A 133,563-nucleotide genomic window follows, 5' to 3' on the forward strand; every position below is an offset into this window, starting at 1 on the left:
GTATCTACCGAAAATCTACTATGTGTCGTAAGTTGAGACGACTTTTCAGAGTAGTAGAGCGTTCCCTATTGGCCTACTACTAGTGATGCTAGTCATTACTAATCTTTGGAAATGTTCCAACTTTTCATCACGAAAATTGTGTACGAGTACACCTAACCTATCCAATATGCGCGAAGTTCATTTTCGAACGAAGCTCTCTCTAGAGAAATTACAATGCCGGCAAACGAAGATAAAATCAGCATTGAAATAGCTCGTTTTCTCCTCTTCAACTTATATACTATAGACTATAGACCCCCACTGTATAATATTTTTACTTGCTATTTCCACCGATGTGCTCGCTGGTTTTCCAAGTCATTTTCGTCGTAGCTATTTTTTCTTTCACGGTTTCCGGCACTTGGCGCAGTTCGAGTGAATCGAACTCGTGTATATGTACTCCCTCGCCATCATCGTCATCACCATCGCCATCGCCAGCGGATTTCTTCGTTTTGATATTTTCCTTACAAATGTGCGGTGCGGGTGGATGGAGGTTGAGGGATTTTAAAGATGATCTCGTTGCCCTTGCAGGATTTCATGTGCAAATCTTAAGTGCTTTTTATCCATACTTGCATCCTTTTTGAAGCCACCCTCGCTAAACTCCTTTTTAAATCTGAATCTGAATCTTGTGGACAAGGGCGGCCGAAGGAAATAGCCACATGCACTCGAGGTCGAGGTGAATATATATTTTTAAGTTCATAGCTGTGCTGAAGACGCAGGAGGGTAAAGAATATTATCCCATTGCCATTACTGCACCGGCTGTTGGCCGCTATCGACATCGATATAGCAATCGAATTCCCATCTAAAGAAGGATGTCGAAGTAGTTAAGAGACCATTTTCTCTCTATTTCAAAGACTCCTTTCCCCAACTCTTGTGGGTGGGGATTCTTGCCTATTTGCTGGCCAACAGGATTTACCATAAAAATGAAAATGGTTATAGCCATCAGATTTCCATAAAATGCTTTTCAAAATGGTTAGACGTGTTCGAAATGAAGGACATCAAGTTGGGAACGTCGCTTGCCGCCGTTCGTCGTCGTCGTGTTCTTCATTGTCGTTGTCCGAATAAAGACTTACTTTTTATGATGTGATATGAAAAGAGAAAAATAAAGTGTGTATGGAAGTAGGGAAGTGTACAAAATTTAAATTATTGTTATTGTACTTTCTTTTTTTTTGAATAGTAAAGTATAAATTTTGTGTTTATTTGAGAGAATTTTATATAAGCGCTCTACAAGTTTTATGCTGAGTTTTGTCGATTTTTATAGGAAGCTGTTGAATTATGAGTTTATTTGGTCATTTTGTTTTATGTTGAATCAAAAATTTGTACCAGGACAGGCAGGAGGCGATTTAAGCGCCTTTTCAACAATGCACAGTTGTCAGTTTTCAGTTTTTGTTTTTTAATCAACAAAGGGACAATTTTTTTAAAATTTGAATTGCAAAAACGAACACCTATTTTGTTCAGATTTGGTACGGTACACAGTTTTTTTTAAGAAAAATGTGTACATTTCTTTTATAACATAAATAATTAAGAACGGGGGTTCTCACTTATGTTGAATTTTTGTAAAAGTTTTTGGAATCATAATTTTGAAGTGTTTCGAAAATAATTAACCTTCTTTTCTCCTTCTCCAGGGGTCTATTGATCAGCTTGACATTTGTGTGTCCTAATCAGCACAAAATAATTGTATATTTTTACATTCATAAGTAAATTTAAAAAAATAAACAAATAGAAAATTTGATTTAAAATCAAATAAATGAAAAAAAGTACTCAAACGCCACAGTTCATCATTGTTTTGTTATATAATTTACACAGACTTTAACTACGAGCTTGTTGTTCTTTGGGTTTATTAACATTTTTTATATTACCTTTTTTTCAGAAATACACAGGAGCAAAGTTATAATTTAGGGAATAAATTGATGTTCAAACTTTTTGATCACAAACAACACTGCCTATTTACTTAAATATAGGAAGATATTGAGCATAAGAACTTCTCGGATAGGTGCAAATTAAAACTATGAGTCAAGCAGAAAAAATTCAAAGATATTAAAAAAAAGGCTGGGATGCGACCCACACTGATAACTTCCCTTCCCGTCTGTCAATTTGTCTTGCTTAAAAGTTTCTCTATACGTACTCGTATCAATTTTTACCAAATTTGCGTACAATTTTTTGTAGATTTTATTTTTTTATGAAAAAACGGATTGTTGGATTTTTATATAAAAATTACTGAATATCGAAAACAATATTTTCTGTGAAATAAAATAAGTTTGCAGCCAATATTTCAAATTTTTAAAAAAGATATTTAAGTCGAAAATCAATTTTTACCAACTTTTTTTAAATTTTGTTTAGGTTTTTAATTTTTTGTACAAAAACTGTCAATTCGATTTTTCTCAAAATTTGTCCTTATGTTGAAAACAATATTTCTTATAATTAAAAATTAGTTAGAAGCTATATATCAATTTTTTGAAAAGATATTTAAGTCGAAAATCATTTTTACCAACTCTTGTTAATTTTTTTCCGGTTTTCAATTTTTTGTAAGAAAACTGTCAATTCGATTTTGTTCAAAATATTACTGAATGTTGACAACAATATTTTTTGAAAGATAAAATTAAATTAAAGCCAATATTTCAAAGTTTTGAAAAGATATTTCAGTCGAAAATCAATTTTTATTTTTTGTTAAAAAACTGTCAATTCGATTTTTCTCAAAATTTTATCAGAGGTCAAAAACATTATGCTTCGTTGCACAAAAATGTTTTGGAGATGAAATCATATTTTAGTCGTAAAATTTTGGGGGTGAAATTTTTTTTTTCTCAGTTTTTTTTTGATTTATAAAAAAAACCGTTAAATGGATTTTTTTTCAAAAAATATACTTCTTTGATACCACGTTACAATATATTATATACAATTTAATTCAAGTCTCTAGCGTCATTGGTTCGTAAGATAATTAGGGTTAACCAAAATGTTTACTGCTATGGTAAAAAACCACCCACGCAATTTTCTTGAGAGCCCTTTCTGCATCTTTCTGCCTTATTATCTGTACAACAAAATTTATTTAAAATCGATATCTCTTCTGGTTCTTGAGCTATGGACAACGAAAAAAACGTACGTACGCGAACGTACGGACGTACGGACATCTTTCTAAAAATCTTTTATTTCGCCTCTAGGGACCTTAAAACGTCGAGAAATGTCAAAATTTTCAATTTGACAAATCGGACCCATTACAATAACTTCCTATGGGAAGTTAAAAACACGGTACGTTTCGATTTGTCGAATTAAAAAAGTTGACATTTCGGCATTTTAATTCCCCTAGAGTCGAAATAAGAGATTTTTTTAGGAGATGTCTGTGCGTGCGAGTGTACGTATTATATATTGTAACGTGTTTCCAAACAAATATATTTTTGGAAACAATTAACGATTTTTTTTTTTTTTAATAAAAAAAAAATATTCATCAAGTTAAATAACTTAAAATGTTGATATCTCCAAAATCATTTTATGCAACGAGAAACTACATTTTTGTTATCTTGTAAAATTTTGAGAAAAATCAAATTGACAATTTAAGAAAAAAAAAGCGAACAAAATAATGATTTTTGGTAAAAATTGATTTTCGACCCAAATATCTTTGCAAAACTTTGAGATATTGCTTTAAACTAATTTTATCTTTTTAAAAATATTATTGTCAACATTCAGTTAAATTTTGAGAAAACAGTTTTGTTGACAAACATTTAAAAACCTTTAAAAAAATGAACAAAATTTGGTAAAAATTGACTCAAATATCTTTTAAAAAATTTTATATTTTGGATTTAAAATAATTTTGTCTTATAAGAAATACTGTTTTCAACATTCGGTAAAATTTTGAAAAAAAAAATAGAATTTACAGTTTTTTTATAAAAAATAAAAACTTATTTAATTTTAAAATCTTTTAGAATTATTCAACTGGCAACTTTTTTAACAAAACACGAAAACCTACAAGCCTTTTAAGCACGACAAATCGGCAGACAGGATGGGGAGTTATCAGTGTGGGTCGCATCCCAGTCTCTTTTTTCAACATTGTATACGAACCATCCTACCTTGAAAAAAGGCTAGTTTAATAGAAGGTATATAGGATATAAAACTGGCCTTCTCCTGAATTTTCTTAAAGATTGAATAAAAATCTTTTGTTCTTAAAACGGGAAAAAAAACTGCTGCCGTACAAAAATCTAAGAATCACCACTCTTCAAAAAGCTTATAGATCTATTGCTGATGTTAGAATGCATCATATTGATTATTATGACATTTTTATCGATAAACCGCTGTCGCAATTATTTAAATGAGAATAACAATTTATCTCTGAATTGTTCTTACTGGTGTTTTTCATAAACGTATGGTTTTCAATCTGTCAATAGTTTTTTTCAGAGTTGGTCTGTGAAGCCATTAGCCAGATAAGCTTAAGACGATTTACTACCTGTAAAAGAATATTTGGCGTAAACACATAATGAAAAAACCTTATCTCTTTTATAAAGCTACATACAATCTTGACCATAAAAGTAAACAATCTGCGTTTTATTTCTGTTTGAAAACCACACGTCTAAATAAAAAACCCTTTAGTGTATATCTTTCGGAGACATCGATTTATTCCGTTTTTCTATTAAAACTATTTTGTATCTTCAGGTTTCAACAGTTTTAATTATTTGTATTTCTTTCTAAACAGTAAAATACTATCAATTTTTTGAAGATACTATTTTTGGAAATCTTTTGAACTGTGAATTTAATTAATTTTTTTTTCGGATTTTGTAAATTTTATATGCAAACAGATCCTAATTCCTTAAGAATTCATAATTTTATTTCGACTTTGATAAGTAATAAATTAAAGAATTCAGAAGAACAAAACATTAAAAATTTAAAATTCAAACGGCTTTGAAAAACAAACCTTATCCACTTCAATACTCAAAAAAATAAAGAAGGTAGTGCAAAAGTTGTAGTTATCTAGGGACTAGTGACTTAAAACTCTTAACTTTTCCTGTGTGCCAGTAATTTCAGGGATAGAGGGGACCTACATTTTGTATGCCGAATCCGAACGGCTAATTTAATATATCACTTTTTACGACAAGAATTACTCTTGAAGGATTTGTCAATTTCTCGTAAGAGGCAGTACCCGTGAAAAAAAAATTTGGGTGACACAGGCTGGTATTGAATTCAAGACCACTAGCGGGATAGTCCTACGCACCAACCATCACGTAACGGGTATTTAAATAATTTACAAAAAAATGACATTTATTATTATTATAATAAAAATCCAATTTTGTTTATTTGTTTCGAATGTTTTAACGAAAAGCTTAAGTCTCAATTTTTGATGACATATCGATTTTCCTTTAATGACAATTTTTCTTATTACGAAATAATATCAGGTATAATTTTTGAGGACATTAAGGGTCAGTCATTAGTGTACGTGCGTCGCATCCCAGCCTATTTTTTAAAATGTGTGTTCCTAGTTCATCGTTAAGTTATTGTCTCTACAAAATCCTATTTCTTCTTCTAAGTGTTTTAAAATGTGTTCTTAAGTCAACTTTTGTATTAAACTTCCGAAAACACTTAAAATAACTTAAAATGATTTTCTGAGAGTATAAAAAGTTCTTTTAAAAAACTAGAAAATTAATTAGAAAATCCTATAAATCTTGAAAATTGGTTATAGTGCTAGGTCTAAATAGTATAGTTTCCAAATGCATCTGAAAGTCAAGCTTTTTTTTGATGAAAAAATAATCTTAAGTTCTAAGATCTTAAAACAGGGCTTTGTGCGTTTTTCCCAAAAATAAAAAAAACTGAGATATTCGTGTGGTGACGCTTTAAATTTAACAATTTTTTTATCAAATACACGAACTTTCTAAAACTGGGATTTAAATAAATACGTATTCAAAATCAAAGTCTGGAAAATACTGTCTGATAGATTTATTCGGTAGATTTCAAACAGCAGCCTTCAATCCCAGCATCATAAAATTTGCTTTTACAGAAATACTTACCAACCTTCGTTCTACATATTTTCCATTTTTACATCAAAAATAATTTTACACGAACATGAGCTTCAATCATAGAAATAATGTGTAGTATCTATAGGTAGACTGCCTACTTATAACCTCGAATAGGAGCACAAAATATGCAGATATCGCTAACAGATAATCGTCCTTATGTCAAGGGTCATAAATAAATTCCCGACGAATGCAAATGAAATCAAAATCATATTCCATGATGTACCATACACACATACGATAAAAGTTTACAATGAACATAGTGTTGTATCTTGTATCTATAAAGCCTGATATTGTAGATATTGATTTTTGTTTTTTGTATAATACTACCACAGTAAGCGCTATTGCGCTTTGCGATACTTATTGCCATTGACCTAGAAATTGAAGGAGGTAAAAATGTACCATCTGATGTGTATTTTGTGCAAAATTGAAAGACAACTTCAATTAGATGATGAATGTGTTCCCATTGAATATTTTTTTGTTGTTGTTGCTTTTTTTTTAATTCGACTATGGAAGAATGATGGTTGAGAGGAAGTTATATGGGAATATTGCATGCGTAGATAAGTTAATATTCTACAAGGCTATTTGTAGTTGATGTTCAATGTCAATCTCAATAGGTCTATAATATCAATGAATGGATACGAGATGATGATGATTTTATAGAAGGTTAATTGGAAGATCAATAACAACCAATAAGGACCAGCAAAAGAGCTAAGTTTTGAGATTATTAAATTCAAAATTTCAAAATTATTAGAAACTGGTTTGGGAAGTCAGAAGTGCGACCAATCGAAACCTTAAAGTATATGAGACAGAGCCATGGTAAAGGAACTTAAATTCTGACAGATGTGGATGAGAACAATTAGTTTCTAGTGGAATATTTTTTGAAAGGCTTCAAGACCCGTCTGCATATTGAAGAAGGGTGATCTGAATATCGACGTCGATCAGATAAGAAAAAAAAACCACCTGAAGCTGAAATATGCAGTATGAAGGGACCTCAAAACACCTCCCCAAAAAGCCTTTAATCTGGATTCTGTACAGACACAAAGACACAAATTAAAGATGACTTAGGGATTAAGGTATGATTGGTCAAATTAAGCCTAGTCTTAAATACAATACTTTAATCTTATCTATGAAACCGAAATCAGAAAACATCAAACTTTCCAAAAGTAATTACAATCAGAAGGAGGTAAGTTTAAGTTCTTTTGAACGAAGAATAATAATATGATTTAATTTGATGCATTCATCCTCACCTTTATTACTAACTTATTTCATCTCAATATTATCGTTTCACATTAAAATTGTTATAGGCAAAAAACTTCAACTGCTATACCTTAACAATTAAAAACTAATTTGCTTAGTTCCATTAAAAAAAAAAAACATGTTAAGCAAGTACAACATACCTACTTATCGTTTTCATTATACAATAATCTCATTACTCTTATACCTAAAATCGGGTCAATTACCACATTTTATACAGCTTACCTACAACCAACCTTATAATAAATAATTGGGACCTAGCCTATGTGAATAGTTTTTTGTTTTTTATTTCTCTGTATAGAAACTATTTCGTAGTAATATAGTAACCATATCAAATCCTGCATTCTGAGGAAAATCTAAATTAAATCGACATTTGTTTATTTTTTGGTCAAAAGCGGAAATTCATCAAGTTTGCGAACCGAATAAAAATTTCTGGTCCAAAAAATTCGTCGTCGTTTCTGAAATACCAAAAGCAACTGCAACATAACACTCAATGTCGTTAAATTGCGGATGGTCTTTTTTCATTTGTTGAATATTTTAAATTAGACCCCTTTAAAAACGATGACGACGATTTCTATGAATGGTATCGAAACTACATATGTATAAAGGTACGGCCAAGTTTATAATTGACCTTCTAAATATTGAAGATCGAACTGCAATTAAAGGTTTCCATTATCAGCAAGTTTACAAGTCACAAATGTTTCGCTTGGAGTATTAGCCGTAGTGAACTACCACAATGAGTTAATATTTTATTCCATCAGGCGTGTTTCCTCGAATTTCGCAACCAACAGTCAGCAGAATAATTTTAGGGATTTCAAAGAAATTGGCTCTTCAGCTACAGCATTTTATTTGTCTCCCTCTTCAAACCGCTTTACTTAGGTTCAAGTAAAATTATACTAGAATGTAGTAGAATATACCTTAGACTTGTTTTTAATTAAACAGAGCTGAACAATTTTGTATAAACAGCAGTTAATATTGATATTGACGTTGACATCTATTTTGATTATTTTGAAAAAAAGATTTAAGATAGTAATAATGTATCTGTGCATAAGAAAACAATAAATAAACGAGCTGTTATTCTTCCTCGTATTATTTTGAATCTTATTATAAGAAATATGTTTAGACGGAACTGTCAAAGATACCGACAACAACACGATTTTCAACAAATGAACCATCTCAACAAATTTATAACAGAATAGATATCAAAATTCAAGAACAAAAAACTTAGTTCCTTACATTCTAAATTCCTTACATTCCTTCTAAACCGTTTTGGAATATACATAAAATAATTAAAAAGAAAAATACTCAAATAACACCACTTGAATCATCAGGGACAGTTCATACTTCTAACTAAGATAAAGCAAATACTTTTTAACAAACCTTGTAGATACGTCGGTCTTTGAATTCAATAGAACTTCATTAAGCTTATGTGCAGAGGAAGTAACTTCTGTTAAAGCCATTGATTATTTGAATTAAAAATCTCCTGGAATGGCTGATATTTTTTTGTTTTATATTGTGCCCGCACTAACGGGGTTATGAATACCCTTATAATGATTGAATACAGAATCCGATACACATTGGTTTTGAATTTCTGCACATTTTAATGAGTGGGAAATATTGAGTCAGGTTAGCGTAGTGCGGCAAAAGAAAGAATCTCTGTACTTAACAGTACGTCCGAAATCAGGCTTAAGGCTTTGAAATACAGAATTTTGAAATGCAGTATTTTGATCATACAATATTTTGGACATACAGTATTTTGAAATACATTATTTTTAGATACAGTAAATTAAATACAGTATTATAATCCATACAGTATTTTGACCCCAACCCAGTTTTAATGGTACTTAACCTGAATGTAGTACGCGTGACATGATGGTTAGTGCGTTGGAGTGTCATGCGAGAGGTCTTGGGTTCGATCTGAGCCTATGCCACCTTAATTTACTTTCACGGGTACTGCCTCTTGCGAGGAATTGACAAATTCTCCAAGAGTAATTCTTGTCATGAAAAGTGCTTTCTCAAATTTGCCGTTCGGATTCTGTTTACAACTGTAAGTCCCTTCCAACCCTGCCAATAGTACTCGCACACAGGAATGGTTAAGAGTTATCAGACACTAGGCCCTAGTTCTCAAACGGACTGTTGCGCTACCCAATTTATATTTTATTTAAATTACACAATGCAGATCACGTATAAAACTTTGGGGTCAAACTCTGTTATTTACAAAAACAGGCAAATATTAAAAAAACAAAAGAATCCAAAGTCGCAAATTTATTCCAATAAGAGATTAAAAGATTGTTTTTAATTGTGAGCCATTAATAAATGGAAAACAATATTGCAACACCATATCCTTTTTAAAAAAAAAGTACCATTTTTAATTCAAACATTTGCGTCTGTATTTCAAGAATTTCATCTGAAAGAAAAAGTGTAAGAGTGTCAAACTGGAAAATATCGTTGATCAATTGTCAGTTGATTTGTTGTTTGCGTGGCAGTTAGCACCGTCTTGTTAAAAATGAGTCTGCGTCACGTCGTCGTCTACATTAATATCTTCAAAATCCGGCCATAGAAATCATCGACAAAAATAATAGCTTGATTTTAGAAAAAAGAACTTAATAAAGTTAAACTTGATCATGTTTTGAATTTTAGTACTTAATATTATATTGCAATCCTTTCTATTATTGAATTAAATGCAATATAAAATAGTAGCAAAATTGGTAAGTATAATATTTTTAAAATATATACGTTTTTACTGTAAAACAAAGAATATCAGAACTGATACAGAAAGCGTAAAACAATTGTTTGAAATACGAGCGTAAACTTTAAATTTTAAATTCAAATTCTATCGCTTTGACAATTTTATTATTCTACAAAAATAAATGACACGACCCCTGAAGGGCTTTCCATTCCTTTCTTTGTGTATAGTATTTATCTTTTTTCCAAAATTAAAGATTCTAATACATCGATATCATAATTCAGAAACTATTTTTGTAATTCTTAAAATACTGTTTCTATAAGGAACTACTTATGGTATGGAATTAAAATTCGTGAGATGTGTACCTTTGAAAAAAATAATAAAATAAGAATAAAATATGTGTGACCTGGTTTACCTATGGCCAGAAAGGAGTGACCGGGTAAAGGATCTCTGGGTTTGTCTAAGGATTACAAATTTTAAATAAAGACAATTGAGATCAATCAGATAACTTGGAGTGTATAACAATGAAAATGTTTTGCCAATTAACTAACGATGTCCAACAATCCATGAAGGCAGTGAATGTGTTTGCAACAAATCACCACTACCACCACTACACAATATACATACTTGCTGGCTAGGATGCTGGCCTAAGTTCTATAGGTACATTATAATATATTTGCTTGTATAGGAACATTATATACATACATAGGTTAGGTAGGTTGATGGGGCAACACAAGGACGACAACGACAAACGGTTGGAACTCTTTTCCGCAGGAACTCAACCGAAGTCGATGTGGTCCGGTGTGCCGGTGTGGTACGGGGCGGTGTGTGGTGGAATGCGGTAGAGCCAGAGCGTATCGGCAAATGAGTTACTTTTGTTCCAATGGCTATCACATTCGAATTCCTTTCGCCTTGGGTAAATTTCTATACCTATAACATAATTTTGTATCTCGCTGGACAACAAAAGTCAAATGCGGTCGCTGGTTGCTGCGCTACGCTGGCGCTGCCGCAGCTCTCGCTGGCTGGAGTGGCATACTCCTATAGAGTATCTATCTACAGTCTATAGAAATGTTGGTCTATTCAAAATCGTTTCATGACACTAATGTCCTGTCGTGTCTATGCGACTGTCATAGTCCTTCATGATGATCATGACTCGGGCTCGCAGAGCGCAGAGCGAGAGATGCTTCGTTGTTTGCAGCACCACAATAATTGCATTCAATGCGTCTATTATAATGTGCATAATGCTGAATTGCCTGAAATGACCTATAATAATTTGGTTCCGGCCTCTGACTGCTTTCAACTTGATTTCATTCCGGGTAATATTAACTGGTCCTATTCATAATATAGCCTAGCATGGCTAGGCAGCCTCCCCCTACCAAATTCCGTCCGCTCTCAGACTCTTTATCTCGACCTATGAAGCTAAAGGACTGAAGTTAAATTTTGCTGTAAATTGTACTTTATTTTGCTTGCAAAATTTCTATGCCCTGTGGTCCTCTTTCCTACCAAACATTTTGTAAAAGTATCTGAGGGCGGATTTTTGGCATTACCCAGACAATACGGACTTTATTTTGTGTATAAGTTAATAAACTTAATGACTATGACGAAGGCAATTTTCACAATTGTGTATAGTTAGGTTAATGTTACAGGAGGTTCCTCAACAAAATATATCTAGGTACTTTCATAGTTTAACAGTAAAAATGGAAATCAGTTTATGAATCCGCTTACATCCTCTAGAACTTCGCTAAAAGCAGCGTTCTAGGCATGACACTTAGCTAAGTTATTAAAGTCTTCTTCTTTCAAGTTGGTAACATCTTTCAAAACAAAATTGAATTTGTCGCTAAGGGCACCTTTTTACTCTGCAACACCCTGTATATAAACATAATTTAAAAAATGATTAATGGAAAGTCCTGCGGCTAACTCTGATGGTGAACAAGTACCTACCTAATAAAATAATGTGTCTCGAAAGAAAGCATAGACGATGGCTATAGTATAAGTTGGTATTTTGTTCAAACTTTTATTTTTGTTTTTATTGATGTTTATACAAATAAAAATTATGTTATGGGACTTTTGTTGTTGACCAAAGTCAATTTGACTGAAAAACAATCATTTCAACCATTTAGAAATGAGTTTTGAGGCAAATTGGTTTTCTTTCCGTACACAAAGACATATTTTATAAATGACAGAATAAAGAACAGAAGGGCTTCTTTCTTTAGCTTTAATGTAAGTAAGGAAGCAAATACTATAATCTATAGCCTAATATTTAATTGGTTTATGTTTTTTTAAGCTTCTTTAGAGCAAAAAGAATATGAATTATGATAATACTAAATACCAGGTAGGTACCTCTAGCTCCCTCCTATTACAAGAGACTCATATTTTGTGGTAGATTCCTTTTCTAATTTTTGTGGAAAGGTAGACATAAGCTATAAAAGGGAAGGAGATATTTATGTTTTGTTTATTGCTTTAATAAATAATGTTTAGGATATTTATTGTTTTATTACTTTTTCTGAAATAAAAACCAACAGAATCGATTGAAAATAAATTTGAATACTTTTGGTTTTGGACGAAAAAACTCTCAAGGAAAAACATTTATTCTTAGATTCTCTTCACGGCACTTTGCGTTTTAGGTTTTTTTTAGGTTAAGGCAGTATAAATACATTAAAACCCCATTTGTTATACCTACTCCTTGATCGTATATTTAACTAAATGTTTTCTATTGTTTCTGTAATAAAAAAAAAGAATTATTGCGGAAATGTTTTAGAGATTTTACAATACATGTCGGTTAGTGAATCTGTTCTGTAAAAAAGGTATAAGCATATATTTTTTTTAAATAATAACATTTATAGAAAAGCTACAACTCGTAGAGAACTTGGAGTTTTTGAACATTGAACAGTCACTAAAAAATCATCAATTAAATGCAACTTTTGTTACTTACAAACGCTTGCAATTTTCTTAATTTTGCTGAAACGTTATTAAACCCCCGTTTATCACTCTGCTTTGACAAGATTAACTTTTCTCTAGATCTAAAGAGTTGTACTGGTATTGTGTTCAGTACTGGGTGTTTCTTTTACGGTTAATGAAATATATGGAATAGCTTAGCACTTTTTCGACCGTTTAAAGGTAAAGCCGCTATTTAGAAATCTTTCATTTGAGGAATATTAGAGCTTCGGCATTTCATAGAATACTTTAGGCCAGGCAGAAAATAAATTGGTTTACTTCCCATATTAGGTTATTGTAATCCGTCCGATTTTTCGAATTAAAAATTTTGATATGTTGCTACGGTTATAATAATCTGGTGACCTAAGAGCCTTACTTGGAATGCTCGCATACGCACGCCTAGGTGACGTCTAATTGGGGAGTGATTCTAGCTCCTAGGTAGCCAGTCGCACGAAAGGAAAACTTTCTTCATACCAAGGTTCACAAAAACTTCGTGACTGCGAACGGACATCTTCTTTTACCTTACCAATTTACCAGGCGACAGGTGCTGGAGTCGCTCAAGCTCTCTATCTCCCTCCCTACCTGTTTTCGCAGACTCCTTGGCAGCTCATGTACCTTTGTGGAATTCTATTGAACTGGCCCCTCAACTTGCTCCTAGATTGTTTTGCACAACTCTTAATTTGGCACCATGATTTCATGATATTTATACTTTTTTTAAATTATTTATTTTTCTTATCTCAATTATTAATATTATTTGTTGAATTCTCTTTTATATTTATTCGGTGTTCTGCACAGAGGCGTCCTAATAATCAAACTTAACTCGTGTTTTAGCTCTTTTAGTTTTTTAGAGAACATTTATTATAAATATGTTTTGTTTTAAACTAAAAATTTAATTTACCTGGTGAGGTTCACAGTCTCGATTTGGTTGTGATATGCAAGTACAGGCGTCTTGCGGTTTAAAGATAATTTTTTTTTTGTATGACCATTTGATTTTATGTTTTTTTAAAGATTTAAAGTATTCCACAATTCTATTAGAACTTATTCTAAAATGAAACTTGTTTAGAAAATATTACATATTTTTTTACACGATATAATACCTGAGGAGGAGATCCCATTCGGTCAGTGGTCAAAATGAAAAGACCTACACTCAGAATTTTGGCAGGAAGCTAGATGATTCAATGTACCCACTGGTACCTGAGGGAACTGAGCAACTTAAGCGCGTAAGTTCGAACTTCGAATTCCATAGGTGATTTCGAGAAAACATGGTGCAGCAAAATATTTCTTTTTTTATAGTTTAGGAAGATAGTATAGATTCGTAACAATGTCTCAACTTTTTAAGGTCAATAGAAACTAGATCAGATTTTTGAAGAGATGTTTATATGTGTATGTCTACGTATGTATGTATATTCGGAATTCCATTTTTCTTCGTCCATATCTCAAAAACCAGTAGCGATATCAACTTTAAATAAATTTTGCTATAGAGATAAGAACACAGAAAGATGTAGAAAGAACTTTCAATACCTTAGGTGGTGGTTTGTTTACTAAAGCAATTTAAAAAAAAAAATAATTTATACCTAAAATGTCTCACGAACTTAAGTAGTTATTTTTAATTATACAGGGTTATCCATTTTGCGGTTTCAAATACGAAACCGAAACTAAAATAAAACACAAGTAAAATATATTTTTCATGATTTTTCTTTTTATTATAAAGTTTGAACGTTGACATATTATGTGTGAAACACTCCATCATTTTAATCACCACCACGTGAATTGTTGCAAGTAATTTTTTACCACTTTTTGGTACATATTGAGCGGTATCTCAGCCATATCTTGACAAAGTGCCCAAGCGTTAAAGTTTTATCTGCATAAACATGGTCTTTGCATTTCCCCAGAAAAATAAGTCCAGCGGTGTCAAATCGCATGATCTTGGTAGCCAGTTGATATCATTACTACGAAAAATTAATTGACCAGGAAATGTCTCTTGCAATAAATCCATATTCGATCGAGTTAAGTGGCATGTGGCACCATCTTGTTCAAAACACTTATTCTCCAAGTCGTATTCTTTAATAGCAGACACAAAAAAGTTGGTTATCATGTGACCATAACGCTCCGAAATTGACGGTGACGGTCGTTCGATCACCGTTTTCGAAGAAGTAAGGTCCAATCACACCTCCGGACTAAAGATCGCACCAAACAGTGCCTTTTTGTGGATGTAAATACGACGATTTTGTGTATTAACACACCCCCCGAGTGAGAAATGTTTTTCGTCGCTGAAGAAAATTTTATTTGAAAAATCCCTATTCACCGTCTATTGTTGAAGTAGTTGAAGGTCCAAAAGCAAAATACGTGCCGTAAGACATTCTTAATTCCTGAGAACGATGAGGAATCGCCACATTAGGGTCTTCGGCATCACTAACACTTTCACTTACAGCAGCGATATTTTCAGTGGTACGAGCGAAACAATAACAATATCTGTAACCAATCCAGTGTCTAAAAATGTCTTCAAAATCTTGCCAATTGCTTGCGTAGTTATTATTATTATCTTTTAAAGCAAGATATGTGGCTGTGGCAGAATCACCATTTTTGTAGTAGGTTATATTAATTTGTATGCGTTGTGTGATTTTGAAGCGATCCATTTTCGTAAATGTCAGACTCTTAACTGAAAGTAAAAATTGGTTAACAGCATTACTAAACAAAATTAAAGTATTCAACAATCAGTAAAATTTTGAAAAAGATCGGATTGACAATATTTTGCACAAATAATAAAAACCTAAAAAAAATACTAAGAGTTGATATACACTTTCTTTTTGACTCAAATATGTGCACAAAAATTAAAAACATTGACTTAAAACTTCATCTTATAGAAAATGTTGTTTTCGACATTCAATCAAATTTCTCTAAAAAGCCAACAGTCAGTTTTTTTCATACATTATTAAAAATTTAAGTACGATTTTCGATATCTCGTGAATAAATGAAGTTATTGGCTTCGAGATGATTTCATTCTATGATTAATTTTATTAGAAAAAACCAATCTGTATTTATTTAGATATGATATAAAAACTTTAAAAAAAATTCTACTAAAATTGGTAAGAATTTGGCCTACTACCGCAGTTGTCAAATTGGCTATCGGAGTTTTAATTTCTTTCAAGAAAAGTTTTCAAACTGACTACCGCAAAGTTGTCATATTGACTACCGTGTTGTAAAGGGTGTCTAAAATTAACGCAAGATTTGAATTTGCCGCCATTTGTGCAGTGAAGTGTTGGCAACCCTGAAAAAAGCAATTTGACAGCTAACAGTATAGGGTTAAAAAATGGAGCGTTACACTATAGAACAACTTGTCTTCATTATTAAAGAATATTTCAAGAAGAGATTAATTGAAAAATTCATGGAGACTGGATCCGTTGGAGACGCCAAACACACTGGTCGTCCAAAAACAAGCCGTTCAAATGTGAATGTCGAAGCAGTGCGTGAGAGTGTTGCTGACAATCCAGGAACCTCAATTCGACGTCGTGGACAAGAATTGCAAATTTCAAGAACCTCTCTACAGCGTATACTCACCAAAGATCTGTGTCTTCATGCTTACAAAATTCGATTAACACAACAATTGAAGCCTAATGACCATGGACAGAGAAGAGAGTTCGTTGAATGGATTATTGAACATCAACAAATGGACCCTGATTTTTCGAGCAAAATCATTCTAAGCGATGAAGCACATTTTCATCTTGATGGCTTTGTCAATCGCCAAAATTGCCGCATTTGGGGTTCGGAGAACCCACATGTGATTGTCGAAAAACAAATGCATCCACAACGCGTGACTGTATGGTGTGGATTTTGGGCTGGAGGCATAATTGGGCCATATTTTTTTTCAAAATGATGCTGGTCAAGCAGTGACTGTACTGGTGCTCGATATCGCGACATGATTACATAGTTCCTTCTGCCAAAATTGGATGATATTGATGTGTCCAATATGTGGTTTAACAAGACGGTGCCACATGTCATACAGCCCGTGAAACAATTCAATTACTGCATGAGACATTTCCAGGTCGTGTACTCTCTCGTTTCGGTGATCAAACTTGGCCTCCTAGATCGTGTGATTTAACACCATTAGACTTCTTTTTATGGGGTTATTTGAAATCACAAGTCTATGTCAACAAGCCCACAACCACCCGTGCATTAAAGGAGGAGATTCAACGCTGCATCAACGAAATTCAGCCACATTTATGCAGAATGGTCATGGAAAATTTCAACAATAGAGTGCGCATGCGCATGCAAAGTAGTGCCGTGGAGGCCATTTGTCTAAAAACGGCGTTTTTTTATTTAATTCAAATCTTGCGTTAATTTTGGGACACGCTTTAAAACAATTTTCAAATTTTTTTCGTGGTCGTTGGCTGAAAGTTGACTTCCAAAATAGTCATTAGGGTAACTCTTTTTTCTGTGTATGTCAATCGTAATCTGGGAAGGAATCGGCTAAGATAAAAATAAAATAATTCATCTCAATTCAATTCGATTGAACAATTATATATTAGAACTGTCACAACTTATTGTTGCTATGGTGAAATTTCAAATAATTACCATAAAATGTCTAATTAAAAGTTTTAAATTGGCTGTGTTTTGATAAAATTCTTACCTTTCTTGTGTTGTTTCGAATTTCGTAAGCTTTATGTCGGTCAGAAAAACTTAGTTTTTTAACTAAAACACTCTCCATGCCTTTGTGCAAGTGTCCGGTAGCTTTATTCAGAATGAACACATTTGTTTGACAATACTAACTATCACATTTTCGTTGAGACAGCTTTTTAAATATCAATGTAACTATCATCTTACGTATGTAGAAATTTCAAATTCAATTATTTTGATCGTCATACATTATTTTTTTGATCTTCTACGTTCCGCATTAACATAAAGCATCTCTGCCTCTATGAAATAATAAGTCATTTTTAAACTATTTTAACAATATTCTTATACTTTCTATTTTGAATGGTGGGTCCAATAAATCAAGAAACGTGAAAAGTAATAAAGTCAACCATTACCAATTGAAGTATTGAATTACCAAAAACTACTATTTTATTTTTTTGGATGACAAAAGTAGCTTACAAGATTTATAGAATAATCTCAGAAAATCAATATTTTTTGTTTTTTTTTATTAATACTCGTACATACGATTTTCTTACGTTTACCTTTTTTGTATCAAAGCAAAGCGAAAAATGTTTATAATCTTCTAATTCATTCCAATTCCGCATATATTACATTCTCTTAAATCAATCAAGCATATTTTGTGGTATTTTATTGCGGGAGCTCTAGACACTGAGGTGAATTTAATGACACTCCAAGGAGTCATAAATACATACTTGTATGCCGCTCAGTTTCGCCTTTACCTTTACCTTTGGTTTTTCCTTTACCTACATTTTTATATGGCGGCCGTTTTTTTTTGTTGTTGCTGGAATGATTCTATTTTGAATCAGCTTCAGCCTCCAAACCATTTCCAAAAACCGAGGAACCGTAAAAAACACCTCACACAATAAATACATGCTGCTTTCGTTTATTAATACAATTTCAACCTTAACCACCAAAATTTCCCTTACAAACTTCGTCAAAGTTATGTGTTGTAGGTCTCAGGAGGTCCTGCCTCCTGCCTCCTGCACTGCGCCCTAAATTCTGCCTGATGGGAGAAAGGTTATTTATTCCACCCTCTATCTCTTTATATTGACGATGGAGATGGTGAATGGTGATGGTGATGGGTTGTGGTGGTGGTAGGTACTGTACTGGTACGTAACGTATAACAAAACAAGGAAAATGGAAAATGATTTTTCTCTTTCCTTTTTTTTGTTGTGTTGTTGTAGCCTTCGCTATTTGGGTCCTCGTCAGTAACATCGGTACCTACTTTTTTTTTTCTTTTATTTCATAGCAACGGATGCTTTTTGAATATTAAGTGCGAAAAGTAAAAAAGGAAAAAGAAAAATAAAAACAAATAGCAAAACAAAACAAGCGTGATGAAGAAGGAAAGGTGTATGAAGGGTACACGGAAGGGAATAAGGTTTGAAAATTGGAGTTGGGGTTGGTTTTGGAATATAGTGTATTCCTCATTCAATAGTGAATTCCTGGACTTTAGCAATCGAAGGTTGCCAATTGGAATATCTGAATATCAAACAATTTTTTTCCTCACTGCGGAAGCCCAAGGCCTACAAATAGAGAAGCATCAGTGTATCTACACAAATAAATTACTTGAGGTGTGTACACAGATAGGAATGTGAATTTTTGGAAAAGGATCGTTTTTTTGTATTGGGCTAATGTGATAGAGCCAAAGTGCCCAATGGGCAATAGTAACAACAGTAAAAGGTACATAAACTTCAAATGCTCATATCGCCTACGTATAGGTATGTATATGACTATATAGACTTATTGCCATGAAAACATTTTTTTATTGATATGTTCTATAAGAAGAAATAATACGACCATGAATCACCGAATAAAAAATAATGTAGCTAAAATAGTATTTTGTACAACGGCCCACACAGCTACAGTTGAATAGCATGAATTACCAAATTAAGGGCAACCATAAAACAGGCAACCTTACCTTACCTTATACCTTCAGCGTGCTCACCTTTTTCCATTTTTATATTCAAGTTTTTTTTTAAGTACAATTTAGGATAAGATGACTTTTCCTTTAAGAATTTTTTATGTTCTTAATTGAATTCATTATTGATTGATGTGAAGGAGGGAAGCAGTTGCTATGTCATAACCTTGGATGGATGTATAGACAAGTTTTTCTTTTACATTCATTTGTGTCTTTTGATAGTTTTTTTTTTCTACTTTATTCTATGAAAATGACATGAGACATGCCAAAGTACATCAATATTTCTATTTATAGATTCAAATGAACTATTTTTGAGTGATCCCTATAAAAGGACTACGATAAAGAATGATAGTGAGCAGTTTTACTTAACCCTATTGGGACTTATTGATTCTTGTGAAATTTTCAGGATTCAACTCTCTTTGTAAAATTGCTGACGAGGAAGTATATCATATCAGAGTTTAATTGATTTTTAAGTCAATCTTTGAATATCAATTGTTAAAACTTACAGCCATAACTGAGTTACTAAAGAAGTCTTTTTCAAACATGGTTTTCCAGTCAGAGGTTTAGTTTTGATATTTTCAAAAAAATTTAGAACTTTTTAAGAGAAATCAATTGAAATATATTGTATTGTAAGGAATAATGTTTTGTCACGTCTACGGTTGCAGAAACATATCATTTTGATTAATTTTTGTATGACTGATTCACACATGTTTAGCTTCTCCTATTGAGTTTTTACAATTTAATTCTTTGTTTAAGCCTGTGTCGTTTTATTTTAGTTATAGCGTAGCACTACAGGGGCCCTTTGAACCTACCCAATAAATGCCTTAAATGATATTCTGCACCTCAGCAGACCTACACTGCACATTAAATATTTATATCATGCAGTGCGCTAAGGCTTAATACTAAGTCATGTCTTGTGATGACCCACAAAACAAAGTCCAAACGAATCCGATGAAATTTAAGAAGCTTTCTTTAATATCTTAATATCATATTTCTTTTTTAATTTTTAGTACGACAAATAGTTTTCAAGATAAGCCCGAAAAACCGAAAAAACATATGTTTCCCTTCCCTGCCGCTAGAGTTATTTTATAAACTATAACAGATACGAACAAAATCATCGAAGCTTTTTTTATAAAATTTAATGAGCTTTAATTTTGTTAAATAGAATTTTTTGATACGACAAATAGCTTTCGAGATAAACTTGAAAAACTGAGAGCTCACCTCAGATTCTTGGGGACTTTATTTTTGGGTCATCACCAGACATCCCTAAGTAAGTGCACTAAGTTTCAAAACTGTTGGATTTTTTTTGACTGGACTATAAAGAATCAAACTGTTGGTTTTCCAGACCCTATGGACATGGCAACATTATTGAACTGAGCCCAGCGGATATTTTTTCGACAGACATCGATAACTGCACCTCTGCCTTGAACCACATTAAAGATTTTAAAATCATCTTCCTGTCAGAACTTAGAAAGGATTGGAAGGATGACATGGTTACGAAAGACTTCGATATATCACTATCTTTAATAAAGGGTCAAAGATGGAGTGTTTCTAAGTCTTTTCGGGTACCTGATTTTCTAGTGTATTTTAAGCTGAATTACTAGCACTCAGAGAAGGATGCAAAATACTTTAATCAAGTTCTAACCCAAATAGTAACACGGCTATCTGCATTGACATCCACTGACAGGGTTAATATTTCCCTTGGAGTTATGAAGGGCAAAATTGCGTTAATTTTTGCTGACAGGATCCCACCGCAGGTAGAGCAGTCTAACAGACTAAACTATATCGAGGAAGATATGACCTTCTTATACAAAAACCATTCTGTCGAACTTTTATGCAGACCCGGAGATTAGCCGATAGGAGAATGCAGAAAGGCCCAATATTCACTGCCGAAGCTGTAGTAGCTGCGGAGACCAACATAAAAGGAAAACTGTGATTCACCTTCTGTGTAAATGTCGTGCCCTGGCCTGTTCTTAAATGTGAAGCTTCGGAAGGGCATTCCTTATATGCCTTTATGAACTTTCCGAGATAAAAATGAAGGACCTGATTTCTTTTCTAAACGCGACAAAATGGCTTTAGTGTCGCTAATTTAGCTTTTTATCTTCTTTCTTAATACATAGGTCTAACAAGTTTATGGTATCAAAACGTCATATCGAAGCAAGGAGATAACAACTTCAAAAGTGACAACTGCCCAGACAGCTGGTTGTCATAAATTTAGTTTTAACTACAGAACCCTTAAAACTCTTTTTAAACGCCAACATCTTGAGATCAAATTGTCTGATCTTTCATTTTGGTCTATTTCCTAAATGTTATTCCTTCAAAACTGCGTATATAATGTCATATGTAATCTACCTTCTCCTTAACCCTTTTCTAGATATCTTCGTAGTTCCTTAAGGTTGCCAGTTAGTTCCCTTTCTTTTTAGTCTTGCCAACAAGGATGCTTTCTCAAATTAGCTGTTCGGATTCGGCCTAAAATTGTAAGTCCCTTTCATTCCTGACAACAGTACTCGCACACAGGAATGGTTGCGACTGGTAAGTCACTAGGCCCTGGTTCACAACGGACTGTTGCGCCACCCAATTTAATTTAATTAAACAAGGATGATAGCGTTATCAAAGTACAATTTCTTTGTCTATTTTGACATAATTAACCAAATTGTTTCAGTTTAATGAATTGTTAATCCACCTATATTAAGTATAGTTAGTTAAAATTATGAATTATGAGCAAATCGATGCAACTCATTGAGGGACCTTATTTAATAAAATGCCTTAAGCGTTTCGAATACTTACCAAAGTAAGCAATGTGCCATAATATCTTTCTTTATTACATTATCACTTTGAACGATAATTGAAATTTAATGAGGCCAAGTCCCTATCCATTGTTATTTCAATTACTCAATGCAAAAAGGATATGCAATCCACCCAAACCAGAAGGTGCACATCACCGACCGGACAGGAAGAAAAACCAACACATCAACATGCAAGGAGATCCTCGTTCTACGATTACCTACATACATATACGAGTATCTTAGAAGACTTGTTCTCTTTTCAATTACAAAAGGAAGTCAACTTCAAGGTATATCAATTTGCCTAGCAATTGGATGATATTTTATATCCCTCTGTCCTTCTTCTACTATACCTTATAGCTCCCTATGCTTTAAAGGTCCTTTCTCCTGGAACTTAAAGGAGAAAGAGAGAGAGAGAGAGAAAAAATTAATTTCTAAAGAAATTATTTTGCATGCCAAGAAGTTAAATTGACTTCAAAAAGGGAATAGTAGAGAAGGGATTTGGGGTGCTGGGGCCTGGTGCTGGTATATGTAGGTATACTGGTGGCACAACGAGAGGTCGCTTGACAGAGATATTGAACTTTTTAAGTGTTTTTTTTGCCTCCTTCCGTTTTTGGTTCCTTATGAATGTGCATAAAGGATAAAAGCGCAGCAGCGTTGTTTTTTGTCAATAAGTTTTTTAATTGAAACAGTTTGTCTCTCTTTGAGGACACTTTGGCGCGTTTCGTTTTGGTTGGTTTAGGTTAAGAGCTTATAATAGTTTAATGGATTAAAAAGTAAATATAGACAAAGTGTAAAGTAGGTTTGAGTGTTAGCACACGAACTAAATAATTAATATTGACATCAGTCGCGGTAGGACTATTTCCTCTTAGATATTAATTGCTAAAGGATGTATTTTTGAGACAGTTTTTTTTCAAAGTTTTTAGAAAGAAACGAAAAAAATAATAACTTAATTACTATTCCAAACAAATTACATAATTTATTCAATATCAGGAAGTTTTTTAAAGCAATTCAAAAAATGGCGGTAGGCATGGTTTTTGGAAAACTTATCGTAGTCATGCCATCTTAACAACAGAAAATACGAGATAAACGCAAAAAATAAAAAAATAAAAAAATAAATAAATTAGGTGGCGCAACAGTCCGTTGTGAACCAGGGCCTAGTGACTTACAACTCTCAAACCATTCCTGTGTGCGAGTACTGTTGTCAGGAATGGAAGGGACCTACAATTTTAGGCCGAATTAGAACAAGGACGAGCTGAATTGCGACATATCTCGTTTTGGCTTTAGACAAGGTGATGCGCTGTCACTGGAGCGCCACCGTAAGTAAGAAAACATTACATTAGTTGGAAATGTCGAAAGTTGAACGCTAAGACCCGGCATTGATATCTTCGACGATTGATGTTGTTACAAAAATTATTAAGTAAATATGCACACATTTTAGTAAATAACTTGTGGTAAATAAATAAACGTTTTAGTAAAAGTCTAACCGATAGCAATGAAAATTACTTTCAAATTTAGCGAATTAGAATATTTAGACATTTTAAAATAAATTCACTTTGAATGTCTTAAACATCTGACAAGCAAAATAATGCAGTTTTATTCGAAGCGAAAACAGCTCATTCGGAATCGTATTGATGCATTTGTGCACTCCGAAAGATTGATATAAGGGTTAAGATGGGATAGGTGTTGATAAAGATGTCACGATGGGGGTGCACTTAAACCATCCTGAATCTTAGGAGAATTTCAGGATGTTATTTCGTAGCAATTAAAAGAAATAGCTTTGCTTCGAGTTGGATTTTCCTACACACTTTAACAGACAACGTATTACGTTGCAAATCTATGTCCGGATGTTAGTTGATCCAAGCGAATTTTTAATATCAATCTGTTATTTGCAAGTGATGTTGAAAGCTTGAGTATACCTTTCTTCTGTTTATGATCATTTTTACAAAACAGACTAAATAAAAGGCAGCGACTTTGACAGATGTGATTTCAACAATATAATAGTGGCGAAGTTTAAAGTTTCTTTATAAGAAATTGTTATAAAATATAAAAATTCGAAAAGTATCATATGTTTTTATAATTAGTTGAATCAACTACGACTAAAGAACAAGTACGACTTCAGGGAAATTCTTAAACCAATGAAATGTTAAAGCTGACCTGTAAGAGTTATCATTAAACATTTAAAATACAAATTTTAAGATATAGGAAAAGCAAGTTCTGTGAGTATTTGGGCTGGCATCGAGATGAGACTAGTATTGGCCGTGTCTCTTGGAACCGAGATGAGACTATACTACGTTTGAAGATTTCAACCGGGGCAAGACAGTAAAATTAGCTTAAAGCCTCGTTCGTCTAGCCGTTTTCTTTCTGGAAATCGGGAAGAAAGATAAAATGTAAGCCTAGGTCTCACGTTTCATAAGGGACTCAAAATGGTTTCATTAAGCTTATGAAGAAGCCTCAAAATTCATGTGGTATCACAATGTTCCATTAAACTGGTCTAAGTGGTTCCGTTTCCATCTTGGACAGCCACTTCAACCTAACCTAACCTGGGTCTCATAAACTTGTTTACGTATCGAAAGAATTTGTTTAAAAATATTTCCTATATTTTAAGATTTTATTTTCCCAGTTTCGAGATATCGAATTTCAAAAAATATTTGTTTTAAACATAATTAAAAACAATTACATTTTTAATCATTAAATATTATTGAGACAGTATAAGAGCTTGTGCAGGTTTGATTATTGAAATCGATTAATTAATTCTAGAGAAAACTTAAAAACAAAATAATGGTTCTATTGGGTTCTAATAGTTCTACCCTTTTGGAGCAATACAAACAAATTTTTTTCATTTTCTTAGTTCGTTTTCGAGAAACTTCGAGCTATCGAGTTTTGACCAAAAAATTTGTAGGGACACTATTGTTATTTTTAGTCTAAAAAACAAATTTAAAAACGACCTAACGCAAATTGTGTAAAAACCTTAACCTCCAAATTTAAAGTCAATCGACCCAAACTGTAAAGGCAAGGACAGACAGTGAGACGAAATCGGAGGCTCACTTTTTTCGACTTCTGTACCATTATGTGATGTCATATTTGATGAATATATTTTGCAACTAAAAATATAATGAAATTTATTTAGACTTGGTTTGTTTGTAAGGAAATATACGTACTTTAACTTAAACAAAAATTAAAATAAAAATAAAAACAAACGAATTGTAAATTCGAGATTTCATACATGCATTCTACACACATACAAGACTGCTTCTCTTATTTATAGCTATAGCTATGTTCTGTGAACAGATACTGCAGAACTATCTGATGATAAGGGTATTAAAAGTGTCATTTTGAAGTAGTTACCTATTATCCGGGAGAAGGTTTTTGTTAATGAATTGCTTCCTATAAGTCCTTTAATCACAAGGCATTAAAATGTATGTTGATACATATGTGTGCATGCATAACAACAATTATTTTTCATTGTTAAGGATTCTAGGAACAACCTTAATTCTTGGGTGTAGTTTTCTTATTGAAATCTTTGTTATATAGTCTGGACAATGACTGTTTAAACCATATCTTTAACGTTTCTATCTATAAGCTCAGTAATAAAAGTCCTATAATAATAATTATTATTATTTGATTGTGGTATGCGAGTGGAGTAAGTGTTGAGTTTCACATAAGATTGGGTCAAATATATGTTATAGGGGCTTATATGGTACGTCACTCTCTACTGTCTAGCCAAATTGTTTGTACTTTAATATTTCTGAAACCAAATTGTCTCAAATCAGACAGTTTCTCTTAATTAAAAGTTTATGTCCAATAAACAAATTTATTAGCCGACAAAATTGTAATTATTTTTTTAGCTGTCGTAAACATTTTGAAATACTAAAACAGCTAAAACGAAGACTTTAATTCGGTTCTATTGGACTTGTTGAATTGTTTTTAATAGTCTTTGCACATGAGAAGAAAATAACCGAATAACGAATGGACATCTAATACTTCAATTTTGATATTTAACCAACCAACAGCTGTGAATTGTCACCAAATAGAAACATTCAAACAATATTTTTAATTTTATAGGTTGAATTTAAAAGGATTTATTAATTGTTTATGTGTATATTGATTTTTGGAAGGCGTTCGTTGTGGATTCCTATAACGAGTATTTGACATTGCTGTATTTGTTGATTATTTTATGGTTTCGTTTAAAATATTTAGTTTAGGGAATAATTCACATATTAGTACATATTATTATTATTCAATTTATCAAGGAATATTGTGCAAACATGAATTTATACGTTATTATTATTTTTGAAATACAGATACCATCGCAAATAGTATTTAATGGCACAACAGGGTTAGTAAGATTAAGTATAGCATTTGCAATAGAATGATTAAAAATTTTCTGCGAATATAACATCAACGATTGTTTATTCTTCGAGCCATTTCCAGAGTGAGTTTCTAACATGTTCGTAGATTCTATTATTACTTATCTTTGAAAATTTTTGTTCTCAGACAATGATAATAGTGATGTAGAACAACCAATTTTTTTTCTTTCTAAGGCCTCAATACGTGACAATATTTTCAAGCTAAATTAATGTTTCAGTCCTTGTCTTGATGGAATATCATAATTTATGTTGAACAAATATGTGTCTTATGTTTCCTATTCATTGTTTCCTTTTTTGAAATGTTGTATTTCTGTTTCTTGTAGATCTTTAGAAGTATTCATACCTAACGTCAATCCATACAAAAGTTTCTACGAATTCAATTACGCATTATCGTCCTATAGCGAAATGGTCTGCTATTCCCAAATGTTCTGAATTCCTCCCATGTGACACTCTTAAGTCGATTGCATCTTTACAGACTTTAGCAAGGCATTTGATAAATTAAGTCATGAAATTCTTCTCAATACATTGATTAAAATTGGACCTTATGGCTCTAACGTTAGTGGATGTCGTCTATCTTAAAGAAAGACACTTCATATCAATGTATAGTTCAATCTGGTGTACCTTAAGGGAGCCACCTTGGTCCATTGCTCTTTATTTTATTAACTAATAATTTGACTTCTGTTTTAAATAATTCTACATTGCTATTTTTGTCAAATGATGTTTAAATCTTGCGAATTATTAACTTCATCAAGGATTGCAAAGAGCTACAAGAGGATCTAATTCCATTTTGGGAATGATCCTATAAAAATCGTTTGATTTTAAATATTGACAAATCCAAAACAATGTGTTTTACACGCATTCCTAATATAAAAAATGATGGCAATATGTAGAATTCGTCCCGTTAGAATAGAGAATTCATGTGTTTTGACTTTGGTGTTGTACTGATAATTGTACTATAATTATATTAAAATAACGGTTACAAAAAACTTGGTTTCTGAAAAAGATCTTCCCGAGATTTCTGTGATCCATATGTTATTAAAATTCTGTATGTTTCTTTTGTGAGGTCAATTTTTGAATACGCTTGCGTTGTATGGGTGACAATGTGGCGAGGCGTCATATTGTTCAAGTCGTGCATGAACGACTAGCATACAGGCGACATTATTTTAATTTCTATCTAATTAATCCACACCTCATAATCATACTGTTCCTTCATTCCTTATAGTTATATCTAATGTATACGTACGTATTTTCCATTTTCCAACTCGCGCGTTCCTTCTGTGAACTACCCAAATAAAAAAAAACAAACTAGCTACCTGCTACTGTTTTGTTTTACTCAACCGATCTGTACAGTGTATCTACCCTACCCAAGTCGTTCATACGATTTGGCAACGAAATGAGCCCATAGAAAGCATAAAAGAAAAGAAAAAAACAATTCGCTCGTTGTAGGGAGCATTTCGTGCAAATCTGTTTTGAACGAGTAGAGGTTTTTTTAATATATTGAATGATGGAAATAAGGAAAACGGATAGCTAGGGCGTAGGTAAGTAGTTTATTTATTTATTTGGGTACATATTCCAACATTTTATTTTTTTATTTTTTCGAATATGAGAAATGAGACGGGCGTCGTTCCTAGGGACGATTTCGTTCAGATCAGTTTTGAACGAGGAAAGCTTCTTTTTACTGTGGAATGAAGGAAATGAGGAAAACGGCTAGCTGGGGCATAGATGATCTGGTTTCAGTTTTCCCTGAGATATACAAATTATGTGAACTTGTACTTACATTCCCTTTAACAACCTCGTCTGTTGAATGGTCGTTTTCAACCCTTAAAAGAATAAAAACCTATTCTGCAACAACTATGGGCCAAAATAGGTTATCAAATCTTTCAATGCTTACAATTGAACAATAAACAGCTTAAAGTACTAACGTAAAATGTCTATTGTTATTTACCTTAAAAAAAACTAAACTTTCAAATATATTTAATCATCACATATGTACCTATTTATTATTAACATACAAATTAAACCACATTATTATGTACTTTTATATAAAAAAAGACTTGTTTGACTTCTTGGCATCGCAAATAAGAATTTTGAAACTGAACGACTACATTTTTTAGGCACGCGTCGCCGCTGGGTGACATACGATACCCTTTATATTATATATATTATACTCAACGTAGATTTTTTAGATTTTGTCCTCGTTTTTCCCTTCACCTGATAGAATTGTATTACTTCCATACACTCAAAGGCTTCTCTTGATGAATCTCCCATCTTACTTGTCACAGAGCTCATTTGAAGTTCTGATTTGAAGCTGCTTTTAATGGAACTTTCATGTCCATATATTCCTTGTCGATATTATTTCAATCTGATTTAAGCTAGCTTAAGAAGAAATTTACACCTTAATCAATTAATTAATAAGTTTAACAAATTCTCTATACTCATTGACTCTACAAATGACAATCTCAAATCTTCAAGCTTCAAATTAGTGGAAACTATGTTAGTTTTAAAGTTAAAATTTATTGAAATATTATAAACTTAACGTTAGCATTAAACGTATTTAATAAATATAATGAGATGTTCGAAATCTTAAGAACGCTTTAGTATTACTGATTTTTAAAACATTTCATCATTTTTGTGATCGTTTTTATTTGTTGTAATGACATATTTGCTACTTTTACGAATATCACACAAGTGAGTATTTAAAAATCCTATAGCTTCTTTGGATGATTTACTTCTATGAAAATCCCTAATGAGTTAAATAATGTGTTATTAACTGAGTCATACTATTTGCCTGTACTCTGACCTTTTTCGAAACTGTTAATATTGTTTCAAAAAATTTGTTATATGATCTTTTTTGAAATAAGTTTTGTTTCTTTTTTATTGATCATATTAAATTGATAAAATTTTCCGGTCACTCAATTAATTTTCTTCTTCTGCGAAGAATTTTTTTTTAATCTTTCCCCAAACCCCAATATTCCCCTTATAAAATGTCCTTTTCAGCTCACACCACTCTCCTTTACTTTCATAAATCTGAATCTGAATGCATGTTGTAAATTATCACATGTATATTCATACAGCGCTCCAATGGACACTTAAAATAAGACCAACAAGAAAAATAATAAACGGAAAACATATGTAAGTGTACATCATTTACCCTGCAAATTGCTGTTTTTATTAAGAGAAATTGTGTCCTAAGTTTTTGGACCAAACCAACCGAACAAGCAAACTGTCACAGGACGACAAGTAAAAAAAAAACACCAAAAAAGTCGAGTGGAAGGAGGCAACTATACTGTACTGGGGCTAGGCTAACAGCTATACATCCAGCGACCCATAAGCTAGGACATCGGAAGAGAAAACCAACAATTTATTTCAGTCAATTTCTTTGGTCCGCATTTTATTCATTTCGTCTTTTTTTCGCCTGGCTTTTGTGTGATTCTTATTATTTTTTTTTATTTTGACTTGCTCAAACAAAAGCTCAAGGATATGCTCCAGTAATTTAATAACCAAACATTTTTACAGGAAGCATGTCCTTTTGTCATTGTTGGCCATAGTATGAGATAGCACACAAAGGAAACCGGAAACATACAATGGCACCCTCGGTAAAGAAAGATTCTCTCTCTCTGATGGTGAAAGCCGAGATGGAGATGAGCGAGGGCATATCAAAAAATAAAAGAAATGGGGGCATGAACAAAACAAAAACGAATAAAACGAATAGCAAGTAGCAAGTCATGTTTCCTTTAAATTAAATTATTATTGCTTTGCATACCTACAGACATACCACAGTCAAGCCGTGTCGAGTCGAGCTAAAGCTGATGAGCATAGCCTACAATGCGGCTTCGCTTTCAAATTCAAAATGTGGTGTGGATGTGAATGTAGTCGTTATTTATGTCAACAAGCTATCTTTTGTTGATTTTAATGGTGAGAAGTTTTATTTAACTACTAACGCCCCACTTCTGCCTCTGGGTGTAGCATAATATAGCGTGTAGCCCTTATTCGGTGCTCAGCTAAAAAATCAGCAACAAGGACGTTAAACAGGGCAAGTACATAGGTCCAACACTATAAGTACTAGTAGATATGAAGGGAAATGTGATAAAGGTAGCTTGATATACAAGTTCAAGTTTTTTGAAGATGATTTTCTCTCTGAATTCTGTTTGGAAATTGTCCTTTTTTCATATATTGAATAAATATCATTGTGTCCATTTTGGCGACGACCAACGACGACGACGAGAAAAATGTAAAACGTGTCAGAAAATAACTTTGAAGAGTATTCAAATGGATTTTGAGATTTGTTAAGCTATTTTATAAAGATTTCCCTGCAGTCCTTGTTGTGAAGGACATTTATTTGGTTGTGTTTTTTTTTTTATTTTTGTGTCGTTTCTCAACCTGAATAGATGTGAATTTTTGCAATTTGGCCTACAGGATAATGAAATTTGCATAAATTTAATTTTATTTGTATGCCGCATCTACCCACAAATAATTTTGTGGTGGAATGTTAATAAATAGCTTTTCATTTTGAAAAATAGCCAGAAGCATCACAACTTCACCATAATAAAGGATGGTATAATCAAAGGGTGGATTGTTTTCGTGGTGGATTTCTATTGTTTCATAAAGGGGAATTCAAGGGGAAATAACTACAAGGGATATTTCAATAATTTGGGGAAAAAAGAACTACTTCCAAATTCCTTAATGAATAATTCGATGAATTATTGTACAGTTTTTCACAGGGTGCGTTTTGTAATTTCGGATATTTGCATGTTTATGAAGAATACAAAAAAATGTTCTTAATTCCCATTGGAAATCGAAGTAATCAGTCAGATGTATCAAATTTGTTGTTTGCTTAGGTTGCTTTTATTTTTAAGATTTTAATACAATGAGCAGAAATATCAACTTTCAGTTTTTTTTGTCAATAAATCAAAAATCTCACGAATAACTAACGCTTTAAATTTAATTTAACTTAACAATTTGTTAAATTATACGGAGTGTCAATAGAGGGATGGTCCAAAGTGAATATGGTAGTAAGTCGGGTCATGATCTTTCAGTTAAATTGTTCTTAAAAATTTAAAAATTACTAACAATATTTTGCTTAATATGAAATAGTTTAATTTCGAAATTTATTTTTGCAAACGAGATTTTTAGTCAAAAACCAATGTTTACCAATTTACATAGCATTTAAAAAAAAATGTTCTTATACAAACAAATACAAATTGGATGAATGAAATTAATTTGAAGTCAATACCTTCTATTGTACACGAAAAATCGAGAACCGAACATCAATTTTTACCCAATTTGCGTTTACTATTTTTTAAAGATTTTATTTTTTTATACAAAAAACGGACGGTTGAATTTTTATAAAAAAACTTAATAAATGTGGAAAATAAAGTTTTCTGTGAAATAAAATAAGTTGGAAGCAAATATTTTTGAAAAGATATTTGAGTCGACAAGGTTACAAGGTTTTAATATTGGTTTTTTAGGTTCTTATTTTTGGTAAAAAAAACTGTCATTTCAATTTTTCTCAAAATTTTACTGAATCTTAACAACAATATTTGTTAAAAGATAAAATTAATTTGATGTCAATATCTCAAAGTCTTGAAAAGATATTTAAGTCAAAAATCAATTTTTAATAACTTTTGTTAATTTTTTGTTAGGTTTTCAACTTTTTGAAAAACTATCAATTCGATTCTTCTCAAAACTTTACTGAATGTTGATAACACTATTTCTTATATGATAAAATTAGTTTAAATCCATAATCTTAAATTTTTAAGTCGAACATGAGTTTTTACTAACTTTAAGTAATGTTTATTTTAGGTTTTGATTTTTTGATAAAAAAAAACTGTCAATTCGATTTTTCTCAAAAATTTATGGGATGTTAGGAACATTATTTTATGTTGCACAAAATTGTTTTGGAGATAAAATCATTTTTTGTACATAAAATCTTCGAAATGACAAATATTTTTGTTTGTTTATTAATAAAAATAATTTAAAATGTAGTTCCAATCGCTAGCGTTATTGGTTCGTGAGATATTTTAGGTTAATTCAATATATCTACTGGTTCTTGAGCTATGGACTACCGAAGAAACTTCTTGAACGTACGTACACACTCACGCACAGACATCTCCCATTACAATAACTTCCTATGGAAGGAAGTTAATAAACAAAACATTGTAGACTACACGATTTGACAAAAAAAAAAGGGGTTTATGTATGTCAACGTTACTTTTATTTTCTTCATTTTAGGCTGCGAAAGAATATTAACATTGGATTTTAATGTTACGTCTAATAAAATAAAAAACTTTACGTTAGAAAAATTCTTCGAAAAGTTAAAAATTATTGAAAAGACTTTAATACTGTCAAGAATTTCTCGTATTAAATTAAGTAAGTCTGTTTTTTTTCGAGTTGAACTCCTAAAGAGTGGAATGTTTATAAAAATTGGTTTGAATTTTCGATTATTAGTTAGAATCAATAAACAATAGAAGTCACACATACGAGTACCTACATAATATTGATTGGTAAAAATGAGAACTCATTTTCCTCAAAGAGGACCATAACGTTTTATTTGTGACTACATATAGAAACTATGTATGTATGATTGCATTCGCATAAATTTCGAACTCCAGTATTTAATCAAACATGACATTACGGTGGTAGAGAGTTTGAAAAAAGTGGGTCAACCTATTCCGTCCGTCTGTCTGTCTGTGCACGCCAATACAGCCTAAAACATTGGATTGAAGGATTTCAAGCTTGGAAATTAAGGTTTTAAACACATAAGCGTTATGCGTTTTTTTTTTTCATTTTGTTAAATCTAAAAAATTATAGTAAACCCTACAAATTTGTTGGCAAAAATATTGAATTCAAATTTTTGAGTGCAAGCATTTAGGAAAGGTTCTTGGATCCATTCTTCAATTATTTTTGAAAAACTAGAAAAAACACATATTCATTTTACTTTCTGGCTGAAGGATGATGTGTATATATTTTGTTTTTCTACTGAGAAATTTGTCTTAGAAATTTTAGAAATATTAACTGCCCAACAAAAAGTTGATCACATTTATACAAAAATGTATTTAAATGCATTTAATTTTAAATAAAATATTATTGTTAAGACCTAAACCACGAAAGTAGAGTTTAAAATTAAAAACAATTTTATTTCACAATTTTTCCAAAACAAAAAAACTTAAGTACCTCGACAGCTTATTATTTAGTTAAAACTTTTTGAAGATCTATTGATCACAATTTGGCTATATCCTTTAAAATATCATGTGTGTCAAATACGCATGTTAGAAATTATCAACTTAGGTCACATACAATCTTCTTTTCATATTGCAATAGTGTATCTGATAACACTGATTAAATTTGATTATTCAAAAGTATTATCTATCTACTGCTTGTACCTAAAAAATGAGCTTTGGGAATAAAGAATTTAAACAAATATATTGGACTTTATAGCAACAAAAAGTAGGTACTTTATTCAGAGGTCAACTTTTATTTACAAAAATAAATTGAGATCGTATTTCTGTATTTGATCAAATTATACCCTTAGAACAGAATGAAATGATTTCGAAGTCAATACCGTCGTTTACCGAGAACCAAACATAAAACTTTACGAATGTTGTGTATTTTTTTTTGGTGATTTAAATTTTGTATGAAAAAAAAAACTGACTTTTGGATTTCTATACAAAAATTAATTAAATCAATATTTTTTATAAGATAAAATTAGTTTGAAGGCAATATCTTTTACTTTTGCCAAGGAATTCGAGTCGAGAAAAATGTTTACCAACTTTTAGTAATGCTTTTTTAAGTTAGTTATTTTTTGTTAAAAAACGGTTTCCCAGATTTTTCTCAAAATTTGATCAGATTATTCTCCATCACAAAAAATTATTTTATTCGAGATGATAAATATATTCTTTTAAGTATTTTTTTATTTATAAAACAAAGCCGTTAACTGTCAAAATTATACTAGTTTGATATCACGTCACATTATATAAAATAAAATTTTATTGAAGTGACTTTCAATACATGTAGGTTCGTGAGCTATTTCGGGTGAACCAAAGTGTTCACTTTCCTTTGAAATTGCTATAGAAAAAAAACACTCGTTTATTTTGTTTGCATCTTTTTGTGTTGTTATCTGTGTAATTAGTATATTTTTGGAAAAAAAATGTTGTAACCTCGAAAATTTTACGAACAAAAATTGTTTTATTTCTTAAACAATGTTGTGCAACGAAAAATAATGTTTTCGATATCAGGTAAAATTTTGTGAAAAATCGAATTGACAGCTTTTTTATAAAAAATTCAAACTTATTTTATCTTATAAGCAATATTGTTTTCAACATTCGATAAAATTTTGAGAAAACCGAATTGACAGTTTTTTAACCAAAAATAAATACCTAAAACCATTAATAAAAGTTTGTAAAAATTGATTTTCGACACAAATATGTTTTCAAAAATGTAAGATATGGGTTAAAAATTAATTATATTTTATAAAAAATATTGTTTTTAACATACAGTCATTTTTTGTATATTAAATTTAACAGTCAAGTTTTTTCATAAAAAATTAAAATCTACAAAAATAGTACGCAAATTTGGTAAAAATTGATGTTTCGTCCTCGATATCTCGTGAATAATAAAAAACATTGGCTTGAAATTAATTTCATTGATCCAATTTGTGCTTCTTTATATTACATTATTAAAAACTTTTAAGAAATGCTTCTAACATTATTAAAAATTGGTTTTTCGATTACAAATCTCTTTAACCAAAATAGATTTTTAAATGAAACTATTTCATCATATGCAAACATTTTTAATTTTTAATTAATAATTCAGCTGACAACTTTTTTGCAAAACACGAAAAGCTACAAAACTTTTAAGCAAGATAAATCGACAACATATGCAAAATCTAGTTTTGTTTTTTAAATCGGAATATTTACTTTATTTGTGTCTGTATCAAAAACACATTTACATTTTAAATAATTTTCAGTTTTCTGTATTTTTATTTTGTATTATAAATTCATTAATGCTGATAATTAATAAGAGCTAATATTTTGCAATTTCTTAAGACCCATATACTCGTGGTATTTGGTTATTAGTTATTTTGGTGACTTCTTTTGACTATTTATTCAAAATATTCCATAAATTGCTATTTTTATGGACTGAAAACGAAAAAATTGTTTTAAACGAATATCCTGCTAACGTCTATCGAGAGAACTAAACATTTGTCATGAATATGGTTTGTGATAAGATATAAGGTCCACCAAATGAACCATACCAAAGGCTTACACTATTTTTATATAGTCAGAGAAAATACCTCTTTTACATAAGTAAAAACTTTGCATATAAAAACCAAAGTACTCTCATAGTGGAAGTCAAATAGGGAGGCATCTAGTTATATACACATTAGGCTTCGGCCACGCAATGAGCGACGAGCGACTGAGCGACCGACCGACGAGTCGCTGAGCGACCAATCTGAGCGATGGGTGGCCATTTTCTAAACGACACGTCGCTGAGCGATTAGTTGGAAAAATGCCTTCGTCAAGTGCGGTTCATCGTAGCTTACTGGTTGAAAGTCGCGCTCATATTTATAGATCTGTAATAAGATCGAGAATCCGTAGATTTGGTGTACACCCCATAAATCGTGAAAGGGAAAATTATGGTGAATTTCATCATTTATATCTAAATCTTCGCAGATTTCCAGATCGCTTTTGGCAATATTGTCGTATGTCAGTACCATCTTTTGATTTGCTGTTGGAAAAAGTTCGACCAAAATTAACAAGACAAAAGAAAGCAATTAGTCCAAAACAACGGCTGGTTTTATGTTTAAGGTTAGTTTTTTTTTTTAATTTTTTTAATCTTTATTTGTATTCTTCAGTTTATCCAATATAATATTTTGAATGTCAGTTCTTATCTCAAGTTTTTTAAAATTGTTAAATTGTGCCATAAATGGCAAAAGACTTTTGAAAAATTGAAGGTCATCACTATCCTCTTCTTTTTTTGCTACCTCTTTCTTTAAAATTTGTAGTCTTTCTTTTTCTAACTCGAGAAATTCTGACTCCAAATTGTATGTTGACGCTCTCTTATTTTTATTTTTTCGCACGTTTTGGGGGCAGCTGGTGCTCGTAGAAGGAGTGCTGTTTGTAAGCATATTGACACTTGAAAGGGTTACATCCTCTTCTTCCAGTAAATCTGATATTGTTTCTGCGAAAAAACGATTTTGAGCCATTGAATAACTTTCTGGTTCTCGAAGATTTCCCTCAGTTGGATCGGGTTCAATTGTCTGCCTCGTAAAGGCCATCATTTCAAAAAATGGCCATTTCGGTTTTGTTGGTGGAGCTTCGGATCCCGATACTGGACGTGGAGCTTTTCGAAGAACCCTTCGAAAAGTGTCTTTTAGGTTTTTCCACTTTAGTTTTACATTGGCTCCTGAAATTTGAAATATAATTATACGTACATATACTATTTACAATTTTTGTATCTTCAATGTTTTCAGATTTCTCGCAACAGGTCTTTCGTTTCGAGATTTAGCTTTTGCTTTTCGAATGGGCAGAAGCACAGTAAGTAACATTGTCTTGGAAACTAGCGTTATCATATGGGAACAACTTGTGGAAGAATATATGCCTATACCAACAACTGACCACCTTCGAAATGTTATTAACGATTACTACCGACGCTGGAAATTTCCTAACTGTTTTGGCAGTATTGATGGTAGACATTGCCAAATTCAATGTCCAGCAAATTCTGGCTCTCATTATTTTAACTACCTGCATTATTTTTCTATTGTACTGCAAGCTGTAGCTGATGCTGACAAAAAGTTTCTAACAATCGAGGTGGGTGGGAGAGGAAAACAAAGTGATGGTGGTACATTTTCTGGATCTACTTTGTTCAAATTACTTGAAGCTGATAAATTTAACGTTCCACCTCCACAAGCATTACCAGAATCAAACATTGTTCTTCCCAATTTTTTAATCGGAGATGAGGCTTACCCCCTGAAAAACTATTTACTAAGACCTTATCCAAGGAGAAACTTAAATGCTCAAACAGAAAACTTCAACAAAAAACTTTCAATCGCAAGAAAATGCATTGAGTGTGCATTTGGCATATTAAGCAAGAAATGGCGGTTTTTACAAAAAAACATCGAAACGAAGCCAAGCACTGCAGTTCGTTTAATTAAATGTGCTTGTATACTGCACAATTTTGTGAGAGAGTGCGATGGCGACAGTGACCTTGATTATATACACGTGTCTGCAGAAATGGCTAATGACTTAGCTCAAACAAATGCAACCACCCAAGAAGAACAGTCCCGTTATAACAGAAGCTCAAGCAATGCGTTGAATACAAGAAACGAGCTTGTGCAATATTTTTGGGAATTCGGGCATTGAACAAAAAACACTACTATTTGTAAAGATTAAATAAATTAAACTTACCAGAACAATTACAAATTTGTCCAACTTTTTCCCACTCTTTATCGGTGACATTTTTATTTTTGTGATCTTTGTGGGTGTCCTGCCATAGCATTGGGCGGCTTTGGACAGCTGAAATTAAACTTTCAATGTTTATTGTAGACATCTTTTTTTTACGTCGCTCAGCGATCGACTGAAAAATTAAAACAAATTTGATTGCTAAGCGACGTCGCTCTGTCGCTTGAAAATTCGCTCAGTCGCTTACGGCTTATGTGGCCACCTCCATACGATTTCATGTGTTCTAATTTTTTTGAGTCGCTCAGCGGCTCGTCGCTCGGTCGCTCAGTCTCTCGTCGCTCATTACGTGGCCGGACCCTTAGGGTGATTCATTTCCGCAAAAAAAAAAAATTTCTCGAAGCTCAAGCAAAATATTAATCTACCTGTAGAAAAAAACATTTTCACCAAGGTTGAGCTCTTAATATCAATTTTAAGTACTTGCAGTTTAAATTTAAAGTTTTCCCATTTAAAATACATGTAAAAATTAGTATGACGTTAGCGACTCTATTGTCTTTGTAAACGGGTTTGATGCTTTATGTTATACATTATATATATATATTTATCAATTACTTACGTTTTAAGATATAAAAATGGCCGTAAATTCATCAAATATTTGTTAGAAGACTTTTTTTTACGATTCAGCTTTTTTTTTCACTACTTTTTGCGAATTGTTGAAAAAAATTGCAAAAAAAAATGTTCATTCAAAAAATTGAACTTTGATGACTCCTACTGGCGAACCACTACGAGTTACACAAAAAAACATAGAGACAATTTTAAAGAGCGTGAAATTCCCTATAAGGTCCATAAAACCGATTCACAATATTGTAAAAAGCGGGCGAGCATTAGAAATTTGAAAAAAAAATATATTTTTTACATGTATTTTAAATGGGAAAAAATTTAAATTTAAACTGCAAGTACTTAAAATTGATATTAAGAGCTCTACCTTGGTGAAAATGTTTTTTTCTACAGGTAGATTAATATTTTGCTTGAGCGCCGAGAAAAATTTTTTTTTTGCGGAAATGAATCACCCTAATACACATATTATGTACGATTATTTGTAGTAGGTACTATGGTTTTCATACACAAATTTTCCAAGAAAAATGTTTAGATGCCGCCCTATTCGACCTCCACCATAAGAGTTCCATGGTTTTTGTATACAATGGCTCCACACTTTGTTACAGTCGGAGCAATTACCTTCTTGAAGTTAGAACATTGTATATGGAAACGCTTGCATATGAATGTCCTTTTGCCTGGTGAATTAATTTTCTTCCTTACTCTGCTAGCTGCTTATGGGAATAAAAATAATATTTTCTTTTCGATCTGTGAATCCCACCACTACGCGATACCAACGCCAATTATGCGGAATGTGGTCGCCTTAAAATAATGCTATGCCTGATGAAAATGAATTTCACCACAAGACGTTCCACAAAAAAAACTATGCCGTCCTATTAGACTTCCACCACGAGAGTTCTATGGTTTTCAAATACAAGGACCTTATTACTCTCATCTTTGTATATTACAACCATAGTATTCTCATTTTAAAAGCTTTGTATATGAAGCTTCGTATGGACCATAATGTTCCTCTCGCTCACGTAAATCTGTCCACTTCGCGATACTAACGCCAATGATGCGGCAAGTGGTCGCCCTAAAAGTTTCTACTCATGAGAGTACCATATAGTACTCTCATGGTGGAAGTCGAATAGGGCAGCATCTACATATTTTTTATGGAACATCTAGCGAAGACATTAATGGAAAAATCGAATGCAGTCAGGAGACTTATAAATGTTATAATTTGGATTAGAGAAAGACTATAGTGAATTAACGAAAGTCTGAGTGCGAGAGGAATACGTATTTGTTTCTTTGTGTTTGTATTTTGATTTGGTTATATTTTTACATACGCAAAATGGTAGACTTTCTATACAATGATGATAAGACAAAAGTAGGTGAATTGCGATTTCGTGTAGGAATTTTATATTCTTGCTTGAGATTTAATATTTTTGATGATTTGAGGATTGTATCAGGAAATTTTAACTTGAGCTATCAAAGGCAAGTAAATATGTAGGTATTGTATTGTTATGAAATAACAGATAATAAATATTTTTTTTTTAAAATTTGATCGCCTTAACCTTTCTTTGTTTGGATCTTTATTTATAGAGAAATATGAGATTTTGTAATTGTACTTACCTACATAAATTTGATTACTTTGTCTCAGTCGTAAGATATTCTAATTTTAGCAAATGCAATTTTTTTCTGTCAGAGCAAAGTTTTTAAATTTGGGGTAATTTTTCTATACATTTGGAATAAGCATAAAGTTTTACTACTGTTTTAAAGTATATTACTAATAATAAAATTAAACTCCAAGAGAAATTTACAAAAAAAAAAACAAACATTTAATGATGCTATAGATAGTCCGCGATAAGTTATGTTAAAAAAACAGTTTTAAGCTTTAAGTGTCAAAGGTTGTTAACAGAATGGGAGAGTACAATAGCTTGGCCGCCAAGATCTGGTCAAAAACTTGCGCTTTTGACTATAGAAACGGGGTTTTATTTCTCTTCGTGTAGTAGCTAGAGGCAATTTTAGAAGTGATGATTTAAATTGAAAAAAATCCTATACCTTGCCTATTTAAAAATACTTACTATATTTTAAGATTGAAAAATAAACCTAAAATAAATAATATATAATAATAATAAACTGATACAAAGGTATGTAGGTTTTCGTGTTTTGTTAAAAAAGATATTACTTGTTCGCGAGAATCGAGAACCGAACTTCAATTTTAACCAAATGTGTGCACTATTTTTTGTAGATTTTATTTTTTTATGATAAAACGGACTGTTGGATTTTTATGCAAAATTAACTGAATGTCGAAAACAATAGCTATTTCATATACAAAGATGGAATTCAAATAGGGCGTCATCTAGTTATATTTATATGTATATATATGATTAATTGTATGGTTTTCATATACAATAAATCACAACATTCTTTGCCTTAAGCTCTCAAATTATTTCAATTTTTCCTCCTCTGCAGTCGATCTATTGTTTTCTTATTTAACAGAACGTGAACAGACGGTTGAACATAATCGACAAAAATCGATCTTCTTACCTGTTGCGAATGGTGTTCCACAAGGGTCAATACTAGGCCCCTTGTTCTTTTCAATGTATGTGAACGAGTTGCCTAGTATTGTAAAAAATTGTTCCATTCGCATGTATGCCGACGACACTCAGCTCTACCTAAGTTGTCCCTTAGGGATGATTGAACACTACGTTGCATGTATTAATGAAGATTTAAAAAGAATCGATCAATGGTCAATTGAAAATTGCTTGCTACTTAACCCGATAAAATCGAAATGCATCGTCATAGCTAGGAATAAGATGGATGTGTCATATTTTCCTCAAGTTGCTCTCAAAGAAAATGCCATCATGTATGTCGACAAAGCTGTAAACCTCGGTGTTTTGTTCAATATGACCCTGACTTGGGAGGACCATATCAATAGAACTGTGGGCAAGTGTTATAGTGTCCTTCGTATGCTTTGGCCATCTCAATATTTAATTCCAATAAAAATCAGAGTTCTTTTAATAAAAACGTTGTTTCTGCCTTTAATCACTTACGGTTGCGAAATTTTCTGCAAACTTGACTTCGAAAGCAAAAGAAAACTTAGTGTCGTCTTTAACTGTGCTGTTCGTTATGTTTATGGACTTAGACGTTTTGATCGAATATCCAATTACGTGATTCAATTTCTCGGAATGACATTTAAAAATTTTCTCAAATATCGAACTTTAACTTTTTTCTCTGATATTCTTCAAACCCGACAACCTGAATACCTTTATAATGAGATAAGATTCCTAAACTCAAATCGTTCCGCTCAAGTTTTGGTCCCGCGTTTTTGTTGTGCGACATCTGAACGCCAGTTTTTTTGTAAACTCCTCACGAATGTGGAATTCGTTACCACGTGAAATAAGAAGTTTGAATTGCGCAAAGAAATTAAAAAATGAATTAAAACTGTACCTTAGCAATTAATTACAATTAAAACAATTAATAATACATTTTTTAAATTCATCTTTTTATAAAATTGTATAAGTACCTATTCTTACTCGTATTAATATTTTTGTTATTATTATTCTCTTTCTTTCTTTTTGTAATTCGATGTTTTAACATTTTAACTTATATTTATTGTGATACAAAATGCCGTAGCTGCTGCACACTTTAAAGCTATATTATAAATAAGAATTTATGTTCTTACAATGTTAGCTAATCATGATTAATAATAAATAAATAAATAAATAATTTCACAAAATATGTATAGATACCGCCCTATTCGATTTCCACTTTGAGAAAAGCTATGGTTTTCATATACAATGGCATAACATTTCAACAACGTTTTCCTCTGCGCCCTCTTTTGTATATATTTTGAACTTTAAAACAACCTTTTCACAGTGTTCGAAAAACCAAAATTTTTTTTGGACATTTTTAACATTTTGCAAAAAGGACCATTATAACATTTTATGGTATCAAATTAACATGATGTTTATGTTATTCCTTTTAACATCAATGCATGTTCTCTTGTTTAAATTATGTTATCTAAAAAATGTTAATGGTATGAATGTTTGTTAACATTATTTTATTTACATAAATGTTCCTTTTAGAATAATACATATAAAATTAAGAGAATACTATTTTGATTAAGTGAAAATATAACATACCAGCAGTTATCACCACTCAAAACATTTTATTACGTTTTCTCTTTTTATTAAACCAACAGGTCTTATCCCACCCCATACATATTTTATCCTTTAGGTTTTTCACCACACATCATTGGGATGGGGTGAGTAGGTAGATATACCTTCTCTACTTATGTATCAATAGGGGGTTGGGAGGTAAAATTTGGATTATATTTTCTACTCAGTAGGTGCTATATACCTTCTTCTTTTATTTCAAAACATTTTTCTATCCATGTATAGTATATACTCCGTACTGTACATGCGAAACCGCCCAAACACTCATCATTACAATCAGTAGTATGTGCAGTAGTTACCTAAGTAGTGATGATATGATGACAAACAAAAACACCTTGACCTATAATTGAACCTTTCCTACTCAAGATAAAGAAAACGTATATTGCCCTCTAGTCATCTATACTTAAAATGTTTCATATCAAGCTATGTACAATACAGTACATACAGAAGGGTAGTGTAAATACACACTATAAAAATAAAATAGAAATCATAAACTCAAACCTTTAAATTCATCGACTTTATAAAACTATTATTCTATTGACAAAACTAGAAACTCCCCGTTGACATCATACCCGCAACAAAACCTTCCTATAGACAACCTTAACGATAACAAATTATACCTATATTCGCTTCATATGGAACTTCTCAATGAGATGCATGCTAATGAGTAACGACTTTTACCTGATGATAAAGATGCCATTTCAAATCTCACAGCAAAATAAACAAAGCCATCCACATCCCCTGAATAAAATGTGTACCCTTTATGAGTAGGTATACCTACTTTTACTTACTTACTCTATTTATGTACATACATATATCAAGTCCTGACCAAAAGAATATACGACAAAAAGAACATACATACTCATGTGCGAAGCCAATATAATGTCCTTTAACCGACGACGACGAGCACGACGAGGACTACGACGACGACGACTACGAATGTAGGTTCTTGTATCTATAAAATGAAAGCAGACACTATGTGTCACCCTTCACATCTCCATCGGATGTAGATACCCACAACATCCTGTCGGGTGGAATAACGTAGTATTCAAGTAGACAGGACTCATGCATGCTCTGCTCTGCTCCCCATACCTGTAGCTGGGTCCTCCTACTCCTGCTCATATCACACAAAAGTTGTAGGTATCCATATCCCGCCCCTTCATCCATCCTATAGCTAGAGAAGATATATTTACCTACACGCAAGAGCAATCCCCCACACAACACCCGGGTGAGAGAGTTTTGATCTGATCTCTGAGGACAACCAAAAGCGAGTTGTGTGTGGAAACGCTCTCTGAGTGGAAGAGTGAGATTATTACTATTTTGTATATTTCCTGTGAGTGTAAGGAAAATTAACTCAAAAACGTATTTTCCCACCTGTCGAAAATATTGCGTGAAACTATGGCAACCCTTGACATTCAATGAAACCCAAACAATCATATTTCAATTTTATTTACAAAATATTTTCGAAATAGTGAAAAGTTCATAAAGATGCAGTTAAAATTTTTGAAAACTCTCATCGAAGGTCAGGTAAATATCTGAAAAAATAAACAAGTCTTCATCTTTAATGTATAACTATCTAATATTTTGAATTTTATTTGTCTCAGGAATACTTGAACCGTGTAGCCGGTCTTAGTTGGTCGCCGAATCATCAAAAATTAGCAGTAGCTACAGCCGACAGACATGTCCTTATATTTGATGAATCCGGCGACAGAAGAGATAAATTCTCGTCTAAACCGAGTAATCCCGCGAATGGAAAGACGTCTTATGTTATTAGAGGATTAGCATTTAGTCCTGATTCAACTAAATTGGCTGTGGGACAAAGTGATAATATTGTGTTTGTTTATAAACTTGGTGAATTGTGGAATGATAAGAAAGTGATTTGTAATAAATTCCCTCAATCGGCGGCAGTGACGGCGCTGATATGGCTGTCGACAGGAGCAATTATAGCAGGCAAGTAGTTCTAAAAAAACTTAAACAAGTACATAAACTTAATTTAAAAGATCGACATTTTAGAAAAATGTCTCATTAAACTTAGAAAAAACATTTTAGATTTTTTTAAGTCAATAAAATAAATCGTTTATTCAATAAATCAAACTATGTACGAGTTTTCTAAAGGATATGTAACAAAATTTAACACTAGATTCGAACTAGTCACAATTTGCGTAATTATATGTTATGAAAAAGAGAAATTTATTGTTTGATACTTTTTAGCAATGTTTAGAAAGTTGAGTATTTTGATTCAACTTCGCTACTTTGAAATGTAGACTTATTCTAAATACACTGGGCACAAAGTTGTTGACAATCTAGAACATTTTTCAATCATACAATATTTAGTAAGTTAAAAAAGCACATCTTGTCGTTACAGGAATAACCACTGAAATTTTCGGCTTTAACTCAACTCACTAATAGTCAAGGTCAATATTATAAACTGTCACATTTAATAAAGGAAAAACAACTAACGTACACTTAAGTCAACTAAGAATTAAATTTACTTCAAAGAAAAACTACATATTTTTTTTATTGCAGTTCTCTCAAAGCAAAACAAAGTTTTTCTTTTCTTATTCTGTAATCAATAAGGTGGTTAAGTTAATACAAGTGCTCAAGAGTTAAGGGTACATATATCTGCGGGGCCAGTTGATATCGCCACGACGGGCAATAAAGCAACATTGAAACCACATACTCTCCAAGTCGTATTCTTCAATAGCATGCGAAAGTCGGTTATCAAATTAACGGTTACAGTCGTTCCTTTGTAGTTTTTGAAGAAGTTAGGTCCGATCACACCTCCGGACCAAACAGTGACGTTTTGTGGATGAAATGCCCTCTTTTCAATTACTAGAGCATTCTCGGAACTCTAAATACGTCAATTTTGTTTATTAACAATCCCATCGAGTCAGGAATGTACTTCGTCGCTGAAGAAAATTTTGTTCGAAAAATCGCCGTTCGCTGCTTGTTGTTCAAGCACCCATTCGATGTGTCTACAACGTTGTTAGTGGTCAGCTGGCTTCAGTTGTTGGGTTAGGTTAGGTTATAGTGGCTGTCCAAGATGGAAACGGACACACTAAGGCCAGTTTAATGGCCCATTGTGATACCACATGAATCTTGAGGCTTCCTCCTAAGCTCAATGGAACCAGTTAGAGTCCCTTACGAAACGTGAGAGGCTGATTATACTGATATGATTTAGATCGTTTAGATCGTTAAAGTAGAATTCTCCTAGGTAATTCTTGCGTTTTCGAGCTAGAGCAAGGCATGTGCAGAGAAGATGAAGAACCGTTTCTTCCTCTTCCTCTTCCTCGTCCATACAGCTTCTGCAAAAGTCATTTGAGAATACGCCTAGTCTGGTGGCGTGCTTTCCTATTAGACAGTGTCCGGTTATGACACCTTATATGCGATCTGCTTAGAGAGAGCAAGCACCTTGAACGTTTTATATCCATTGTTGGCCAGATGTTTTTTGTGGCTTGACACGTGGAGATGTTGTTCCACCTGGTGCCTGCCCTCCTCGCAGCGTCTTGCATTAAAAACTGTACTGTACCGTTCCTGGCGAGTTCATCTGCCTTACAGTTACCTGGAATGTCTCTATGGCCCGGCACCCAGCAAAGGTGAATATTAAACTGTTGCGCCATCTCCATAGAGATGATCAACAGTTATGGACTGTTATAGAGTTTGTATATACAGAGTCCAGAGATTTGATAGCGGCCTGGCTGTCAGAGAAAATACGGATATCAGATGTTGATATCACGTTTTCTTTGAGCCAAGACAAGACTACCTTCATCGCCAAAAGTTCCGCCTGGAACGCGCTTAAATGATTGGAAAGGCGGAATGAAAGTCTTAATTTCAGTCGTTCAGAGTAGGTACACACCTTCACCAACCTCTTCTTTGGTTTTTGAGCCATCTGTGTAAAAATGGATTGACTCATCCTCTAACAATGTCCTATCCTCCCAAAAAGATCTGGTAGGTATAGAAATCTGGAAGTTTCTGTCGAATTGTAGTTGGGGGATGGTGTAGTCTGTGTGCTTTGGAATTGATTCTAAGTACCTTAGAATTACGGAGTGGCCAATGCTGTTGTTAGTCCACTGCGACGAAGCATTGAGACGAATAGCAGAGCTTGCAGCTATTTTTTTTGCTAAATATGTCAAGAGGTGTAAGGTAGAGCAGATGTCCAGTGCTGCAGGCGGGGTCGTGCGAAGCGATCCGCTTATACATAGGCAGGCTGAACGTTGAACTTTATTTTATTATTTAAATCGGTCTGATTACCGATGTGTATAGCCAATGCGTGATTCTGGGCTGTAAACCCCATTTATTACCAATAGCTTTTTTGCAAGAAAAGAGAGCTACAGTAGCTTTTTTGACTCTTTCCTGTACGTTGCGTTTCCAATTTAGTTTTTTGTCTAAGTTAAGACCTAGGCATTTAGCCTCGTCTAAGAATTTTAATTGGATTCCTTTAATATAAGTAGGGTTGACAAATGGAATTTTGTATCTCCTCGAAAATAAGACAGATCGGTTTTGTGTGGGTTAACACCCAGTCCACACCGATCAGCCCAAAGTATTAGTCTGTCTAAGGCATTTTGTAAGAGTTCTTTTAGGATATTAAGATGCTTTCCTGAAACTGCTATAGCAACGTCGTCCGCATAGGCTATCACTCTGAAACCCTCCGCATCCAGACTAGTTAGAATTTCATTCACCACTAGGTTCCAGAGGAGAGGGGATAGAACACCACCTTGCGGTGTCGCTCTACTAACGAATCGTCTGCTTGAAGAGTTGCCCAGTTTTGAGTTAATTATTTTGCTAGTAAGCATTAAATGAATTAACTCCTGAAGCGAACTCTCTACATTTAGAGATATCAGTGCAGATGTGATTGCAGATGTGTCCACGTTGTTAAAGGCACCTTCGATGTCAAGGAAAGCAACCATAGTGAACTCTTTATGATGGAGGGAATATTCGATGGTGCGTACTAAAGTGTGTAACGCTGTTTCCACCGATTTACCTTTACAGTAGGCATGTTGAGACGAAGACAGAAGTCTTGTATCGATACGTACCCTTAAATGGATATCAATCAATCTTTCCAGGGTCTTAAGAAGGAATGATGATAGACTTATAGGTCGTAGATATTTAGGATTGACTTGAGAGCATTTACCTGCTTTAGGTATAAAAACAACTTTAACTTCTCTCCATGCCGAGGGAACATGGACCAGGTAAAGACAGCTGGTAAAAATTGCCTCAAGGGTTGGTTCAATTATATCAGAAGCCTTTTGTAATTCGACTGGTATTATTCCATCTGGTCCTGCAGCTTTAAATGGTTTAAAGCTGTTGAGAGCCCATTGTAGCTTATCCTTTGTGATCAGACCTTGTGGATATGTTGTATTTGAACTTGAACTTGGCTTCAGTTTTTGCTTGAGCTGGACTTTCTATGGATGTAAGTGTAGATCTAAATGCAAAATACGTCATAAAGTTGTGTAAGACAGTCCTTATTCCTGAGAGCGACAAGGAATCGACACATTCGGGTTTTGGGCAACACTTTCACTTACAGCAGCTATATTTTCAGTGGTACGTGTGAAACGATGATGCACAGGCCTTACAATATCTGTAACCAATAAAGTCTCTAAATTTCTTCACAATTTTGCCAATTGCTTGCGTGGTTGGAAAATTATGTTAAATATAATCTCTTAAAGCAAGATATTCGGCTGTGGCAGAATCACAATTGTATGCGTTGTGCCATAGTTAATCGGTCCATTTTCGTAAATGTCAGACTTTCAACTTTCAAAAAAATATTGGTTTAACATCTCAATTTGACACATGTCAAATTCCAGACCTATACTTTTAAAACAGCGAAAAGGACAACCATCTACCATTTTTTGCACCGCTAGGCTTTCTATTAACTATGAAGAACAATTTGTGTGATATCGAACTTTAAACTGCTCTTCTAAAAATAATCAAACAGAGATTAGGAGTCCTGCCTTAAGGCAGGTAGGTTATCTTCCTACAACAAAAAGATTAAAGGGTTTATCAAAACACTTTTAGAAAGATTCTACAAAAGGATACAGATAAGCGACTTTATAAAGGGGACTTACAAATAAAAGTACTGCACCATATTACGGAGTCTACAAACACATATGAAAATGATAATTTTTTAAGACGAGAGGTTTTCAAGAAGAAATAAAATAAAATTTAATGTTAAGGCCGAGAATTTAGCTTTAAATTGAAAAAAGGTTTTGCCATCATGTTCTAAAAATGAGAAGCCCAGTTTTGGACAAATATTTGCCGCCGTGTGTCAGCAGTAACGCGTTGGAATATTCTCTTCTAAAGCATTAATCGTCTAGGGCTTAACTGCGAAGATAAGGGACATAGCTTCACAAAATATAGTCCCAAGGTGTTATATCGTAAGATCTTGTAGGTCCACGTATCGGGATAATGCGTTTACAAAAAGTTCAATAAATTGACTTTGAAAATACATTTGCACGATTTGGAAATAAATAAACTGACAACCTTCCAAAAGACCATCTTGAAAACAAGTATTTATTGCCAGATTGAAATCATCCACACGACTAAAAAAAAAAACATTTCAAAAACTTCTATTTTTTGGTCCATAAGAACTCGAAATTCGATTTTATGAATTCAAAATATCATATTCGTGAGAATTACTATTTCCCCATCAATTTATCCAACCATAAGGAAAACAAAGTTTTTAGCAAAACGTCGTCCCAGAATGGTTTTGTCGTAAAGACCAAATTTGTTGTTCTGAGAAAAACGCATTTGAATGTTTAGGACATCATTAAAAAAATTAAACGCTGGACTTTTTTAATTTTTTTTTATTTGATAAAGTATAGAATGTTCTGTAATTAATATTATTTTAAAAAGCTCCAAATAATTAAAGATTTAAAGTTACAACAATTTTAAGCTAATATCAGTTTGTCGTATACACCACCAAATTCAGCGTTTGTTTTTAGTCCATACACGTTTGACAAAGTATCACGCAATCAAAATAATCTTGATCAATTTTCGGCATACAAGGGTAAAGACTTCTAAGGTCTACGATTTTTCCTTTCAGCAATGATTTTTTGATATTTGCCCTTGAGGTTGTACTAAAAATAATTTGTTTGGGGTTGGAAATGCATATTTAGTGCCCCTTTTAAAAATGTCAGCTTTTAAAAAGTCAAACTACGAACCGCTTGTTTTAAAATGTAGTGTAAAAACTAAATGCTTACAATATTACAAAATGGCACAAAAGAAAAATTCAGCCCACCGGCCTAGAGGTGAATGCCATAAAATCTTTGGCCTACTTCTTGAATTAGTGAATGACCAGGTTCCAAAAATGTTTGAATTATACAAAATGTTGAACTTGTAATTGAATTCCCTTCTGTAAATATGTTCCTTTACAGGGTTTTCCGAAATTTCCGAATACATTTTATACATTTGATGAATGTTCAGATTCAAATCAAAGTATTTCTGCTAAAAGAAGCTCTAAAACAATGGGAATCAATGGTTGTTAATCTTAAAATATGATCGTGGACCTCTTTAATACTGTCTGGACAAGTTACTTTCTTAACATTTTTTGCTGTTTGAAGGGCAATTATATTCGTCCAGATGATCAAAGAAATAGTAAATTCTTCTTCCACTTATTGACAAAGTATTAAGACAACAAATGTTGCATACACGTACGTAAAAATAAAGCTTAGCAACAAATATTGGAAAAAATTATGGACATTTTGTCGAATATTCAAAATATTGTCGACAGAGTTGACACTAAGTGTCTCAGCAATGGTAAGCGGTAGGAAAATTCTGATGATGACTATGAAAAGAGCACATTCGAGAACCTACGAGAGTATCTGCATCATTAGTTTAAAAACGACCAAGTTGGCGTTTGCGACAAAACAATTCTGGGGCGACGAAAAATCGATTTTAGCTCAGCCTTGAGCTGGATATTTCTGTTCTTAGAAATCCTATTGGAAAACATTATTAACTTTTGAACAAAAAGAGGCTTGGCACTTAAAACTTCTCATCCCGTCTATCGATTTGTTTAAAACTTTAAAAAATGTTAATACAAAAATTTTGTGTGAAATAAAAACTTTCAAAATTTGAAGTCAAAATCTTTTTTTGTTTTCCTAGCACTTGAGTCGAAAACCTTTTTCTTTACTTTTGTAGATTTTGGTGTTTTGTTAAAAAAAAGTTGTTACATAGATGAATTTTTCTGGACAATGTTCTGAAAATTAACAAAATGGGCACCCAGTTATTTGAACAAAAAGAAGCGTTCATTTCAAAATCATAAACATTAATACTAATTGTTTGACAATTACTTTTATATTTTCAGGTCTTGAAGATGGAAAAGTACGTGCACTGCACTGCAAAACAAACAAGTCACAAAGCCTTTATAGTGCTGAAAGTATGACTATTTCATTTGCACCAAACACCAAAGGAACGGGTTTCCTTTCGGGCCATAATGATGGTACAATTATTCGATTTTTCCTAACCGAAGGCAATGTCGAATCTTCAGGAAGACTAGTTCAACATTCGGTTCCGCCTTTTGCTTTGGGTTGGCCTCAAGGTGGATTCTGTGCCGGAGGATGTGATCAACGAATTGTTTTCTATGACTCCCAAGTAAAATACTTTTTTTGAAATTCGAAAATCGTTTTGAGTTTTTTCTATTATGGTTTTGTTGATTTAGGGTCGACAAGTTCGAACATTTGATTATTCCCGAACTGAAGGTGAACGAGAATTCACAGTAGCCACCTGCAGCCCCAATGGACAAGCTGTGGCTTTTGGAAGTTTCGATAGGATACGTATTTTTACATGGAGTCCACGCCTGCAGGCTTGGAGTGAAACCGCCAATAAGGAAATTGACTACTTTTATACTGTGACTTCGATTTTGTGGCGCAAAGATGGAGCCAGGTAAATAAAGCTCCGGAAAAATGTCTTGTTTAAATTCTTTTACTCTTTATTATTAAATAAATACATAGGTTAGCCATAAGCTCAGTAACAGGAGCTGTAATAATATTTGAATCAGTCCTAAAAAGAACTGTATGGCAGGATAAATTCGAACTTATCTTCGTTGCTCCCAGTCAACTTTTGGTGAAATCCATTCAAGAACCAAGTGAACAAATGACCATTGAATCCACTCTCGGCCTCGAAATAGACGATGTAAGAATCATGGGAAAGGATAACTTTTTGGTGGCAAGAACTGAAGATTCTCTGATTTTGAGTGATCTAACTCGAAATCTAGTGAGTGAGGTACCTTGGTCAATAACTGGACGACACGAACGGTTCTATTTTGAGAATCCAACTGTTTGTTTGATTTTCAACGTTGGTGAGTTATCTTTGGTCGAGTATGGAGAAAATCAAATTCTTGGATCCGTTAGGACCGAATTTGTAAATCCTCACGTTATTTCTGTGCGATTAAACGAAAGAGGCAACTCTAGGTAGGGTTTTGTTTAGTTTTCTGTATTTATGCAAGAATTTTTCAGAATTATGTTTTCCCCTCAGAGATAACAAAAAATTGGCATTTCTTCTTGATGCTAAAACAATTTGTGTTGTGGACCTTATTTCCCAAACAGTTATAAGCCAAGTTAATCATGATTCGAAGATCGATTGGATCGAACTAAGTGAGACGGCACACAAGCTTCTCTTTCGAGATAAGAAATTGAGGTAAAATATTAGTTGGTGAGACTCTTTTTCTCAAATCAATTCTATGTTTGGCAGGCTCATGTTAGCCGATATTTATGCTGGAAAGAAGCAAACCCTGCTCGGAAACATATCCTTCGTTCAGTGGGTGCCCCAAAGTGATGTCGTCATAGCTCAGAGTAACAATAATTTGGCCATTTGGTATAACATAGATCTGCCGGAACACGTAACCATGATGCCAATTCGTGGAGATGTCCTGGAAGTTATTCGAGAAAGTGTAAGTCATCTAAAAAATTGCATCCATTTTTTCTTTAATTTTAACAAATGTGTCCATCCATTATTTCCATGTTAGGGTCGAACAATAGTTCGAACCCAAGAGGGTCCAACGGAGCACACATATCTCTTGGACGAGGGTCTGGTTGAATTTGGGACGGCAGTCAATGACAGTGATTTCGGACGAGCCGTTCAGTTTCTAGAGACCTTAGGAGATAAGCCCGCTGCGAAGGCTATGTGGCATAACTTAGCTATTATTTCTCTAGAAGACGGTAATTTGCGAGTTGCTCAACGATGTTACGCTGCTCTCGGAAACGTTTCCAAAGCATTCTATCTGCAAGAAATGATTGCAGCTGCGGATAAATACGAGGAGACAATGGGTCCGGGAATTATGTGTCCTGAGGTGAGGGCAAAGTTAGCCCTCCTTAATTCGGACCTTAGAACGGCAGAGCGAATCTACTTGGAGCAGGGTGAAATTGAATCAGCTCTGCAAATGTATAAAATGCTTCGGATGTGGGATGAAGCTATCAACTTGGCTGAACGGAGGGGATATCCTTTGTTGCCACAGCTCAAGGAAGACCAAATGAGTTTCCTTCTTTCTTCGGGTCAGGAAGAGAAAGCCGGACAGGTGCTTGAAGAGCAAGGTGAAGTCGAAAAAGCTATGACCCTTTATCTGAAGGCCAACAAACCTGCACGAGCAGCCAGACTTGCTTTGAAGACTTCAAATCTCTTAGAAAACGAAAGCATGATGCGAAAAGTCACCGAAGGACTGGTCAATTGCGGTAAATAATAACTTAAAATTCGTGGTGCATAAATTAAGGTCCTCTATTTTTTCAGAACTATACGAAATGGCTGGTGACATTGCTTACAAGCTTTCAAATCCCGAAGCTGCTTTGACCTTATTCCGTAAGGGCAGTGCATACGCAAGGGCTCTGGAGTTGGCCAGGCAAGTGGCTCCTGGGGAAGTGACTAGTCTCGAGGAAGAATGGGGTGATTGGTTGGTATCGAAAAAGCAATTAGATGCTTCAATAAATCACTACATCGAGGCGGGAGCCACACGGAAAGCTCTTGACGCAGCTGTGGGCGCAAAGCAATGGCGAAAAGCCGTTCAAATCGCCAAAGTCTTAGACGAACCAGAAGAGATTCAAAAGTACGCTCTAGACCTCTCGAAACATTTGGCCTTTGCCGGAGACCTGGATGGTGCTGAAGATCTTTTGGTTCGTGCAAATCTCTTCAAAGAAGCCATTGAACTTTTAAACAAGCACGGGAAATGGGAGAAGGCGTATTCCATTGGGGAAAAGTACCTCAATTCAGAGGAGATGCGAGATCTTTTTGTAAGTCTAGCTGGGAACTTAGAAGAACAAGGTAAGGATGTTGGTGTGAAGCAATTGGACATATGAATTTATAAACCACTTTGTTCCTTAGGAAAATACCGAGACGCGGAAAAGGTTCTTCTTGCCGTGAACGAGCCCGACTTAGCTATTGCCATGTACAAGCGACATGAGCTGTACGATTCAATGATTCGTTTAGTGGAGAAATTTCACAAGGAACTGGTCGATAGTACACACCTTCATTTGGCTCGTCAACTCGAGACCAAAGGGAAGTTCAAGAACGCAGAAATTCACTTCATCGCTGCTGGTGACTGGAAGTCAGCTGTCCACATGTATTGCACTGCCAATCGCTGGGAAGATGGTTACCGTGTGGCCAAACAAAAGGGAACAGACGGAGCTAGCAATCAGGTGGCCTACATGTGGGCTAAGTCACTGCCAGTAGAAGGTGCTGTCCGGTTATTGACCAAGCTTGGCTTGCTTGATACTGCCCTAGGATTTGCTTGTGATTCAGGACAGTTTGAGTTTGCCATGGACCTTTGTCGAATATCAGGCAAACCCACCGACGAGGTTCATTTAAAAATCGCCATGTCCCTCGAGGACGAAGGAAAGTTTGAAGAAGCCGAAGTTGAGTTTATCAAGGCCAACAAACCAAAAGAAGCAATCCTGATGTATACCCATGCCGGTGATTGGAAAGCAGCTGTGAGTGTTGCTGAGACTCACCTACCGGAGGCTGTAAATGAAGTTTTGGTCAATCAAGCTGCGGCAGCATTGGAAACTCGAAACTTTGCGGAGTACGAAGCATTACTTTTGAGAGCTCAGCGCCCGGACATAATCATTGAATACTACAAAGACAACGGAATGTTCGACGAAGCTTTGCGCATAGCCGAAGAACACCATCCATCGTCCTTGAACGATCTCAAACGTTTGCAGACCCAAGATCAACGAAGAAGTGCCCATACCGGGGATGATTCCAGAGCATACCTTCAAAAGGCAGCCGAGTTTGCAAAACGTGAAGATTTTCGTAAAGCCGCTGAGTGTTTGATGCAAATAAACAGCTCCAACGCCGATGAACCAACCGTTGAAAGGGCTATGGTACGAGCTGCGGAGATATGTAATCAATTCTTAGAGGGCAAGGACGCAACTTATATTGCCCATCAATTAGGGCCGAGATTGCTTGAAATTCGACAGATAGGACTAGCTGCGCAGATATATTTGTCATCGGATCTGCCTAAGGAAGCGGTTGATGTTTTCATCAAATCCGAGCAGTGGGCCAAGGCGAGGCGTCTAGCGAAGGAAATCGACCCGGAGTTGGTTCTCTATGTCGAACAACAGCAGAAGTCAAGGCTGCAGAACGAAGGAAACGTCGAACAATTGGCTGATATTGGTAAGAAGGTGATCGTCTAAGGGCTTAAGAAAAATCTTAAATTTGTTTTCTTTTTAGATATAATGAGTGCTTTGGACATGTTGGCCGACCAAGGGCAATGGGTTCGATGCTTGGACAAGGCCAAGAATATCAGCAGTCCGGTTCTGCACAAGTATCTGGCTCTCTATGCTGCTCAGTTGATTCGTGAAGGAGATGCCTCTGCAGCGCTTGGGTTGTACCTTACCCATGGAACACCACCACTCGAAGCTAATTTTAACATCTACAATCGAATTGCTCTGGATTGTTTTGCACTAAGAGAGGAAAGCGCCAACGAATTGTGGAAAGATTTAAGGAACTATCTGTTCAAACTTTGGCAGGTACACAAAGTCCTTTTGTATTTCTCCAATCATGAATTTAGAAAACTTCTTTCGTCAGGCACTTCGAGCGTCGGAGTTTGCCGCTTCAAAAATGCTGGATACTGTAGAACAGTTGCTTCTAATAGCCCATTATTATGCAACTCGAGCCGCCTGCCGACAACTACCTTCACTTCAGCCAATCGCTGTAAGAATTTCAGTAGCTTTGCTTCGTTACACAGATGTGATACCAGTCGACAAGGGATTCTTTGAAGCTGGGATGGATCTTCGTGCGGCTGGACGTGAATCCGAGGCTTTTGTCATTTTGAATCACTACTTGGATGTGTGCGATGCAATTGAAGAGGGTTCCGGCAATCTGGTGGATCACTCCGATCTATCAGTCACAGATTTCCCCAGCTCTGTGCCTTTACCCGAGGAAATTCATTTAAAAACCGATCTCCACCTCCACGAAGAAGTTCGTGAATGGGTGCTCGCAGTTAGTATGGATCAACAAGTTGATCAGGTGAGAAAAAATATCCTTCCAATACAAGATGAAGTAGCATAGACATAACTCCTCTCCTAGGTACTGCCAGTTGACGATCGTGGAATGTATGAATCCAGTTTAGGAGTCAGCGATTTACCGTGTGTCCTAAGTGCTTATCCTGTCCGAGGACGTCAGCCGGTAACATTCAAAACTTCAAATCGTCAATCCAATCGTGATATTTGGAGTAAATTTAGTGTTGCATTGAAAATGGCACCCACCGGGGGCATTCCAGATGTCCTAGATTTCACTGAAAAATGGTGTGGTCCTGCAAACTTTACAATGCATTGAAAGAAATTAATAAAAAAGCTCAGCATTCACATTTATATAATAGTTTTCATATTTATTGACAATTTCCTCTATCCACTCGTGTTATCGACACACGATTTTAATTTTGATCGAATTTCAAAACATTTTCGATAAAATGTTATGTTTTTGTTTCGTGTTTTCGATTTGCAACAATATTAAAACGTACATATACATATATATTTAATTTTTGCTAGCGAAAAAATATTAGTACAAATTTTTGGTAAATTGTGGAAGCAAAAAAGTTGTTATCATGTGAATCTTAACAAAATGTGTCAAACTTAAAAAAAAAATAAGGAAAAAGTTAACCTAACGGTGAGAACAAAAACTTGACGAATTGTTTGTAGTATAACCTATGTGTTTATTTGTATTGTAATTATGTATTTGTTTTTATGTTTGTTTTGTTTTAAAATTACGTAAGGTTTTTTTCTGGTTTGGAGAAAATACATATTGTTCAGTGAATGTTAAAGAGATCTCCAGCTGATGGAAGTGGAGCTAGGCCGCCAGTTACATCGGGAAGCTGAGTCAAGTCAGGTAGATTAGAGAGATGATCTTGCAGTTCTTTTTGGACAGCTTTCAATTTTACCAGTTTTTGAGTGTACTCCTGAAATGATACAAATAAATTAAGTGTTTAGGAAATATTCCATACAATTAAAAATTTTAAATTAATGATGTTAGCTATTTCGATTCTTTTTAAATATGGCACCCGACGTTAGTTGCATAACTTTCTATTTACAATGCTTGGTTTTTGCTAAAAAAATATTAACCCATATTGGATAACCATGTATTATACCGAAGCTAAAACATATTACAAATTTCTACAGGTATCAGAGCGGCTATTGTTTGGCTTCTTCAACCTTGATCTGAGACATATTTTGTGCCCTTTGTATATGAATAGGAATAGTACTATCATGAAGAGGAAGAAAGGAAGCGACATCTGAGCAACCGTTATCGTACTAATTCTGGTATGACTTGGATATTACAGTCCAGTTTCATTTAAAAGTTTAAGTTCAGACCTTCATAACGGTTCAAATAAACCAAAAATTTTATAGGTAGACATTTTAATACCACTTTAAATCATCAATACCTTGATAACAAGAAAAGAAAAAAAGGATTCATTGTTTTATTCAGAGAAAAAGCTTCCTCGAGTAGGTACTAGGTGGGCAATTGTAGAAGCAACTAATGCAGCTATACGAGACACAAGCTTAGCTATATCAAAAATTTCTTGGAAATGCCGTTTTAATGTTGGCACACTTTCGATTTTTATTGAGCATGGATTATTTTTCGTAGATTTAATCTTTCGTAATATCATCAATTAAGTTATTTCTGTTCATGATTACAGGTTTTTTGTAATAAAAAGAAGGCCGTCAAGCTAGACGCCCTGGTAGCTATTAACGTTTAAGTTTGTTTTGTATATTTACATGCATATGTTGATTAGATTAGATAGATTTGTATTCCTCGTCTTAAATAATTTACATTGTATACAAAAATTAAAAAAAGCATGGCATTCTGCCGTCTGCCTTGTTTACAAAACATAAATTGAAAACTTATGAAATATAATTTACAAATAAATGAATTAGGTACATGATTTCAAAAGTTTTGTTTTAATAGTTTACTATTTAAATTAAATATTATCTTCAGAAACTCTCATTTACAATTCTACACCTATAATTTAGAACCAGTTTGCAGTACATATACAGTTTTTTAACGTCGACTTCGTTCAACAATGATAGAATTTCATTCTAGTTCAAAAAACCCGTTCCAAGAACAATTCTCCTGATGTCTTTAAGAATAGGACATTTACCCATGAAGTGAAATATATCTTCTCTCACTTGTAGATTACATAAGGAGCATAATATCGTTAAATCCTCCCTATGTGGATAAAATTAAGAGGTACGAGTTCACCACACAGCTTTACTATCGTCGAAATCTCATCAAAGCTGTATATATCCCGGAAATAGTTCTTCATCTCCAAATTGTGATTGAGTTCACTGTTAATTGCTCTGTGCAGAGACCCAGTTGCTTCATTAAGGCATTTTTCCCATAACATATCACCCACTTTTGCAATTAAGTTGTACATTGATTGAAATCAAAGTTATCTATGTTAAGGTCTATGTCACTCATCCCGACCTCTCTCAAATAGTTTGAAGTGACACTATATTCGGTAACCAGTAATTATCCATATTCATGATTTTGAGAACATAATCAATCTTTATTCGAAGTGTTCGTACAAAGAGTGGCTGCAGTCCCGTTTCCAACATAACTATATTTCGGCGTAGTTGGTGGCAGCCGAAAGATCGTTTTAACGTAGAAGCGTAACAATGTTTCCACATCTTCATATTGCTTCGCTACTCACACTTGAGCTGCATAGAATAAGATTTATTCTGCTACTGCCTTAAACAAAAATGTGTACTTACTGCTGTGTGCGATATTTCTGCTTAAGAGACCCCAACTTCAAGATGCGCTAATAGGGGCTTTTGCACTTGTAAGCTTTTCTTTCAGATTGGTTTCCATATTCAAATTTTTTTGTCAAAATCACTCCAAGGTATTTGAACTCTTTGACAATCTCTATATTTTCACCATTGTAGTTCCATTTTTCATTAAGGTAGTTTCTACCTCCTTCGTTCTTGAAAATCATGATCTTGGACTTTTCCATGTTTATTATTAGGTTCCATATTTAACAGTACTCAAAAATCCGGTTTATCATAAGCTGTAGTGATTCTGGAGATGATGCAAGAACCACAATATCATTCGCAAATAAGAGTGCTTTAAATAATTCTCCAGCGTGTTCGATACCATCAGGTAAGTAATCAACTAAGTCTTCGATAAATAGATCGAATAAGCTTAGACTCATCGTGCAACCTTGTCTAACGCCTGATTCATTTCTAAACCAATCCGACCTTTCTGTACCATTTAAAACTGCTGCATTAGTATCCATATACAGGCTTTACATGACTCTTTCAAATTGTAACGATTTTTCCATACCAAGGACCTTATAGAAAAGAGCTTGCCACGAAAAACGCGTATAACTTTTTCCTTCTTCTTATAAATGAATCCGCAATGCTTTTCAGAACAAAGATATGATTGATTGTTGAGTAACCGGATCTAAAGCCAGCTTATTTTCTTCAATCCATTTATTGAGCTGTGTTTGCAGAACAGCTGTAAATATTTTATAATACGAATTTAAAAAGGATATTCTTCGATAGTTCGACATCTGAGACCAGCTTCCTTTTTTGTGGATCGGAAAAATGATTGATTCCCTAAATTCTTGAGGAATCATACCTGTTTCCAACACCTCATTGTAAACTGCAGCAAGCTTACTTACTAATAATATAAAAAATTAAGCTGGTATCCCATTGGAGCCTGCCGCTTTTCCATCCTTCATTTTTTCATTGCTGCCTCTACTTCTTCGTTGGTTATATCTGTGTCTAAAACGTCATTATAAATACCCGGATGTGCAAAATGAAAGTTGTTTCCTTCATGCATATGTATATTTTAGTAAATAATAATGATAATAATAGAAGATTATGTAAATTATGAAAATAGAGGGTATTGCCGACGCGATAATATTCATAGAAGCAGATATTAAGTCCATTATTTAACAGCTTGGAAAACGAAAAGTTAAGGAAGTCACGACATAAAAGCAGACATTTGTAAATTCGAGAAAAAATCATTATATTGCTACCCAAAAAAGTAGTTAAGGACACACAAAATGACAAACAGCCGAGAAACCAAAGTGGATTTCGAGAAGGTTTTTCAACTACAGACAACCTCAAGATCATGAATCAAACCATAGAAAAATATGATTATAGAATACAACAGACCACTATACCTCTTATTTATTGATTTCAGCAAGGCCTTTGACACTGTAGAGCACAAAAATATATGAAATCATTGGGAAATTAAAACATTAATCCAACTTTGATGAATTTGTATTATAACAATATTGCAAAAGTAAAAATGGAAAAGAGAGAAAAGGAGACCCAATTGCTCCGCCACTCTTTTCGTACTCAAAGACATTTTTCCCCAGCTGGACCAATATATGTGGGATGAATTGATTTGGAGAGAGATTGAGCAATCTGAGAAACATCCAAAGACTTGGTAACAAATGTTGAAAAAACTTCTCATGAAATATAAAATACATGCGCTAAGATATTAAACCTTAAAAAACCCAAAGTTATGACGACCTACATAAGAAAGACGTCTCGCTTCAAACCATTGACTACAACTGAAGTCATTTAAAAAACAAAAGGTTCCTTAAATGACGTCTCAAACTATAGAGGTTTATCTTTATTGAATATTATAGCTAAGGTATTTTGCGGAGTTCTTGTCGATCGTTTGGAAAAGTGGGTAAAAGAGAAGTAATATTATCAGACTTTCAGGCTGGATTTAGGAAAAATTACTCCACTGTTGACCAAATCTTTACTCTGTCATCGATAGTGAAAGCATTTGAGGCAAGAAATAAAAAGGTTTACTCGATGTTTGTTGACTTTAAAGCAGCGTTTGATTTGGTAAATCGCAATGCTTTAATATACAAACTTTCGCAGATGGGTGTTTCAGCCAGATTTGTACATGTCATCAAGAATATGTATACAAACACAGAAGCTAACGTCTGGGATGGAGCTCATTTTTCTGAATGGTTTAGTACTGATTCTGGTGTCAAACAAGGATGTCCGCTTAGTGCACTTTTATTTACACTATTCATTATTGACATAGTTAACGACTTACCTGGAGGAATTAGAATGGCCGCAATCCGGATAAATGCTTTACTTTATGCTGACGACATGGTCATACTATCGGAATCGAAAGATAATCTTCAATTGATGATAAACCGACTGTTTGCATACTTCGATAAATGGGGATTAGAAATCAATACAGAAAAATCAAAAATAATGATCTTTTCGAGATCCAATCGGACTGAAGTTGAAAGTAATTGGAAGTACAACGAAAGAAGTTTGGAGGTGACAAACGAATATAGATATCTTGGAGTGAACCTCAACCCACGACTGAATTTTAGTAAGCACCTTGACATTGAAGCCAAAACATCACAAAGTCTAATAAACTTAACATGGAGAAAGATCTTCTCAAACAACCTTGTATATTTGTCTACCAAATACCAAATTTTTAATTCAGTTGTGAAGTCCACTTTATGTTATGCAGCACAAGTTTGGGGAATGGAAGAGTATGAGGAAATTTCAGAGGAGTTTCATCAAAAAAATTTTCAACCTACCAATCAACACTCCGAACTATGCGATCTACTTGGAAACTGGCTTACCAAAATTATTTACAAGCACATTGAAACTACAAGCGGATTATATTATTAAAGTCTTAGATTTTCAAAGCTAGATGCGAAGTCTTATGTCTCAACGGTAGACCATACAATGGGAGTTTCAACCAGTTCTGTACACTCTGTAATCATAAATCCAAAGAAGACTGCTTCCATTTTATAAGTGTATGTCCAATTTTCAGATACAAGAGATTCTCATATTTTAAAAAATTCTCTCTCACTCTACAAGCGACAATTCTAATATTGAATGGACCAGATTGGAAAAATCTTGTCAACTATCTGAAGGAAATTTGCAGATTTAGAAAATTGATTATGAGTGAATATGATTAAACTAGTAGATGTATATATGTATGTAAAAATCAATATATAATTAAAACTGAAATTTAAAACAAAGTTTACCAATGTTATAAAAATTTAAGTTGCTAGTCGAGCTGACGGCAAAGCCAAAGCTTTTAAATTCAAAAAAAAATGTTTATGTATTTATTTTAAAAACTGTTAATAAATGAATTACTTACTTACTTACTTACTTACTCATTTAAAAACAAGAAGAAAAGGAATCGACCGACGAAAAGCACTGGCCTTTTGCAAAAAGTTTCTAACTCATATTTTCTTTATACTCATGTGCATTTCAAAAATGATTCATGTGGCAACACACTGGTTGTAACGTGTTTTAACTACCTAATGTAATCGTTCCGATTTGTCGAATTAAAAATGTTGACATTTATCGACGCTTCAAGCCCCTAAATGAAAGATTACCATGCTACTAAATTGATAAAAATTGTTTTTCGACTGAAAATTTCGTGAACAAAATAGATTTTTAAATCAAACTATTTCATTATATGCAAAATATTGTTGGTAATTTTTTTAATTTTAAGAATAATTCAACTGACAACTTTTTTAACTAAACACGAAAACCTGCAAACTTGTAAGCAAGACAAATCGACAGACGGGATGGGAAGTTATCCAAGCCTCTTTTTTTTAAATTTCAACTTGCAAGACGATTGACTTGGAAAATGTTCAAAAAACAAACTTTCATTTCTGATGATGTTTTATTTCGTTCATTACCAAATGAAGACAAAATTGAAAAGATAAAAATCACATCAATTACTTCTTTTATATGTATTAAATCTTGTGAAGAAATTGCCGCCATCTTAATAACACAGAGAACATCTTGTAATAAATAGAATTAAAAATAATAAAATAAACAATTAACAATTTATTATCGTTTGCTTAACACAGTAAGATACAATATCTTATAACCTAGTGAAAAGCTATTATTACAAATAAGTATTTTTATAAGTAGTATGAAAGATAATTCAAGTAGTTTCAATTTATTCTATAACAAAGAAAAACAAAGAAAAATAAGAAGAAAACTAATTACTTTAATTCTAATCATAATTAATACTCAAACATTTCAAGACGATAGATGATTTCTAATTTCTATTTCATCCTTCGCGGATCTTCAATACTCCTAATATCGCGTGGAAGACTATTCCAAAGACGAGTACTATTTATAAGAAATTGGCGCTCTGATGTTAAGGATGAGTACCGCGGATGAATGAGTTGTCCGGATCTACTCGAAGTAGGTGTTCGTATTCTTTCAAACAAATAGCGGGGTTCATGCGTTAGTAAAATGTCAGAAAACAAAAGTAGAGTACGAAGCTCCAGGAAACTGTTAAATGTAATGTTGAAAAGTTTAACTGAAAACGCTGAAACATGCTCATATCTTCGTAAACCATAGATATAACGAACTGCGCTGTTGAAAGCTACATTTAATTTACGCTTGCTTTCAAAACTGCACGAACTATATATTTCAGACCCATAAATAAGAATTGGCACTATTAATGTTTTCACCAGCATAGTTCGAGTTTTGATAGGGGTAAAAGATTGAGAGGCTTTAAGGGAACGTAAAGCACCATACGTTTTTCCTATGACTGAATTTATATGATTATCCCACGTCAAGCAGCGATTAAAAACAATACCCAGATTTCTAGCTGTCTCAGAGTATATAATTGGAGTATTGTTAAGGAATACCAATGGAAAGTAGGATAAGTCTAATGGTTTCCGTGAAATAACGAGACAGTTTGATTTCAAAGGGTTTAATAGGAGGCCATGAGAGTGAGACCAACGTGAAATACTCTCCAAATCTTCGTTTATACAAGCTACATGATGTTCAATGAGACCGACTCTGCAACTTAGGTACAACTGCACATCGTCGGCGTACATACAGATTTTACAGTACTTTACAATACTAGGAAGTGCGTTAATGTACAATGAAAACAAGAGTGGACCCAAAATTGATTTACGCCCTAGACTATCAATTTCGCGGTACCTGATAATATCGAGTACAGTACTCATTACCGATTTGATAGAACTATAGCTTAATAGTTCTATGAAGAAATCAATTGCTCTCAACTTGAGTATTAAAAACTGGTACTTGTATAAAGAAATGAGTTAGGATTCTGTGAAGAAATTGCGCGTTAATGATAAAACTATTGTAGTTAAATATAAACAATTGAGAAACAATATATTATACTAATATCATAAAGCTGGAGCGTATGTTTGTTTGAACGCTCTTATCTCAGGAACTACAGGGTGTCTATATGAGAGTAAACGCGGTGCGATTTGATCTAAGCTGCTCTCGAGAGCGATCTCGCAAGTGGACATAGTCTGGAGAGTAGCTCGCGGAGAGTGCAAGTGGACACATGTGTTTACCACTATCCGAGATAAGCTCGCGGAACACCTGCACAGTAGAGCCGATGAACTCGCTAAAAATGGAACCGTCATACCTATTTCACCTGAAAGGGAGAAGATAGGTATACCGATAGCTACATGTAAACTTATGCTAAAAGAAACAGCTTTTGCGATAGCAAATTCTAGGTGGCACAACTTACCAACAAGCGCAGCCACAAAACTCATATGGCCTTCACTGGACCTAAAGCGCTCTAAAGACTTGTTATCTCAAAGCAGACTTCATATTAGATCCCTAATAGGTGTCCTTACGGGACACTGTCTTATAGGCAAACACGCAATACGACTTGGCGTAGCCTCAAATGACTTCTGTAGGAGCTGTATGGAAGAAGAGGAAACAATCTCTCATCTCCTATGCACTGGCCCTGCTCTTTCACTCAGACGCAAACTTCATCTGGGGGACTACTCTTTTGATAATCCCAGTGAACTAGCTAAAAAGGATATCAAATATCTTCTTCGCTTTATAAAAAGCTCAAAATGGTTCGACTAGTAAGAAGTAATTCTCTAGATTCATGTGGTATCACAATGGGCCTTTCTATTGGCCTAAGTGTGTGGATTTTTAATCCGCAGCCACGTTAACCTAACCTAACCTAAGCTGCACAGTTCGTATTTTGCGAGAAGCTGTCGTGAGTAAACATGGCAAAATATGAGTCAGTTGAATTTCTGTGGAGAACTACGGATAATCATTTCACGATAGAAGTAAAAAAAAACAAATTTGCGAAACAGTTCTCGTGTTCTGATGACAAAATAAAAAGATACTGGAATCCGAAAAAAGTACTGAAGGCTTCCGTATGAAACTTTTAGTTTTTCCATCGGAAATGATTTGCGATTCATATGTTTACCGGATGCTAAAAATCTAAGTGTTACCAGTAACCTAGGTAGTATTAGGTATCTTTTTTAAAAATTATGGGTCCAACGCTTTCACTGACAAACGGCAAACATTTCGAAACTGTTGAGGATCTTCAATTTGAAGCTCTATTAAAAGAGCAGACCCTGCACTGAATTGGTTACGACGATCTACCCACGGTTTGACCCAACATTTTTTAAGAACAGTGCCGATAATTTAAGCAGCGGCAACACTTCGCTTGTAAAAATGCATGGCCAACTGTTAATATCGTAGCAGAAGAAATCTATCAAATGGACACGATTATAAGATTACCCTTAGCAAGGAAACTATCAATATTCTAGCAGAGAGCTCGAGAGAGCAAAATTTCTAAAATTTGCTTTAAATGGACAGAAGTAATCTCAAATGGATACGCACCTTAACATCACGCTAAGACTATATATCGGGATTTTTTCCTTTTTTGAGACCTTCCACCTCCGAAATGTTTAAAGTTTTGTTAAGATACTCGTAATGTGTGTCGGTCGGCCGATGCATGGCACTACAAAATAATTATAGTGCACCAGCAGCGGGCAGCCGAAAGGGCTAACGCGGTATCTACAGTTTGCTCTACAACTCTACAAGCAATCATACCGTGAGGATCAGGCACGTGGTCACAAAAGTTATGGGTTTTGTTTCTGAATTTAAGGAAACTTGACTATAGTAGACTCTGTTGGTTTAGTTTCTTTTTTTAAACGAAAGGTGGTTTAATAATTTGGTCCGAAATGTTAACAAAGGTGAAAAAACGTTTTTACTTTTTCACTGTTTAAATGCAATTGATTTTCTTCTGTTCAACTGCAACAAAGCACCAACATCCTTTCAAACCGACTTATGTATCTTGAACTAGAAATGTAACAACAAACGTCACTTTCGTACTCACCTCATGTCTTTCTTCAGCTTGCGCCAATAGCTCTTTTTGCTCGGCTTGAAAATCTCTCAACATCGTTGCCAATTTTGTTCGTTCTTCCATTTCGGAGGCAAGTCTTGTGTTGTATTCGTTAAGCAATTGAACAGCTTCGTTGACCTGTTTAATCGATTTCATGAAATATTAAAAATTTGATTAAGCTTTCTTGAATTTACTTCAACTCACCTGTGTAGCCAATGCCTTCGCTGCATCTTTGTCTTCTAGCTTGGCCAGACACGTGATTTCTGATATTTCTGGGGGTAAATTGGCAATCCTCTCCCGCACAATTGCATCACTTGACGCTGAATTCTCGATTTCCATCAAAGCCTTAATCAGTTCCTCGGGCTCTGGAGGCTCGCCAAGTGGTAAATGCGGGCTTAAATCGATCTCTGTCACTCCGTTGCCATCCTCGGGTTTGGATACTTTTTCTTTTTTATCCGAACTCGAAGTTGACCTGGTCCTTTTGAGTTTCTTTTCTTTGTGGTCTTTTTCCTTCTCTTTGGGTGGTGGCTCAATCTGTTCGGCAGTTCTATTTAACTTGGCTCTAAAATCAGCGATTAATTTAAAATCATAGACGCCACGTTCTTCCCAGATGTTCAGGATTCTGCCCAAACTTCCGAGCAGTTTTTCATTCCTACAATTATCACCGATATAGGCGAACACTTTTTGCAACACTATCCCAAATTCTCGACCATATTCGGGACCTTTCTTTTTGCTATTCTGAATAACATCATTGGCCAAATACATGAAAGTCAGTTTTTTCGATTCTGGAACTGCAATTTAATCATTCGTTATCGATTTATGCATAAAGTATCTATAAGTATCTACACTCCACATGAATAATGTGGTTGACTTACCATTCTGCAGCTCCTTGTACCAGGTTTTGATGATTGCTTGATGGTGTTTCCGGTGATGGATCAACCATAAGGATAATGTTTGAATGCTCTGTTGACTGGAGTTTAGTTCTTGGAGTTTTTTCAACAATGCAGACTCTGTAAACGCCGACATACTTCACAGACCTGATGTTTTATTTTGTGAAAAGCAACCGATGTTGGTTAGCAGTCCGAATTGTTTAAAACAATAATCAATTGTGATGTTTTGATTAATTTGATATCGATGGTTTCTTTTTTGAAAGAAAATTTACTTCAAATCAAAGTAATGTATCACTTGGTCGTCCTCGTCGCACCATTTTTTTACAAAATAAAAAGATAAATGTCAAACGTCAGATTTTTATAACGGCAGAAGTGTCAAAAAGCCAAAGAACGTAGCAGGTGGATTTTTAACAAAAACACTCTAGTATATAGAGTGTTTTTGATTTTTAATATTGTACTAGATTATCACTAAGAGTTGAATTTACACCGTAGTCGATATATAGATGGCAGTGCATGATTGTCTGTTGCAGTTGGAAAATTCAAAAATTCATAATCTTTTGATCTTTTGCTCTTTAACAAATGGGATATATACCCCTTTCACAATGAAGTCTCACAACGACTTCTCCCAAGACCGGTTGAACTCTCCCCAAAAGTAAAAGAGCATCAAAAGTACTGTCATTTTGTTATCACTCCATTAGTTACTCGGCCAGTTCAATTTTTTATAAAATGTTTGTTTTTACTTGATGGGTTGAAATGTCGAAAAATGATGACAGCCGCTAGTGCTTCTATTTATAGTGCGTTGTAAAATACAACCATCGACCCTGTGCCGTGTTTGACATGTGCAGGAATAAGCAGAAACCATTTGATCGAAACCCACCTTTTATGTAGTACAGGATCATCACAGGTTTATTTTGAAAACCAAAAGTGGCTTTCTCTCAGTTATGTTGCGTCGATAACAAAAAACAACGCCGTTCTTTCAAAAAATCCAATGATAGTTTAGTGGACTAACCGATTATTGACTTTTACTGGAACATTTTTGTCATCGACAAATTCCTTTACTACAAAGGGTTTAAGAACGATTTTTTTGTTTTTAAACACGGATGTGCAGAACTTGTTAATTTAAGGTTTGCACATAGTGTTTAAATATAATGGCATCAACGATCAAGTTCTGTACTTTGATCAGAGCTTTACTAACCACTAGTTTTATGAAACTCGAGTTGTAACTTACTTTCTGCGTTTTTTCTTGCTTTAAGTATTTCGATCAATTTTTTTTTCAAAAGCCGTCAAAACACGATTTTACATTTACAGCCAAAATGTTCAATTGTAATTGAAAAACAGTTTATAAATAGTGCACTATTTTATACACTTAAATGTAACTACTTCAGATCTAGATCTTTTTGCTGGTTTTAGTTGCCAGTTATAGCTATCATTGAAATCGATCCGGAAGCATGTGTAAATCGATATTTTACAGTGTTTCCTTTTGATTAGAAATAAAAATTATAGACTGATCGATCGGAAATCACACAAAGAATTGTTTTTTTTTTTTTTAAAAAAAACGTTAAATAGCGCATTTATTTTTCGCTAAAAATGTGTTTTACTATTTTCCGGGCGGAAATTCAATTTCCTGAACAGTTTTTATGCCCAACAATGGAAGGAATCGTTTCATTGATTTGTGTTCCAATTTCACACATCCCAATGACAGATTTTTGTCGGTAAAATTTTGTCGTCAGGAATTTTTTTCCAGTGAGAGGAATTTTTAATGGCTGCGTTCAATAAAGTGTTGGAAAGGGTTTCTTGGATAGGTGGATTTTTAGATACCTTGTTGAACGAGTTGGAGAGCTGTTAAAAAATAAAAACAACTTTCAGCTATCTACAAAAAGCAGAGAAAGATTTAAGCTTCGAAGTCAAAATTGTTGCAAGATAAAATATTTAATAGTATATTTAATAATAATAATTCAACTGCTTCGTCGAATTGGTCATCTAAAAAATCAGGCAAATAGCTTTTTCATCGTCTATTATGTACAGAACATCCTCAAATGCAACTTCAACTATCATTTTGTATCTTTTTGTTTACCAACAAATACAAAAATCTGAAATCAATTTTCAAGTTTCTTGAAATTCAACCATGTGTTCTGTCAGATACCTACTAACCCCAGAAATTCTAGGATACCTTTGGATTCCTTTTTTGATATCCCAGCTGTTTTTGATCTGCTGTTATTTTACACCTAAAACACTTACAAAAAGTTATCCGGATACCATATCAGTCTGAGATTGAACGCAGCCAATGATACCTATAAACGACCTGTCAAAAAAATTCCAATGTTAATTATTTTCAATGATGAAAACCAATGTCAGTTATAACTGGCACCTTAAAGTCGAACAAATTTAAGAACATATTTTCGAATGGCCTAAAAGATTAACTGTCTATTAATATTTCAACTTTCCTAGTTTGATAAATCATTTATATTTAAGCAAGAAAACTTAAAACTGAATAATATAACATATATATGAACAAAAAAATAATCGGAAACAAAAGGAATCTATGAAATGAAAGGAGGGTTAACACTGACGTTACATGTATTGTTCGTCCTTCGGCAAGCAAATTGTAAATTTTAAAGCTTAAGCAATTGTATTGTGATTTCTCTCATATAGAAATCCGTATATAATAATACATTTTTGGGAGGATATATTCGTAAGTTTTGTAATTGTATCTTCCTCTCCTTTGATAATAAAGAAGATACAAAAAACTAAGACAGATATTTTTGTATTGATTGGGAATGCCATAAAATAATGAAATTTCAAAAAGGGTTGCCTCAAAAGATCCTTTATTAAAACGGATTCAACAAGAAAACAGATCGTACTAACACTTGACATTTTTAGTCTTTTGAAAGAAAATTTCTATTTTTTTCAAAAAAGTAAGACAAAATAATGATTTCGAGTGTTTGATTCTGGTTTATAAACGTTTATTCGAGTATACTTAAAAAATTCATGTTAATTGAGGTCAGTTTTAAAATAATCAACTCACATATTATTATGTAGAAAGAGGTGTTGACACTAATTTAAACGTTTTTATCCGAAAACTCAAATAGCTAGCACCCTGCTTATTTTGTGACTTCCAGACTTTATCGTTATCAGTCTTGGAAAAATAAAAAGCACATTCAAAAACACCACGTTTATTCCATACTTAATTGATTTTCTACCCCTATCAATTAAACTGTTCCTAAAATGTATAGCTAAAGGTACCTCTGTTCTTCATTTTATCGATCGACTTTCTTACTCATTCACTCACTTTCTATTGATAAGCCGTCCGCCGTGAGTGAGTTTATCAGAATAATGAATAGGAAAGTTCAGTTGGCTACGGGACTTTAACGGATAACGTTCAATTGGATTTTTTAAATTTTTAATTAAGTTTAAAGGAAATCATATCGATCAAAAAGTTAATCGTTATCTCCATTTCCCGTCTGTATCTATTCTAAAGTATTAATGCTTTTTCTATTTTATCTGATGGCGAGTTTGAATTTTTGGCAACAGAAATAATAAAATCGGAACTAAATTAGTTTTTAAAAGTTTACTTTTCACTTTTGATAAAGTGACCTAATTCTATACAACATGCTTAAAGTTATTTGTTAAAAGAATAGAAAAGGTGTGAATCCACGTGGAAATAATACCACAAAAAATTATACAAAGTTTTGAAAAATTTGTACATGAATTTCGTATCCTGAAAAAATAAAACCTGTTAATTTTTTTCTTAAATATAATTTTCATCCCGACTTTATCTATACCTACATTAATAATTATTATTATTTCAGTTTGTTATCTGTTGGTTTTATCAGTGATCGGTTGTCCAATTGGTGGAATTATTTGCCAATGCTAATTTATTGTTCAAATTTATAGCAATAACATTGTGTTTTGTTGTTGTTGTTTTTGTTATTTTGATAGAGACGTTGTGATAATTATTATGGTTTATCGTGTCACAGTGCTCTCTCAGGTGCTAAACTGATAAGCAATCGATTGCTATTGAGTATCTTTCTATAAGTGATAGTGAATGCAAAGCTTCTGAGAAAGCCATTAAGTCAAAATAAAGTGCTTCCCATAAATAATAATAGATAAATTATAGGCACCTTCATTATAAAGTTATAAATTCTTCAAATAATATAAAAAGTGAATTTTTCTTGTTTTAAAAATTGTGTGTTCAAAACAAAAGTGAAGAAGAATATCAACAGTATATTTATAGTGGGGATTCAATAAAATTATTATCAATGCTGATGGCGCTGACGCTGGTTTTTTAGTTAAGGTATATTTAAAAAAAAGAAAGTGACATTTTTGAATGTATGTCTATAAGAACCTATGTGAACAGTAGATTTTATGTTTTGGTAAAAATAGTTTTTGGATTGATTTTTTGCATCCGTAAAAGCCTAATCTTCTATAAATGAAATGAGTTTTGTTCAACGTTTCAAGGGTAAACATTGAAAAGGTGTTAATTATTATTTAACATGTAAAGTAAATATTATAGTTTTCATTTAGCATCATGGCGCAACTAATATTTATTTAGTTTCATTTTGTTTTGAATAGAAACTTTCCATCCAAATACTGCTACTAGAATTTCTGTGAATTTATATACGTTCCGAGTTCTGGCATTTTGATAAAATACAATTTTTTTTTTTTAGATAATAAATAATTTAAACTCATCACTACCCTCTTTTTTTAATGAATGTAATAGAATTGAAGAAAAATGATTTTATTATAATTCTGAAACAAAGGACAAAGGTGTCTTATCAATACAAATATCTTGGCGTAGTGTTTAATTACAATATGCCTTGGAATGAGCATCTAACAAACAGGTTGGGACCATCTAAAAATTCCATCAATGCAAAGTGGTTGAGACTGCTGCAAGACAAAACCGTCCAACACTCAACAAAGTTTAAAATATACAATTCCGCCTCAAAAGCTATTATGTTGTACTGTGCTCAAGTTTGGAGATACCGCGAATACAATCAAGTCAAAAAATTGCAGCGTTTCTACCATGGACTAGTGCCCAATACTACTCCTAACTATACTCTGCACATTGAAACAGGTTTACCGAAGGGTTTTGTAACGTCCCTCCAGCTACATTTTTCTTCATAAGACGAAATCTAATCTACCCAACATTTTATCGAAAGCCATTATAAACAAGAAAATATTCTGGGCCAGGGAATGGTTGGATCATTTTCACGAATCTACTTGAATGGCCCAGCTTACACAAAATTCTTTTCTAAAAATGAAAAAAAAAACATTGGAATGAATTTATAGTTATTGCGACAGAGTCCCAATTTCACGATGAATACTGCAACTTGATGTACTCTGGCATACCGAACTACTTTGAGGACTTCAATTCGAGTGATATGATTTCCATAACTTTTAAGGCTCGCTCCGGGCTCCTTGATATCAATGGAATAGCCTTCCAAGGAGATACTGATGGAATATGTACATTGTGTAATATGGATGAATCGAAAAATTCTATGCACTTCATTGGAACCTGCCCAGTATTCAAAAAGTACAGAAGAAAATTTCTTGGCAGCGGCATGTTTTCTCGTTATCAACTTCTCAACGTTCTTAATGGCTAGTAATGCTACTCAAAATTATATTACTTCTTTCAATTCAATATCGCAATCTTATTATAGATGAATTTTCATAACTTATGTAACTGAATCTACTTACTAAGCTAATATATTTTTTAATTTTCTTTTTAACCAGACAGGCAACCTATTGTTTTTATCAAAACTACATAGATCCAAACCAGCATTACTCAATTTTTTTGTAAAACCTTTTTGAAAATAAAATTATGTATCTGTTTTCTATGCAAAAAAACTATTATTAAATTTGAATACTGACATGAGCCAAAGAACCGTGTGCTTTTCCTTCGAAAAGTGGTACTGTGATATGCAACTGAAAGGACCACAAGCTGTCAACGAAAGCATTGTTCTCTAAAGAGTTTCCTTTGCCATTCAGGGTGAACTGTTCTGTGATTTCCTTCAATTATGTCAATGAGTCTTGATGGTGGCAATTGTATCACTTTGGAAATCCTTAAGGCTCTCAGCTGAGTCAACCCAAGTACAAAAAGCCTTACGTTGGATGCTTTGGGCCAAATTCTTGTCACTCGAAAAAGATAATAGTCCATTGCCCCAACAAATATAACAGCTCGGTTCTGCATGTCACTTTCACTCGAAATTAAATTAAAACCGATTCAAAATAAAAAGTTCAGTATTTAAATTCACTTTTATCAATATCGATTTCATTTAATTTAGTCAAACTTAAAACAAAGTGAATTTCATTTTGACTTTCCGGTTATTTGAATTCGACCAGTTTCAGTTGGAGTGATTGGAATTTGACAATTTAAAAAATTAAAAGGAAAGACTTAAACGAAATATACCTTAACTTTTTTTGTAATCACGTCAAATATCTTCTCCATAACATTTTGATTTAAAAAATTAAAAGGAAAGATTTAAACGAAATATACCTTAACTTTTTTGTAATCACGTCAAATATCTTCTCCATAACATTTTGAGTGAAACAACGTTCTTTCATGAACTTTCAAGACACATCTACCGGTATTTGGGAACTGCTACTAGTTATGCCCATGTTCTGCATTTCACTTTTTATGAATACACTTTGCGAAAATGAATTTGGGTGTTCCAAAATTCGTTATTTCGAATTGGATTTTCGAACACACAAACGGATGTTTTGTATCTCGGTTTATTTAATTTTTTGAACGCATTCAAATCACATTTTTTATTTCTGTGAATTTATCTTTGATAGCTTCCTTCTGCTAGGAATCGGAGGGTTGACGCAGGTTTTTGAAATGAAGGAATAGATAAAGGTATTATAAAAGGTTATATTTCCCTTAGAACATATACAAAAAAACTTCTTTGCTTTATCTAAAATTATAATAAAAGCTTAAAAGAGAAAATTAAGAATTTACTTTATTTATCAGAACAATTCTACACAATTTTCACAAACTTACGTTGTGTCAAGTAAATCTAATATCTTTGATTTGTCTCCCAAAATTCGTCATCCTATTTTCTCTTTTAAATTCTGCTTCCTTTTTTACGCTTAAAAATGCCAATGATATTGATCCATCTTTAAAACAGCAAAATTTCACTTCAGAAACAAAATAAAAATGGATGATCCTTTAGTTCTGACAGTTCGAAACAATTTCGAAGTTTTCGAAATCGATCGAATTGAAGAACATGCGATTTCAATTCACGTGAAATTGAAAAGGGATTTCAATTCACTCTCGATCGAAATTAGATTCATGGGCGAGAAAACGATAATATTTATTTTTGACTTCGTCCGCGTTTATTAGTTTTGGAAAAAGTATATACTATACATGGGTAAATATGTAACTTAACTCCTCCTAAACGACTGGACCGATTACTTAAGAATCTAAATGCACCTAAGCTATATAACGGTTCAAGTTTATTAATTCAAAAATGTATGGGCAAAGTTTTTGAAGCAACAGTTTTGAACGGTAAATTTGAAGGTGAATTTGTTCTTCTAACATGAATCCCTATTATCCCTTCACGCTCACTGATTCCATTAAAACGACTGCAATTTCAAACTCCAATTTTTAAATTGTTACTTTTAAAACTGGTCGGAAAGAATTAAAACTCGTTGAAATTTATTTTCTCTTTTTTTCAAAAATAATTTGATATTTTTGAGGTCTTCTAGGTCACTCCAAAAGGATTTACCATTTTTTGTTTGTAGCATTAGGTTTTACGTTCAGGAGATTTAAATATCCGCTGCTTTCTCTGAACTACACGAGGGCTTAAATATTCTACTACTTTGCAAAAAAATAAATAATTCAGCTGGTGTTTTGACTCTTTAACCAAAACAAGATAGAAAAACAATATTTGAAAACTTGCTAATCGTGTGTGGGATTTTGAGTTTGTAGTTTTATAAATAAGTAATTAAATTTGGTGGTGCAAGAGATCGTAGAAAACCAGAGGCTAGTGATTTGAAACTCTCAACCATTCCTGTGTCCAAGTAATTTTAAGAAAGGAGGGGATCTATAACATATGTATGTGCCGAATCCGAAAGGCTTATTTGAAAAAGATATATCCAACAATTTGTCAATTCTTCTAAAAGGAATACCTGTGAAAAAAATTTAGTTCGCACAACCAAAACTACGAAATATGTCAGCTTTATTTAATTCTACTGGAATCCAAGCGCACGTGACTCTTTTCATTTTTTTAAAGCTTTTGAAGAGCTACCACATGAAAATGATTTTTAGAGTGAAGTAAATGTTTTGGATTATATTCTAATTTTAAAATATATCCCACCATGTTTAATTGAAAAAATCGTTTCCTTAGCTTTTATTTACTGAAATTACTCAGAAAAATCAATTGGAACAATAATCCATTCTGGTTTTAAAAAAACCTAGGAATTCTTGTTACTCTCATTTTGTTCCTATATGCTTTTTTTAAGAAAGCCATCTCATTGGATTTATGCAGCAATATACTAAGGATTTTCTAAGTTCTTCCTAGCTCTATATACAACTATCAATTTATCTCCGGACTTAGCAAGAACTTAAGTCTTAAAACAGTTTGGGGGTCAGAACTGAGAAAGTATGAAAAACCTTTCATTACAAAAATACTCAAAGTGGTTCATAGAGTACGCATATCCATGCATTTTTTGCTCATTTTACGTGAAGCGAATTGAACTCTCTACTTCAATATTGAGCAAAATAAAGATGTTTGAATTTCGAGCCTTTTTCCAAATCACTCCAAATGGCTTTTGAAGTGATATTGGAATGGTATTTATGAATTGAGTGATTTCAAAAACTTTCGCTTTCAGTCGTACGTTCGATTCGGTTCTCGTAATAAGAACGTTTATTTAATCCTCATTCTAGACAACACTGTTCAGTCCTTCAACAAAAAACATCTATCAAAAAAATTAATTGATCCTATGAAAATAAATCATTTTTTAATATCTGAGTGCTAATCCACAGTATCTTTTAGATAAATACAAAAAACAGCAAATTTCTATTAAAATATATCAGTCATGAAAAATTTGCGTGTTCGATAAATAATTCCTTACAAAAATATTGATAACATGTACTTAAATAATAGGCAGACATTGTATTTATTATTATTTAAATATTGTACACATTACCTCAACAAAATTAAATAATTTTTCTTTTTTCCTTACAGATAAAAACAAAATAATAGTCAACATGATAAATCCAAATTGATTGAGTCGCGGCACAATATAAATAATAAATCATTGGAAATATGAACACAATTTTGCAACGAAATTCCGAACAATTACGCAGAAAACCTACACACGAGCCAACAGCAAATCTCTACTACGAAAGAAAATGGGAGTGGGGATTCTTGCGGGTAAGATTTTGTATTCATATTTGAAATCAAAAAGAGTTAATTTAGATTTTCATTTATTAGAGGCTATAAATGTTAAGCTCAAGCTAATTCTTATAGCAGGCTATTCAATATTCGTTCAACTTGCGAAACCTCAGTTAATAATCATGTCGATTTTAGAGAATTTGCAATAAAAATAAAAACAAAGTGTTTCGTATACATTTTTGGTTTTTGCAGTCAAACATCTGGGAATAGAGTTTTGAAGATGTTATTTTCGGTTTTTCACTATTACATAATTCAAATAAGATGGTTGGAAAATCATTTTTAAATTTTTTCTCACTCTATCAAGCCCACTGAACAACATTTTTAAAAATCATAGAAACATAAATTGAATAAATTTCAAATTTTCACAGAAGACCAACATTTTTATTTACAATACGGCTTAAAATTAACTAACTCAACTAAAAACTGTGTTATTTAACATTAGTTGTTGCAACATTACCTGTACGCAGAAGTTCATATATCTGGCACTGGAAAATTTTACTTGACCGCGTTCGTGAACTTATCCTGTAGTACTGTTTAAAACTAAATTAATCTTCCACCTCTTTTTTAAACTTTAAAACAAATGTATTGCATGTAGATTTTAAGAGCCAGATAAAATAATTATTGAAATCAATTCGAAAAAATGTTTAAATGTACGTTTTCCTCTTCATCAAAAATATCAATTATTTAAATGTTTAGTTGCATAGTTATTTTTCTGTTAAAAATTTACTTTTCTATTTTCATGACTGAAATTTATTTTTGTTGAACAGAGCATTTTATTAAATTGCCAATTGAATTGCAATTTTCAATGACAGTAATGATAGCGATCAATGAATGCTATAGCCGACCTGTTAAAAAATTTCATTGATATTAGTCCCAGTGGGTATCCCAATCGTGATTCTCTACTAGACCCGATTCTAAAAATTGAAACCTAAGCATACATAAACCTTGAACTTTAGTAAATCTACTAAAAATTACAAGACAAAATTGCTAAATTCCGATTTGAATACACTTTATTTACAAAATAACTTCTTTTTTCTTTATAAACAAAAAACAATACTTTTTTAAATTCCGCTTCCCATAATCGAATCTCATCAGCTTAACATTTTTCTATCACTTCAGGGGTCTATTTCATTAAAAACTTTTCACTTTGCAACTTTGCTAAGAAGTTATATCCTCCAAAGTAAACTGCAAATTTTTTTTCATAAACTTACAAAGTGAAAAGACTTTTCACTTTTAAATTTGTCACACTTTATGTATTTGAAAAGTGAAAAGTAAAAGTGTTTCACCAATTTAAAATACAACTTTGCAAATATTTCATGTTTATAAAGATCAAATATGCATTAAACAAAATTGGTGATCCAATATCTATCATGGTATCTTCAAAACATCGAGCTACATAAGTTAATTCTCCTTTTGACAATGTTTTCAAGGCTATGTCTGAACAATTTTGTGTCCAGCAAATGGTGTTAGAGTAACATCAACGATAATATTCGAAACTCGATGAACTATTCTTCAGAAGGTTTCTTTGCTTCTTCCTAGCATAAATGCAACACCCTAATATTGTGCTCCATTCCAATTCCATTGTGGTGTACACAAAAGTTGTTGCAAGGGACCTAAACACATACTAATTGGACTATTGAGTTGTTTATTTATAATTCTTCATTACTTTTAAGTTTTAACTTCTTTGTTTTATTTACAACAGCTTTGCAAAAGAAACTTTTTTTTAATAAACACCTTCCATTGAAGACCGTAGACATTCTTAGTCGATGGTTTTTTATTATAATTCGTTAAATACAAACGTCAACAATTCTTATAAATATAATACTAACTTAAAGTCTGAAACTTAAACTTGGCTATTGAAAAATATTAAATTGCATTTTATACTTTGTATGATTTGCCAAAGAAGGAATTTTTATGAAAGAGAGTCTTTGTGAGTAAGAAAGTACATATACTGTACTTAAAGGACAAGGGTTAAACATGTAATTAAAAGCGATTGGAACTTTATTTGCTTCTAAAACTCATGGTTTTACATTTATCAACATTTAAAATATGACGATTATTATTGCACCCTTCTCTTTCTTGCAGAAGAAGACAGTCAGATGTAGAGTTAATTTTTTGAAAATGTTAATGTCATCAGCATATTTAAGGATAGACGAATTTTGTACTGCCGTCATTTATAAATAAAACAAATAGAAAATAGATTCAAAAACCCTAAAATTCATGTTATTTGATAAAATCATCAAATAAAAAAAAACTATGTTCTTTGTCTTGTTAACTATTTTTTAATTAAGCTTTTCAAAATAAACTCTTAATAGCAAATTACATTATTGCATATTAGATTATTGTTTGGCGAAACAAAAAGAACAAATACTTTGCAAAATAACAAAACTTTTCACTTTTCAGAAAAAAACTTTGGACTTTGCAAGTTTTGTGAAACGTATTTCGTAAAGACAAAAACTTTTAAATTCAATCATTTCTTCTTTGAAAATTTGTGCTTTTTGAAACGTAATTTGCAAAGTAAATATGCAAAGTGAAAAGTGTTTAGTAAAACAGACTCAAGTTTTTAACATACACATCCCTTAAAAATAAATTATATGATGATTTTGCAACTTATAAAATACATTTCGGAGTTGATTTTTAGCTGATTTTGAATCCAAACTTGTATTATAACTATCTGCTCAAATTTTAAAAATACTTGTTTTAAACATAATTTTTATATTTTCCAATATATTTTTAAACGTAATGCTAAAATCTTGATTAGAATACAGATTCTTTAGAAAAATAAAAATAACTCTTAAAACCGTTTGGAGTTTTCTGTTAAAAGCTTTTTTAAATATTTAAACTGAATATCGTAGAAAGGGATTAAAGATTCTGAAAACCGTAATGAATTTTATTAACAAAATACTACAAAGTCGGGTTTTATTTTTAAATTTTAAAAAGCAAGATCGCAAAAACCTGGCGTGATATTGATATTTTGAAGTCGGTTTTCAATTTATGCCAGCAAACCTAATCGGAAAAGTGCAATTTAAATGTCAGTTACAAAACCTTGTTGACCAGTGAAGTTAACCCCCGATTGTAACTGTTGAACTGTTTCCTAGAGTTGTATGTACAAAAAATCGACAGCTAGTGAGACCTTCAACTTGGGTTCTAGTTGTAAAGTTTTATCCCTGTCAATTTATTGTACTAGCTGATTTCATTATTTAAAAGTTTCAATACAAAATACATATGTAGGTACTTATTAAGTTCATACGTATTTAAATGAAATGTTTGAAGTATCTGCGCACAGGTGCTCTTGACCTACAAGGCTGAACGATATCAAATTTTCAATCGCTTTGATATTGTAAGAACAAAAAATTATCATTTTAATAAACAATTAACGTTTAATTGGTTGTAAAAGTAATAGAGATTGTTAGACACAATGGGCAATCTATCCGGTCGAGATAAGATTTATACTATATTGCTTTTTATTTCTAAATAAATGTCTTACTCATAAGTCATAAGGCAGTGTTTCTTAAACAAACAAAAGTTTTAATCACAAAATTTAAAAAAAAATATATATGATAATTTAATATGAATGTTTTGTTGGGCGCCATGAGAATTGTGAATGACTAAACAATTAATTCAATATAATGTAGCACCTAAATATAAAATAGATAGATTAATACATTTTGCGTGTGCTTAATGGGAATTTTTTAAATTAAAGTTGCATATTGATTGAAAGTTCTTGGCTTAAGTCATTCACACCGATTACAGAATCTTATGATGACATTTCTATCATAGTAAAAGTTTGAAAAAATCAGTCCAAATTTATGCACAACTTATTTATAGGTTCTATAATTACCATAATTATAAATATAAGAAAAATTCCATTAAAATAACTATGTTTGGATGTTTGAGAAAGATTGCATGAGAGGGTTGCAACAAACTCACGTGCGCAAAATATTCTTCTCAAGTCACACGCTTGTGGTCAAAAGTTTATAGAAAACATTCTAAAGCGTTTCTCTTTTTCGGATTTTAGCATCAATAGTTTTATAATGATAGCTTTATAGATTTGTGTCTACTGACTTTTGACCGCAAGCGTGCGACTTAAGCATTCCAAAATATTACAAACAAAATGCTTGCATCTGGAAATAAATAGTTTGATTTTCGAAAAAACGTTAAATTTTCTCTTTTAAAATCTAGCCATCTTCATAAAATTAAAGCTTAATATTAGTTATTGATTTATTATTATTTTAATAATATACATTTCCAGAAACAATGCCGGAATCTAGAAATGGAACAGTTCTATTCGACTTATATGCAACGTTTACGAATAAGCTATCTCTCTCTGTTCATACTTCTACAAGCTCTTGTTGGAATTACTCACGTTGTGATGTTGATGGCAGCAGTTTCGGTAAGTCAGCTTTTTTTACTCAACTTTAGAAGTTTTTGTTAAAATATTTCACTATTCATAGACTTATTCGGTCTACTGTATACAATTTTTCTAATATATTTTTCAGGACCTGAGTGCAGTTTTTGTGGAAATATTTTCATATCTCGCATCAATTCTTCTTGTCTGGATGGTACTCTTTATAACCTTTCGGGAAGATCTAATCAAAAGGGAACCTTGGATTGCCTATGTTGCATCATGTACCGCTGTCTTCATTTTAGTTGTATCAGGTAAACATTTTTATCACCTGCCAGTCTTTATTCGGTCGCTCCCGACCGGGTCGATTGTTGATTAAATCTTTCAAGCTTTTTATTGAAATGTTTGTAATAAATTTCAAAAATTTTGTTCAAACTTATCACCGAAAAAATAAGGTTTTCTGAAAAGCAAGAATATTGAATGCTTCTTTGACAAAAGCATCGTATTTTAATATCTAAGCTCTCAATGACAAAAACTTGGCCATAACATTTGTCCGAGGAAGAAAGATTTTCACTGATTACACCAAAAACTTGAAAGCCATAATCATGATACATTATTCTACGTTGCTTGTAATAATTTCTTAAATTTCATCACTCATAGATCTCCTGATTCCAACCTACCATGCTGTAGTTGATTTTCCAATACCACCACTGCGTCCATCTTATGGCAGTTACATCTTGTACGCGATTTATATGTTCATTCCTCTAAGTGACAACTGGCATGCATGTATCCTAGGTATAGCCGCCACCCTTTGCTACATGGTCAATTTCGCAATGGTTACTTATAGACTAGATGACCACATTTTGATAAAAACTGTTTCGGAAGCAATTTTTTTGGGCTGTGTAAATGTATTGGGAATATATTTTCGATTTATGAAAGAAATTGCCATCAGGACAACGTTTCTTGATCGTAGAGAGTGTATCGAAGAGAATTTATTATTGCGATATGCAAGGGATCAAGAGGTAGGTAATTTGTTTATATTAAAAATTAAAAAACAAAATAATTTTGTTTTAATTATAGAAAAGCCTATTTCTTAGTATTATTCCTGCCCAAACAGCTGACAAAATTGAACGTGAAGTACGAGACCGTATCGATCATATGAAAGCCGAAAATAGACATAGGAGATCATCTTTAGACAGAGGGTAATTATAAATCATATTTATTTATTGCAGCTTTTAAATGTACAGTCGCGTCATTTAATTCTTATTCTGTCGTGTAGTAATTTTAATTCACCAACTTCGGTAAATTAATTGATATTCAATCGTGGTTAAGACCTTGTATGTAAAGGGTCCACCAAATAACTTTTTTTTTAAACAGGGCGCAAAACATCGAGTGTAGCTTCGGCTGGCAATTTTTTTTGGCAAAATTGGCATGTTCTCTAGCTTCAAGCGTATACACAACCATGTTCGTTCAGCGAAAGAATACAGCTAATTATCTGTCAAATCAGACATGAGCTAAGTGTTTCCATTCACGAAATACGCACTAGTTGAAAAAAAAACGTTAGATGGCGGACCCTATATATGACAAACGTCAAATGAATTTTGGTATCGAGCAAAATTGGGTAGACACGCCTAAACGGCTTAACATAAAATGAATAACTGTTCCCAACCACTCAAAGCTGATACAATATAAATTTTGAAAATACATATCTTCAATTTAAATTGGATCTCAATATTACATTACATTAAGTTAAACTATTGTCGAAATGGTCATTGTATGTTATAAAAGAATCTGCATGTACTTTGAGTAAGTCTTAGACTGCTTTTTATTTATAGTCGTACTCTCTAAAAGCTTTGTTTTAAACACTACCCTTATTTTCCAATTTTTTTTTTCAAGAAATTCACATCAACAGTCTATAAAGCGCTGGAGACGTCCTGACACTGGGTAAGAATATTTTTAATATAACAAATGTTTTAATTTATTAAAAAAAAAATTCTTAACTCTTTTTCTTAGTAAATTGTTCATTGAATCCCATTCTGAAGTATCCGTTCTATATGCGGATATAGTAAACTACACACATTTGACAACTACACTCGATGTCAAAACTCTAGTCGAAACAATTCATGATCTTTTCGTGAAATTCGATCAGGCTTCAGAGGTGAGATGATAAAATCTGAAAAAGAGTCACCATTCACACGAGAAAACTAAAATGGACTTAGGATTTTTTGACGTTTTCATTTGGTCTCCTTCAAAAAATGAACCCGTCCAAACTATTATTGTTTACATTGGACTTTTTTGATGCCTCTCATTACGATTCATCATTTTATCTCGAACTGCCTAGATTAAAAAAAAAACATCAAGAAATGAGTCCGACATATGATCGAGATAAAATGATGAAACGTCAAAATGGGTGGGCTTGAAAAAAATCAAAGTTAGCACAACGTCTTTTAATTTAAAGTTGCCTCGTGTGAAACGTGACACAAACTGTCAATTTTAAACAACAAATCTATCACTACACCCTGCCTACACTTTCTTATTGTAGGAATACAATGTGCTTCGGATTAAGTTCTTAGGTGATTGTTACTATTGTGTCTCCGGTGTACCAGTTAAAAACGACCATCATGCCAAAAGTTGTGTTGACCTTGGACTTCGCATGATTAAGGATATTCGTGAAGTAAGGTACTTATGAATATATTCGATGAAAAAATATAACTTGAAGTTCAAATTGATGCAGTTGCAACTTTTAGAACAAAGCGTAAGTTGGATATTGATATGCGAATTGGTGTACATTCGGGTAGTATACTTTCGGGTGTAATCGGCGTATGTAAATGGCAATATGACATTTGGTCTAAAGATGTTGACATTGCAAACCGGTTGGAATCAACCGGGGCAGCTGGGTAAGATTGCATACACAATATGAAAATCTCTATACAATTTTAATCGAGTTTCTTTGGGGATTCCAAGACGAGTTCATGTAAGTCAACAAACTCTGGAACTTCTTGATGGCGAGTACATGTATGAGGAGGGTACTCAAATGGCGAAGGAGGATGAGGTTTTGAACAAATATCAAATTCGAACGTATCTCATCAAGCCTCAAAGAGTGAGTTAATCATAATGACCATAAGGCCACACAAGACAAAAACTATTGATTTATATTTCATTAGTTTTACCAGACCGGAGAATATAGAAGACAGTCTTTAGGAGCCCGTAGAATGATCGAATCAAACAGGGTAGTACCTCTATAAGTTTTGTGATTCTTTGTTAATTTGTTTTTATTTTATTTCTCTAGGGTCCCAAAGTAGACACATCGATAAATTTTATGCAAAACACAATTGAACAATACAATCAAATTCGTATCCAAGCTAAGCTAGAAATGAGTAGAGAATTAGATAAAATGCCAATTGGAAAATTTCAGTAAAAAAAACTACTGTAACAAATTTTAAAAGTTAAACGACGATTATTTATGTGATGATTTATTATTTTGTAGTGCTTCAAAAATATGTTTTGGACCGCCAAAGAGACTAACACAAGATGAAATGGAAGAACAAACTTTTAGGAGTAATGTTACGACGTTTTGTTTATTTTTTAAAGATTATCGATGGGAATTTATGTATATGATTGAACCGGATGTTATGTTGAAGTATAGTATACTTATTGGATTTATAACATATTTTGGAATTCTTTCGGTTCAAGCTATAAATAAGCCGTGAGTACTTGTAAAATGCATTCCAAGAGGTATCATTTTGATTTTAAAAAGAGTAGGCATTTTGTATGAGAAATAAATGGATATGTAGTAAATTGTAAAGGGCAAAATATTCGCCAGAGCTACGGTAATTGCACAACCATAAGCCTTATGGATGAATCACAAACACGCTTCAGCTTCGGCTTCACCTGACGTTTACGAGTTCAGCCACAGGAATTCAATGCATGCTATTACAATGGAGCTACAACCTCACGTTTCGTTTGACAATCGTAAGGAAAAGAACGTGATGTAAAGTAATGTGTCTCCAAACGGAAGCTCTAGTTCAATTATCTGAACATTTGCTTTGTCTGACAGCTCATAAGCTGTACAAAAATATCAACAAACAAAATATTTGCTCTTTGGAGGGATGAAATAATGAAATGTCATTCAAAGCAACCTCGAAGCAGGCCCACCGTAATGCAGACAAAGCCAAAGCTGAAGCGTGTTTGTGATTCAGCCATTAAATCCATTGTGTAGCTCTCATTTATTTGAACGTAAGAAGATCTCGGCAACTAATTGTAATCGCTTTTTCGAAATAGAAATTACACGTTCAGCAAACTTTGATTGAAAAAATGTTCAACTTTTCTCAAAATGAAACATCATATTGGAAAATCATTTATATAATTGATATCTAGTAAAGAAATATACCAATTAATTTGAATAATTTTATATTTTTTTCAGGCAAAGTCATATGTTTTGGGTTGTAAATGCATTAGCTGGAGTTCTATTGACATTATTTCTCCTTATAACCTGGTATAAGAAACTATGGATTATGTTTAATCCATCGGACGAAGACGATTCTGATCATCAAAATCGTGGTAAACCTCACAACAAGATCTCCCTATATTTTTACAACTTATCGGATATATGGATGCGAAGTATATTTGCAAGATGTTTTATTTATTTGACAATGGTAACAACACTTTGTGCGAGTTCTATGCTTCAGTTGGTATGTATATTAATTAAGTTTGGTAATGGAAGGTGAATCTTAAAAAGGATGGACATCAACTTACATCCAAAATGTTAAACGGGTTATTGATAACATAAATGATGTCTGCCTTTTTTAACGTTTCATCAACGTAAATTTGATTGAAAAGTAATCGTATTTTATTAAATAGAAAAAAGCCATTTTAAGTTTAGATGAAATTAAGGTTTAAAATTTGTTTCGACTCATTTTAAAGTTTCATAATATTATATATCCTTTAACTTCATAGCACTGGTCGATGACAAAATTATGTTTTGTTTTTACGGGAGCACAAACTGTTTGTGACAAACAAAACAATACTTTTTTTAAGAATTAATTAAATTCCAATCTCGCCCTTTTCTATCACACCAGGGCCATGTTTAACCAAACACTTTACACTTTGCAACTTTGCACTTTTTTCCATTTGGTGAAACGTTATTTGCAAAAATAAAATTATCGAATTGATAAGTTTTTCTCTTTGCAAAATATGATTCGCCAAACTTATACTTGCAAAGTGCAAAGTCTTTTATGAAAATTGAAAAGGTTTTTTTTTGTTTGTTTGAATTACATTTAGAATTTTGAAAATATGTAATAAAAAATTTGTATTTGCATATAAGAGTTTGGTTTGAAAAGTTGTCAAAAACTTATTCAAAAATATTTGAATCGCTTTGAAAATGAAGAAGTAAATAATAGTTAAAAAGACAATGAATAGGATATTTTGTTTAATGCTCCCGAATTTAACAAGGAATATGAATTTTGAATTTAATGATTCATCTCAGTTTCAAAAAATGTCGTTTTTTGAAAAGCTGGAGTGGAATGGGCTTAGAAACTAAGAATTATTTCGATATCGTAAATGAAGTGAAAGATAGTTTTCTATTAACGAAGAGTACCATCGAGTTTGAGTTGTCTAAAATTATAAATAAACTTCAATTCAATAGCCAAAGGAATATGTCTACGAATATGGGAACGGAGCCCAATAGGGCCGCATTTAGGGGAGGGCAACCGGGCAGAAACCACAGGCCGAAGGGGGGGGGGCCCCACAATATAGACTTCGGAAATTCGTTGCCTCAAATTCCAACTAATAAACACTAGTAAACATCTTTTCCTTTGATATGTATTTTTTTTGTTCTTTTACCTTTACCTACAGCCTACAGTACTTTGTACATATGTACATGATTATTTAATTATATTAATCTTAAATAACCGAAATAATTGATCTATATTTGTTCACTCCAATCAGGCAATCAGCGCACACAGGAATGGTTGAGAGTTGTAAGTCACTAGGCCCTGGTTCACAACGAACTGTTGCGCCAACTAATTTATTTTTATTTATTGACTAATGGGTGATTTGTCCATCGGCTGTTATCTACTTATTGAGAAAGGGGAGAGAGAGTGGCCAGTTTTTAGGCTTTAAATAGCTCAGCTACACTCGTCTTGTTGAGATTAAGCTACTAAAGCCTTAGTCAACGGCTATTCGGCAATCGAAAGAGCTCTAACAAGCATATCTTTCAATAAAGAGCAAAAAGACATCGTGAGAAATGAAGCAACGCACCTTTTACAGAAGATGAGTGGTCTGGAAACCGTTTTGTTTGTAACATTTTTGAACGATATCTTGGAGCGATTCAACGCTACAAACAAGATGTTGCAAGACTCGAAAATGATTCTTGAATCGGCAATGTGTGCTCTAGAATCATTAAAATCATTAGTAGAATCCAAACTAAATGATTTTGATGAATATGTGAATATGTACAAGCAAGCACCCGCACCAGAACGAGAAATGTCAGGTTAAATCCGCTCAATTACGGGAAAGCACAGGACGCAAATCTGTCACCCAAGGAAAAATACAATGTATCCGCCTTCATCCCAGTGATTGACCAGCTATCCGTTTCTCTTACTGAAAGATTGCATGTCTATGAACCTTTACATTTGAGATTTGAATTCCTAAATCACATTGAAAAGATGGATGCTAAAAATGTGCACGCTGCAACAGAGGCATTGGTGAAAGTGTATCCGGATGATTTAGAGCCTAGTCTTGGTAATGAGTTTGTTCAATTTGTGTCTTTGATTGACTCATACAAAAAAAAGGAATATGGAACAGATCAATCACCTGAACTATTTTCCTACCAAATTCTGGAAGATTAATATTTCAGAGCTACATTAACAAACCTTGAAATTGCATTGAGAATGTAATTGGTTTTGATGGTAACAAATTGCACTGGCGAGCGCTCATTTACAAAAATGAAAATTATAAAAATAGGCTTCGAACCACAATGGGACATAGCCATCTATCGCAGCTTTCTAGCATTGAAAGCGATTTACTCCGAGAACTGGATTTCAAAGAAATCATTAACGATTTTTCGGCGAAAAAAGCTCGAAAGGTTCCGTTCGTTAACCTTTAAATTTAATTTTAGATCATTCTTTTTTCCGTTTATATTTATATGTGTTTGTGCAATACTAAAGTAATCTACTTGGTTTCACAATAAATTATTTATTGTAAAAATGGTTTACTTTATTTAAAAAAAAAATGAGTGAGGGGGCCTCCGCTTCTTTATTGCCCCTATCCCTCTGGTCCTCTAAATCCGGCCTTGGAGCCCAATATCACGGTGTTGCATCTATGCAGGGAATAAGCAAAGTAACCATCTGCAGATGGTCTACTATTATCATTGATGAATTTCTCTCTAACACCATTAGATGGGCACCAAATTGTTCCAACAAAGCCCCGAAAATTTGTTTCCAAGGAGGATTTCCTTATGTAGCTGGATTTGTTGACGATACCAAGATAAATATTCATTCACCAATTTTTTCTAATGCATATTTGATCTTAATAATCAGAATATAAGATTTACTTTGTAACAAGTGGTGACACAGTTTTACGTTTCTCTTTTTAAATAGAGTCTGAAAAATTGAAACATTTTTTCACTTTGCAAAATTTTGTGAAACACTTTGCACTTTACTTTTCAGGATATCATTTTTCTTGCAAATTTTCAAAAGCGAAAAGAGTTTGGTGAAATAGGCCCCAGGTTTTTACAATATGCCCCTTTAAAAATGCTAAAAATAAAAACAATTAAAAACGCTTTTTTTCTAAGTTAAAACTCAAATATCTCTTAACAATAAATTTCATTGTGATTTCGTAAAGTACAAATCTTTCACTTCTTGATACAATTTTAATCATTTTAGTATCTTACTTAGTTTCTATGAATTCTCATTTGTAATGAAGATTACTTAACTCTATATGAAGTTTTGAGCTAACCTTGAAAACAATACTTTTATAGTTTTAAAAAACTCGTTTTGGACTTAACTTTTAGAGTTGATTTTAAACTCTATATGTTAGAATTGTATTGACAACAGATTCGTTACATTACAAGAACAAAACTTACTTTCAAACAGTTTTGCTTATTTCTGTTAAGACTCGTTTAAGCATAAGTGGCTTAGCGTTTTCTTAAGATTTATGTTTGTAAGATTGGTGGAATCTAATAACTTAGGAAGATTTTGCGAACATTTAATGAATAAATATAAAACTTCGACTGAATATTAAAAAAAGGATTATGACTTTGAGAACCATCACGGATTAAAAAAAAAGATTTATCTAAAAAACCTGACGTGTTACATTAATTTCGAATTCGGATTTGAATTAATTTAATAATATTTCAACAAGGAAACCTTTTCGACCAGTGTAGTTAAAAAGCGGAAAACTGTGGTAAAATGTTAAAAACATTTGGGTGTGTTAACACCCAAAGACACTGAATTATGCCTTATTTTGCAAAACATGTACATTAATCAGTAGTTTGTCTACAACAATTGCTTTCATTTATCCATAACCTTAACTTTTCTTATAGATGGACTGTCGGCAATTCGAAGAAATATCACAAAACGCCAATAGCACTTTATTGTCAAGAGGACGACACAATTTATGTTTCAATCCATGGGTAAGATAGCTCTGAGATTTCAAAAAAGTAGTAAAATCATAATAATAAAAATAAACGTTATCCACTTAACTAACATACATATATTTACAGGCTATAACTGAGAGTTTAGTTTTAACAATCTGCATGAACTTCCTATTCACAAGAATTCCATTTGTAATGAAATTTACTGTTGGTGTAGTTATTGTCCTGGTTTATTCGTATTTTGTATCTGTTAAATATGCATATATTTATCATACAAGTCCATCAACTAATTTAGGTTTAAATCCAGAATATTCACATTTATTAGTAATTTTTATTTCATTTGGAATTTTCCATCTTATGGACCGACAAACAGAGTATATTTCCAAGGTTGACTATAAGTATGATATATTTTGTGTGTATTTTGTAAATTTTATCATTGACTCTAATACACGACAGTATTTTATAGTTGGAAACGTCAATTGCAGAAGAAGCAAGAAGATGCTTATGTTACAAATGAAACAATTAAAATTTTGGTTCATAATATTTTACCGGCTCATGTGGGTAAGTAAGATATTAATTATAAATAATTACATAAAACTAGACAAAATTATGGTGAAAGGTTCCAATTTTAGAGTAAGAACTTTTAACAATTGAACATTAGATAAGAAATACATGACAAAATTGTTGCAGTAATTAGTTCTGACCAACATAAATGGTCAACGTTCAATGTTCTCTACGATCTTATGCTACTTTGCTAAATTTAATATAAAATTGAATAATTTTATTGTCATTCAGGTTTTATTTTTTGTATGTCTCCATTTTAACTGGTTCAAAAATCCTATTTTGAAAACATTACATATTTTAAAATTTGTCGTTTTATGTTTTCTACGTTTTTGATTCTTTTGCATACTTGATATCAACTAAAGTGGTCAGTTATAGCTATCATTGGTTTTCATCATTGAAAACAATCTTTGAAATTTTATTGACAGGTTTGTTGTACAGTAACTCACATATTCGATCGAATTAGTTTCACTATTTCGATTTTGGTCGTATTAAGATTAATATAATATTTTATTATTTCAAAACTTAAGAAATAACATTAAATGGCCTTAGATTTGAAGAGAACATTTAAAATAAAAAAAGCAAACAAAATGAAGAAATTGGCATTCGATAAGTTTTGTGAGTTCATATAATATGGAAAATCTAAGGCAATTCAGTGTTTTGCAGCTAATATTTTGGCACTCAGATTTCAGTCTTTGCCATACTTCATCCATAAATCTAGCGCAATGATCCCAAGATCAAATCCTGCGTTTAAGGATAAACCAAAGATCTTCAATAGGGTTCAGATCTGAGCACTGCGTATATCCAGTTTCGTCGGACCACACGACATTTTCCCAGTCCATTATGGTGTAGTTTCTATATTTTTTTACAAACTGCAAACGCAGTTTTCGGGAGCGATACATCAGTAAGGGTTTTCTTATTTTTGCTCGTCCTTTCATTCCGGCTTGTCTTAGAACTCTTCTAACCGTTTCTGGGCTGACATCAACTCCCTGAGTAGTAGATAAGTTCTGTTTTATTTGTACAGAATTGTCAAATTTTCCATTTTGTAAGATGATATAATTCGGGATTTCTTCCTAACGGTCGACTTTTTGTTGTTATATAATAGTTTTTTTATACTTTCCTTTGAAAATCGGCTTATTTCTTTCATTTTCAAACCTTTTCTATTTTTTATAAGAAAAATAAAATTTTCAAAAAAGATCCAATGGAAAAATTAAGACGGGACAAAAATACTACAGCTTACTTACTTACTTTTAATTTTTTATCCGTTTCGCAAATGTTGCTTGTATTAATTAGAGATTTGCTCTGTACAACTTCACTGCAGTAAAGAACTCACAAAACTGATCGAATGTACCTATTCCTCATTGCCCTGGTATTTGGAAACGGTATTTACGATTAGCTGTAATTGTTATTGGTAAAGCATTTTTTACCTCTAGCAAACCATGTGTAAAATATTTTTGCAGAGTCATATAGTAATTTTTTGTGAAAAGTTTTAAGAGAATGTGGATCACTTTCGATCGAAAATGTGAGTTACTGTAGCTTTCATTGAAAATTTCTGTCATTGGACAAATATTTCCTAATTCAATTCAAGCATTTAACGTTAGAGCTGATCATTGAAAAGTAAACTGACAGGTGAAAATACAAAGACGCCAGTTATAGCTGTCATTAAAATCGATCTGGAAAAATTTTCGAATCGATATTTGACGGTTTTTCCTTTTAATGAAAATTATATACTGGTCAATCGGAAATCACACAATTAATTTTTTTGAGGAAAAACGCTAAATAGCGCATTTATTTTTCGCTAAAAATGTGTTTTTCTATTTTCCGGACGGGAATTCATTTTTCTGAACAGCTGATTCGTTTATGTCCAACATTTGATTGATTGCTTCAATTTCATTGAATTCCAATGACGGATTTCTGTCAGTAGAAATGTTCGGTGGATTTCAATGAGGAAATTTTTTCAATGACAGAAATTTGTAATCATAGCTATAAACGACCTGTCAAAAAAATTCCAATGTTTGTTTTTAATGGGCAGGTTCAGACAACATAAGAGACTTCTAGTTTTCCAAGTGTCATGACTTTCAAATTCAGAACTTTACTTCACTATCCTCTACTTTAAGTTCATAGTAAAAAACTACCAAAATCATTATTGTCTACAAAACACTCCTCAAGCAAGCTACAAGTCCATCACGATTTGTATTTTGTATTGTACAGAAATATTACTTATTTTCTTTCCAAATTTACAAGGAGCCTTTTCACAGGAAGCAATAAATGAAGTTGTGCAGAAAATAAATAAATCATAGAGTAATAAAGTTCAACCTTCAATTGAAAACATAATCATTGTGTCATTTTGACACAAGTTCACTTGACTTGATAGTTTTGATAGTTAGGGAGATTTTTCTTAACTAACTTTCCAGTTAGCTTTCCAATAAAGTTGCCTTAATTGGAAATCAATTGTTTGACAGCTGGCCCATCAGGTACTAGAAACTTGTCTTACTTTCAAGTCCCTTATGTCGTCTGAACCCATCCAACGATGAAAACCAATGATACCTTTAACTGGCGCTAAAGTTGGCCTGGGTAATTATTAATTGTTGTACATGATTTACAAACAACGAAGAAAATGGAACTCTTTCAGTGGAAAGCTATTCATTGAAAATGATTACATCATTGAAAAATTGACCAAAAAAAGACTATCTTTTAAATCTTGAAACAAATTTTTTAAAGATGAAAACCAATGATTGATATAACGTGCCCCAAAGCGAAGCACTTACATATATAATAAAATAAATTGTCCGGCCTTATGTTTTTTGAAAACATAAAGAAAATTCTCATTTTTGATAATCCGCTTTTTTAGCATTTTCCTCGGATTGTTGTTAATCGTTGTGATATTTTTGAAATGTATCATGCAGTATTTTCTGTTTCTGCTTTGCATTTTCCACTATTTTGTGGTGACGAATTTGGTCTTTTTTACGTTTTTTATACCTGTCCTAAGAACTTTGCCTATATATGTAAGTAACTCAATAAAATGTGTACTTTTCAGCTGATATTTACATGTCGAGAAAGATGAAGAACGAGCATTACTTTGAGGAATATGACAATGTTGCTGTAATGTTTGCCACAATTCGAAATTATGACACGGAAAAAGTTGGTTTAAGAGTCTTAAATGAAATAATTTGTGACTTTGACGAAAAAGTATGTTAAAAATTAATGAAATTCTTAATTCTCTCATAATCATCCCTTTTTAATACCCAAAAAAAAAACAAAGCTCCTTCAATACCAAGGACAATTGAAAATAGAAAAAATCAAAGTAGCTGGATGGTGTTATATGGCCGCCTGTGGTTTGGATACAAATCGATGTGAATCAACAACAGTCCGAGCAAGTCATAGATCCTCTGGACTTATGCCAAATGGACGTCGAAGTTATAATACGAGTAAAAAATATCTTCATTTCAATTTACAATTTGTTTGTTAATTCTTTTGTTTGTGCAGCACTTCGTTGTTCCACAAATATGGATCCAAGTGGTTGCAATGTTTCAAATGACCCTACAACATCAGCTGCACAAATCAAAGCCAGACAAAGAAAAATAAGTAGTCGACAGTCAAATAACGTGGTTTTTGTTATGGCTCAATTCGCTTTGGATCTCATGAAAACTCTTCATAGCTTCAATGTGGAAAATCTACAATGTGAAAGTAATCAATCTGATGCTGGAATGTTACGCATAGGTATTGAACTTTGATATTCATCAAAATAGAACTGTTTGAGTTGATTTTTGTTTTGTGATAAGGTATTTCGAATGGTGAAATAATGGCTGGAGTTGTGGGTTCCTGTAAGCCTCATTATGACATTTGGGGCAATGCAGTCAATATGGCATCCAGGATGGACTCAACTGGTGTTCCAGGATGTATTCAGGTAAACTTTTTTATGAGAAAATGGTGAAGTCAGAGAAATATTGGTATTTTCTGTTAAAGGTAACCGAAGATACAGCAGAAATATTGATGTCATTTGATATACAGTGTAAATTCAGAGGAATGACATTTGTAAAAGGACGTGGAAATATACCAACCTATTTTGTTGGAATTGATGAAAATTTAAATTTTATAAAACAAAATCGGCCGCTCGTAAATAATTTAGAAATTGATTGTTAACAAAATTAAAGATAAAGTGATATGAATATAAATTTACCATCAAAGAAGCAAAACAAATGTCAACTTTTTATTTTACTTACAATCTTCGGTTCATTTCAAAATGGATTTTAAAAACTTATGTAACTAAACCTTAGAATCATCTTTCTGTTGAATTATAACAACAAAGGTTCAATATTCTTCAAAAAAAGTAAGTATACGCCTGAGTGAACCACTCTTTAATCTTTGCCGATTTTTAACCTTTTTAATAGTTTATTATTCGATTTTGTAATAATAAAAAAAATACTTAGAAAATTTCCATAAAGATATATGCGTACGTTTATTCAAGTAATTACTAAATTACATTTTTTTATATTTATTGTAAGAATTTACAATTAAAATTTGATGATGAGTTTATTTAAGTTTATTTTTATAATATTTAATAATTATATACACATAATATATGCACCACAGGACATTGTGCTTATGTCAAACGAATTTGTTTAGTTTTCTTACAACTAATTCCTAACACAAAACATTTATTACAAATTTATAATTATATGTACCAACATTATTATTTTTGAGAAACATAATACGTCTTTGTAATAGGCTACAAAAAATTGTGTGCAGTTGACATTTAATTTGAATAAAATATATAAATGTAAGTCTTTGAAAAATAATTGCAAATAATTAATACAACAAAAAAAAAACAACTCATAAAAGAAGATGACAACCATTAGGTAAGTATTTTTTATGAAATAAAGCTATCAAGATACGAGTAAATTAAATTTTATATTTTTCCAGCTTTACTCATTAACTCCGGTCAATAAAACTGCATCCTCTGGAATGGGTCGACGTTTATATTTAGGTTCTGTGCTTAGATACATAACAAGAGCTCCAAAAACAACCATTAATATTCCCATGAAATTAACCATAACTCCCGATGTAGGTAGAGCTGAGTAGGCACCACTAGAATAAAGTTAGTAATAATAAATTAATTTGAGTTATCTGGTTTTGTATGCTAATTTAATTTAAGTTCATACTTAGGCATCGAGAAAAATGCTTTCTCTGTTAAACCCGTCAGGCAACTGGCAATAGATAAAACGAATCCAAACAATCCGAAATAGATATGGAAGGGCATGAGGGCGATTTTGAAGTTTTCCTTAGCTCCAGGGTACAGATAGGCAACGAAACCACCAACATATTGACACAAGAACATAAAAATAGCAGCAGCTCCTAACCATGAATGCAGTGAGTATAAATTTGGAATGGGCGGTTCATGAAGATTGTGCGAATCGAAGGAAGCCTTGCCTCCAAGCAAAACTAAAATGAATGCTCCCATATGAATTGAAGCATGTGTGTACTTGAGGGTCTTCTTGCGGGTGTGGCGAAGACCACGGTAGATAAGAATTGCTAGAAAAAAGGTATAAAAAGTTAATTAAAACAAACATAAAAATAAGTATACAATTATATAAAATTAATATATTTTGGAAAAATTGATTTATAATTTGTCAGTTCTTAGATTGTTTATTTAATTACAATGTCGGTATAGTCTTTCAGCTGAATAACTTGTGAAAGACTTTACTTCTTGAAATCGAAGAAAGAAAAAGTCGAATAAATAAAAAAATTAAAATATTTTTAGAAATTAGGAACTTTTTCTGTTAATATTAAAGAATTGTTATGCTTGTTTTGTGCAGCAATCGCTCTATGAATCATTTTATGTCTTTAACAATTCTGTTTTTCTCCTATTTTTCAATTTCAATTTTTTCATTTCAAACCACTTTACATGATAAATAGTTTTTTAGAAAAATGTTTCTTGTTTGTCAAGTTGTAATGTTTTAAGTGCATTAAAAGCCTTTAAAACATTTATAATTCTTAGTAAATGATTTAAAATCACGAAAATAAATATAAACCAGCATAAAAGTGTTCATATATGCGTTTCGCCCCGATATAATGGTTGGGCTCATCAGAAATTCACCATTACACCTTCTCTTGACGCATATTTTCCCGAATAAATCGAAAATTCTTACGATCTGCAAAAATTAAAGCTGGGTAACAAAATGACTGACATTTATAAATACACTTAAAGGGTTTGCAATTTGCATGGTTATCATTGTAAACCTATACATTATACCATAGTTGAGTCAAAATTAATGTATAATGCGGTTTCTTGTAAGCAACTTACTAAAGCTTAGTATGCATCACTGGAAGATCATCCAATATTGGCAGATTTTTGGATAAACATTTAAACCAATTTTGTTTCAACCATGTAAACACCAAATCGTATCTGTCAAAAGTGACAGACAAAAATTGTCAGTCAATCGTCGGCAAATTTTCTATCAAAAAATCGTGAACAATCGTTTTATCTATGCACCAATTTTGTGTGTTTTCAAATAATTGGACGTTTGTTTACCAGTTTGATATTGGATGATGTTTCTTCCAAACAACATCATCCGAGTTTTTGAGCAGGAAACAGAAAACAAGAACAAAACTTTTCAGGACCTTAAAAGAATTTAAAAACTACGAAAATCGAAAGAAATAAAAAGTCACCGTTTGTCAAAATAACGAAAAAGAATTTATATAAACAAAAAAAAGTTGAAAAAGATTGTACGCATGAACAAATTTTACAATATAGTTGTTATTTCCTGCTTCAATCATGTTTCAGTATTTTGTATACTTTAAATAAAGGTTGAATATCTTTTTCGCAACACTAGTTTAAACAGCTGACTCACGTTTCATGTTTTGTTTCACAGTCAAACATCTTCACTTTGGTTTATAATTTAACCATGAATCGTCTTACAAACGAACAACGCTTGCCAATTATTGAATTTTACTATCAAAATGCGTGCTCTGTTAAGAAAGTTTATCGCGCGATTCTTCCAGCGAGCTGCGATGCTTATTTTTGGTTTAATAGGTACGTAAATAAGCAGAATTGTCAATTTTGGAGTTAATATTAGCCAGAAGCATTGCAAGAGCTACCAATGCATCCAAAAAAAGTCACAGTTTAGTGCGGTTTATGGGCTGGTGGCATTATTGGACGGTACTTATTCAAAGATGATGCGAATCGTAACGAAACTGTGAATGGTGAGCCCTACCGTAACATGATATGCAACTTGTTTTGCCCAAAATGCAAGAGTTTGATTTGCATGACATGGGGTTTGCACTAGACGGTGCCACATGCCACATAGCACGCGTAACAATGGACTTATTGAGAGCCGAGTTCGGTAAACGTTTTATTTCACGTTCGGGACCGGTTAAAGTGAGGGACTTATTGTTTGTGAGGCTATGTCAAAGCTCATGTCTATACAGACAATAAGTACCAGCCGAAATGTTGTATGCCAATATTGAACTATCGAATGGACCATTTGAGGCGCACTCAAGATTAACATTTGCATGAAATAATCTTCAAAAATTAAATTATATCAACCATACTATCGATTCAAATAAAGATTTCATGCATTTTTCTGAATTGTATATGTTTTTTTTTTTAACTTTCTTATAGCTTTTAAAAAATCGCCGTTTATATAATTTTAAATGTTTTTGACCGACCTATTGTTTTCATATCCAAAATTTCATCTGTCGAGCAAATTGTCTTTCATTGAGTCTATCAATTTTATTGTTTTCTAAAGTCTTCGTGACAGTTATTAATTGGAAGGTATTACCATAAACTTGTCTAATTTTTTGATAAAATCAACCAACCGTATAAATGGACAATTTTTACTTGATATAAAGTTGGCAATTGTCACCCTTTTGGAAGACTTTTGGCAATCCGTCCAATATTTCAAGATCTTAAAATCGTGTAATGAGAACCTAACATAAACAAGGTATTAATTTCTTTTTAAAAATTTATTTTAACACTGACAGGTATTTCACGCTCGAAATTTTGACAGTTGAACAACGTTAAGAAATACTGAACATTTATTTCGAAAGTGAGTGCCCCAATCGTGTGATTTTTTTTAAACAAGGCAACTAACTTGCCATCGATTTCAACAACTCGAAGTTTCAACACTTTCCTGAGAACAAATCTTGAAATAAAATTGGATAAAAAATCGACTTCTTTTATCTAGTTAGCTTAATTAACAAACAAAATTGTACTAACACGGTATCGGGAAACTCGCAAATTATTGTCGATAAACCAATGAATCCACATACAAAAAGTTTAATACTTAGACTTAAGGACTGAATTTTTTTTGAAACATTAAACATTAAACATTAAAATTCACAGATTGATAAATGACGAGAAATAACCACTTTGGGGCATTTTCCATTACCGCAGTTTGAATTTTCTTCTGATTTTTTTTACAGTTAGGTAGGGGAGACCCCTAATAGAACATGTTTTAAATATTAAGGCGAGGGATCACCTTTAAGTTAAAGAAACAAATATTTTCTTTTTCGGACTTAATCCTACTTTTTTTTGAGCCTAAATCAAGTTTTTTTTTTTAAATTAAGAAAACGGCGTACTAACAGCTAGGTATGTAAGAGGGGGCACGCTACCCCCTGCAAACCCCTGCTTGGGATCTCTATGGGATTTGGGGTGAGTGCGAGTTTGGGTATACGCAAAGTACTTTTTGCATTTGAGCACTAAAATCAAAGAAATTCCCAACAAAAAAAAAACAAGTATGACAACACTTAACAAAAAACATGGAAGAAATGTCAAAATCAACCAGTTTTGCGTGTTTTGTAGGTACAAAAAGTGAAATTTGAAAATTAATTTAATATAGAAATAAATGTTCCCTCACTCTAAAATTGCTATAGTTATTATTTATTTGCACATATCAAATAAAAAAAAATCGCTAGTTGAAATTCGTGCTCCGGTAATGTAAAGTTAAGCCACAACTTTTCTAAATTAAACAACACGAAACAAATTGTATGTTGGTTATTAAAAGAAACTAGCAACCATTGTTAAACAAAATCGAAGTTCTCTAACAGCGTTTTTTGCATATTTATTTCGAATTGAAAATCACATCTGGCAATCATACACATTTCACACCACTTTATAAAAGAGCAACAATTCCCTAAGGCGTGTGTGTGTATTTTTATCCAAATTGCTACTCGTACTTCGTACATTCAGTGAATTTTGAATTTTCATAATCAAAACAAACAATATTTTTATAATTCAGTATAAAATACTTGCACCACACCTTAGTTAATTGTTGCATATAATTGACGAACTTTTTACGACGTTAACAGAGAACAATAGAATGTTCTTATCTGAGATTATTTTATGTTTGTCAAGTTTCCGTATGTTTTTGGATGCATACCACAGCCTCACCCATATCGCGCGTCTGTTATCGTATCTAATTTTAGAATCACAACTATGTTTAAAAACTTACCATTTCCATATAAAAATACGAGTCCTATTGTCATTAACAATGGATGCCAATTGAATTCTATAGCTGGATTGCTTGTTCCCGCGAATCCTCCCAAATGAATGGCTATCCAGCTTGCCATTAAAACAATCAGTGTGATTCCTGAGAGTTGTGTTATTAGGTATAGAACCTTAAAGTTGCTTAGCGATACACTATCCTCAACATCGTCCATTTTGCCTAAAATGAAAATAGCATAGTTAAGTTAGGTATAGAGTCGCCAAGACGCCGCCGACACACAAAACAAAATTAGATTGTTTTTTGTTGGTTAATAAAATAAAGAAAAACGAACAACAATAATTAATTAATAAACGATGAGTCAACCTGTTTGCATTCGAGCGTTGTTTTCGACGTTCACATCGGTAGCGGCGTTTTCTCCTCGATTACGGATCTCCATGTCGTCTACAGACATGACTTGCGTTAGTTTCGGAAAGCTAGTTATTGTTGTGCTTGTCAGTGTGGCACTAAATCGCAGTTAGATTGTTAGTTTTAACTAACGGTGCATTAACTATTTCGCAATTGCACAAAAAAACAAAACTTATTAAAATATAGAAACTCGTGCGATGCACGCAAAAAAATGTAATCAATAAAAAATGAAAGTCCGAAAAAAACCAAAACACAAAAGACTACAATTACGGGCAGTCACTAGTCAGGCAGCAGCGCAGCGTACACAAGGAAAGTTCAATGGAATTGAATTTTATTTTTGTAGAGAAAATTCGGTCGTGAGTGTGCTTCGCTTCGAAGACTTGACGATATACTAAAAAAACAGAATATATCTGAATTTTCTCTAACCTAACCAAGAAGCAACCTACCATTCTGAGAGTGCTAGGCTAGGCAGAAGGCAAAGCCACCACAAGGCAGATGTTATTGTGCTCTCTTCTCTACTCTAACATACCCCAATTTCGATGTAGCTACTGCTCATGTATTTTAGGTTAGGTTAGGATTTGGGTAGGTTAGGTAGATATCTCGAATCTCGCTTTGTTCGAAGGATGATGCAGGGCAGGCAGACACAATAATTATAGCCCAAGTGACGCCGGCCGCCACCGCCAGGCTTTGTTGAGAATCAATAACTATTTATTACAGTAGAGGACTAATATTTAAACAACAAGACTGGTTCTCTGTTAAGTATTTGAATGGATTTTCCTATTTGATATTTTTACCTAAAGTTTACACGTTTTGATTTTGGACCAAATAAAGATGGACAACTTTGTATCAAACTAAAAATTGTTTGATGAAAGTGTCGTCATTTGAGGTTATGTAAATTCCTTACCTTATAGAAATGGTTTAATGCTTGGTGCGATTTAGAACTAACAACAACAACAAACGATCTGCCGCCCGAAACAGATTTTAATTTTTTTCTTTAATATGTCTCAGTTATCGATTTTATTTAAATTACTTTATTTGGCTTTTCAAAATATATTCTTTTAATTTGTTAAAATAATTATAAAATAGATATATTTAAGAAATTCTGGGTTTGTGTCTTAATAACTAATTTGGACTATATCGATTAGACTAAGATTTGTATACCTACATTACAAATTAAAAATAGTCTGTATAATACCAAAACTGTTATTGATTTGTTGAAAGTAATTGATTTTCGAAAGACATTAACTAAAAATTAAAAACAATATTTTGTATATGGTTATAAAGGGTGATTTTTTTGAGGTTAGGATTTTCATGCATTAGTATTTGACAGATCACGCTTGATTTCAGACATGGTGTCAAAGAGAAAGATGCTCAGTATGCTTTGACATTTCATCATGAATAGACTTACTAACGAGGAACGCTTGCAAATCATTGAATTTTATTACCACAATCAGTGTTCGGTTCGATTCGCGCTTTACGTCCGATTTATGGTCTACATAATCGACCAAGTGAGCAAACAATTAATGCGATTGTGACCAAGTTTCGCACTCAGTTTACTTTATTGGACATTAAACCACCCACACGAATGCGTACAGTGCGTACAGAAGAGAATATTGCGTCTGTTTCTGAGAGTGTTGCTGAAGACCGTGAAATGTCGATTCGTCGCCGTTCGCAGCAATTGGGTTTGTGTTATTCGACCACATGGAAGATTTTACGCAAAGATCTTGGTGTAAAACCGTATAAAATACAGCTCGTGCAAGAACTGAAGCCGAACGATCTGCCACAACGTCGAATTTTCAGTGAATGGGCCCTAGAAAAGTTGGCAGAAAATCCGCTTTTTTATCGACAAATTTTGTTCAGCGATGAGGCTCATTTCTGGTTGAATGGCTACGTAAATAAGCAAAATTGCCGCATTTGGAGTGAAGAGCAACCAGAAGCCGTTCAAGAACTGCCCATACATCCCGAAAAATGCACTGTTTGGTGTGGTTTGTACGCTGGTGGAACCATTGGACCGTATTTTTTCAAAGATGCTGTTGGACGCAACGTTACGGTGAATGGTGATCGCTATCGTTCAATGCTAACAAACTTTTTGTTACCAAAAATGGAAGAACTGAACTTGGTTGACATGTGGTTTCAACAAGATGACGCTACATGCCACACAGCTGGCGATTCTATGGCCATTTTGAGGGAAAACTTCGGAGAACAATTCATCTCAAGGAATGGACCGGTAAGTTGGCCACCAAGATCATGCGATTTGACGCCTTTAGACTATTTTTTGTGGGGCTACGTCAAGTCTAAAGTCTACACAAATAAGCCAGCAGCTATTCCAGCTTTGGAAGACAACATTTCCGAAGAAATTCGGGCTATTCCGGCCGAAATGCTCGAAAAAGTTACCCTAAATAGGACTTTCCGAATGGACCACCTAAGACGCAGCCGCGGTCAACATTTAAATGAAATTATCTTCAAAAAGTAAATTTCATGGACCAATCTAACGTTTTAAATAAAGAATCGATGAGATTTTGCAAATTTTATGCGTTTTTTTTTAAGTTCTCAAGCTCTTAAAAAATCACCGTTTATATGGTAAAATAAGTTTGATCTGTTTCCGTTCCCTTGATAATTGAGTGGAAAATAAATTTTTGTCAATTTTTAGTTGCATTTTTTGACGAAAATTATAATATATGGACTACGATATTTTGTATAGAACATTATAATTTCAAAGTCAAAACCTTCAATTGTTTCTGATATATTCGTGGAAAAATTCAATTTTTTACAAATTTTGTGAAGTATACATTTTGTAGATTTTAATCATTTAGAAAAAAGTGTGAACTGAACTTAAATGAACAATTCACAAAATTTTAAAAAATATGATTTTTATAAGATTAAATTAGTTTTAGACTAAAATATTCAATTGTTGCCAAGATTTTGCAGCCAAAAATTAATGTTTACCAATTTTAAGTAGTATATTTTTTGTAAAAAAAATAAAGTAGATTTTTCGAAAAATGTTACCAACTTTCAAAAACGTTATTCTTCGATGCATTGACAAATTTTAGTTTTATGAATTTATAAACCATATAATGTTAGGTTTAATTGAAGTCGCTAGCATAATTGATTTGCCAAGATTTTGTAGCCAAAAATTAATGTTTACCAATTTTAAGTAGTATATTTTTTGTAAAAAAAAGTAAAGTAGATTTTTCGAAAAATGTTCGCAACTTTCAAAAACGTTATTCTTCGCTGCATTGACAAATTTTAGTTTTATGAATTTATAAAACATATAATGTTAGGTTTAATTGAAGTCGCCAACATAATTGATTTAAAAGATATTTGAGGTCAACCAAATTGATCACTTTTTTAAGATTTCCATAGCAAGTTTTTTTTAATCGCTCCGATTCGTCAAATTGAAAATTTTGACATTCTTCGACGTTTCAAGGTCCCTAAAATCTTAATAAAAGATTATATACGTGATACCAAAAAGATACAATTTTGATACAAAATTCATCTAACGGTTTTTTTCATAAATCAAAAAACTGAACAAAAATAATTGTCGCCTCGAATAATTTACGAACAAAAAATGATTGTATCTCCAAAATAATTTTATGCAACGAAAAATAACTTTTTTGACATCAGGTAAAATTTAAAAAAAAAATCGAATTGACAGTTTTTTGCAAAAAATAAAAAGTAAAAAAAAACAATACTAAAAGTTGTTGAAAATTGATTTTCGAATCAAATATCATTTTAAAAATTATTGATATTGGTTTCAAACTAATTTCATCTGATAAACAAATATTGTTTTTGACATTCAGTAAATTTTTTCATAAAATATATATTTTCGATTTTTGATATTTCGTAAATTAATGAAGTTATTGACTTCAAAATCTAATCTTTATTTGTTTATAAAGGGAATAAAAACTTTTAAGAAATGATAGTAAAATTGGTAAAAATATGGTTTCGAAAAAAAAATAGATTTTGAAATGAAAGCAATTTTTGTAAAAATGGTTTCTGCTTCTCTACAGGTTATCTGCAGGTTCTTGAGATATGGCCGACAAAAAAAGTTACCCCGAAGCAAAGTATGGGCGAACTAACGTACGGAGCAATTACAATATTTTTATATGGAAAATTAAATATAGTATTTTGTATGAAGAAACGATGTCTTATATTAGTATGAAGAATAAAATACTTCTGAAAAAACCTTATATTTAATATTTCGTTAAAGAAAATTGAAATATAAATTTATGACTTTGTGAATTTATGACAAATATTTTGACTAAAAGGATGTTTTTTTTGAGAGATAGGGAAAAAAGAAAATGGGTTGCTTATGGGAGTTGGTAAAATATTTTACTAAGCATGGCAACCATACCTACTACAAAGACATGAAGTGTTTAGTTACAATGTTTCGATATACGGGCGGCAGGTATTTTATTTTTAGTAGTTTTTTTTTAAGTTTTTATATTTTTTAGATATAATTATTTTATTGTTTATTTCCAAGATGTTGGCGTCGTAATTTAAATGGAGCCAATTTAATCATAAAGAAAATTACAGGATGAAGGTTATACAGATATAAAAACCTCCATCTCTTCTATACGTCAAGGCATGGCTCCAAGATCTTATTCAACAAAAATAAAAGTGATAGCTATGTGCAACCAATCTGCAACACCATTTTTTAATTGTATCATTCATATTTATTGTCTTAAGTCTTAAGACCTTCATTCTCTTAACGCTTCAATTAATAAGTACATATTATATGAGTTTCTATTAAAAGACGCTTGTCTACTTTTTATATTGTTTTACTTTCAATTTTGTGTTTTATTTGAAAGTACTTAAATAATGTGACACAATTAAGCGGTCTTGCAAGGATAATTTCTTTATTAACTTTAAAAGTTGTTAATATACCACAGAAACACCCACGTCAGTACAATTGGTTGAGATGTCGTGAAAATATTTAAAATTAAATATATTTTAAAAATAGTATACATATAAACTAGAATGTAATTCTTAATTTTTTGTAATAATAAAATGTATTAAATTTTGAAAACTTATAAGAACAGACGGCAGTTATCAAACGTTCTTAAGTTAACAAATTTTAAAAGCCATACAATTATTGAACAGGGATTTTTATTCCAAAAGTCATTACTCAATATTGTTTATTCTGAGCACAAGAAACATTAATAGATTAAAAACACCCGATGGTCGAGACCACTCATTAAATTTATAATAATGTTAAAAATATTGAATTTTTAAATTTGGGGGTTAAGATTATTTATTATATTCACACCATCTTCGAGATATTTCTTTGACCTTTCTTTTTAATGATCATGAGAGTATATTTTAAAAGTCCAGTAAGTTGTTAATAAAAGGATTCGCCATTAGTTTATTTCACACGTTTGGCCCAAACAAATCTGTGACTAAATTGTGAAATTCTAACAAAAAATAATCACTCATTGCTCATTTAAAAAAAAAAAAAAAACGTTTATATTCAAAGATTAAAATAAAATACAAATAAAAAAACTAATTTAAAAATAGAACAAAACTAAAATATTTTGGTTTTATTTCTTGATAACCTTTCCATGCATGAGAAATAATTGCTACAAAACTATCACATAAATTAACTTTATAATTTTATGGGCAATTTTTGGTTTAATAAAGTTCTAGGAGTCACAATTTCGTCTGACACTACTTTTCACACATCTTTAAACAGTGGGGTGTAGATAAAAAATGCTCATTAAAATGTATTTTGATTGATCTCATTTTTCAGCTTGAAAATATTGGAATTTGAAGAAAACTACATACATACAAAGGTGTATTTTTTTGGCAAATTTAATTAAACTAAAATAACAAAAAAAAATGTCCAACGATACTTAAAGCATGTAATCTTAAAGTTTCAAGATTTGTCACATTTGGTTAGTTAAAGTGATTACAGCAACATTGAATAAATACATTTTTGATAATAACAGCTCTTTGGAATTAAAAAGTTTCATTAAGAAAATATGTTTTTTTTTTTTTAATTAAATATCTGTATGAACTTGATATTGGGGTTCAAAAGCTTAAGTTACTGAAGCATTGTTGTCTCATTATCATAACAATTTCATCATTTAGTGAAATTATAAACAAATTTCATAAAAAATACAAATGAAAATTTTGTTCATGATTTTTGAGCTGTTGTTGCAGAGGACCACACATAAATTCGAGAAGGAAAGCACTTAGTTTTGATAGGCTATCTTAGAAAAAAAATGTTTGTAATACGTTTGCCTTTTTAAAAAACGTATACCAAGTGTACTTTAAGGCAGATACAGTGACACAAATTATGCTTGGAATGCGTGAGTTACTGTTCCTATCGTCAAACAAAAATATGGCCCGGAAGGTTCTTTTTGGCTTATTTTATGGTAAACGACAATTTGAAAAATTTTGTTCAATGCTATTGAGATGGTATAGACAAGAACAACCAAAGTCTTGATAGAATGCGCAACTTTTTGAAAGACAATACGAGAGGGCACGTGATAGTAAAACAATTTTTTTTTAAATTAAATTGGGAACTATTTACAGAAGCTTAAAAAAATCTTTTAAACGAAATCAATAAAAGTACAGCCACAGACAAAACAAATAATTAAAATTTTATTATTTCTTGAATTGTAACGAAGATAAATGAATTTAAATGATCAAAAAAAGACAATGTATTTTAAGAAATTAAATTTTAGAAATGAAATGTTGCACAAAGCGAACAAAATAAACGTTGACCACTTTGAAGAATGTTGATAATTTATTATAATAATTAAATAATTTATAGCAGAGGCATAAAGGTTAATACTATAGCTTTCGTACTGTCTATCTCAAGTGTATTGACTCACACAATTATCGGGATTAATTTATTGTTCTAGAGCTTAAATACAATATTTTTTTTTTAGTACGAAAGTGTTTGGGCTTTTGAGTTTCCTTGTACCAGGAGACTTGTGAGTAAAACTTACAGTGTTGGCTAAAACATTAGCTACGAAAGCTACCTCCATATTTATGTCATTCAAAAATAATAACTCAAACAAATCACGTCAACTTTTTTCCAAAATTTAATACATTAGGTTTGTACTTCTAAATAGACCACAACAAAAATAGTTTTCAGAATGGTTAATTAAATATTGCATATGTACATAAGTAGGACAGTTAACACATTAATTTGTTGGTCAAAACAAAGACAACTTTTTATTAACATCTCTTATTTTATTATCCATTGCTCATATTAAAAGTATTTGCAAAAGAGTTCAGTTGAAGCTATATATTAGGTTGTATTCATTTCATGGGCAAGCTAATAAGTGTTCTTAGCTTACTTTTGTAAAATGGCCGGAAAAAATGCTCTATAGAAATAAAAGAAGAGGAATGAGCCAAATTAAAATATCGGAAAAATATTTCATTAAAAATTCATCGAGACAAAATAGAAACCCAACTCGACCAACTCGCGCAAGAACAATTCGGAGACGAGCTGTTGAAGGTAGACTAAAATCTTTTACAAGCTGTAAACAAATTATTTTATTTCAACCAAAAACAGGATAGCGAGTTAAAAATTTGCTTATCACCACATTAACTGGACCTAGAGAAAACGTATTAACATACTCTTTTTTTAGACAAGTCCAAATTCAATTTAAGGGTTCCGATGTTTTCCGTCGAGTTCGCAAACCAGCCAATAGGCACTAAATCCACGTAAGTCACCACGGAGGTAACGTAATGGTGTGGGAATGTGTTTCAGGGCATGGACTGGAAGCTATTCACTAAACAGATGGTACAATGGATTATGCACCTTGACATTTTGCAAAACTTAATCCTGCCACACGCTGAGGATCAGTAGCTTCTGAAATGGATTTTTCACAAGGGCAACGACCTAAAGCACACGCCCAAAGCGGTTAAAACGTGATTGCATAAAAAACAAAATTGACGTATAACAATGGCTTGCACAGTCTCCAGATCTCAAATCTATAGAAAATCTTTAGGAAATTGTAGATCGACAATTTGTAAGGATTAATAGCAAAACTAAAAACGATCTGTTAAGTCAAATTAAATTAACTTGGGAAAGTATCTTAAACAGCAAAATAAGCAATTTAATTGCTTAGAGCTTTGCCTTATGGTTTTTTTTTACCGTTAGTAGAATTTTGATTTTTTGAATTTTTTGTAGTACCCGTGGCATGATGGTTAGTGCGTTGGACTGTCATGCGAGAGGTCTTGGGTTCGATCCCTGCCTATGATACCTAAAGTTTTTTCACGGGTACTTCCTCTTGCGAGGAATTGACAATTTCTCCAAGAGTAATTCTTGTCATGAAACGTGCTTTCTCAAATTTGCCGTTCGGATTCGGCTTAAAACTGTAGGTCCCTTCCATCCCTGACAACAGTACTCGCACACAGGAATGGTTGAGAGTTGTCAGTCACTAGGACCTAGTTCTCAAACGTACTGTTGCGCCACCCAATTAATTTATTTTTTTATTTAATAGGTTTTTGCCAGGATTGTCAAAAAATTGCTCGTACATCAATCAAATGTTCGTACACTGTTCTATTCTATAACAAAATGGAAATAACGGTTCTTCTTGCAATGTACATTGTGTACTGTAATGATATTAAGAGATCTAGGCTCAGTATACCGTGTTGGATTGATCTTTTCAATTGTTTTTTTTTCTTATTTTGCGAAGTTTATTTTTAAATTGGAGGCTTCTCATAAAAAAGTACCTCTTGAAGTAAGAAAACTGATTTTTAAACTAAGAAACGACGGAAAAAGTTATGCTGAGATATCGTCAACTATTGGTAAACCACGGTCTACAGCTCAATATGTATGAAATTAAAAAAAAGAGGCTGGGATGCGACCCACACTGATAACTTCCCATCCCGTCTGTCGATTTGTCTTGCTTAAAAGTTTGTCTATATGTACTCGTATCAATTTTAACAAATTTGCGTACTATTTTTTGTAGATTTTATTTTTTTTGAAAAAACGGACTGTTGGATTTTTATATAAAAATTACTGAATATTGAAAACAATATTTTCTGTGAAATAAAATAAGTTTGAAGCCAATATTTTTAATTTTTGAAAAGCTATTTGAGCCGAAAGTAAATTTTTACCAAGTTTCAGTATTGTTTTTTTTTAGAGTTTTATTTTTTGTAAAAAAAATTGTCAATTCGATTTTTCTCAAAATGTGTCTTAATGTTGAAAACAATATATCTTATAAGAAAAAATTAGCTAGAAGCTATTATCTCAAAGTTTTTAAAAGATATTTGACTCGAAAATCATTTTTTACCAACTTTTGTTAATTTTTTTTTCGGTTTTTAATTTTTTTGTAAAAAACTGATAATTCGATTTTTTTTTAAATTTAACTAAATGTTGGAAACAAGATTTTTTGAAAGATAAAAGTAAATTAAAGCCAATATTACAAAGTTTTGAAAAGATATTTGAGTCGAAAATAAATTTTTACCAACTTTTATAAATTTTTTTTAGGTTTTTATTTTATATAAAAAAACTATCAATTCGATTTTTCTCAACATTTTTCAAAATGTTGAAAACAATATTTCTTATAAGATAAAATAAGCTTGAAGCCTAAACTTCAAGTTTTTGAAAAGAAATTTGAATCGATATTCAATTTTTACGAACTTTTAGTAATGATTTTTTTTAGATTTTTATATTTTATAAAAAAAACTGTCAATTCGATTTTTCTCAAAATTTTATCAGATGTCAAAAACATTATTCTTCGTTTCAGTCGTAAAATTTTGGAGGTGACAATTTTTTTTTCAGTTTTATTGATTTATAAAAAAACCGTTATATTGATTTTTTTCAAAAATATCCCTGTTGGGTATCACGTTACAATATATTATATACATTTTTTCAAGTCTCTAGCGTTTTTGGTTCGTAAGATATTTAGGGTTAACGAAAATTTTCACATTTTTTTCTAAACTGCTATGGTAAAAAAACCACCCACGCAATTTTCTTGAGAGCCCTTTCTGCATCTTTCTGCCTTATTATCTGTATAACAAAATTTATTTGAAGTTGATATCTCTTCTGGTTCTTTCAAACTCTTTTATTTTGACTCTAGGGATCTTGAAATGTCGAGAAATGTGAAAACAATTTTGCGCAACGGAGAATAATGTTTTTACATCTGATAAAATTTTAAAAAATCTAAGTGACAGTTTTTTTAAAAAAAATAAAAATCTTAAAAAAAACATTACTCAAAGTTGGTAAAAATTGAATATCGATTCAAATATCTTTTCAAAAACTTACATATTTTATCTTATAAAAAATATTGTTTTCAACATTCTGACATATTTTGAGAAAAATCGAATTGACAGTTTTTGTACAAAAAATTAAAAACCTACAAAAATTTAACAAAAGTTGGTAAAAATTGATTTTCAACTCAAATATCTTTTCAAAAATGTGAAATATTGACTCTACTCTTATCTTTAAAAAAATATTGTTGTTAACATTCAGTAAAATTTTGAAAAAAATCGAATTGACAGTTTTTTTACAAAAAATAAAACTCTAGAAAAAAACAATACTAAAACTTGGTAAAAATTTACTCAAATAGCTTTTCAAAAATTAAAAATATTGCCTTCAAACTTATTTTATTTCACAGAAAATATTGTTTTCGATATTCAGTAATTTTTATATAAAAATCCAACAGTTAGTTTTTTCATAAAAAATAAAATCTACAAAAAATAGTACGCAATTTTGGTAAAAATTGATACGAGTACATAAAGACAAACTTTTAAGCAAGACAAGTCGACAGACGGGATGGGAAGTTATCAGTGTGGGTCGCATCCCAGTCTCTTTTTTTGTTTTGTTTTTAATCCTCATATAATAAACAATATAATACTTTAAATACCTTAGCTATTATTTTGAAGAATCACCTGTACGAACAATTTTTTGATATAGTGTAGGTATATTTAATACACTATTACATAAACCATTTTATTTCTTTTTTTCATTAGAAAATGTAAATAATTATTTAAATTTTAAAATCAACAATTTAAAATAATTTAACCCTTAACTTGTTTTTCTTTATTATTTAATAATAAAAGTTGCTTTTGTTTTGGCCAACTCAAAATTAAGATATTCCAATGGAATGAACTACTTTGCTGACCAAACGAACGCACCTTTTTTACAAATACAATAATAAATGTATTTAAAAATCCTCCGACATGGAAACGTATACCAAGCCCAGCTAGTTGTCTCAAGTTAAGTATTTGCAAAGTTGGTATAAGTATTTTAAAAAGAATTGCAAAAGTACAGCGTGTTTAAAAAAGCTCTTTGTATTTCAAGATACAAAAAATAAATATATCCAAGATTGGCAACACTTAATATATTTGATAAATTAAGTAAATAATTTGCATTTCAATCAACTTTCAGACCCTACTTCTTCGCAAAACTCCAACAAAAAGTTAATTTTTACGACTAAAAAACAAAATGTTTTCTATTTTTAAAAAAGATAAGACCATCTGTTTTCCAGACAGTAATGACAATACAATAATGACAGTACAATATTTAAAAAAAAATAACATGTGTAAAGTGCCTTTTCATTATTTCCCTTCCATTGTAAGAACAATGCATGATGGTGAATGGTTGTTATTAATCAGTCTTGTTTTACAGTTAAATTTACTATCAAGACCTGTTGCTTTGTTGGTATCATTTTTTGCATGATGACAATGGTATTCACCACTTAAATATTTAAGATAAAAATAATATTTCTCTTTCGATTTAAGACGTCAAATATGTGTATGCGAAAGTATGTGGTTTATATTTTATTGATCCTTCAAGAATCGTGCAAAGATATGTACCTAGGATGTTCACATTTCATCACATTTTATTTAAAAAACTTCGAGATGGATCTGTGTGACAGACATTTTAATTGTTTAAACTCTATTATTGGGAAACACGCTTAAGATTTTAAAGTAAAAGTAATAACAATAGTTCTGAAGTTCAAGGGCATAGGTTTAGTTTTTCGCTTTAAAATGCACATATTTTTGCAATTTTTCAACACAATTCAATAAACGCCTATGACGAATTTGCCGAATCTGCGCGATAGCTTACCTTATAAATGTTTGCTTTTTTTCTCAAGAACTTTTTATAACATATGTTTGTTAATATTATTATAAATTAATTTCACTTTTCACTTTGATTAACTCACTGTAAATAAAAGTAAACTAAATATTCTTAGTGTGAGTACCAAAGACCAAACCAATCTGCTTCTGACAAAACCGAAAACAATACCGCGAGCGAGACGAGAAGCAACAACTTGTCATGGATTTTTTGTTGTTGTACTGTGATAATCGAAACCAAAAAATAAAAAAAAACTGAGAAAAAAGAACACGAAAGTTTGTATACGTGTGTGAAAATGGAAAAAAGAGAGTACCCTTTCGGTTTATTATTTAATTGGCGTTGCCGTTATGTCACTATTTATGGGTATTTAGCACGAGCTAGAGAACATCTTCTGAAGTTAATCTTTCACTCTGAACTTAGTTGCAGTTTTCAACATAATTTACATTACACATTTTTTAATCAAAACCTAAAGAGTCGTTTCTGTTATAAGTAACACTAGTAGGCAAGGTTTACTTCCTGACAATAAAATTTAACTTTTTCTATGGGTTTTGATGGCTTTAATTCAAATCCGACTTCAAAATTAATGTATCACATCACGTTTTTTGGATATTGCCTTTTTAAATTAAGAAAAAACACTTATAAAAGGCTGGGGAAGTTGTGCCATGTCGCATATTAATAAACTTCAAATATCTCAAAACAAAACTTTGAAAATGGCTTCAAGATTGCACGAAAATAGTGGTGTATTAAAAATGTCTGAGAAAATTAAAAAAATCAAAACAAAATTCTTCCATAATTGTAAAGATTTTGAAAATGTGCTTATTAAGAACTTGCAAATATAAACTGTTAAAAACTCAAACAAATCTCTGTGATATCAATGTCACTTTTAAGTTTAAGTTATTGTTGTATTTCTTTTATTCATTTATTTATTTATTTATATATTTATTTGTTAAATGATTAATTAATTTATTTACTTATTTATTTATTTACTTATTTATTTATCTATTTATTTATCTAATTATTTATTTTTTATTTGTTTATTTATTTATTTATTTATTTGTTTCTTTATTTGTTTATTTAATTATTCATTTATTTATTTATTTATTTATTTATTTATATATTTATTTATTTATTTATTCGTTTGAATAATTATTTATTTGTCTTGTTATTATTCATTTGATTGTTAATTTATTGATGTATTTATTCAAGCATTTGTATCTTTTTATCTATGGATGAAATAACAAGCAATTTCATTATCATCTGGTAATTCCATTAGTTTAAGCCCATTTTATCTATCCAACAGATTTCTAAAATAAAGAAATTCTTAGCTTAAGATTCAAATGTCAAATGAAGGTTTTTTCTCCGTAGTTCTTCTTCAATAGTTTTTCATTCTAGATCTCTTTTGTCATACCGAAATATATATTTTCCTCAGTTGTAAGATATAAACTAAATATCATATCTTTGTGCAAGCTGTGTGTATTCACTTTAATTCATGTAAAATTGTAATGCTTTATTCTACGCAAATAAATATCTATCTGTCTATATATCTAAAGCTTTTTGTGGATATCTTAATTTATGGAGTAGCTTTTTTTTTAATAAAATCTGTGATGGTTTTCCAAATCTACAATCCTTTTCTTGAATATTCAGTTGAAACATTTGTTGTTATTGAAAAATCTTCCGAAATGATAGGTTTCACCTGTTTTATAAAAATCTGAAAGAAACGTTAAACCATTTATGCTAAAAAGGTTTTCAATATGAAAAGGTTAAACGGTTTGAAAGTCAATTTTCTTCTTGTAACGAATCTATTGTCTAAACAATTTTACCATTTCATAAAGTTTTAAAAATATATTCGAAAAAGCGTGTTGAAAAGGTTATTTTTAAAATTTCAGCAAATAGTTAAATTTAAAGTTTCGATCCAAAATAAGCACTAAAAACTAAGCCCGAAACGTATTTTTTAAAACTATAAAAGTATCATATTCAAGGTTTTATTAAAGCTTTATATTATGTCAAAGGAAGACTCGTAACAAATGAGAAATTGTAGAAATTAAGTAAGAGACTAACATGATTTAAATTGCATCAAGAAGAAAAAAATGTCCTTTGCAAACTCATTATACAATTTGTAGTAAAGAGATATTCTGAGTTTTAACTTAACCTTAAAAACAACGTTTTTAGTTCGTTTTAGCATTTTTAAACGAGCATATTTTCAAAACCTGATATGTGACAGAATTCAATGATGAGATTTTAATTTTGGATATCTTAATCATTTAAAAAATTATTGTTTAGTTTGTGGCACAAACAAAACATAATTATGCCAACCAGTGTAATGTTGCACCTTTTTTTTCAAAGTTAAAGGTAGATTTCATTTGAGATTGGTCTCCTTTACCAAGAAAAGAAGATTTAAATACAGCTGTTTTTGAATAAAGTTAAAATTCGACTTTATATTTTAAAAATAAAATGATTCACTGCAGTCTCAAAAGTTTAATGTACACTAATATTATAAAGAGGAAAAATTTGTATTTTTGTATGTAACAAATAAACTAAAAAGTACTGGAACGATTTAAATAAATCTTTTTTCATTAGAAAGCTACATTATCACTGTGTAAATATGAAAATCTTTAGAAATTCCTTATAAAACCAACCGAAGGTGTACAAAAATTAGCCATAAAATGTCTTTCATCGCATACACTGCGAAGAGTATTAATGATTGAACAACAAAATTTGTTCTTATTTAATGATTCATGGTCATTTTAATTAGCATGCTTATAACTTAAATATCTGCAACTATTTATGTTTACCATGATCCGCTTGTTTGTTATAAAGAGCATTTCATCTTTGAACTGACGTCAAATAAAATATATCCATACAATTTATAGCTCAATGCTCTATGTATTGTACAAGTAAAATCAATTTCAAACCACAAATTTGAAAACAGCTTTTTTCAAATCTTTCAATTACAATAAACGGCAACGCTTACATCATTATCTTATTGTTATTGTTGTTATTATAGTATGTAAATAAAGATAAGAAGAAAAAAAAAAGCATTTTTTAATAACATATTTTCCACTGCATGACTTTATTCTGTCAACAAATGAACCGTAAGAACATTATCGCTTGGTTAGCATTTAAGACGTATTGAATGACAGTCGCGTGCCGTTAAGGGCGTCAATAGGCGATAAATGATTGAAATCGATATGTTGCCAATAAGCCGGTATTATTGTGTATGCAAAATAAAGCGGTGTCAGTCAACTTGTGTCTTAAAAACAAATCATGTGGAAAACTTTTGTGGTTGAAACTTGAGCTTTTAGCAGGTTTAGTTTTAAGAGAGAATACCTATACTCATTAGTATAATTTAGGTTATTTAAAGATGTTTAAGAGAATTTTGTAGAACTGCACAACGATGAGAAAAAATGTCTCTAATTTATAGAATGCCGGTTAATTTTGTTCTATTAAATATAAAGTACTTTAGAATAAATACTTTTTAATTATATAAGAAAACAAGAATTGCACTATTTTTCGTCTAATGTTAATAATTATTTAAATTTAATGCGAACATTTTGTTGTTGACAACGCATTCGTTTTTTTTTTTTAATTTCGGTCAGTGGTTGTGCTCAGTTTGAAAATCGCTTTACATCCGTTTGACTTCCCGGTTTTCTCTTTTTTGACATACTCGTATGTATGTAAATTATTTGACAGATGAAAGTATCATGCATTGCGTTGCCATATCTGTATATAGTTTATTTGTGTTATATTAAGGTATTCTAGCATTTTTGCTAAAATGTGGTTTGTAAGACAAAATCTTTCAGTGGTTTCTAAAAATCTTGTTTTTTTGATCATATTGTTTTTAGACTTTTAACTGCTTTTAATAAGTAATCTTAAAATTAAATCCTGAATCTTGAATATGTGGCAAAGTATTTCTAGGTTCCAAATCTGCCAAACTATTTCGTAGTTGAGTAATTTTTAAGACTTAGTCCTACTTTGTACGAATTTATTATATACAGATATGGACATTAAAATACAAACACCAAACAGAGTTTTAAAAATTCAATTTTTTATTGACTTAAAAAGATTTTTTTTTTGGTTCAAGTTCGGTCTTCATTTTCTTTTTTTTTCTTTCAAACTAAAATTACCTATTATTTAAAGTAAAATTATAACTTTAAATGTTTTAACTTCATAAATGTAAAAAAGGAACAAATTTCATGGGCATTAAAATAGATACAAAGATTAAAAAAAAAATTAAATGCAAAGATATTCTGGGTTTAAAAATTATTTAGCTTTAACTACAGTGTGACATCTGTTGGACATTGAGTCAAATAATCGCCGGCATCTGTCAATTGAAATATTGTACCGTTCTTGTTGTTATTGTTGTCCACAGTTCGGTTTAATTTGTTGTTTAATGTTTCATAGCCGCGCAATTTTATATCTCTTCCAAATTGTTCTATAGGATTTAACTCAGGCAATTAGGATGGCCACTTTAATACCCTGATTTTTTTGTAGTTAAAATACTTTTGAGAAAATTTCGATGTGTTCTAAGGTCCTGGTCAAAAATACTCCATTACCAAGATCGGAATCTCAGACTGACATTTCGGTTTGCCTACAAGCAACTGCACACTAAATGCGAGAAAGTGTGCGTGAAATGATACAAAAACAAAAAATATTCTCACATTTAGTGTTTCGGCCCATCAAAATGCCCCATTTTAGTCCTCAGGCACATCTAAATGCTTCATTTTGGCCTTCGTTCAAAAACTGATAATGCTACGAGAAGCATACTTGTGAAGTTCAATTTCCAACATTAGCTAGTTCAGATTCCTCAATTAGATTAGTATTGTCATTTTTAAGCAGTTCGGTAATTGCAAGACTAAAGTTTAGTTTTGTTTGTTGCAGAAATATTCCTGAAAATTTCTTTTTGAGGGACTATGTTAGAGTTAGAATTTTGTTTGTGGTTAAATTTTGGAATAAATATTTTGTTTTCATTATTAGCAGCATTTTTACTAAACATCCTTTCAAACAATAATAAGTAAACTTGAACTTTGGTAACTAAACACTTTTAAGGAATGAATGAAAATTGTATTTTGCGTTGAACTGTAGGAATTCACTAAAAGAAAGTTCTGTAAGTCAACAATAAACATAAATGTCGATTTCATGATCTATTGAATTAGTTGTGCATGAATTCAGAACGATTTTTTGACGTTTTTATTTTGTGCTAAACATCAAAATTTGCATTTTATTTGCTCTGCATTTATTCAACAAGTTCGCCATAATCGTTTTGATTATTTATTTTTTAAATTCAACCAAAAAAAGGTTACTTGCAAAAAAAAATTTCAATAAATTGCGGTCGCACAATACAATAATCCGAAGTTAATTATGAATTTTAATGAATTTCGTAGTGATTGCTGTAAATGTGTGAATAAATTATATTAAACTGATGTTGAACATGCTTTTTTCAAGACAAAAATGTACATACATTGGTTCGCTATCAACAAAATGGCTGCAAAACTAAAGTTAAAAACTGACTTTTTCATCGAAAAAAGTAAAAAGAAAAATCTGAAAAAAAGTATTAACCTACCTCCCCATTTCGTTTTTGCTTTGCTTCGTCCCCATAAGGCTGCATCGTATCCTTCCTGATATTCACGCTCATATTTTGGTCCATTTTACCCTCAAATCAAATATATTGGTCCAACGCCACAACATGAAAATTAACCTCAAAGTATGATGCTGCTGCCACCATTTTTGACCGTTTTCTGGATGTATTTGGGATTCAGTTCTATCAAATTAAGCCTTCTAACTATTTGGGCGCCATCACTTCCGAACAAAATGTATCTTTGTTTCGTCCATCCACAAAACATTCCTCCACTTTTTAGCTCCTTCTGGCCCACTCTAATCAAAACGATCTTGGGCGAATTTAAACCGCGTTGTTATATTTTGTTTTCCTTAGAAAGGGCACCAATCTTGTAATCTTTCTGAGCAAGTTAGCTTCAACAAGTCTTCTACGAACAGTTCTGGAAGTCATTGGAAGCTTTAGTTTGTTTTGTATTTCCTTTGAAGACTTGTAGGGATCTTATTTTGATGAGCAAATTATCTTTCAGTCTTCTCTTGGGGTTGTTTTGTTTCGTTTTTCACTCTGTTTTTTGGTTCTCAGCGGTCAAATAGCTTTTGCAATTAACTTGAGAGATCTGCTCATTATTCCGGCTATTTCCCTCAAAGGTTTTCCCTCACTTCGTAGAACTAAAACGACAGCTTTCTCTTCTAGGGAACGATGCTTTCATTAGAAATAATTGTAATATTATTAAAATAGTTTGAATTTACTTCCTAAAGTGAACTCATTGTTTTATAAAAGTAAAAAGATATTAAGAAGTAATGTTTTTGATACTAGTTAAATATAAAGGTCTGTATTCTAAAGTTTTTCTATTTTAAAGTCCAACAAAAACACAGTGTAACAAGCAAATAAAAAATGATCTACACATTGTTGCTAAATGATTTTCTATTCGAGAGTAATTACACAAATTGAATATTTTTTGTTAACACATCCCAAAAACAAAAAGGGTACTCAACAAATAAAATTTAACATTTCTTGAATAAATGTACTAAGCCTCAATGTTTTTGACCATTTGTCTCCAAATCTATCAGTTGTATGAAAAAAGATAATTATAATGATTTATTGTTATGAAGCTTGTATTGTTTTGGACTGTGCAACTGTGACCAGTAGAAAAGTTAAAGTTGTTTATAGCAAAATTACTAGTTTCGTATTTAATCTTCGATTGTTTAATCATGTTTATTTCTACTCCGAAGAACTCTTTGGTTGTAGTTTGGATAACCTATTGAAATTTCGGTAACTTAGCTATACTAAGCGTCAATTTCTTGGTAACCTTTGCAACTATCTGCCAATTTATATAAAAGAAACAACAAGCACAAGAAAATGTCCATCTTCATTTTTTTATTAATTGGTAAATCGTTGAAATTATTTATTTATTCCTCGTTTTATTTTATTTTTTGAAATAGCGAAGTTACGCCCAATTTCTTCACAAAGTTCTAAATTCCCTTTAGAACTCGATCTAGTGAATCCTCAGTTTAACGATAGAACTTAGTTTTTACAATATATGGAACTAGGGCATTTCTTCACTTCTCTAGAACTCGATCTAAAATCATCATCAGCACAGGATTTACTCTTAGGCCAACCAGGCCCAGGCCTGGGGCATCACAAAAAAGGGGCCACAAAAGTGAGTAAAAGCAACTGAATCTTTATTGCTCATACGATCAAAATGGATAATAGATTTTAATGGTTTTGATTCAGAAGAGGAAATAACAATACCAAGTAAGTTGTAAGTCATTAATTTTTAGTGAACCTTCGAATAACGATAATTAAGGTACTCATAGAAATGTAGATGAATCTGGATCGGACAGTATGATAAACAATGGAAAATCGGGAACTGAAACGAATGAAATAAAAGAAGCTGATGAAAATACAAATTCTGACCTTGCGGTGTGGAGTAAGTTTTTTGCTGATAATATTGAATATTGGATCGTCTCTGGACCTTGCAAATGCAATAATCATGATGGTCCTTTTTTTTAAATCTCGACGAACATACGCAGAAGGTAAAATCAGAGTTTGCCAATCGTCTTATTTTATTGGTAAAAATCAAATGGCGAGAACTATCAACGTGAATGGATTTTGTATTCCATCTCAAAAGGAGCGTTGTTCTGCTTTTATTGTAAGCTATTTCCTGATCACAGTAGGCCAGGAATAACTTTTATAAATCGTGAAGGTTTTTGTGATTTAAAAAATGAGTATAAGAAGCGATGATTTTTTACATCCGCGGTGATGTAAAAAATCATCATTTAAGACAGATTTTGACAAACAAATGCAAGTGCCATGTTCAGTTCATACTGGAAACATATAGTTAAAAGAGTAGTTACTGCTATTGCACATTGTCTGAACGTTGTCTAGCATGATTCTTTCTTGTCCACTCATATTTCAAAATTTGGACAACTTAGTTTAGGAGCAACTTCATATCTATCAAAAACTATATATGATGAATTGATTGAAATAATAGCTCAAAGAGTTCGTAAGAAAATCACTAAGCAAACCAATACTTCTGGGTATTTTCGCTTGTCTCTAGATTCTACGCCAGATTTTTCTCATGTGGATCAATTGAGTATTGTTATGCGGTATGTTAAAGATGACCATCCTATTGAACGCTTCTTAACATTTTTGGAGATGCGTTCTCATACTGGATCCGGTATTGCTAACCAAGCATTAAAGTATCTGAGCGAACATAACCTATCAATTTTGAAATGCAGAGGGCAAACATACGATAATGCTCCAAATATTTCCGGTCAGTTTAAAGAGATGCAACAGAAAATTCTTCTGGAAAATCCATATGCAGTCTATGTACCTTGTGCATCATATTCTTTAAATCTTGTTGGTCGCTGTGCTGTGGATTGCTGTCTTATAGCAGTTGATTTTTTTAAAATCGCTTTATAATTTTTTTTCTCATCAACTATAGTAGAAGGCAAACTTTAAAATCTGCTCTTCAAAATGATAATGTGATAACATCACCCTCAGATACACGGTGCCATCATTAAATCATATAATACATAATAAGATACTTTAACTGACATTTCTGAAGATAATACTTTAAAAGGAGATGCTATGAGGGAAGCTGGTGATCTACTAAACAAAGTAAATAAACTAAAATTTGCTTAATGCTTATGATTTGGAACGATACCTAACAAAGTTTGCAAAAAGTCAGTTAGGTTTTGCAAAGCGAAGACGTAACACTCCTAACATGCTAAAATTTGTATAATTTATAATTTCGACACTATTGAAATGCGCTTTAGAACTTCTACCTGACGGCAACTACATAATTACACGAAAAAGAATTCACAAGAAAATGGATAATGATGGTAATTCTCCCGATGTAGATTTAAACCCGAAGGTTAAGTTTCGAATAAACGCTTTTTATATTATTATCGACAAGTAAAGAATACAAATGGATTCCAAATATATAAAGACATTTTTGAACGATTTGATTTTCTTTGCACAAGCAATGAAAAATTCAACGTTATAGCCTGTGCCCAGCGTTTGGTGTCAAATTATCCAAAAGATTTAAATTCAGAACTTGACGAGTTAATACAATTCCATCGTTATGTGATGCATAAAAATAATTGTAAATTTTTCAATCAAGCTAATGTAAACCATACAATATATGTAATATATGCAAAGGGGGCACCATTTACTCTTCAGGCCTATGGCCCAAAAAAGCTAAATCCGGCGCTGATCATCATCGAGTTCTAAGCGCTTAGAACTTGTTATTTTTAGAACCTAGTTTTAAAATGTTTTTGAAACTTTTGAATCACCCGGCAGAATATTTTGACAGACGTTTCCGTTTTTATATTCTTGAATTCAAAATACAAAATAAATATTTCTGTTGCGCCTATTTTCTTTTCTGGTATGTATGCCTATTTATATGCATATTATAGTGAATTTGTTGTGCATTTATCAATAATATTCTTAGATAATATGAACAAGGACAATACGAAAGGAAGAAAACGAGAAAGCGGTAATGATGGTGATTTTCCCGCCAGCGAAAAACACAGAGGTGACAACTGGACTCAAGAGGACACGAACTTGCTGTGTAATTTGTTAGTAAAATTTGGTCAAAAAGGAATTCTGAACAAAGAGACTAATGGCGCAACTAACGACATCAAAAAAAGAGAGTGGAGCATAATTCGCTCACATTTCAATACAGACCCAAAGGTGCGTTATAATTTCATTTCCTAATCAGTTTTAACGTAGCAATTTCGTTCAGATAAAGACCAAAAGAGAAGTTACTGCACTAATTGGAAGGCATAAGAAAATTGTAACGGCATTGCGTCAGTTTATCACTTGTGCAAAACAAAGTGCGCTGCAAACTGGTGGGGGAAGGGCTAACACCACCCGTGCTGAAAATTGAGGAAAAAAGGAAAAACCAGGAAAAGGTAGTGACACTACCTTTTCCCGTAGTGAAGAAACAAGTACAGACGATTGCCAAAATCTGCGTGAAAAAATGCCGCCATCTCAAACCGTCAACTCTTCACCGATAGCTGATATGTGTACAGCCTTGTCCACCGAAGCCGTGGGTACGACAACGGTACCGCAGCCGTGTGACAACACCAATGTAGGAAAAGACAAGGACAAAGGACACGAAAAATATCAATTTTTCCCAACCAACGGTCAACGTCGTCGTCCGATACGAAATCAAAAAAGTAGCTTACATTAACTGAATGTGGCGGAAATGCGTCAGCAAATGATTACAAAGGAAGAAAGTCGCCTTGCAGAATTCCATGAATTGAGGATGAATTCATTTCGCTTGGAGCATGCTGAGCGAATTTCAGAAATTCGTTTGATCGTGAACTGACCCTGCCCAACGTGCGACTACATTCAAAACCTTTAAATTGGCAGATGAAATGGTTTGCACATTAAGCGAGAACCAACCTTTTCGATTTCGAAAAACAAATATTGATTAAAAGAATGCACATTAGCACATACACTTTAAAAACTCACCAAGCGCACAAGCTATTCAAGTTTTCTACCCAAAAATAATGCATGTTACATGCCTCGCACATGGGCTTCACCGAGTATGTGAAAAAATTAGAAGTGAATATTCTGACATTGACCGCTTTATAGCAAATGGGAAGAAAGTGTTTTTTAAAAGCTGAAAACTCTTAGAGACATAGAACCTAGACTGGAATTTCCTCCACAACCAATCTTAACGCGATGGGGGACATGGCTCAAAGCGGTGAGCTACTACGCCAAAAATTTTGAAAAGATTGTTCGGATATTTTATGCTTTTTTTGGCGAAATTGAATCTTTTTGTTTATCACTCAATTCCAGCACATAAAATTATGAGTGGGTGAAGACAATCTACAGCATTAACAGCAAGGCTGCGAAATCAATTTAATGGACAAAATGCTGGCTTCGAAAAACTAAACATGATTGCAATGTCTTTGTCAGGAGAGAAGTCCATAGCAGTTGAAGAAAATACAATTCCTGAAATTTTAGCATTCAAATACGCTCCAATCACTTCTGTTACGTTGAACCGAGCTTTTCCATGTATAAAAGTTTTTTTTGATCAAACATGCAAAGCTTAATTTTCAAAAATTTTAGTGAAATGTTAGTTATTTACTGCAAACAAAAATTTGCTATAAATTTTCTTACTGATCGCCGACATTACAAAAGTTTTTTTATTCAAAAGAGAATTAGCTTTGTTTGCTTTGTTCTTTTTTTATTTCTTAAATAATGTAATGTATGTGTGCGAAGTTGAACTATTCGCCATCAAACAAATTTGTTGAATGCTTTATTTATCTTCAAAACGTTGGAGTGAAAAAGAGTTTTGAATTTTATTTTTTTGATTGTTATTGTTCTTATTAATTAATTTCCTAAAGCAAATAACGCTTCTTATAAACATCTTTTACATTTACTGATCATATTTTGAGGGCATATATTTGATTTTAAATGGTATATTATAAGCGCTTAAAACTAGGTTTTTAGGAACATGGCGCTAAAGTGCTTAATATTGCAGAATAATAGTGCATTCATTGTGAGTGAGTTCAATTACCCTCATCTTACATTTACAAAAATCGGGTACAAAATAAAAGACCAACATAATGTAAGGATCTTAAGACATTCATCATTCATATAAATGTACTTCCATCAATTATCTCCTAGGTCTGTACTCATGCATGCTCGTTTATTTAAAACTTCAAATGAATAGACAAGAAATTAATAACGTCATCGATCTTACGATGCGACATTATATGTATAACATGTTTCTTAATATTAAGTATTTTCTTTCTAAGAAACCAACTTTCTTAATCTTATGTATTTATCTTTTAAGAAACGAACTGTCTAGTTCTAAGTTCAATTGCAATAAACCATCGGTCGACAAAAGAACTATTACCTTGAGTTTTCTTATAATAAGGATGAAAAACTAGGGTAAGGGTCCTATTGGAAGGTGCCTGACCGCCATTTAATTGATTTTGGTGTCAAACGAAAGATAAATTAGTTCTTTTCTGAAAAATATAACCGAAACCATCAACTTTGTTTTTAGTCGGTGTTGATTTAAAAGAAGGGTTATTAAATTATCCGTCTTATAGTTACTTTACCAAAAGTTGTCCAGATTCAAGGTTATCCAAATTTGAAAAGTTGGGCATTTCGTTAGTGCAGAAAATTGCTCCCAGGCGTTATTCAGGCGGTTTTTGATTTAAATGAAAGGTTATTAAATTATATATCAAGAAGAAAAGGGTTTCCTATAACCAAAAGTTGGCTTAGACTTGCTTTGCCCCAATTCATGATGTTTAATTTTTGGTAGGGGTCAAATGAAAGAATATTTAAATCTCTTTCCAACAGTTATGTCCATTAGAAATTTGGTCGAACTTAACCTGTAAGCTTGTGCAAATGCTTGTAATATTTTACAAGATGTTTATCTTACTTCGAAATAATTTTTAAATAAAATAAATACCTGCAAATACAAATAATACCATAAATGCATAAAAAAGGAAAATCTATAGTTTTAATTTTATTCCATTAGAAAAAGTGGATCTATTTTCTTCACCCACTTATTTTGCACAGGAGAACCAGAGCTGCTCCCGAGCTTTACGGGCAGAAGAGAAGAAAATAACCCGGCTTCTTAGATGGAAAAAAGAGAGCTAGAGAAGAGCGTGATCGAGGAGATAGAGGGATGTCACTACAGGAATGAGGTTCACAAATTTTACCAAAAGGTAAAAAACAAACTCCCAAGGGTCAGCCACGAACCAAAGCCTGTAAAGACGATCAGGGGAACATCGTAGTAGAACCGCAGTCGATGCTGAGAATATGGAAAGATCACTTCTACAAATTATATAACGGCGATGACGAACCGAGTTCCGCTGTAAGGGAGATAGAACCACTCAACCTTGGCGGCGCAGATCAACAATTCCGCCTACCCGACATTGACGAAGTGAAGATAGCTATATCTAAACTTAAGTCAAACAAAGCTGCTGGGGCTGACGGCATCAATGCCGAACTATTCAAAGCAGCAGGCGATGACTTGGTAGGGAGCATGCACCAACTCATCTGCAAAATATGGTCGGAAGAAAGCATGCTCGATGAGTGGAATCGCAGCATAGTATGCCCGATACACAAGAAAGGAGATCCTCTAAATTGCACCAACTATAGAGGCATCAGTCTCCTTAACATTGCGTTAACGTCTGAAACCGTTCGTCAACAACCTGATAGGTCCTTATCAGTGTGGCTTCAGACCAGGAAAATCCACTATCGACCAAATTTCCACACTATGGCAGATCTTGGCAAAAACCCAGGAGCTTCAAATCTATACCTACCATTTCTTTATCGATTTTTAAGCCGCGTATGACAGCATCCATAGGGAAGTGCTCTACAGAGCAATGTCTAGTTTTGGCATCCCTGTCAAACTTATCCGTTTGTGTGGAATGACGATGGAGAATGCACGCTGCTCTATCAATCGGTCGGAAAAGATCTTACCGATGCATTTGTTGTCAAAAAAGATTTTAGACAAGGCGATGCACTGTCATGCGACTTCTTCAAAATCGTTCTGGAAAGAATTGTACAAAACTCAACCGTCAATCTCTTGTAACCGTCAATCTCTTGTAACACATCCTGTACTATTTATAAGTTATTCTTAATGTACAGCTGTTTTCTTATCAATAAATCATTCAATCAATCAATCAATCAACCGTCAGCACTAGAGGCACAATCTTCCAAAGGTCCATCCAATTACTCGGATACGCAGATGCTATTGACATGATTGGAAGATCAAAGCGTGATGTCAGTGGAGCGTTTTTGAGCATTGTGACGGAAGCGAAGAAGATGGGTTTAGTGGTCAATGAGTGCAAGACTAAGTATATGCTGTCATCAAAATGGGACATTGAACAACGACGTCTTGGACAAAACGTCACCGCTATAACTTTGAGGTAGTTAAGATGAGAGCGTCCTAGGATGCTTCGAGAAAAAAATCCTAGATCCTAGTTAGCAAAATTAAAGTCCTACGGCTCAGATGGCTGGGTCATGTAGAGCGAATGGACATCAAAGCTCCATCCTGGAAGGTCTTCGAATCCAATCCCGAGGGACGGCGCGGCGCAGTAGAGGAAGACCGCGACTCAAGTGGCGCATTCAGGTGGGTGAAGAGAAGACCTCAACCAACTTGGCGTGCGAAACTGGAGACAGCTAGCTAAGAACCGAGCTGGCTGGAAACGCATGTTGGTTGAGGCCCAGTTTCCGTCCCGAACTGTAGCGCCACCTTAAGTAAATACTTATTTTTTTGCAATATTTAACATACAAATGTTGATTTAATTCTGCGAAACCATTATGAAATTATTTATAATCTCAAAACTATGTATTTTTTGTCAAATACCATTTAAAGACATTTTTATAACACAAGAGAAAAAACGTCAAAAAAGTTCCCGAGGGTATTAATGGAAATTTATATGTAAGTGTCAGTCGCAGTTCTTCAGAATTACTAAACCACTTGAATAGGCAATAAATTATAGGTACACCGAAAATATGTCATCAACTGTAATTGTTATTTTTATTTGCATACATTTAGGTGCCGTAGGCAAACGACCATATTGCAAAAAGTTATTATGTGTACATATGTACATACATATATAAATAATTATTCTTTAGAGACGAAAAAGAGCATAACAAAACATGCAAAAGGATAAAGAAACATTTTATCGAAAGATTATTGAAGACCATTGTAGGTTTTGAGGAATTTTTTCCAATTTTTTGGATGCTTTTAAAATCGAATTGAAGCAAACAATTATAAAAGCCTAAAAATTAGGGTAACTGTAAACTTGAGACCAGTTGAATTTGTATAGATGTTTTTTTTTCTTTGTGCTTAAGATAGAGGTACCTTTAAGCTTTAAGGGTATGTCCATATTCTTTCGCACATAGAAATATAATGCATAAGAAAACGGCTCCCGGAAATTACGCCAGAATTTTTTTTTTGGAAAAAACGCCAGAAAATGTTGTGCTTCAAATTGGAAAAGAAGCAGAATTTTTTGTGGAAAATAAACCAGAAACATTGGAAATTGTGCCAGACAGAAATGGAAAAAAAACAGAAACCAAAATGGAAATTAGGCCAGAAAACCAATTTCTGGCGTAATTTCCAGGAGCCATGAAAACCATACACATTTTTCTAAAAATGGAATTTTGTCTTTTTGACTTAAAATTCAATGACTGTTGAAAAATGTATGTATTATCCTGCTTTCTTTAAAAAAAAAACAATGTAATGGGTTTCTAAAATAACTCTTCAACAATATTTCTATTATTGTCTCGTCATAGTAAATTAACGTCTGTTTCACGCCTAGATTTTAAAAAACGTATAATGGCGCCGTTCTTAAAAGGCTTTGTTATGCAGCATGCAGCTCATATCTGTAAGAAACGCCATTACCTAAATAAAACTACAATAGACTTTGCTGCATTTATTTTGTCACCTTACCAAAGAAAAAAACTTTGTGTCTATTTCGAAATTCAATACCATAATAAAAACACCCATTTCCATAGACGCAACTTCCCAATCAAAAATATCAATATCCGTTTGGAATGCACCCACGATTGTAACTTGACGTTATTTTGTCGTCAAACGAACAATTATTTGACGACAGAAAAGATGACTAAAATCAGGTGTATTGTCTTTACGCAAATTTGATTTCTCATTTCACTCAAAATGTATTATAATATTTCGAATAATTATAATAATATTTGTTTAAATGATTGTACTTTTAGAATTTCATCCGTCAACGTTAAGCACTGCAAGTCATTGTAATCTAGAATGAAACAATGGAAGTCGATTTTGTATTTCTTAGCAATTCAAGGACTTAAATGGTCGTGTGTCCGATCTGACCGATTAATTATAAACAATTGACTTTTGTGTGCACTTTTTTCTTTATTGTTGATAAGCAATATATAGTATATTATTTTTAAGCTCGACTTCGACGTAGACGTATTGTCCGCTTTAAGTATTCAGCTTGCATATGAAGTCAGAACCCAATTATTATGCTAAACATTCACGCTTTCGGGTATGAGGTAGAGACATAAAACACCTCTAAGCGCGTTTCTGTAATTAATTTGAAGACAAATTTAAAACAAAAAAAATTGTTTACAATATAAGTTTGACAATTTACAAAGTTAATATCATAATTTGCCCAAAAAATAGTATTTTTATTGTTGTTAAAAGTGTTTTTTCAATTTTAACAGGAAGCGTTTCGTAGGGTTGTGAAATCATTTTTAATAATTTTAGATAAATTACAAGAATTTGGTTCTTGAAATAAAAATAATGCGTTTTTTTTTAAACAAGACTGAAATACACAAATAGTGAAATTTTACTTTAGCCTGCTACATACTGGTTTTTTGGACACTTTTCGTCATGTTTCGTTTAAATTTTAAACATATGATATAAAAACTCATTAAATATACAAATGTGAGCTTACGCCTTACTGCACTATGCAGGATATGAGCGAGGGCCGCTACGTTCAATAATTTTCACAATTTTTACAAGCTCAGATATTTTAGATTTTTCTATCAACGCAATGGTTACTCATTATAATTTTTGTCATAATGGGTCTACCATACGTAAAAAAAAAACAAAATTGTATGGGACCCTCAGAAACGATGTTTTCCAAAATTTGTTTTTAATGGGAATATACGAGTATGTAGGTACAATAGTATTCACAGTGGAAGCGCGTGAGTAGTGACGATTAACAAAAACAATGGATGTAACTCATTGGTTTAAAAAAAAATAGAAAAACATAATTTTGTATTAAATTTAAATATTTATAGTAGTAAATAGTTTTTCAAAAATGTAAATTTTGAAAAAAAGGGTCTGTTCAGTAGATAGATCTATCTATCTACTGAACAGACCCTTGTCAGACCTTTAGCGGTGAATGATTAATTAACGACCTACAATTGTAGACGATGCTTTTTCTTTGACACTAATAAAAGTATATAAAAATATGCCCGTGAACTCGTTCATGAATGCCTTGAATAATTTAAACAAAAATCATCCTATAGATGTAGAGCTACGAAGGAATTAAATAACATTTTCCAAAGTTCAAAGAAAGCTTCTGCTTGAAGCTTCTGATCACGATTTGACTATTACATTGGATAACCTGGGCCCTATTTTACATATATTTACAGGTGACAACTCTACAAATATGTCACTCTTATATGACAATATATATCATTGTCAATTCGACAATTTTGTCAAGACAATTAACAAAGTGTCTAAAAGGTGTAGGTATAAATAAATAAATTATGTGGCCCAACAGTCCATGAAGAACTAGGGCCTAGTGACTTACAACTCTCAACCATTCCTGTGTGCGAGTAATGTTGTCAAAGATGTAAGGTACCTACAGTTTATATGCCGAATCTGAACGGCTAATTTGAGATAGCGCTTTCCATGACAAGAATCACTCTTGGAGGATTTGTCAATTCCTCGCAAGAGGCAGTACCCGTAAGAAAAGTTAGGTGGCACAGGCAGGGATTGAACCCAAGACCCCTTGCATGACAGTGAAACGCACTAAATAAAGGGTGTCCCAAAATTAACGCAAGATTTGAATTAAATAGAAAACGCCGTTTTTAGTCTTTTGATAGTTATATTTTTATTGACTCGTAAAGTACATAGGATAGGGTTATGTATGGAATAACACATCGGACAAATGGCCTCCACGGCTTTGCATGCACATGCGCACTCTTTTGTTGAAATTTTCCATGACCATTCTGCATAAATGTGGCTGAATTTCGTTGATGCAGCGTTGAATCTCCTCCTTTAATGCACGGGTGGTTGTGGACTTGTTGACATAGATTTGTGATTTCAAATAACCCCATAAAAAGACGTCTAATGGTGTTAAATCACACGTTCTAGGAGGCCAATTTTGATCACCGAAACGAGGGAGTACACGACCTGGAAATGTCTCATGCAGTAATTGAATTGTTTCACGGGCTGTATGACATGTGGCACCGTCTTGTTGAAACCACATATTGGACACATCAATATCATCCAATTTTGGCAGAAAGAACTGTGTAATCATGTCGCGATATCGAGCACCAGTAACAGTCACTGCTTGACCAGCATCATTTTCAAAAAAAATATGTCCCAATAGAGGTAGAGACGTTCTTGAAATTTGCAATTCTTGTCCGAAGTCGAATTGAGGTTCCTGGATTGTCAGCAACACTCTCACGCACTGCTTCGACATTCACATTAGTTAGTTTTTGGACGACCAATGTGTTTGGCGTCTCCAACGGATGCAGTCTCCATGAATTTTTCAATTAATCTCTTCACAGTTGACGAAGTTAAAACACTATTCCGACCATATTTTGTATGAAATTTTCGAACTGCAGCCGACAAGCTTTCACTATTTTTGAAATATTCTTTAATAATGAAGACACGTTGTTCTATTGTGTAACGCTCCATTTTTAATAACCCTACACTGTTAGCTGTCAAATTGCTTTTTTTTCAGGGTTGCCAACACTTCACTGCACGGCAAATTCAAATCTTGCGTTAATTTTGGGACACCCTTTATAACGCTACGGAAACTACTAGGTGTAAGTATTTTGACGCAGTGCTGAATGGAACTTTTAGAAACACCCTGTCCATCAGCTTCTACATTGGTACTGAGCTCTCGTTCACCATCACTTCCACTTGAAAACATCATATCAAAATGAAATTGTCACAACACGAACGAAACTCAGTTGACTGTCACAATTGTAATTTGTACTATTTTTTCTGTTCCATAAAAAATTGACACTACAAATTTTTTCGGGGAATTTGTGACAATTTTCAAAAAGTCCCTGACAATTCATTGTCGTGACAATTTTTGTATGATCCGAAATCTTGACAACCTTGGCAAATTTCCCGACAATTTAAACAAAAATGTCTAATTTTTTTATGTTTCAAAATTTATCAGCTTTGTCATTTACAAATTGTCACATGTCGCACCTGTCATTATTTATGAATATGGGCCCTGGTAAATATTAACGAAGAATTTAAATTAGGAAAAGTGGTGGAAGAAATGCAAAGACATCGTGGACAGTGGCTTGCAACATCATCATAATGAATTGGGATTTAAGTGCCTTACATGTCACTCATTAACCAATATTTTTGACCTTTTTTGTGAAAGGAGCTTTTCCAAATTGAAACTTTAACAAATTTACTTTTGATCTTCTATGACCCAAGAACGTTTAGTCAATCTTTAAATTGAAAAAAGTTTTAAGAAAAATTTATTGGTAAAGGCATGCAAATATTTATACAATAATTGGAGAAAAAAAAATTACTGGTAACTTCCTAGCTCTAGTTTCTAGACATCTATCTAAAATCAATGTCCAAAGCCATTTCGAAGAAATTTTCAAATCTTCGAGATAATAAAATAAAATCCTGTGATCGGAACACAGATCAGATCACGGATATAGGAAGGGAAATTTTGCAAAAAAAATGATAGCAATAAGAAAGCTATTATTAAACAAAATGAAAGCATAATTTTGTTTTTGTCATAGAAATAAACAGAAAAAAATATCAGTTTTTGAATGAGTGTTGTATTTGTCATATACTAAGCATTTTTGGCTTCACTGTACGAATTCTTACAAAAATATTTAGAAATGTTTGTAATTATTGTAATGCCAACCACTGAAATAGAATTGATTCGCAATAGTTTTCTGGAGAAAAAGTGCTTGGAAAATGATTCGTTTATTATTCTTAAAGTGATTGAAAATTATGATAATTATGCACTTACTCACATCGCCGTTCAAGTTCAAGTATTTCCCGCAACCAAATCGGAAATGTTTTTAAATTTACTAACTGAAATAGTACGTTTAATTTTATAAACTGTTGAAAAGTTTTATTAAACGAGAGGACATGAATGGAAATTATATTTTGTTTGGAAAAGGTGAACTATTTATTAACAACTTTTAAAAATTATAATTATACATTTAAAATATCTCAAGCGATAGGAAATTGCATCATAAAAAAAGAAAACCTGTTGACAATGATAATGCCGTCGAAAATATCAGGAGATCTATGATTTACACCTTAGATTGTTTATTACAAAAACTTTTAAGACTAGTTTTGAGCTGTACAACTGTATTTTAGAAAATTTGTCCGATTTGATCGGCAATTGAAACAAAAATTTAAAAAAAAAACAAAAATGTAACATAAAATGTTTTTATTTTATAGGACCTAATCTTGATACAGTTTTGTTTTATTTTTTTCAGTTACACAAAATACCGGGCTTATTTTGAAAAAAAAAAAAAAAAAAACAATCCACGAGAATGGTTTTCAACCCTTTAATAGCGTTTTGGCAAGGATTTCCTCAGTACTTAATTTGTTGTTTTTTAAAAACCTCTCAAATTGTTCTTCTTTGAATTTGCGTATAAACCCAAATATAACAGTTATTTCAGGACCGTTTCGTTACATTGATTGCCTTTTCCGCATTAATAAATTTATATGTATACGTATATTTATAAATATTAGTAAATATTAAAACAAACATTTTGAATTTGTAAATACAAATTCTTGAATTACAAAATCTTGTTCTAGTGACTGAAAATATTACTATTAAGCAGTTAACGCGATATTATGTAGTTGTATTCTTTTGGAAGACTTGACTTGACTTGATGGGTAATAAGGACAGAACAAAGCACATGATCTCATCAACAACCACCGCCGTGACGTCTCGGTAAGAAGGTCGCCATTGACAAGCTTCGCTATGAACAAGTTGTTTCTTTGGGCTAAGAAAGTAATTGAGTAGCAAATCCATGTCTCGAGTGACCAAAGCGTCATTTTATAAGACCATAATCATCCCCGTCCACACCCACAGGACAGAGCATGGAAGACCTGACCCAGCTTAGAGTGTACAACTGGAGCTATTAAGCTAGAGACCGAGTCATATGGAGAAGTTTGTTAGGTGAGGTCCTAGTTCACACAGGACTGTAAGGTGCCGCTATATTAAGCAAATTGGCGTGTTGAACTGGAGACAGCTAGTTTGAAACCTAGCTGGCTGGGTAAATATAGTTAGCTGAGAAACTTGTTCACTGTAATTGGTACTCCAATTCATATATTCTGCTTCTTGAGGCTAAAAGGTAAATTGATAAGCAAACTTGGTTTTTTCCTTGAGGATAAAATTACTCTATCATTTTTTAAGAAATTAAAGTTTTCGAGTGTCAGATTTTGTTTCTAATTTTGTTCATCTCTATCACATAAAGTTTTAGACAATTGGCGTGTTTTTTTGGCATCGCTTTCTGCAGCCAATTCCGATTTCCAAAAAAAAACGTATCCGTAGTTGACCATCAGCAGCTGTTTTATTTTACTTTTAAGTTGGTAGACATGTCTAGCTGTCAGATAATAAAACAAAAACAAAGAAAACCCGAAGAAGGATTTTTTCTGTAGGTAGCTAATTATTATGTAGGTAGCTAATTAATAATTTTAAATAAATGCTAACTTACCTTTTTTCCTGATTTTC

At 32.5% G+C, this 133,563-nt stretch overlaps 5 protein-coding genes across 13 annotated transcripts; 3 read left to right on the forward strand and 2 right to left on the reverse strand.

The window, feature by feature from the left end:
* Positions 1-36,414: 36,414 nt before the first annotated feature.
* Positions 36,415-38,343, forward strand: LOC129946360 (uncharacterized). Its single transcript, XM_056056510.1, has 2 exons — positions 36,415-36,430; positions 37,096-38,343. Exon 2 carries the CDS (start codon positions 37,145-37,147, stop codon positions 37,982-37,984), a length of 840 nt encoding a protein of 279 aa, XP_055912485.1. The 5' UTR covers positions 36,415-36,430; positions 37,096-37,144; the 3' UTR covers positions 37,985-38,343.
* Positions 38,344-44,162: 5,819 nt separating this feature from the next.
* LOC129944607 (intraflagellar transport protein 172 homolog) lies at positions 44,163-56,596 on the forward strand. Its single transcript, XM_056054150.1, has 13 exons — positions 44,163-44,322; positions 44,400-44,745; positions 51,098-51,384; positions 51,452-51,675; positions 51,744-52,202; positions 52,267-52,428; positions 52,483-52,681; positions 52,757-53,459; positions 53,515-54,042; positions 54,103-55,392; positions 55,450-55,748; positions 55,807-56,247; positions 56,308-56,596. Exons 1-13 carry the CDS (start codon positions 44,284-44,286, stop codon positions 56,554-56,556), a joined length of 5,226 nt encoding a protein of 1,741 aa, XP_055910125.1. The 5' UTR covers positions 44,163-44,283; the 3' UTR covers positions 56,557-56,596.
* Positions 56,582-67,605, reverse strand: LOC129944608 (regulation of nuclear pre-mRNA domain-containing protein 1B). Its single transcript, XM_056054152.1, has 4 exons — positions 67,251-67,605; positions 66,580-67,166; positions 66,370-66,513; positions 56,582-57,175 (listed from the first exon to the last, which is right to left on the reverse strand). Exons 1-4 carry the CDS (start codon positions 67,399-67,401, stop codon positions 57,026-57,028), a joined length of 1,032 nt encoding a protein of 343 aa, XP_055910127.1. The 5' UTR covers positions 67,402-67,605; the 3' UTR covers positions 56,582-57,025.
* A 3,000-nt stretch (positions 67,606-70,605) lies between these two features.
* On the forward strand, positions 70,606-94,371 carry LOC129945319 (adenylyl cyclase X E). 7 transcript variants are annotated; one of them, XM_056054976.1, is made up of 24 exons: positions 70,608-70,908; positions 71,075-71,559; positions 76,454-76,642; positions 80,916-81,056; positions 81,163-81,322; positions 81,669-82,030; positions 82,089-82,210; positions 82,905-82,952; positions 83,022-83,166; positions 83,551-83,687; positions 83,756-83,905; positions 83,973-84,108; positions 84,173-84,238; positions 84,298-84,422; positions 84,496-84,714; positions 85,432-85,699; positions 89,551-89,640; positions 89,731-89,999; positions 90,068-90,162; positions 93,200-93,351; positions 93,425-93,590; positions 93,649-93,882; positions 93,945-94,069; positions 94,129-94,371. In XM_056054976.1, exons 3-24 carry the CDS (start codon positions 76,535-76,537, stop codon positions 94,303-94,305), a joined length of 3,495 nt encoding a protein of 1,164 aa, XP_055910951.1. In that variant the 5' UTR covers positions 70,608-70,908; positions 71,075-71,559; positions 76,454-76,534; the 3' UTR covers positions 94,306-94,371. The 7 variants fall into 7 exon arrangements, with proteins under 7 accessions (XP_055910956.1, XP_055910957.1, XP_055910951.1 ...); XM_056054979.1 differs by having other exon boundaries at positions 70,613-70,724; positions 71,383-71,559; XM_056054977.1 differs by having other exon boundaries at positions 70,614-70,724.
* A 225-nt stretch (positions 94,372-94,596) lies between these two features.
* LOC129945320 (plasma membrane ascorbate-dependent reductase CYBRD1) lies at positions 94,597-112,215 on the reverse strand. Of its 3 annotated transcripts, none has more exons than XM_056054984.1 (4): positions 112,051-112,215; positions 99,615-99,827; positions 95,325-95,694; positions 94,597-95,250 (listed from the first exon to the last, which is right to left on the reverse strand). In XM_056054984.1, exons 2-4 carry the CDS (start codon positions 99,820-99,822, stop codon positions 95,088-95,090), a joined length of 741 nt encoding a protein of 246 aa, XP_055910959.1. In that variant the 5' UTR covers positions 99,823-99,827; positions 112,051-112,215; the 3' UTR covers positions 94,597-95,087. The 3 variants fall into 3 exon arrangements, with proteins under 3 accessions (XP_055910959.1, XP_055910958.1, XP_055910960.1); XM_056054983.1 differs by lacking the exon at positions 112,051-112,215 and adding an exon at positions 99,972-100,404; XM_056054985.1 differs by lacking the exon at positions 112,051-112,215 and adding an exon at positions 100,284-100,388.
* Between the last annotated feature and the right edge of the window lie 21,348 nt (positions 112,216-133,563).

Source organism: Eupeodes corollae, chromosome 2 (assembly GCF_945859685.1).
Source record: "Eupeodes corollae chromosome 2, idEupCoro1.1, whole genome shotgun sequence".
In the NCBI taxonomy this organism is placed as follows: domain Eukaryota; kingdom Metazoa; phylum Arthropoda; class Insecta; order Diptera; family Syrphidae; genus Eupeodes; species Eupeodes corollae.

Coding starts and splice junctions, on each gene's coding strand:
- LOC129946360 (XM_056056510.1), top strand. CDS start 37,145: ATGGGCAGAAGCACAGTAAGTAACATTGTCTTGGAAACTAGCGTTATC.
- LOC129944607 (XM_056054150.1), top strand. CDS start 44,284: ATGCAGTTAAAATTTTTGAAAACTCTCATCGAAGGTCAG. Junction 52,682..52,756: donor TGGAAGTTATTCGAGAAAGT/GTAAGTCATCTA, acceptor TTTCCATGTTAG/GGTCGAACAATAGTTCGAAC. Junction 54,043..54,102: donor TGGGAACTTAGAAGAACAAG/GTAAGGATGTTG, acceptor TTTGTTCCTTAG/GAAAATACCGAGACGCGGAA.
- LOC129944608 (XM_056054152.1), bottom strand. CDS start 67,401: ATGTCGGCGTTTACAGAGTCTGCATTGTTGAAAAAACTCCAAGAACTA. Junction 66,514..66,579: donor CGAAGGCATTGGCTACACAG/GTGAGTTGAAGT, acceptor TCGATTAAACAG/GTCAACGAAGCTGTTCAATT. Junction 57,176..66,369: donor AAGCTGAAGAAAGACATGAG/GTGAGTACGAAA, acceptor GTATCATTTCAG/GAGTACACTCAAAAACTGGT.
- LOC129945319 (XM_056054976.1), top strand. CDS start 76,535: ATGAACACAATTTTGCAACGAAATTCCGAACAATTACGCAGAAAACCT. Junction 83,167..83,550: donor AATTCGATCAGGCTTCAGAG/GTGAGATGATAA, acceptor TTCTTATTGTAG/GAATACAATGTGCTTCGGAT. Junction 93,883..93,944: donor TGCTGGAATGTTACGCATAG/GTATTGAACTTT, acceptor TTTTGTGATAAG/GTATTTCGAATGGTGAAATA.
- LOC129945320 (XM_056054983.1), bottom strand. CDS start 100,059: ATGTCTGTAGACGACATGGAGATCCGTAATCGAGGAGAAAACGCCGCT. Junction 95,695..99,614: donor CGTATTTTTATATGGAAATG/GTAAGTTTTTAA, acceptor CCTTTTTTCTAG/CAATTCTTATCTACCGTGGT. Junction 95,251..95,324: donor GCATTTTTCTCGATGCCTAA/GTATGAACTTAA, acceptor ACTTTATTCTAG/TGGTGCCTACTCAGCTCTAC.